This window comes from Loxodonta africana, chromosome 22, assembly GCF_030014295.1.
Source record: "Loxodonta africana isolate mLoxAfr1 chromosome 22, mLoxAfr1.hap2, whole genome shotgun sequence".
NCBI classification, from domain to species: domain Eukaryota; kingdom Metazoa; phylum Chordata; class Mammalia; order Proboscidea; family Elephantidae; genus Loxodonta; species Loxodonta africana.
This window is the reverse complement of record NC_087363.1, coordinates 49,932,795-50,055,235: the sequence shown is the minus strand read 5'-3', so window position 1 is coordinate 50,055,235 and position 122,441 is coordinate 49,932,795. Positions and strand designations below refer to the sequence as shown.

At 40.8% G+C, this 122,441-nt stretch overlaps 1 protein-coding gene across 1 annotated transcript; it reads right to left on the bottom strand.

Moving 5' to 3' along the window:
* Positions 1-7,458: 7,458 nt before the first annotated feature.
* IL5RA (interleukin 5 receptor subunit alpha) lies at positions 7,459-55,170 on the bottom strand. The gene is made up of 11 exons (XM_064274257.1): positions 55,033-55,170; positions 46,315-46,399; positions 43,380-43,525; positions 42,168-42,306; positions 38,468-38,621; positions 38,205-38,392; positions 35,109-35,254; positions 32,256-32,394; positions 15,617-15,713; positions 11,606-11,690; positions 7,459-7,786 (listed from the first exon to the last, which is right to left on the bottom strand). The coding sequence occupies exons 1-11, from the start codon at positions 55,168-55,170 to the stop codon at positions 7,700-7,702; spliced, it is 1,404 nt and encodes a 467-aa protein (XP_064130327.1). The 3' UTR covers positions 7,459-7,699.
* Between the last annotated feature and the right edge of the window lie 67,271 nt (positions 55,171-122,441).

The window sequence follows — 122,441 nt, the reverse complement described above, 5'->3', positions numbered from 1 at the left end:
CTGTGGGTGGGAAGCTTAGGGGACCAGTAACTGTATTCCTTCGCAACGTAGAGAAACGCAGTGAATGGTCAACATCCGTATGCTTACAGTATGTGATCATTTCTGTGCAAATCAACCCAGTAACTTAGTTACCACTTATTCCCATTACATATGCGGAACCAAGGCTGAGAGGTTCAGTGATTTGCCCCAGGTCACATAACTAAGCAGTGAGGCCGGGAATTCAGATGGTGGCCGCTTGACTGCAGGGCCCCGCTTCAAACCATACATCTCCATCTCTGTCTCTATCTCCATAAAAAAAAAAAAAAAAAAAAAAAATTCCATAGCTGTATTTATATCTAGAGGGAAACTGGTTCCCGCTTGGCAACTAGAAGAGTAACAAGCTTCCCAGGAAGTGGCACACAATTGTTGAAAAGTGTCTGTGGGCGTTCCCACTTAGCGAGGCAAGATGGCGCTAAGCAATCTCAGGGATTGTGGGTTGAAAGCTATTCTGTCCCTGGTCACAGGCAGCACTAATCTCCCAGGTGTAGGATTCCTCCTACCAGAAAGCCTGCACAACTCAGGTATGGTGATTTCTGCTGGAAAGTGGCCCAACATAACTGCTTCTCTTTGAATGCAAATGGTTTTGTTTTGCTGTTGTACTTAAGGTGTCTTTGGGTTGTTTCTTCAAACTTGGGCTATCCTGTAATATTAGCTTTAAGACAAAACCCACTGCCATGGAGTGGACTCCGATTCGCTGGCCTTATAGGTCTGAGTAGAACTGGGCCATAGGGTTTCCAAGGCTGTAAATCTTCAGGGAAGCAAAGCAGACTGCCACATCTTTTTCCCCCAGAGCGCTGGTGGGTTCAAACCGAGACCCTTCCGTTTACCGGTGCAGTGCTTAACTACTGCACCACCAAGGCTCCTAATATTAGGGTTGCAAGATAAAATAGGGAGCTCTGGTCAAGAAGTGGTTAAGAGCTCAGGCTGCTAACCACAAGGTCGCCAGTTCAAATCCACCATCGGCTCCTTGGAAGCCCTATGGGACAGTTCTACACTATCCTGTAGGGTCCCTGCGAAGTGGAATCAACTCCACAGCACACAACAATAACAGATAAAATACAGGAGGCCCAATGTTAAACTTGGATTTTAGATTAAAAATTAATACTTTCTTTAGTATAAGTATGCCCCATGCAATATTTATCTGAAATTCAAATTTAACTGGGTCTGTCCTATTTTAATTTCCTAAATTGGCAACCTTATATAAGAGGCAAGATACACCTCCATTGAGGTAATTAATTTCTAAAGCAAAATTCCTGAGTCTCGTCAGAGTTCTGAAGGTCAGTGGCTCTGAGGGTACAGCACCAGGTTTGCTGTTTTGAGTTCTGACTGGTTTGCTGGTTGGTGTGAGGATGGGTGTTTATAAGGGGTCTTTCCAGAGAGAAGGCCAGATTTATGGGGCGAGGAGGGAAGAGGGATTCCAGAAATGTTTTAAAGTGTTCTAAAAATGAGTAATGAGCCCTGGTAGTGTAGTGGGTAAGCACTTAACTGCTAACTGAAAGGTCAGCGGTTCGAATCCACTAACCTACCAGTTGCTGCAGTGGCGAAAGATGTAGCAGTCTGCTTTCATAAAGATTTCAACCTTGGAAGCCCTGTGGGACAGTTCTACCGTGTCCAGTAGGGTCACTAGGAGTCAGAATTGCCTGGATGGCAAGGTTTTTTTGTTTTTTAAACGAGCACATTGCCTAGAACATAGTCAGGACTGAAGACAGGTAGTTGGAGAGCAAATGATGTGGTCAGTGCACCATTTATCAGTCTTCAGGGCTAATAACTGGTAGTTTGAAATGGCCTGATTGTTCCTCCTTTGTTTGTCCACAAGGGATGTTGAGTGTTTACCATGTGTCAAGCACTGTGTTGGGCACTGGAGAAACAAATAGGAGTAAGGCTTCCCTTCTCACGGTTGACTGGAGGAGACAGAAACATACATATATGTGAAAGATGGCGTGAAAGGTGTGAGCAGATAAAAGTGTGAATAGAATGCTGGACCTATGTTTCTTGCAAACATAAACCAACTTATAATAAGGTTAAGTTCAGTCAAACACAAGAAATTTTTCACACTCCCCCTCCATAGAATGATTTTATTTGATTGAACATAATGTTTTTCTCAACTTAGTTCCTTTTCTAAAAAGAAAAAACACGCTCAAATGTCACATGTTTTGGACCCATTGTGCTATGAACAGATAAATACTGGCCTGCAGGGCAAACATTGCTCTGCTCCTGCTTTTGTAAATGTTTATTGGAACACAGCTACCCGCATCATTTCCATAATGTATGGCTGCTTTTGCACTATAATGGCAGAGTTGAGCCATTGCAAAAGAGATTGTATGGCCTTCAAAATAAAATAATTCTGGTCCTTTAAGAAGTTTGCCAACCCTTGATACCAATACCTTATTGCTGATTCTTTCCAAGCGATTCCCCCCAACCCCCAGATTTATGTGTTCTTTCACTTTATCACCTGGCGGGGACAAATCTTTGCTTTTTCATTTTAGTTCATGAAACAAACCTAATGGCACATGTTCAAGTTGAAAAGAGTCCACTAGGACTTTAAAATAAAGCACTGACTGTGAGTTCTTACTTCGTTGCTAAGCTCCAGTGATGGCTTAATTTCTGCTCTAACCACAGCTTTACTTAATGACTCTACTGATCAGAATTTAGTTCTTTAGAATCAAAGTTGAATATAGTTTTCTATGCTCGTATACATTTAAGACACTCTTTTTTTCATTGTCTGACTGAGTTCAAGCAAGAGTCCTTCCCTACTCTGTGCTTAAGTACACGAAGATAAATAAGACAGTGTTCTTGACTTGAGAGTGTTTAATAGATTCAATGAGACAGAAAATTTTTAAATAATAAGGTAAGTTATAAAATAGAAGTAAACAGTGCTTTGGGAACATAGAAAGATGCTTAATTTGAACTGGAAATTGAAGGAAGACTTTGGTGGCAAAGAGCTGAGAGGTAAAAAAGTCAACAGAGTGAAACAAGGTTGAAAGGCTTTTCCCACCAGAGAAAGCTTAATCAGAGGCCTGGTGGGATGAAACAGCATGGGGTTTGCAGAGACACAATCAACTTGTCAATCATAATAAAGGGAGTACTCTTTGGGGATATGGGTGAAGAGCATCTAAGAAGCCAAGTTATATGGACTTTGTCTTAAAACGATCTTTAACCTGAAGGTGATGGGGAGTTATTTAAGGTTTGGGGCAGGGAGTGGCATAGTCAGATGTACCTTTTACATATTTGCTTCAAAGGGAGGAAATGCTAGAGGCTGAGAGCTCAGCTCAGAGGCTACTGTAGTAGTCCTAGCTGAGAGATGATGAAGACAATAGTGGGAACAGAGTAGGGAAATATTGTGAAATATTTAGTGGGAGAGGGAATGAGAAATGTACCCCTTTTTGTTTAATTCTCAGTCTTGGACAATTCACTGTCACTTAGGTTAAACCATTGTCATTCTGAACCATATTCACGTTCATATCAATTACCTAAAAAAGGGCTATTGGAAAACATAAGATTGTCTTTTAGTTCAATGTAAAATTCTAAAGAAATGAATGGCTTTTCAAAAAGTTTGTACCATGGAACACAATTTGTTGAATTTGGAGGCAGGAATAGCTGCACAGTCATTGTCACAAAGATACTTAAGCTAACACTAAGTACTCTTCTAATTAGGTTTTTCACCTTTACTCGTGTCATCAAAGATTGTTTTCAGTTCTCTGTTCTCACTTCCAGATAGCTACTTTTTCTTTAACAAATTAGCACCTAAGGTTTATTAATTCCACCAGCAGATGGTCCTGACACGTACAAGTCTCACCGTGAAAACCTTTGGATTTTTAATCAGGATGTTCTTTGCCCACGTGGAATTCTTCCCTGGCCTGCATAAATAACTTGAGGCATTTCAATGAGACTCAGGTGGTTGAGCTCTTGGCAAAAGTGAATATCACCCTCTAGTCTTCTCAACACTCCCCCTAAGCTGCACTCAGTGAACTGCAAATACCAAAGAAATATATTTCACTAAAATCCTATTGGAAACATGTCTTTGAGAAGCACTATTCTGATCTCCTGGCTGAGAAGGCCAGGGAAAGAAGGTAGCTCTCTACCCCAATACTGGTGGGAGCCAGTGTCTAATTACGGTCAGCTAACAACCTACTGCTAATAGTAGGTTATAACAACCTACTATTTACTATCAACTGAATGTTCAAATTCTCTGAATTTCCATGACAAGGCTAGTGAGAATCATATTAAAAAAAATGAAACCAAACCAGTTGTCAAGTTGATTCTGCCTCATGGCAACCCCATGTGTTTCAGAATAGAATTGTGTTCCATAGGGTTTCAATGGCTGATTTTTGGAAATTGATCACCAGACCTTTCTTCCTAAGTGCCTCTGGGTAGACTTGAACCTCTAACCTTTTGGTTAGCAGTCAAACAGTTTAACTGTTTGCACTAGCACCACCTAAACTCACTGCTGTTGAGTCGATTGTGACTCATAGTGACCCTGTAGGACAGAGTAGAATTGCCCCATAGGGTTTCCAAGGAGACACTGGTGAATTTGAATTGCCAGCCTCTTGGTTAGCAGCTGCAGCTCTTAACCATTGTGCCACCAGCACCACACAGGGACTCCAAAAACAGTTTAGACTACCCATAACGAGCCATTTTGCTCCTCCTAGACAGCAAGTTACACGTAACAATTTAGCCACATGGTCAGCAAAAAGAGAGCCTGACTACAGAAGCCAGGTCCTCAGGCACACGTGTTCCCTGGTTATGTCCAATCATGTTCTGATTAGACACCAGCTTTTCTCTCCATATTATTGTGGGCTTTAATCATCTCTGCCAAATCTTCTTGAGTTCCAGCTATATGCAAGATGCTGTGCCAAGGTCAAAGAGGGTTTAAGAGAGTTCAGTAGCATTGACTGAACACTTTCTAAGGACCAGGTACTGTCCTAGACACAAAGATACAAAGATGAATTCACAGTCTAGTAGGGGCACATCCAAACAGATAATTGTATATCCCCCAATGGGGTAAGGTAGAGGGTGAGCAAAAAAGACGAAGACTCTCAGCGAGATGGGTTAACACAGTGGCTGCAACAATGAGCTCAAGCACAGCAACAGTTGTGAGGACAGCGGAGGCCAGGCAGGGTTTCGTTCTGTTGCACGGAGGGTCGCTATGAGTCAGAGTGGACTCAAATGCATCTAACAACAACAGTAAAGTAGGTCCAGGAAGGGCGATGTGGCACAGAATGAGAACCGAGGGCAGGATCAAACAACTCTGCTTTTTTTTGTCTCCACAGAGGAAGTGACATTGGACATGGGTTCTCAAAGAATGAGTGTGAGTTTCACAAGAAGTGACGAAGAGGAAGTTCACAATCCATTGGGAGGCCACATGGGCTACTATGTGTTGCTCTTGACATACACACACACAGACCCAAAGGGGTGCTCCCACTTGGGTAAGGGTGCCAGGAGTGTGGTGGAAGCCCAGATGATTGCTGGCTGGCGAGGCTGAAGGAGGCTTCTTGGAAGTAAACACCACAAAACCAGCCAAAGAACTGGCCACATTTTGAGACGGCTTCCATCCTCTTCCCTTTCAGCCTTCTAGGCAGGGGTCATTTCCCCAATCCAGGTTTCTAGGCTCTGATACGAAATTAATTAGACAGGAGCTCTAAACCAAAAAGAGGATAGTTGTTTTCTTTTGTTTGTTTGTTTTGGCAGGCTTTTTGTATCACTTACTTAAGCAGTTGGTTTTCAAATTTTGATATTCATAAGAATCATCCAGTGTGGTGATTCTCAAAGTATGGCCCCAGACCAGCAACATCAGCATCACCTGGGAACTTGTTAGAAATGCAAATTCTCAGGGCCCACCCCAGACCTACTCAATCAGAAACTCTGGCAATGGAGCCCGATAACCTGTGTTTTAATAAGCCCTCCAAGTGATTCTGATGCAGCCCATTTTCGAAAACATTGACCCAGGGAACTCATTAAAAATTCAGGTTCTTGAACACTGCTTACAGAGATTCTAATTTGGGGCAATCAAACATTTTGTCAATCATTGCAGCACTTCCATGGGCCATCCTCAATCAGCCCCATCCCTCATACGCCTCAGGCTCCCACCTTTTCCTGACAATCGCCTTTATATTATTAGTGGCACTTGGACCTGGTATTCAGCTCCTAGCTATGCCATTTCCTGTGTGACAACCTCTCTGAGCTTCAGTGACTGTATCTGTAAAAGGGGGTAGTAATACCATCTCTGCCGGCTTGTCTGGATTAGAGATGATGAATGTGAAATACCTGATTAAGCCCTGGACACTTGGGGGGCCCCCCAAAACTGAGAGCTGTCATGACTTCTGAGCCCTAGTATACTGGGCCCAACTCTCTTTTAGCTACAAGAATGGCTATGGGCTAATCAAAAAATCACCCCTGAAAGTGTTTCACAGCTAATGGGTGCCCGTTCTTGGATCAAAACGGAATACATCAACTCTGGAAAGCGTATAAAGAGTATGCCATGATGGGGATTCTGAGCACTCTTACCTCCTTTCTCTGTCCTAAGCACCTCTCCTCAGGGTCAGCTGGAATCAGCACCATTTGGGTTTCTTCAAGTACTAAGTGTTCCTTCTGCCCCGTCCCTGCTTAGGACGCACTTGTACTCGGTTCTGCCTGCAGCCTGTCTGCCATCACAAAGGTCTCCAATGATTTGCAGACTCATATATGAGGGTATTGGGTGGCAGAATTCCTGTGTAGATTAGAATCCTTTATGCGATGCCCTCTAAGATGCCTTCCAAGCCTAAGAGGCTGGGCTCCACCTAGTACTGCTTGACCAGATGCCCAAAAGATGGCTCTGAAGTCTTTGCCAGCAAATATCTGTTAGCAAATTTGTTCTTTATGCAGTTATCCTGTTCATAACCCAATTCTACTGAAAGCCATTCTCAGTATAAACCCAGAATATCAAGGATGCTTTCAAGAATATAATCTTGGAACAAAATATTGTCCTCTCTCTTGATATGGGGTGATATCTTAGCTCTTCATGGTTTTAAATTGATTTGTCTGAAATGACGCTAATTGGATCAGGCCTATGGAGCTAATTTCAATCTCTCTCTCTTTCACACACACACACACACACACACACACACACACACTCTACTAGAAAGAAAAAGCATTCCAGCACTCAGAAAAAAAATAATAAAAGTACCGTGAGTTTGTGGCACCTAATTGCTACGGGAAAGACAGTCTTGAATCCAAGTTCATGATTCACTCCAGGCTGGTGCAAAATGCTTTCTTCTTGAGATTTTAGCTGAGTATTACCACTGGCACCTTAAGCAGCCAAACTGGCACTACCAGAAGTAAGTAGAGTTGGCATTAGTCTTAAAAACACTCTCTTACACACAAAAAGTCTGCAAGAAGAGGTGCTGCCTTGTCCAGAGTGGGGAGAAAGAAAGAAAAAAAAAAAAAAAGGAAGAATGTTCAGTTGCGGCCACCTCAGTCGCAATCATCTGCTGTGAGTGAGGAGATTTCAATGAAGCATCCACACTTTTCAAAGATGCAAGACTGGTACTTTGGGGTGTATTGTCTTGCAGATAAATTAAGTGTTCGGCAAACTCCAAACACCCCTCAGCCAAGAAACAGCAGACCCAGTCTCCTTATTACCCAGGCATATGAGTGAGTTCAGATAAGGTTGCCACAGAGACCGTCAAAACACAGAATCTTCCAGATTCTCCAGTCCAGCCTCTTCCACGTAACTTATGGCTTCGATTTCTGTTTCACTGGAACCAGCTTTCTGCAAAACAAAACGTTCTTCCTTAAATATCTTTTAGAGAACTTTCTTAGCATTCTTGACAATTGGTTCTAGGACGGAGTCTATTTTTTTATTACAAGAACAGCGACTGTTCACTGAAGAAAATGTGGAAAATAAAGTAGGAATACGACAAAAAAAAAAAAAAAAAACACCCGTAAACCTGTCTCCCAAATACAGCCCACTGGTTCTAATCAACCCCTTTTTCTAGGCTAAAGTCAGCTTTACAGTCATATTGTATGTACTACTTTATACACTGATTTCTTTCTGTGTAATATAACATAAATTTTAAATTATATTACCATATATCCTTTGGATGTACCATTTTAATTAAAAAAAAATTTTTTTTTTAATTAGCTCCATAATATTCCATCCATAGTTTAGTATTCCCCTACAGTTGAATATCTGTTATGTCCAATTTGGGCTATTAAAAATAATGCTGATATGAATTAGAAAATTTGTAATGAAAAATAATACCACCTCTCGGATACCATGTTAATCTACCTCATTTCCTCATTCAACACCTTTATAAATACCTACTCTACGTTAGACACTGCTATGCATTGGATATTCAGTGATAAGCAAGACAGACATAGTTCCTGCCTTTAGGTACTTTGAACTCTCTTCTGGGTACCACTGCAGAAAAAAAGAACAACTGGAAACCGGTCAAATAAATTGAGAGCTCAGTAAATATTTTTTTTTAAAGTAGGCCTTCTCTTTTACTTCTAAAGGCCAGTTTACTTGTCCCTCCCTTCTCCCAGGCATCCGTATCTTGAATGTTAAAAAAACAACTTCGGAGGCCTGAGCAAGCAACCATTTACAACAAAAGCAGAGTTCTGGGATGGCAGGGCTCTGGGTATCCCTGCCAAGCTGAGAGGTTCAAATTGTAATCACAAGTAGAGGGCTTCTATTCCCCACTAGCGGAATGCCTCCTCAGTGGTTTGGACTAGAGCCTGCATTGCCAGATTACCACCACCAAGAGCATTGATTGGAGCCCTTATCACCCTTGGTAGCAGAGACCCCAGGAGTGGGTTGGACGGCTTTTGCCTTTGAAATAGACGCTAGGCCACAGGTATATGTGGCCCAGCTGTAGATAGCTCCACACTGGGTCACATACTCCCTCGGGGAGAATTTTAAACCATAGAGTTAACAGCACAAGGCGAAACTGCATTTTCCCAATTCTCCTCCTCTTTTTGTGTGTGCGTGTGTCTTCTCCCTGTTTCTCCCTCTGTGTGGGTATGTGTGTCTCTCTTCTCCTCTATTTCTGTGTGTGTGTGTGTGTATGTGTCTATCCTCTCTCTCTCCGCCCCCTTTTTCTCTCTCTCATTGGTCTGTTTTCACATGAAACTATGCAATGCGAGAAGAGAGTATGTTGTCCTGAGAAGCCAGGACAGTAGTCCTTTGCTGCTTCTGAAACCAGCTTGTCTACCCCAAGTTGTTATTTTGCACATATGACTCGATTTTAACTAAAAACAAACTGCAAGCATCCATGATGAGCTCTTAAACCAGTTTCCTTCACCAACCTCAGAATACTAAAGGAACTCTTTTGGGGCTTTGCGGGGAAATTAGACACTAGCATTAGGATGTTCCACTAAGAGGCCAGGACAAATGACTTCATTCCGCTGCTTAAGTCAAATGTAGTTCCTCAGGGACGTGTATGCCAGAACAAGGTGGAATTGACAGGTCACATTCAGAAGAACTGAAACCAAGTTTCACACTGGGGCCCACTCTCCTTCCAGAAAGCCTGTGGGTTTACGAGGGCAGATGGGTTGCTCCCTGATGAACACACAGATCAAACCAAGGGCGAGGTGATTCGTCTTCCAATCGCAGTTTTCTGCTTACTATGCTAGCAACCATCATGGCCCATGATCATTCCAAACACCAACACTACAAACACTAAAGAAAGGTCATAGCTTATTGAAGTTTACCATTTTGGTGAGTTATCAATCTACATTTTCCTATCACCACAACCAGTCACCAACTGGTACGTCCAATCAAGAGTCACTTTATCGGAAAAACTGTTTTTGTTAAGATAATTGCTTGACTTAAATCAGGGGTCAGGAAACTACAGCATGTGGGCCAAATCTGACTTGTCACCTATTTTTGTAAATAAAGTCTTCTTGGAACTCAGCGATGCTCACTTATTTACATTTTAGCACTGACTGCTTTCACATTACAATGACCTTTCTTTAGTGTTTGCAGTTTTGGTGTTTGGAATAATCATGGGCCATGATGGTAACTAGCCTAGTGAACCAGAGAAATGAGATTGGCAGAAGAATCAAGTAGTTGTCACAAAAATCATCTGGCCCTCAAATATTTACTATCACTCTTTACAGAAAAGGTTTCCTGACTCCTGATTTAAATTACCTATCAGGGATAAATTTGATGAACGATGTGCAGGAAGTACACACTAAAAATGACAAAACATTACTGAGAGAAATTAAAGAAAACCTAAGTAAAATGGGGAGATGTACCGTGTTCACGAATCAGAAGACTCAATATTGTTCAGATGTAACTTCTCTCCAAATTAATTTATAATTCAACAAAATCCCAGCAGCAGAATTTCAGCGGCCTTTTGTATAAATTGTTATGCTGACTCTTAAATTTGTATGGAAATGCAAAGGACATAGAATAGCCAAAAAAAAAAAACACTTTGAAGCAGAAAAAATCATTTTTGGAAGCCTTATACTACTTGGCCTCAAGGTTTACTGTAAAGCTACAGTTATGAGGACAGTGTGACATTGGCATAAGGAAATGCTAATAGATCGATGAGATTGAACAGAGCCCAGAAATAGACTCACACAACTGATTTTTGATAAGGTTGCCAAGGCTATCCACTGGGGAAAGGATGATTATTTCAACAGATGGTGCTGAAACAATTGGATAGTTACCATTCAGTTTAGCCTAAGTGATCTGAATAGTGAATAAAACCAAATCCACTGGGCGTCGAGTCAATTCCAACTCATAGCGACCCTATAAGACAGAGTAGACCTTCCCCATAGTGTTTCCAAGTCTGTAAATCTTTATGGAAGCCGACTGCTACATCCTTCTCCTGCAGAGAGCAGCTGGTGGGTTCCAACGGCCAATCTTTTTTTGGTTAGCAGCTGAGTGCTTTAACCACTGAGCCACCAGGGTTCCTGAATGATGAATACCAAAAACCAAACCTATTGCCATTGAGTCGATTCCAACTCACAGAGACCCTACAGGACAGAGTAGAACTGCCCCATAGAGTTTCCAGGGAGCACTTGGTAGATTCGAACTGCTGACCTTTTGGTTAGCAGTCGTAGCACTTAACCACTATGCCACCAGGGCTTCTGAGTGATGAATAAGATCTAAAAAAATGCATATTTGGGGAAATCATTACCTGCCTTCTCTATGATTCTATACACTAAGAAGCTAAACTTCCCCCAAAAATTCCTTTTTGCTAGGGTACCTCTGTGTAACAATGTAGATTCTTAAAATGTTAGAGTGAAGCAGGACCTTGGACTATCTCATCTATGCCCCTTACTATACAGAAATGGAAGTAGAAGCTTACAGGGTTGATGGAATTATTCAAGGTCAGTTAAGAGATGGCTAATATGAAATTAAAATTCAACTCTGACTGGTGAGGACACTCAGAATTCGGTAGGACCTTTCCGGTAGGTAAAGACAGTAATGAACACATATAACAGAAGGGTGAACATCTGAAGCAATTCCTGGGTAAAAACCCTGCCTTGTGATATGCAAAACCAATTACCTAATGACTGTTCCCTGGGAACCCAGCTCTGGGGACATACGCCATGTCATGAGAACATTCAATATTACCTCATAGTTGGTGCTTCCAAAGAGATCTTTAATGTTGCTTTTAGGTGCTGGAACTGGTGGAAACAACTTGGTCCATAAGTGACAACTGAAAGGAGAGTAAAAGTAAAAGTTAGGTGATCAGGAGCATCCCTTCTTGTCCTTAAATATCTACTTGAAAAATTGGCCAATTCTAGGACCTTCTGCTTTCTGAGTTCAAAATCTTTTATTGGCCATAAATTCCATATAACCAGGTGCCATGGAGTTGAGCCTGACTCACGGTGACTCTGTCTGTGTCAGAGTAGAACTATGCTCCGTAGGGCTTTTGATGGCTGATTTTTCAGAAGTAGATTGCCAACCCTATCTTGTGAGGTACTTCTGGGTGAACTCAAACCACCAATCTTTTCATTAGCAGCTGAGTGTTTTAATCGTTTGCACCACCCAGGGACTCCAACTTCCATATATACATTGTAATAATAGTTGACCATGGAATACTGCAAGGCTCTGAAGTGACTTCTTTATCTTCAAAGAAAGACAAAATATAGTACAAGCATAGCTTGGAGATTTTGTGAGTTTGGTTCCACACCACCCCAATAAAGTGAGTCACATGAATTTTTTGGTTTCCCAGTTCATATAAAAGTTACACTTACACTGTGCTGTAGTCTATTAAGTGTGCAATAGTGTTGTCTTAAAAAACAGTGTACATACCTTAATTTAAAAATGCTTTACTGCTAAAAAATGCTAACCATCATTGAGCCTTCAGCAAGTCATAATCTTTTTGCTGGTGGAGGGTCTTGCCTAGATGTTGATGGCTGTTGTCTGATCAGAGTGGTGGTTGCTGGAGGTTGGGGTGGCTGTGACAATATCTTATAATAAGAAAACAATGAAGTTTGCCACATCGATTGACTCTTCCTTTCACAAAAACGTTCTCTGTAGCGTGCAATGCTGTTTGATAGCGTTTTACCCACAGTAGCACTTTTTTCAAAATTGAGTCAATCCTCTCAAACCCTGCCCCTGTTTTATCGACAAAGTTCATGTTGTATTCTATATCCCTTGTTGTCTTTTCAACAATGTTCAAAGCATCTTCACCAGGAGTAGATTCCATCTCAAGAAGCCACTTTCTTTGTTCATCCATAATAAGCAACTCCTCATCCATTAAAGTTTTATCATGAGATGGCAGCAATTCAGTCACATCTTCAGGCTCCACTTCTAATTCTAGTTCTCTTGCCATTTCCACCACATCTACAGTTACTTTCTCCACTGAAGTCTTGAACATCTCCAAGTCATCCATGAGAGCTGGAATCAACTTCTTCCAAACTCCTGTTAATGTTCATATTTTGACCTCCTCCCATGAATCATTAATGTTCTTAATGGCATCTAGAATGGTGAATCCTTTCCAGAAAGTTTTCAATTTACTTTGTCCAGATTCATCAAAGGAATCACTATCCATGGCAGCTATAGACTTACACGAAATTTTTTTCTTAAATGGTAAACTTGAAAGTTCAAATTATTCCTTGATCCATGGGCTGCAGAACGGATGTTGTGTTACCAAACCAAAGCTGTTGTTGTTGAGTTGATTTCAACTCATAGCGACCCTGTAGGACAGAGTAGAAGTGCCCCATAGGGTTTCCAAGGAGCAGCTGGTAGATTCGAACTGCTGACCTTTTGATTAGCAGCCGAGCTCTTAACCACTGCACCACCAGGGCTCTGGAAGCTGTGTTAGCAGGCATGAAAACAACATTAATCTCCTTGTATATCTCTCCAACAGAACTCTTGGGTGACCAGGTGCATTGTCAATGAGCAGTAATATTTTGAAAGGAAGATTTTTTTCTGAGCAGTAGGTCTCAGTGGGCTTAAAATATTCAGTAAACTGTGTTGTAAACAGATGTGCTGTCATCCAAGCTTTGTTGTTCCATTTACAGAGCACAGGCAGAGTAGATTTAGCATAATTTGTAAGGGCTCTAGGCTTTTCGGAATGGTAAATGAACATTGGCTTCAACTTAAAGTTATAAGCTGCATTAGCCCCTAACAAGAGGGTCAGTCGCAATTCAGAGTGTCAGCTTCTAGGGAAGGCTTTCTTTCTCTGTTGGCTCTGGAGGAAGATCCTTGTTATATCAATCTTCCTTGGTTGAGCTATTTCTCAGTACAGGGACCCCAGGTCCAAAGGACACGCTATTCATCTGCCTCTTGTTTCTTGGTGGTGTGAGGTCCCTATGTCTCTCTGCTAACTTTTCTCTTTTATATTTCAAAAGAGATTGACTTAAAATACAACCTAATCTTGTAGATTGAGTTCTGCCTCAGTAATGTAAAAGCCACCAATCCCACATCACTAACATCATAGAAGTAGGATTTACAACACATAGGAAAATCACATCAGATGACAAAATGGTGGACAGTCACACAATACTGGGAATCATGGACTAGCCAAGTTGACACACATTTTGGGAGGGACACAGTTTAATCTGTAACACTAAGCTTAATCATGTCTAGCTTTTGATTTAAAGTGAGAGACGTGCTACTCTTCCTTTCACTTGAACACTTAGATGCCATTGTAGGGTTATTAACTGACCTGATTTCTATATTGTCATATCTCAGGGAATACAGAGACCCAAGGAGAGGAAGAGAGATGGGGGAACACCCAGTTGGTGGAGCAGTCAGAACACACACAACATTTATCAATTGCTGTCTTATATGGGCGTAGTTTGTGGCACCCCAAAACAATTACAATAGTAACATCAAAGATCTCTGATCACAGATCACCATAACAGATATAATAATAATGAAAATGTCTGAAATACTATGAGAATTACCAAAAGGTGATACAGAGACGTGAAGTGAGCAGATGCTGTTGGAAAAATGGTACCGATAGACTTGCTTAACGCAGGGTTGCCACAAACCTTCAATTTATAAAAAATGCAATATCTGCAAAGTGCAATAAAGTGAAGCACAATAAAATGAGGTGTGCCTGTAATCGCTTCATGTCCATGCTTAATTTCTTAAAATGGACAAAATGTGTCAGGTGCGAGGCATCTTACTGCTATCTACAATTGCATAGTCATAGTGACCTTCCCTAACTGCAGTGGCTCACAGAGTTTACTTCTTTCTCTTCTTTTAACTGTGACCCCCAACCCATAGATATCATCTGAATATAATACAACAGTGACACTGTTACTAAAAAAGTCATTTTCTGAATTATGAAAGGACCAACCTCCTAAATGGCGCTTTGCCTTCCCGAATGCCACAATGGATGGGGGAGTGATCACTGGGCCATTTGTGGGCTCTGGGAGGATAGGGCACCAGATCTACAAGACACTTCTAGAATCTATGTTTGACTTAAAAGCAATTAGCCACTCAGGGGCAGGATGACCAAAGAATCGCAGTAGGAGTTGGCCCCTGGTAATTAGGAATAATAGCATGGGAGGCAATGTAGTCATCTCAGCCTCCAGTGGGTTGCTTTGCTTTACCAGAGATGTAAAACGCCCAGGCTGGTAGCTTAACAAAGACAACCAAGAGCTGAATGGAAGGCAGAGAAGGGATCAAAAGAACACAAATGTAAAAACTTTCACAGAAAAAAATAGGCTGTGGTCAAATTGGAGAAGGAGTGTGTTCTGGCTGAGGGTTGTGACTGCTTTGCTGTACATCACTCCTGGTTTTCTTACTTTCGACTTGGTCTACATTCACCTTAAAAAGTCTCTCTAGGAAGACAGAAAAATACATTAAAGTCCATGCATCTAGTGGATGCATGGCCAAAACCAAGGCAAACCCATTGCTGTCAAGTTAATTCTGACTCAGGGTGACCCCAAATGTTACAGAGTTAAACTGCTCCATAGGGTTTTCTTGGCTGTGATCTTTATGGAAGGAGATCACCAGGCTTTTCTTCCATGGTGCTGTTAGGTGGGTTCGAACTGCCAACCTTTACATTAGTAGCCAATTGTAAACCACTTGTGCCACCCAGGGATTCTGGATCCTTGGCAAGACTGTAAGAATTCAATGCCCAGACCACGCTAGAAACACCTAAATGTAAAGAATACCTACATTCTGCAGATAAGTGAGAGCATTAACAAGACGAAGCAAATGGCTGACATCAGCACAATGATAAACCATTCTGTCGAAGGTGCCTGCTCATCATTTCCTGAAGAGAAAAGGAGAAAGAAATCAGAGCTAAAATTAGCATCAGAGAAGGGAGATAACTAAGCTCAGGCAATCAGAAGTCCTGGGTTTGAGTCCAGGGCCTGGGTGACACTGGGCAAAAAGCTCAATCTTCCTGCGCTTTAGATTTCTCACCTGTAAGATGGGGATAACATCCATCTCACAAAGTTGATATAGTAGTGAAATGAAATAATGACATGAAGTCAGTCTTAACCGACAGCATTATTTATTCAATCAATCAGCAAATAGCCATAAAGTATACTCTATGAAGTGTGCTACATAGATCCTGGAGCTTACCAGCTTTTGCTGAGTAATTTTTAGATGAAAAACCACAAAAATGTAAGCCAACTTAGTAGCCTAGTTACATTACAATACAACCAAAACATTTTACAAAGTGGGAAATACATCGATTAAACCTTTAGAGAAAGTAGAGAATGGGATAATACTCATAGTGAACAGTTAAGGCCCCAGACTTTTCTATATGTGCTTTACAATCTTAATTATCCTCAAAATACCCCTTACCATTATTACCATTTCACAGATTGAAAGTAGAAGAAATTTGCCATGAATCCAGTACCAAACTAAACCCCCTGCTTTCAAATAGATTCCAACTCATACATTGCATGCCACCTTATTCTCTAGTCAAATTCACTTCTAGTCAGCACTCATGGGATAGAGTCTCCTGTGGGCTTGAATGATAGCTGTGTGTGTGTGTGTGTGTGTGTGTGTGTGTGTGTGTGTTAACATAGTAGGAATGCATTTAAGAAAAATCCAAGGTCATTTACCAAGTGGTGTTTAAAGAGGTTAAAGAGGTAATGCCCTTGCTAAACTGCCCAATTTATCTCTGGAGAAAAATGCCCAGCCTGAGTTACCTCGCTAACATAAGTTTCCTTTCTCTGGGAAAGGCCACTCACTCACTCATTGATTTATTCAGTCATCCATTTAGCAAATACGTGCTGAGCTTCTGCTATGCGTTTGGCAGTATACGAGTTGCTGGGAACCAGTGGTTCTAAGAGCACAGTGGGCCCTCCCCTCGTGCAGTTTAGAGTCCACTGGGAAAGAATGGCACTAAGCAAATAACGACCCAAGTAATGACTTCATGACAGCTGTGCTAAGTACTTGGTTCTGTTCAAATGACACTGTGCCAGGAGAATAAGGCCCCAATCCTCCACTTGCCATTACTTGTTTCTTCTATAAAACGAGACACGGATGTAAGTGGAATTTTCAAGTCCTTGTAAATATCCTATGACTTCCAGAAACCCCAAAATACTTAAAGGCAAAAGTGTTCAAGGTATCAGGAGGGACGTATGTCTCTAGGATTTAATGCTAGTGACTCCACTTTGCCTTGATCGCTTGCTTTCTTGCCTCCTGAGGACTCTTACTCCAGGTTTATTTTCTATGTCCCAAAAGCTTTAATCTCTCCTTCTTCATCTCTTCCTTTCTGCTTTCAAATATTCATAGAGTCCTTTATCATGAATAAGCCATTACTGTGCTCTGCCATCTCTCCCAACGATCATCAGATGCTTCCTTACTATATTTCCCAGTCTAATTTCTTGAATAAGAGATTTGGGCTGCTTCATTTCCCATCTCTGAAACTGCTTTTTCAATTACGGATGGCTTCTTTTTTGGCCAAATCCATGGTACTCTTGGTTTCTTTTCCAACTTTATATTTCCTGGCTTCTCTCCTGAATGTCAGACTATTGACAGTTACACCCACCTTGAAACCAATCCTTTAGCACTTTTACCTAAATATTCCTCTTCTTCAGTGGCACTTTCTCTCCCCATTTTATTTTCAACCGACCCTTTCAGCACAGACGTGTCCCCTTGGTATTTTCCATTACAGTCTATTCTCCAAGCTTAGAAAAGGGTGTTTCTACAGCTTGATCTTTTAATTCCATGACATTCTTTTCCAGATCTGCATTTCCAGGACGGCTCTGATACCACTGATCAAGGTCTAGATTTTCCACAGCCCTTAGGTGAGCCCGCTAGGACGTTTCTCAAAGATGGCAATGTTCAAATCAAACCCATGCTCTCCATCATATCAAAACTACTTCTGTCACCAAGGTCCCCTTTGCAGTCCTCACTCTTCCAACCCCCTAAACTTGAACCCTTGAAGTCACTTTGATTCAGCCCTGCCCCCTTGGCTTATCCCTCAGCTTACATCATTACTGCATGTTGTCGTTAGTTACTGTAGAGTTGGCTCCGACTCATGGCAATTTTATATACGACAGAACGAAACGCTGCCTGGTCCTACACCATCTTCATGATCACTGGTATGCTCGAGTCCATTCGTGTGACTATTATGTAGTGCCTTCCAACCTCCAACCTCAGGGACTCATCTTCCAGCACTATATCTGATAATATTCTATTGTGACCCATAAGATTTTCATTGGCTAATTTTCAGAAGTAATTCAGCAGGACTTCCTTCCTAGCCTGTTAGTCTGGAAGCTTCACTGATGCCTGTCCATAGTTTCCAGCATCCCAGCAATGTGCAAGCCACCACAGTAGGAAAACTGACAGACAGGTGGTGGCATTACTATATAGCCAGTCATATATGCAAGATAGGCGTGTTTTATCTCATGCATTTGTCCTTACCTCATCTGGAAGCCTGGGTTCTAGTCCTAACTTGCTGTGAAGGTGAACTTTCTGGGCCTCAATTTCCTTATTTGTAAAAAATACTTGAGTTGAAATATATGATCCTTAAGCTTCTTCCTGGCCAGTGCTTTTTCTAGCATCACTCACTCAGTCTCAGGCATTGCCAGCTCATATACATATACCTATAGCAAAACTGATTTTAGGAAAGTAGCACATTTTCACTGCTGAAAACTTGAAAGTTACAGTAAAGCATAAACTAAAAGGAAATAAAAACCATCGGTAACTGGAAGTAACTAATAGTTCATTTTCTACCCATATTTTTATATTCACCTACATGAGTTCTCACAGGTGCCAAACACTATGCAGACTGCTTAAACATATGTTATCGACTTAATTCTCACAGCAGCGCTTCAAGGTGGTTGCCATTATCCTCATTTTAAGATTGGGAAACTGGAGCACAGAAGGGCAGAATTAAGTCCAGCAAGGACATAGTTAGTAAACACTGAGGTTCAGGCTCAGGACTGGGTAACCTGTCCATACCCTTAGCCATTATGCAGGTATCCCATTCTACTCCTCACCATCCCCAAAACTTAGACGAGTTATAGATTAAATTGTGTTCCCCCAAAAGATAATGCCTTCAAATCCTAAAGCCTGGCACCTGTGAATGTGACCTTATTTGGGAACAGGGTCATAGCAGATGTAATTAGTTAAATTAAGATGAACCACCAAATCCATTGTCACTGAGTAGATTCCAACTCATAGTGACCCTATAGGACAGAGAACTGCCCCATAGGGTTTCCAAGGAACGGCTGTGGATTCAAAAACCTGATCTTTTGATTAGGAGCTGAGGTCTTAACCACTACACCATGGGGGCTCTGAGGTCATTACGGTGGGCCCTAAACTCTTTATGATTCATGGGCCTATAAGAGGAGGAAAAGAGACACAGAGGGAAGATGGCCATATAAACACAGAAGCAGAGATTGGAGTTACATTGCCACAAACCAAGGAATGCCTGGTGCTTCCAGAAGCTGGAAGGGACAAGGAAGGCTCCTCCCCTAGAGCCTTCAGAGAGAATACTGCCCTGATAACACCCTGAATTCAGACTCTTAGCCTCCAGGCTGTGAGAGAATACATTTCTGTTGTTGGAAGCCACACAGTTGTGGAACCTGGTTTGGGGATCCCTGTTGTTATTGTTATTTGATGCTGTCGAGTCAGTTCTGACTCATAGCGACCCCGTGCACAACAGAACGAAACACTGCTGGGTCCTAAGCCATCCTTACAATTGTTATGCTTGATCTCATTGTTGCAGCCACTGTGTCAATCCACCTTGTTGAGGGTCTTCCTCTTTCCCACTGACCCTGTACTCTGCCAGGCATGATGTCCTTCTCCAGGTACTAATCCCTCCTGACAACGTATCCAAAGTACGTAAGACACAGTCTCGCCATCCTTGCCTCTAAGGAGCATTCTGGCTGTACTTCTTCTAAGACAGATTTGTTCCTTCTTCAGGCAGTCCGTGGTATATTCAATGTTCTTTGCCAGCACCACAATTCAAAGGTGTCAATTCTTCGGTCTTCCTTATTCATTGTCCAGCTTTCACATGCATATGATGCGATTGAAAATACCATGGCTTCTGTCAGGCACACCTTACTCTTCAAGGTGACATCTTTGCTCTTCAACACTTTGAAGAGGTCCTTTGCAGCATATTTACCCAATGCAATGCATCTTTTGATTTCTTGACTGCTGCTTCCATAGCTGTTGACTGTGGATCCAAGTAAAATGAAATCCTTGACAATTTCAAACTTTTCTCCATTTATCATGATGCTGCCCATTGGTCCAGTTGTGAGGATTTTTGTTTTCTTTATGTTGAGGTGCAATCCATACTGAAGGCTGTGGTCTTTGATCTTCATGAGTAAGTGCTTCAAGTCCTCTTCACTTTCAGCAAGCAAGGTTGTGTCATCTGCATAACGCAGGTTGTTAACGAGTCTTCCTCCAATCCTGATGCCCTGTTCTTCTTATAATCCAGCTTCTCGTATTATTTGCTCAGCATACAGATTGAATGGGTATGGTGAAAGAATACAACCCTGACGCACACCTTTCCTGACTTTAAACCAATCAGTATCCCCTTGTTCTGTCCGAACAACTGCCTCTTGATCTATGTAAAAGTTCCTCATGAGCACAATGAAGAATTCCTATTCTTTGCAATGTCATCCATAATTTGTTATCATCCACACAGTCGAATGCCTTTGCATAGTCAATAAAACACAGGTAAACATCCTTCTGGTATTCTCTGCTTTCAGCCAGGATCCATCTGACATGAGCAATGATATCCCTGGTTCCACATCCTCTTCTTTCTGGCAGTTCCCTGTCAATATACTGCTGCAGCCATTTTTGAATGATCTTCAGCAAAATTTTGCTTGCATGTGATATTAATTGTTCTATAATTTCCACATTCAGTTGGATCACCTTTCTTGGGAATAGGCATAAATATGGATCTCTTCCAGTCAGTTGGCCAGCAAGCTGTCTTCCATATTTCTTGGCATAGACGAGTGAGCACCTCCAGCACTGCGTCTGTTTGTTCAAACATCTCAATTGATATTCCATCAATTCCTGCAGCCTTGTTTTTTGCCAGTGCCTTCAGAGCAGCTTAGACTTCTTCCTTCAGTACCATCGGTTCCTGATCATATGCCGCTTCTTGAAATGGTTGAACATCGACTAATTCTTTTTGGTATAATGACTCTGTGTATTCCTTCCATCTTCTTTTGATGCTTCCTGTGTTGTTTAATATTTTCCCCATAGAATCCTTCACTATTGCAACTCGAGGCTTGAATTTTTTCTTCAGCTCTTTCAGCTTGAGAAACTCCGAGCGTGTTCTTCCCTTTTGGTTTTCCATCTCCAGCTCTTTGCACATGTCCTTACAATACTTTACTTTGTCTTCTCAAGCCGCCCTTTGAAATCTTCAGTTCTTTTACTTCATCAATTCTTCCTTTTATGTTAGCTGCTCGACGTTCGAGAGCTAGTTTCAGAGTCTCCTCTGACATCCATCTTGATCTTTTCTTTCTTTCCTGTCTTTTCAGTGACCTCTTGCTTTCTTCATGGATGATGTACTTGATGTCATCCCACAACTTGTCTGGTCTGCGGTCACTAGTGTTCAATGCGTCAAATCTATTCTTCAGATGGTCTCTAAATTCAGGTGGGATATATTCAAGGTCATATTTTGGCTCTCATGGACTTGTTCTGATTTTCTTCAGTTTTGGCTTGAACTTGCATATGAGCAATTGATGGTCTGTTCCACAGTCGGCCCCTGGCCTTGTTCTGACTGATGATATTGAGCTTTGCCATTGTCTCTTTCCACAGATGTAGTCAATTTGATTTCTATGTGTTCCATCTGGCCAGGTCCCTGTGTATACTCTCCATTTATGTTGGTGAAAGAAGGTATTTGCAATGAAGAAGTCGTTGGTCTTGCAAAATTCTATCATTTGATCTCCAGCACTGTTTCTATCACCAAGGCCATATTTTCCAACTACTGATCCTTCTTCTTTGTTTCCAACTTTTGCATTCCAATCGCCAGTAATTATCAATGCATCTTGATTGCATGTTCAATCAATTTCAGACTGTAGCAGCTGATAAAAATCTTCTATTTCTTCATCTTTGGCCCTAGTGGTTGGTGCGTAAATTTGAATAATAATCGTATTAACTGGTCTTCCTTGTAGGCGTATGGATATTATCCTATCACTGACAGTGTTGTACTTCAGAATAGATCTTGAAACGTTCTTTTTGACAATGAACGCACCACCATTCCTCTTCGAATTGTCATTCCCAGCATGGTAGACTATATGATTGTCCGATTCCAAATGGTCAATACCAGTCCATTTCACCTCACTAATGCCTAGGATACTGATGTTTATGCATTCCATTTCATTTTTGACGATTTCCAATTTTCCTAGATTCATACTTCATACATTCCAGGTTCCGATTATTAATGGATGTTTGCAGCTGTTTCTTCTCATTTTGAGTCATGCCGCATCAGCAAATGAAGGTCCCAAAAGCTTGACTCCATCCACATCATTAAGGTCGACTCTACTTTGAGGAGGCAGCTCTTCCCCAGTCATCTTTTGAGTGCCTTCCAACCTGGGGGGCTCATCTTCCAGCACTATATCAGACAATGTTCTGCTGGTATTCATAAGGTTTTCACTGGCTAATGCTTTTCAGAAGTAGACTGCCAGGTCCTTCTTCCTAGTCTGTCTTAGTCTGGAAGCTCAGCTGAAACCTGTCCTCCATGGGTGACCCTGCTGGTATCTGAATACCAGTGGCATAGTTTCCAGCATCACAGCAACACACAAGGCTCCACAGTGTGACAAACTGACAGACACGTGGGGGTAGGCAGCCCTAGGATAGGAACACCTGAGGTCACATGCACATACAGGCTCTTCACTCAGCATGTTCTAAGCACGTTTTGGTCTCTGAGAACTCTTCCTGGCTAGACGCTACTTCACTGTAGGGAAGCCCTGTTTTGTTGTTTCCGTCCCCATTGCTGGGTGTTGCTAAGGTTGTGAGCTGCATCTCTAATTGAAGGGGGCTAATTTCAGTGAGAGAATTCTCTTCCATGCTGGAGACCCTAGTTTGATTCCTGGTCAGTGCACATCATGCATAGTCACCACCCATCTGTTAGTGGAAGCTTGAGTGTTGTGAAGATGCTGAATAGGATTCAGTGTAGCTTCTAGACTAAGACAGGCTAGGAAGAAAGGGCTGGTGATCTATTTCTGAAAAAAGCTTTCCTATACTCGCTGCCAAGTGGACATTTCTTGTGGATTACCCACTGTTAAGATATTAATATTTAAAAAATTGAGAGTCAATTGTATAAATGAGTGAATTAAGGTAAGCGTCCAGCCTGGTTTCACTTAAAGTAGAACAGGGAAATAAATTTGACCTACAATATACACTCTTTGTGTCAAAATTAGAATTTCAGTACTAAGTTTCAAAACCGTACAAATCACAATGATCTGATCCCATTGTACATAGGGTTGTCATAAGTCACAACTTCGGGGCAGCTAAAAACAATGGCAACACCTTGCAAACTACCATTCCTCCTGAAGCTCCCTAGGCTCTAGGGGCGATTGAACAACTTTATTAAGAACCTATGACAATATTTTTAAAAATCAAAATTTTGAGCCATATTTATATCTAATATTTTTACAAACAGGCGTTAGCCATATTTCACCAATTAATGGGACCAACAGCCTGAGAGAAACAGGCCTTTTATTTTTCCAAATCCCACAGACACTCAGTAGTGGTCCTAGGACTAATAGTCAGTTTCTTGGATTGTAACTGAGTACCCTGTTAAACCCTATTTTTACTGCAGTCATTCATAGCTAACATAAAGACTAACTGGAAATAATTAACGCCATCAAATCAAATATTTATTTCCCATCTGGTTTCTCGAATATGGGACTCAGCTTGCTCCTCTTTCCCCATCTGTGAAACTGACCATTCCATTCTCTTGACCATTATTTGAGACTCCTCGTAAATACGCTTAGAAATCTATATTTGTATCTTAGAATATGAATTCATCAAGGAGTGTGTCAGCAGAAAAAAAAAATTATCGTATTTACAACTATGTTAGACAGGTAGAGTTCAATTCCTGCAAAAATATTAAACAGTGTCTTACATATTATCAGGGTCACACATTCGGTCACATTTGTGTCTCAAATTGTGCAATTCCCTGTAGCCTGATGTGCCAAGTCCTGATAAAAAAGTACCGTTTACTCCTGAACATGATTACAAAAATCTTTTCAGTTAAACCACTATCTGGTTATTCACTTCAGCTCTCACTTTGATAAGCGAAGATTCTCTCTGAATTAGCAAAAATACAGAGGCAACTGATTTTATTTCACTCAATCAAAAAAAGTTACTGATGCATGAAAGGTACTATGTGGGAAGCAAAGTCATGGTCCCTGCCTGGAGGGAGTTGGCCAATTAGTCATTTCTCCTGGCTTGGCTTCTCCAGTCACCCAACATGCTCTAGGGCAACTCCCCGCCAGCTAACTGAGAACAAAACAAACTCCAGCTTTACTGCAGAGAAAACATAAACTAGCAGGTAAATTTAGTGCAAAGAAAAGTTTTCACGTACTTACCACCAAGTGAAAATGATTTGTGGATTATCTAACGTTAAGATAGATTTAAAAAAAAAAAAAAATTGATAGTTATATAAATAAGTGAATTAAAGTAAGCATCTAGTCTGGCTTCACTGAAATAGAACAGGAAAATAGGTTCCACCCACAGTATCCATCCTTTGGGTTAAAATTAGAAAGAATTTTAATACTGTAAAATTTGAGAGGCCCTTGAATACATCATTAATTGGAATTCTGGCATCTCTAGTCTTGGAGTTTTTTTAACAGCACATATTTCCAGGTAACTTGAATCTTTTCTCTGACTCAAAGAGAATACCTTTCCTGCCATTAAAACGAAAGCCACTGATGTTTCTTTTGAGAAATTGATAAGCAACCACTATTTGGTTATGCAGAGATGAGTTTTAGAAAGAGGAAGTCAAAAAGCTTGTCCTTCTAAGGAGAAGCTCGCAGGACTCTTCCACTTCAAATCTAGATGCGCTTCAGATGTTGCCATGTTCAAGCATTTGGGGAGCTCAGCTGTTTGGCTTCAGATGACCTTGGTTTTCCATGGTTCTTGATATCTCAACCATTCGTCCTTGCACATAAGCCAACTGATGAAAACTATTTGTTGTTGTCCTATGACCTGAGAGTGTATATGAGTGGGGTATGGGGTGAGGGATATGGGCAATAAAGAAGGCAGATAGACCCCAGGCATTGGACCCAGCTCTGCCTCTGTTTTAGGAGCTTGGTCAAATCACTTCCCTCTTGTTGCTGCAGCCTTTCTTATTTTAGAGTTCTAATGATGTATGTGGAGACCTGGTGGCACCGTGGTTAAGAGCTCAACTGCTAACCAGCTGCTCCTTCGAAACACTGTGGGGCGGTTCTACTCTGTCCTTTAGGGTCTTTGTGATTTGGAATAGACTCACAACAGGTTACGATCTCTGTAGTCCAGACTAATAACACCAAGGAGATTAATTTGATCTGGAACCTTGCTCCATCTTAAATTGTCCATATAAATGTGAACTTTCAGTGTTTCCATGTTGATTGTGAATCTGATTTCAGACCCAATAATAGGTTTTGATGAAAAATAGCTAATTAGTAAATTGCAAGACTCCCTGGGTGGTGCAAACAATTATGCACTCAACTACTAGCTGAAAGGTTGGTGGTTAGAACCCACTTAGAGGTGCCTTGGAAGACAGACCTGTCGATCTGCTTCTGAAAGGTTACGGTCTTGAAAACTCTGTGGAGTACAGTTCTACTCTGCACACATGGTGTCGCCATAAGTTGGAATTGACTCAACTGACAGCAATTAACGACGACAACAACAAGTAAATTGTAACCAAAAATCCAGAATCACCACAAGGTATGTCAGTCTCAAGTGAGACACAGTGAGTTTTTCATCTTGTTATTAGGTTCATTGTTTTTACCTTTCAACCAAATTTTGCCACCATATTGGCCCAGAGGATGCTATCTCTTACCTCATGAAAGCATTAGAATTTATAAAATTCTTTTGGAAGGCCTACAGAAACCTCCACCACCCGTCTGTCAGTTTGTTGTACTATGGTAGCTTGCATATTGCTGGGAGTTATGCCACTGGTATTTCAAATATTTCAAATACCACCAGGGTCACCCTTGGAGGACAGGTTTTAGCAGAACTGCCAGATTAAGCTAGACTAGGCAGAGAAAGACCTGCCAATCTACTTAAGAAAATTATCTAGTGAAAACCCTACAGATCACAACAGAATATTATCTGATATAGTGCTGGAATATGAGCCCCCTAGGTTGGAAGGGGAAACCCTGGTGGCGTAGTGGTTAAGTGCTACCGCTGTTAACCAAAAGGTCAGCAATTCAAATCTGCCAGGCGCTCCTTGGAATCTCTATGGGGCAGTTCTACTCTGTCCTATAGGGTTGCTATGAGTTAGAATCAACTCGACGGCAGGGTTTTTTTTTTTTTTTGGTTTAGGTTGGAAGGCACTCAAAATACCCAGTGGCTGCAACAATGGACTCGAGCATACCAATAATCTTGAAAAGGGCGCAGGATCGGGCAGTGTTTCATTCTGTTGTACATGGGGTCACTGTGAGTCAGAGCCAACTTGGCCACTGCTAACAATAAGAGAATCCTAATTTGGGGCCTTCCACCATGTTTCCCTTTCATCTTCCCCTTTCCTGATGCTCTCCCTATTCTACCACAACACAAGAATGTAAGAAGAAAGAGCAAAGAAGCAGGAGTCAGAGGGAGGAGGGATGGAGCTACAGGAGCTTTGGTGAGACACAGGGCAACCTGTAAAGTCAAGGAGGTGTATCAGATGACCTCAAAGGTGGTTCCACCCCCTGCAGCTTTTCATTCTGGGTGCCAGGAGCCAATGTACAGGGTTTCTTCACAAATCGGTCCATGAATACCAAAGCAAAGGAGAAAACACAGGAGCGGCCCAGTGGTGGCATTACTTCCACCCCAGCCCCATCTAAATTCTTACACACACACCTTGATTTTCTGCCTTGGCCTATTTTCATGAAGCCCTTACAGACTCGAGGATGTGTCACATAACTATAAGAAAGTCCCCTGGCTCAAACCATGACAGAAAAGTAAATGCCAGAGCTTCCTGGTGAGTAACACATGGTGGCGTTGAAGGAAGGCAGCAACGCCCCAGTCAGAGCTGTCCTAAAATTAGGTGAATGTTGCTTTACGCCCCTGGGGCAAGTGCTTACACACCTCAAGCCTAAAGCAATCTTTTTTAAAAATACATTTTAAATGGTACTTAGAACCATCATCACACAGATTCTGGCCTTCAGATAAAGTCCTCAGTGAGGTGAGGTCAAAACCCAACTGTTTGCTTGAAGGACAATTCCTGGGACTGTGGGTAAGGCCTGTCACTGACAATGACACCAGGTAGATCTACAAGAGCTACACACACTTTTCCATTGAGAAGGACACAGACATAGGGAAATTCATTTCCATAATTGCTTATTTCACACACAGCATTTGAGCTTCACGGAGAGGGGAGAAGAAGAGAAGATGATGAACTTCAGAAAATGAAAAGCTTCCCAGGCACCAGGGAGCAAAAGCTTTTGGTAAACAAGAGATGGCAAAAGATAATGGAGGAACAGAAAAATCAGGAAGTTAAAGTTTAAAAAAGAGAAAGACATGTAAAAAGTGGGAAGTTAGCTGTTAAGATAAGACAGAGAAGCCAGCTGAGGAAGGACAGTTGATACCAAGTACTGATAAAATAAAACTGCTCCTTCCATTTAAAAAAATAAAACAACGATTCCATGCTCTGGAAATGCTAGGGAAGGAGGGCCCATCTAGAGTCCAGTTTAGGTCAGTCAGGCAAAGTGTGTTCACTGGCTTGCTGCCTCCTCCTAACTGCCATCCCCTGTGCTACCCGGCTGTCTAGGGACCAGGCCATCTGGAATGAGTAGTACCCCTGTTTGCCCCTACCAGTTGCCATCAAGTTGACCCTGACTCATGACAACTGCATGTGTGTCAGAGTAAAAATGTGCTCCATAGGGTTTTCAGTGGTTAATTTTTCAGAAGTAGATTAGCAAGCATTTCTTCTGAACCACCTCTGGGGGACTTGAACCTCCGACCTTTCAGTTAGCAGCTGAGTGTGTTAACCATTTGTACCACCCAGGGACTCCTTTTGTTCCCCTCAGCCTCTCTGAACTCATTAGTCAAAACTTACTCATTCTATAGCTCCTTCTTTATTAAATAATCTTGGGCTATAATGGGTTAATTAGTTAATTGAATCCATTCTAGTTCACTAATTGGCTCAATGTCACCTATTTGGGAAAACTGTATCTTAATAGCACATCTTGGCCACTCGGCATTGACTAAGCCATTTATTGTTTCTGGGCCTTTATTTCCTTAGGTTAAAATAAAGGAGGTGGACTTGATAAGATCTAAGAAAGAGGTGGTATTTGAGTTGGGCCTCAAAGTAAAAATAGAAGGGGAGGACTGCTGGTTGCCATTTATATGACAAGGTAAGAGAGGAGGAGGGGTGTCTAAAGGAAATGAACATAGTGGCAAAATTGCCTGATAGACTGCAAGCTGAGCATAATTATTGCCACCCCCTCGAGGGGTAAGGAAGAGCCACGCAAGATGCCCCAGAGAAGCCTGGACTTCTATTACATTTATTAATCATCTTGATGAAAATGGAAAGACTGCATTGATTAAATTCACTAATGATCCTAAACTGAGCAGGGGAGTAAATTCCAGAAACGATGGATTTATAAGGTGAGTAGTAATAATATTAATCAGCTCATCTTCATGAAAAGGGTGGCTGTAAATGAAATGGGATTTGCCATAGATAATGGCAGTGAGGTACACCTGGCGGGAAACTCTAATGAGCTCAGGCCAAGACTAGGAAGTTGTTATTTTGGAAATAATAACAGGAAGAGAGCCTAAAGTGGAAAGTGAATGACAAATTAAAAACAAGCTCAAAATAAACTCTCGTTATGGATCACAGTTTCACTCTCAGCACTTTTGCAGTGGGGTAAGGCAGTGTTAAAGGTCTTGAATGGTGGAGCTGGGAGGAAGGCAGCACTCACATTTTACAGGTAAGGCAACTGAGACTCAGAGGCTAGGTCAGGGGTGGCCAAACCCTGGCACACCAGTCACCACCATCCCCTCCACCAGTGGTAGATGTTGCTGATACATTTTTCTGATGACCCATATTTAGCCCGAGAACCCTTCTCAGAACAGCTCTCTGAGCAATCTTCAATTATTTGGCTCATGAAATACTATATTTTGCCATCTGTAATTTAGGTCATCTACCACCCATCTGTCATACGTTGTACTCGTGTGTTGCTATGATATTGGAAGCTATGTCACCGGTATTTCAGATAGCAGCAGAGGTATCCATGGTGGACAGGTGTAAGCAAAACATATAGACTAAGACAGGCTAGAAAGAAAGGCCTGGTGATCTACTTCCAAAAATTAGCCAATTAAAAAAAAACGTATGGATCAAACAGGATATTGTCTGATATAGACATATCAAATGGGAAGACCATTTGCTAAAAAAAGGGTATCATGTTTGGTAAAGTAGGAGGTCGATAAAAATGGAAGAAAGACTCAATGAGATGGATTGGCACAATAGTCACAACAATGGACTCAAACATACCAGTAATCATGAGGATGGCATAGAACCAGGCAACCTTTCGTTCTGCTATACCTAAAGTGGCCATGAGTTGGAGCCGACTTGAAGCCAACTAACAATAACAATTTAGGTCGCAGAATTAGACATTAGCAGAGACATGGCTAAAACCTAGATCTCCTGATTTGTCTAATGCTTCTGCCCCACTTTATAAGCTGTAAATTCTCTACAGTTAACACTGACTATAACTTCAAAACTTAAACACTTGTAAGCAGAAATGGATCCTTAGCCAAGAATCTGGTGTTGCATTCCAAGCTCCACCATGTTGGTCTGAGGCACCTTGGACAGCATTAAAAGGTCTTGGAGACATATGTTGGAGGATTGGGAAGACACTTAGAAATATCAGTAATTTGTCACCAACAAGACTTGTCCTCTTGGGGATTAACAGGAAATATTTAAAAAGGAAATCCACTGAATGTGAGTGATAAAAATTAAGCTTCCGCCAAACGGATTTGATAAAATTAATAACCTTGTTAAAAATTCCCTGGAACTGATGAATGTTTCTTCTATTGGTTTCTCTCTCAGTGAATAGAGTGCATTTTATTTGTGTAGATGAAGCATAGTTGAGGGAGGCCCCGTGTGTGCTGGGTCATTTTAGTGAGGTCAAGGTATCAACCTAGGAGAAGCGGAAGATTGGCCTCAGCAGAGTTATGAAGTTGGTCCATTCTGAATTCCTTTTTCCCTCCTTTCAGTTCTCTTTCCCCAAGAGGGCTCATGCTTCTCCTCTGGGTCGCAGTACAGTGATCAAGGCCAACCCATAAGCTGTGCTGGTTGTGTGTTGCATGACTCTCGGGAGTGCCATTCCCCTTTGAATACTCAGCAACTCAGCATGACCAGTCCCCTTTTTGGAAACAGTTCTCCATTCCTAGGCCTTTCCTCATCTTTCCCAGTCTTCCATGGAGATCTACCTGATAGGTGTCAGATCTGACTCATATCCACATGAGCTAATAATAGGTCACTGCCTAGGAATTTTCTGAAGACCCACCCCTTAGCCTCAGTGAATGAATTAAATAATACAAAACTTTAGCACATGATTAAGAGAAGTCTTTTCAAGTGGTCATTGGATACCCCATTGGAGGAAGCTATGGGTAGACTCAAACCTTCAACCTTTCATTTAGTAGCTGAGCCATTAACCATTTGCACGACCCAGGGACTCCAATATGTGACAAGCCTGGTGTTATACCTGCATTTTCTGTCAGACTCCAGTGTTCCTTTCACCTCCCCTGCTTTTGCAGACCTAATGCAACACTTAACCACGTATGTCTGTATCCCCAGGCTGCATGGTTGTAGCATACACACAAGACACACTGTCTGCTTTTTAGCTGTCCCCTTCTCTCATAAAATCCCTGTCTTTTCTTGCCCAAGACACCCAGATAACAGCAAACACAGGTCTGAATGTTCTATCTCCATGTCAGGCTAGGGGACTGCCATCTGGCCCAAGGTGAGGTCAGAAATGCTTTTTCATGCAGGGCCATACCAGGTACTTTATTGCCCTTCACAGATCTCACTGATGGATAATTACCTTACTTGACAAATAAACAAGTCAATTTGGTCATAAACAAAAACTGTATCAGAACCAACACAGGAAGCCCAGGAGACTCCCAGTTGTTTTATATATGTAGTAACATTGGATATGAAGGCCCAGGAGTGGATCCAGACTTTGTGGGCTGTGAAACTATTTTAGAATCTTCCTTAAGAACAGAAAACTATGAATGTGAATGTAAAATTAGGTACAGGAAAATTATAGAGATGGAGACTAGATTAGTGATTGCCAAGGGTTAGGGACAGATGGGTTCAGGGTAGGGACAGATGGGGAGAGGGTAGTGGATGTGGTTATACAAGGACAATACAATGGATCCTTGTGGAGATGGGGCTGTTCTATATCTTGACTCTGGTGGTTAATACATGAACCTTCACAAGTGATAAAATTGCTTAGAACTAAATAGACACCCACACACCCAAATCAGTGCCTGTAAAACTAGTGTAATCTGAATAAGATTAGTGGATTGTATCAGTGCCAATTTTCTGGTTATGATATTGTGCTATACTTTGGCAGATGTTATCCTTGGGGAAACAGGGTAAAGGGTACACAGGATCTCTTTGTATCATTTCTTACAACAGCATGCGACTCTACAGTTATCTCCAAAAAAAAGTTTAATTTTAAAAATTGGATAGAAGTGGAAACAGAATATCTAGGAGGAAAAAATTGGGTACAGGGCCTTGGAAGGACTGGTGCTAGTGAGAGGCTTGGGCACTTTAGCTTCATTGGCTTCCGTGTAATCGCATGGCCGTCAAGGTTGAAAAGGCAGTAGACCTACAGAAGATGAGGCACAGCAGAGATGTGACACCATTATGAGACCTGTAATTGATTGCGCACCCTTTCCAGGATTATCTGCTTCAACTCTCAGTAAGGTAGCTTGTCCCTAGGTGGTGCAAACGCTTTGTCCTCAACTATTAACCTAAAGGTTGGCAATTCCAACCCACCCAGCAGCACCATGAAAAGAAGGCCTGGCGATTTTCTTCCGTTAAAATTACAGCCAAGAAAACACTACGGAGAAGTTCTACTCTGTAACACATTGGGTTGCCATGAGGAAGAATCAACTCAACAGCACCCGACAACACCACCACCACCAAGATAAAGTGCTTGCCTCAAAATAAGAATAAGATACTCACCCACATAAATAGGTTGACTCCACTCACTCCAGTGTCCCTTTTTCCCACACACAGTGTGCACTGCTGCTCTCACTTGAACTGAATGCTTAGAAACATCATCAATTATCCAGCTGAATGTATTGATCATCATTTTTTCTGTCTAAATGGGGAAAAATTCGCATTATAAAAATCTCTAGACACACAATTCACGTTATGCCAATGATAAGAACAGGATGTCCTCTAGTGGTAATGTGACTCACTGTTCAGTGATCAATTTAAAATCAACAGGACACATATTGAGCAGTTTATTCTAGATTGCTTCAATATGGGTGTGTTGACAGTGACCCTTCAGAGAAAAGCTACTCGGTGACCAAAATACATACACTGGTCAATTGAAAGACACATAGTCCACCTGGGCCTAACTGATGTTTCCAGACCGAAAGACTGGAGTGGCAGCAGAGCATGTCATCCCCCTCACCTTGTCCCTGCATATTTTCTAGTCATATTACTAAAGAATATCTCATGGTTCCCATTAGATTCTGCACTGGTTACAAACCATGGTCTGTGGGCCAAATCCCACTTGCTGCCTATTTTCGTAGGGCCTGCAAGCTCAGAATGGATTTTACATTTTTAATTGGTTAGGACAAAATCAAAAAAAGCATAATGACAAAATAAAAAAAAAATTACACATGAAAATGGCATGGAAATCAAATTTGTGTCCACAGTAAAATATTATTGGAACACAGCCACACCCATTAGTTTACATATTCTCTAGGGCTGCCTTCCCTCTGCAGTGGCAGAGCTGGGTAGTTGCAACAGAAACCATATGGCCTACAAAGCGTAAAATATTTCCAATCTGGCCCCTTAAAAAAAACATTTGCTGACCCCAGAGATGCAGGGATGTCTCAAACAGCCAGAGGTTGGGGCAGCTTGGGATATGGAATGAGCATAGACTTTGAATCTAGGAAGGACAGGATTGGAATCCTAGCTTTACTTCCAACTAACTGCATGACAAGTCCCTTGACCTCTCTGAGCCTCAGTTTTCCCATCTGCAAAATAGGATAACAATATCTAACCCATGGATTGTTGAGCTTAATGAAAATATCTCTGTAAATCCCAAACTTAAGGACATGCTATGTTGAATCTTAGGGAAAACTGCCAATATTCGATATTTTGATCTGCAAAACAGCAATTTGAGCAGTTCAACGTAGTGATATATGCTCACTCAATGCTAGTTGGCCACAGAAAACTTAGGCTAAAGTTGTCCAGCACTGAATCGAGGATGTTTTCTCACAAACAGGTCCTTCTCCTGTACTCCCTGTACTGGCTAGTAGCACCACCATCCAGCCAACCCCCTGTATCTCAAACCAGCGATGTGTCCCTGACACCTGCATCTTACATACACCCTGGGTGTGTATCTCCCTCCTTTACTCATCCCCATCCCAGGGTCACTGCCTATTTTGGCCCTTGTCATCTTTTGCTTGGGCTATTGTAGTAGCCATTAACTGATATCCCCATCCTCATACCCCACCTCCCCACATCCAGCTCTTGTGCTGCTACCAAAATTGTTCTTGGATTCTGAGGATGTGGTCATGTTTCTCGGTTATTTAAAACCCTTCAACGGCTTTCATACCTATGGCCATGGTTTTTCAAAAGGAAACCCATTTCTTTTTCTGACAAAATCTTACAAGGTCACTCTGGGAGAAATCAGTGTATACGGTCTAGAGCTATCCCTGTGTTGGCCATTTGGTTCAAGGAATAATGCCCTCTTAGACTCCTGCTACTCACAGTGTGGTGGCTGTACTGATACAGGTCAGGAACTGTGTATTACTGGTCTGTAGACCAGTAAGTACAGAAATGGAAACTACAATTTAGAAATGTATCTAAAAATTTAACATTGCCAGGACATCCAAGCACGTGATCAGTGGGGTTATAATTTACATGTCTTTGGTTATATTTCATTTTTCTAGCAAATTTATTTTATTGTATTTTACAAAAGTACCAATCCATAGTGGATTAAGTATTTAAAAAAGCAAAGCCTGTCCTTCACCACAGGTAGTTGGAGAAACACTGGCTGGGAACATCCTTCCCCTGTTCTCTCACCAAGCATATTTCTATTCATTCTTCAAGATTCTACAGAGTTCTTCTCTGTGGAGCACCAGAGCAGGTTGCTTTGCCTATCACCTCCTTTGTGCCTCCATTGGTCTTTACTATGGGAGAGCAACTCTGAGGCAGGTGAACATGTCCAATAAACTGGGCCCTTTGATAGCAAAAACAGTGTCTTGTTTATCTTTACAGCTCCCAACTCTGGCCACAAAATAGCCAATTCATTAAATATTTTGTTGAATGGAATTGAATTTGCTTTGCCTACTATAAGACATGAGTGTCAATGTCTAAGAGCCCTGAGTTTGAATCCTGACTTTCCTATTTTTTCTAGCTTCATGACTCTGGGCAAGTTACTTACTCAGCCCTGTTCGTTAGTTTTCTGGACCTGTAAAATGGGAATGATAATTATAGAAATACTGTGAGGATAGAACAAACTAATTTAATAAAGCTCGATGTATAGCTGGTGTTCAGTAAATGTTGGCTATTAGTTGCTTTCCTCTTAAACTTTTTCTTCTTTAGTGCTAATGGGTTTTTATCTGAGTCCTTCAGATTATTTTCACCCAAAAGTACGGCACTTCAAGACAAAAGGGCAGTAACGTTTGGTTGCTTTCCTTAGGGGGTAGCTCCTTAACACCTGGGTAGATGCGCGTTAACTTTGACCTTCTTAGTACCAAGCTGTAGCCAGAGCAGTCATTGAAGATAATTTTTCATTAAAATGCTTCTAAAAGAATGCGTATCATTGAATGTTGACATGATCTGAATAATTACCTGAACATAATCCTTCCTTATGTTGTGAATCTTAACTTCGTAATGAAAGCAGCTGATTGGAAAAGCAGAAACTGGTTTCTCCCATTGGATAGAGAGACGAGTTCCTTCAATCCCTGCTGTGACGTTCACTGGAGGATTTTCTTGGTCTAAATTAGAGAATGAGAGATCAGGTTTTTGTTTTTTTTTTCTTTAGAATCAGTGATAACTACTGATAGGCCCGATCCACCCATACTTTTCAGTGCATTTTTAGGATATGCTTATCTCATATATTCACCATCAGGTCTGAATCAACTGATCTCTAAGCCACAGGAAGCTGGGTGGCCTCAATACGACTTCTCTCTTGTAATGCTGAAGAGAAAGAGATCCCTCCTGTAAACATTAAGGATTCCTACTCTAAATGGAAGTGAGAGGTCTAACTCCATCAGCTCATTGTAAGACCCCAGCACCCCTTTTTATTTCTCTAGTTGGATAAGCCAAACCAGTTGCCATTGAGTTGACGCCGACTCATGGCAACCTGTGTGTATCACAGTAAAACTGTACTGTATATGTAGGGTTTTCAATGGCTAATTTTTCAGAAGTAGGCCACCAGGCCTTTCTTCCAAGGCACTTCTGGGTGGGCTGAAACCTTCAATCCTTCAGTTCACAGCCAAGTGTGTTAGCTGTTTGCACCATGCAGGACGCCCATTGGATGAAGGCAAGGGTAAAATGACAATGGCAAGAACATTGCCCTGGAGTTCCCACCAAGCCCCACCTCTGTTCTGCCAGCAGGTGTGCAGCCCTGGCAAATCATTTCCCCGTTCTGGGCTTTCAGTTTTTTGTTTTTTTTTTTTCATTTTGTTTTATGTGCTTTTTGCTTTGTTTTGGGGATGGAATATGGAGCTTCAGTTGTCTCTTGGATAAAAAGAATGGATTGGGCTAAATTTGTCTTTACTTGTAACTCTATAGTTCTTTCCCCTGAGATCTCAATTGATTTTCTTCATGGCCTGGTGAGGTAGGTAGAAATTATTGTGTTTCTATGTGAGTGTTCTTGTCTTAGGTTATGTGACTTAGATCTCACAATCAATGGCACATGTAAACAAGCTAAGGATGGTACCCGCCAGCTCTGCTTAGGGAATGGCAGGCTATAGAGCCAGTGGGTGCCATAAGTCACATAAACTAAGACAAGAACACTGACGTAGAAACAGTAATTTCCACACACCTCACCCAGCCATGAAGAAAATCAATCAAGATTTCAGGGGAAAGAACGATAGAGTTGCAAGTAAAGACAAATTTAGCCCAATCCATTCTTTTTATCCAAGAGACAACTGAACTCCATACTCCATCCCCAAAACAAAAGTATTCATTTATTTTAGTGATCCTAAGAATTGGACTCAAAAAAAAAAAAAATGAAAATCATAAAAGAAAGTGAATTCCTTTGTTCTGTGACAGATTGTATCCTGAGTCATATTAATATTATTATTTCCCAGAGCCCCCTCAGCATCTCTTATTGCCTATTTTCACGAAAGTGACATTTTTAGGACACCTAAGAAATACACCATTGAAGAAAATTACATAACCTCTTTTGTAAGTGCTATGATTCTTTAGACAAAGTTATACTCCATTTGATATAGACAGCTATTTCACAGACTAAATCATGTCCTTTAGACAATAATATTTTAGCATATTTATTGAAAACTTATGTCATCACTGTTCTGAGCACTATGTAATTATTAATGCCCTTGATTCTCACAAAAGTCGTCTCGTTAGCTGTCATCGAGTCAATTCAGACTCAAGGTGACTCCATATGTTACACAGAGGAACTTCTTCATAGGGTTTTCTTGGCTGTAATCTTAATGGAAGCATTTCCAATACTCTTCTTCCGTGGTACCACTGGGTGGGTTTAAATTGTCAATCTTTAGGTTAGCGTCAAGCGCAAACCAATTAATCTCCATTTTTCAGATCAGAAGACTGAGGCAGAGTAGGATGACCAGCTTGTCTGAGGTCACTTAGCAGTCAGTGGAAGAGCCAGTATGTAAGTTCAGGCAACCTGGCTCCACAGCCCAGACGAATAGCCACACCTTCCCTGCCCCACCCCGCTGAAGTCTCCAGTGGTATAACTGAGAATGCTATGTGCTGAGTTTCATTAGTAGAAGATCTAGGAGGAGGAAGAATATCTTCTATTTTGAGAACTGAGCAGCTCAAACCTTGCATAGAATGTTTAGATCTGAGAATCACATGCTGAGAGAGACTTTCTAACTTGAGAGTGTCCAGAGGAGATAGGTCAGAGTGATGAAGGGGCATAAGGAGAGTGCATGAGGAATCACAGGAAGTTGAGCTTGAGGAAGAGGAGGCTTAAGATGGCAAATATGGCTGCCTTTGGATAGCGGAGGGACCTTCTTGTGGGGAAAAAGATCAGAATTGTTTTAGGTAGTTCCACTAGACCACATGGGCAGAAACTTCAGGAAACCAGTCAGAGCCGCTGCAGGATAAAATAGGCCCTGTTGAGCAGTGAGTTCATTTCCCCTGGTGTGGTAATTCTCAACTGGGGGTGATTTTGCCCTACCTTAAGGGACATTTGGAAATGTATGAAGACATGTTTGGTTGTCACAACTGGGGGCTGCTGGCACCTACTGGGTAGAGACCAAGGATACTGCTAAATATCCAATAATGTACAGGACAGCCCTCTTCCCCCACAACTCAGAATTATCCAGCTAAAAATATTAATAGTGCTGAGACTGAGAAAGGAGTCCCTGCATGGCGCAAATGGTTAAGCACATACCTACTAACCAAAAACTTGGCAGTTCATACCCACAAGAGGCACCTCAGAAGAAAGACCTGCCAGTCTGCTTCCAACAGGTCGCAGCCTGTTGGAAAACCTTATGGAGTGCAGTTCTATTCTGTAGCACGTGGGGTCGCTATGAGTCAGAGTCGACTCAAGAGCAACTGGCTTGGTTTGGTTGGAGGTTGAGAAAGCCTTCCCAAGTGGTTTTCCAGCTTGAGCTAGATGGTCACTTAACATCAGAGGAGTAGTTAAACGAGGTGATCTTTATAACCGCTACCCATGCAGACATTCTATGAGTCAGTTATTCTAACTTGGGGTAATTAAGTCTGTCTTACCAATGTCTTGAAGAGCAAGCAGTTGATCAAACGGTTTGATTGCAGCATGCTTGCTTGATCCATTAACATGCACTGCAAGCCTGCCACGCGCTTTGCTATTGATAAAAGTCCTTGGAAACCAGCATGCAATATTCCTCTTCAGTGTGTCTTTGCTGTATTCTTGGCATTCTTCGGTCCAAGAGCCATACCTAAATTGGGACACTGATAAGTTTTATAAGACTGGAGGAAACAACCCATTTGCATAAGTAAAAATAGGTACAGACCTATAGTAGAGGAAATACTGTGTATCCTCAGGGGCATCTTGGCCAACAAGCCAGGTGCAGCGAAGAGACATTTGGTACGGCCTTAAGTGCATATAATTACTTACTACAGCATTGGTGGTACAAGTTAAATTCACAATTGAGGTTCCAGGAGACCCTAGATGGTCAAAAACAAACAAAATAAATTGCACTTATTTTGTACTTCTTTTGAAACTGTAGTGGTTGTGAACATCTTAACTATCACCAAAAAACATTTACTAGTCATTAGAAAATTTCCCAAGGGCCAACTTACTGGGGAAGCAAACCAGGATTCCAAAGCCCCAGCTTCTGACCTCAAAGAGCTTTCCAGCTACTTTGGGTAGGGAGGCTCTGTGTGTGACATTCATACATGAAAAGTTCAAGAACAGTACAATGTATTGTCATATAAAAAAATACTCAAAGCTTGGTATCTAACAACCTTGGTGTTCTAAGGCCTCATGTGGTCATAACTAGCTGTGAAACTTTGACCCTCTGCTAGCTTTGGGCTTCAGTTTTTCCAACTGTAAACAAGAGGATTTGTTGAGGACGCTCTCCAGTGCTGCTTTCCATCTGAGAATTGTAATGACTCTAGTGTAAAAAAAAAAAAACTTTTTTTTTTTTTTTTTTAGTGTAAAGCTGTATCCAAATGTTTCATGAAGAGCACAGATTGCTGCTCAGACGGAAGTGCGTTTTGGCAACACTGCAAAATAATACTACCACTTTGGAGGCTCAGAGAATATTAGCCTATAAAGCCCTTTTTAATATGCTAGGGCTTTAAGGAAACCTTGAGATTTTAAACACGACTGTTTTTCCCGACATTTCCTGAAATTATTTCATGGGAAAGCCTTGTTTTCATTTAAACCCCCCCCCATCACCATATGAATGCTTGCTCTTCAGAACGTTGTGGGAAACACTGGTCTTGTGGTTGCTCAGAGGAGGCAAAAGCCTTTGAGCTGGGGGTCAGGGAGGACCACACCAAAGTGTGAATAATTAGACTCAGTTTTGAAACGTAGAAGAGTGTCTTGTCAGCTTAGGTCAGGTTGGTTTTAAGATCATGCAAGAAAAGGAGAGGGAGGGACATGGGAGGGATCCCCTAATAGAGCCGATTAGGGCAGCATTGTCAGTAAAGGAGTTAGAGACAAAAAACAACTAAGATTCGTTTTGCTTTGTATTATCACCACGCATGGCCAGTTATATAAAATCTGTGTGTGTGTGTGTGTGTGTGTGTGTGTGTGTGTGTGTATACCTGTCCATTCCCTAAATGACTAGGTGGTCCATGCCCAAGTGCAGTTTAGAGTTCCTGAAGCCTGATTGTCTTGCAGATCCCTTCCAAAGAATTTAAAAAAAAAGAAAAAAACTTTTTTTTTCTTTTTTTTTGGAATTACTTGGTAGCAATTCAGTTTTTTTTTTTTTTTATATTCAGTTTAGCTCAAGGAAGAAATAATTAATTTTTCATTAGCGTGAACTCGTACTGGAATGCCTAGAGAATAACTAGAATTGCAGACATGCAGAAAGGTACATTATAGGTATAATTCAGTTATTCACTATAGAGAAGAGGAAAATTGGTTTAATGAAAGGCACACAATGACATATATTTGTGATCTCATGTCTACCTTGGATGAGTCTCTACACCTGGGATTAAGGTCATTGTGAATTAGCTGCTTTATGGTACAGACAACATGGTATAACATGAGTATAAATGAATAAATGGAAATGCTGTTCTCAGTTACTGATACAATTCGGGAGGCAAGGTCTCTTCAGCCAGTTGTCACAGGAGAACAGTTTTAAAATTACCTGTGGGGGGCGGATCTGGATCTCCTGGCCTACTTCTCTTTTCCTTTCCTGTACATAAAATTTTTTTTTTTTTATGTGTGTGTGTGTGTTTTCAACTGTTAATGGGAAGTATCACTGTTTCCAAGTATCAGAAACACTAGCATTCTACTGAAGACCCATACAGAGATGGAATGTTATCCTCTTTCCTTATGGTAATTTGGTCGTTCAGTCTCTTAACTTCTACGAACTCTCAGCAACATTTTCTTCCGTTTGGACTGAGAATCACAGAATTAAAAAAAAAAATCCACAAACAACTACATGAAGGCATACTACTTCTAAAGTGCGCTATGATAGATGCTATAAAGCATGAGACATTGCCCTTGCACCCAAGCAGAATATAGTATGGTTAGAATGGCAGTGTATAAATATGTTTATTTTTGAAAGAAAATAAAATGTTATATGTGCTCACTGAGGAGCACAACCAATGAATGAGTTCCTTTGGCAGAGAAAAGCAAGTTGGCGTCAACTCCCACTCACGGTGACCCCATGTATGTCAGAGTAGAACTGTGCTTCATAGGGTTTTCAGTGGCTGACTTTTCAATAGATCCCCAGGCCTTTCTTTCAAGGTGCCTCTAAAAAAGCCCTTGCAGTTGAGCCGATTTCAACCCATGGCAACAGTATAGGACAGAGTAGAACAGGCCTATAGGGTTTCCAAGTCTGTAATCTTTATGGAAGCTGACTCCCATATCTTTGTCCCTCTGAGCAGGTGGTGGATTCGAACCACCAACATTTCGGTTAGCAGCCAAGCGCTTAACCACTGTGCTACCAGGATTCCTTCTAACCCTTACACCCCAAGATGTAATCCCATTTGGAAATGGGTTTTCCTTTTTATGATAATTAGACAGTATTAGTGTAGGGTGTGTATTAAGTCAGTCTCTTGAGATATAAAAGAGCAGATTAGGCATAGAGAAGCAGACAGACATCCAAGGCACAGCAATTGGTCTCTAATCACCTGGAGCAACAGAGGAGGAAGGAGAGTCAGGAATAGGAGGATATGGAACATGTAGCTAATTGCCTCCAGGAAGAACTGCCTCCTTTGCCATGAGACCAGAAGTGAATGGTGCCGGGCTAGTGTTACTGAATATTTTGATCGAAGATTCTATAGAGGAATCCTGATCAAAAGGGAAAAAATGCAGAACAGAATTTCAAATTCCTATGGACTCCAGACTTCCTGGAGCCATGAAGGTTGAATGAACCCCTGAAACTGTTGTTCTGAGATAATCTTTAAACCTTAGACCAAATATAACCCCTGAAGTCTTCTTAAAAACCAAACAGTTTAGCTTAAATAGTAACAAAAAGTGTCTGCCTTGAGCATTATGCTCTTTTAAGAACTATCTATATGGGTCAAATTGACAACAGCAATAGGAAAGATTAGACAGGAACCTTAGGGGCAATGAATTTATGTTAATGGGGGAGGAACAACTCAGAAACGGAGCATAAGAATGGTTGCACAACTCGAAGAAATGAATCAGTATCGCTAAATGGTACATGTAGAAACTTGAATTGGTGTATGTTTTGCTGTGTATATTCTCAACAAAAACAACAAAATAAATAATACTTTTAAAAAACCATAAAAAAAGAAGCAGCCAGAGATTGGGGAAGATAGAAGCCAAGTCACATAAAGATCACTGAGGAACAGTACTTTCCTCCAAAGCAGACAGAGAAAGAAAGACTTCACCTAGAGCTGGCTACCCACATATGGTATTTCTGGTAGAGCAGCACTAGATAACTAAGACAGTTAGGATGTTGATGTTACAGAAGAATACTTAATATGAACTAACGAAAAGAAAAAAGTTTCCAATTTCCAATACCTGCCAAAATATAAAACGGGACTTTTAGAAGCCTACCTTACCTGGTGGTTCTTTCAGTTCTGCAGAAACCCAGCTGCTGGCAGGGACTGAGTATTCGTCCCAAATGATGGTCTGCACACTTGCTGAAAAGCCCTTATGAAGGATCGTTACACATTGGCTTTCAGTGTCCATGGTTTCATACTAAAAATAAAACCCACAAGTCATGAAACGTAAAAATGGAACAGCTTATCAAGAGGACCATTTTAAGCAAATACACATTTCCTTCCACTTCTTAAATTATGCATAAATAAAATGCAATGAAATAGTTTTGCTAGACAAAATTAATAATAAAACCATTATAATAATATTATGGAGTCCCTGGGTGGTGCAAACAGTTAAGGTGCTTGGCTGCTAACCCGAAGTTTGGAGGTTCGAGTCTACCTAGAGGTACCTTAGAAGAAAGGCCTGGTGAGCTACTTCTGAAAAATCAGCCATTGAAAACCCTATGGAGCACAGTTCTACTCTGACACACATGCAGTCGCCACAAGTCAGAACCAGTTTGATGACAACAGGTTAGTAATGTTATAATAATTCCTCAATAAGACAGGAATACATTCTTCTTATAAAAACAAGCAAAATATTACAGTTAAGGTTCAAGTCCCCTTTGACTACCATTTCTAGTCCAGTCCATTCCACAGAGGGATCTCTTTGACAATTTCTAGAATTCCATATTGACTGAAAAATGGTTAATACTAATCATTTCTCCTTTTGTTTAACTTTATTGAACACCTACTATGTACTGGGAACTTTAACATGAATCTGCAGTAAGCCTAAGGCTCTGAGAAGTGACTGGTTCAAGGTCACAAAGGCAGGAAGTGGCTGAACCAGGATTCAAACCAGGTCTCTCTGACACGGTACCCTGCCCTTTCCCATGGTACTCAGCTGTTCTATTCCATTCCTTTGTCTACTTTAGAGGAAACTTAAAACCAAGATTTAATCCACTGAACCTAAAGAGTTAACCAAATTTTCCTTCTTAAGTGAAAGAGTTGCCCCAGAGTTAAAGTTTTCTGTGCCGTTTAATGCTAAACACCCTGCCTGGCACTAGTCCACAGGTCATAGCCATTTCAACAGAGACGCTGCTCTAAAGGGGATGGAACAAAAGCCGTTGAGTACTTTCTTGTTTTTTGAGAACTTAAAATTTTATTTTATAATGAAAATGCAGTCACCGTGAATATTTACTTCACACAAAGATTGCTGTTAGAACAAGCACTTACGTCATCTTCTTGCGGTGCGTTTATTCTCACCCTGTATGCAAGATTAACATCTCTCCGCTCTTGACGAGGATCTGGCTCCCACTGTAAAAGAACTTTAGCTAAACCGGTGATCTTAATGGTGAAATTGACAGGTGGAAGAAGCAAAACTGTGGATTAAAAGAAAAACGAAGCAACACAGTATTAAATTGTACATTAAAAAAAAATTTTTTTTTTCATAGGCAGGATTTTAAAAATATTTTATTGTGTGGTATAGTATAGTATTTTATTACGGCTATTGAAATGTAAAGGAGCCCTGGTGGTGCTGTGGTTAAGCATTTGACTGCTAACCGAAAGGTCAGTGGCTTGAACCTACTGGCTGCTCCACAGGAGAAAGATGTGGTGGTCTGCTTCTGTAAAGACTGCAGCCTTGGAAACCCTATAGGGTGGTTCTACTCTGTCCTATAGGGTCGCTATGAATGGAAATCGACTCCATGCTAACAGGTTTGTTTTTGTTTTGGTTTATTAGAATGTGGGTTAAATGCTCAGCTGTTAAATGAAAGGGTTGGTGGTTTGAACCCACCTCGTAGCTCCACAGGAGAAAGACCTGGCAATCTGCTCCTATAAAAGATTAAACCCAAGCCAAACCCATTGCTGTCAGGGTTGATTCTGACTCATACTGACCACAACCTAGGAAACCTTACAGGGCAGTTCTACTCTGTCAGGTGATGCCACTGAGTAGAAATCAGCTTGAGGGCACCTAACAACATAGCAATGTCTAATACTGAAATGATTTTGGAAAGAGATTCGTAAAATTGTTCTTAAACTCATTTTTTAACCTTACCTAGTGGGTTTTTAGGTGTTTATCTACAACATCTATATATTCTTTGTTGAAATACCAACTTTTACCGTATCCTCATTCATTATAAAATAGTTTTCAAACTGAGAGCCATTATTCATTAATGGGCTATGATAATTTATTATTTTATGAGCCGCATTTTTTTTAATGACATGGAAGACAATAGAATAGAAAATACCAGGGTGCATCAAACATAGTAAGAATAAATACGGTTTCATGAAACTCTAGTTTCCATTATATAAATATACTTACCTATTTGCATGTTTGTTGGTTAACAATGTATTTACTTCTTATGATTCACAATCCAAAAAGTTTATGAGCAAAATAACTCAAACATTTATAGAAAGAAAAGTGTTTTGTGTTTTTGTTATATTAATTTTTTTCTTAATCATTCTCTGACTTTGCTTTCAAAATAAAGGCTTTCTTTTAAATTGTAATGTCAATGTCTGTTCATTGTAGAAATTTCAGAAAGGAAGGATGAGCAAAAAGAAGAAAACAAAAATTACCCACAATCCTACCATGGAGAATGGCATTAAAATAAAACAAAACAAAAAAAAAACCCAAACTTCTTGCCAGCAAAGTGATTCCAATCCATGGCGACCCCATGTGTTACAAAGTAGAACTGAGTTCCATAGGATTTTCTCAGCTGTAATCTTCACGGAAGAAGATCACCAGGCCTTTCTTCCATGGTACTTGTGGGTGGCTTCGAACCACCAACCTTAAGGTTAGTTAGCATCCATTGCCATCGAGTTGGTTCTGACTCATAGTGACTCTATAAGACAGAGTAGAACTGCCTCATAAGGTTTCCAAGGCTATAATCTTTAGGAAAGCAGACCATCACATCTTTCTCCCATGAGGCAACTGGTGGGTTAAAAACCACTGACCTATCTATAGGGTCTCTGTGAGTCAGAATCGACTCTACGGCCCTGGGTTTTTACTGGGATCTATCAGTTAGCAGCCAAACGCTTAACCACTGCACCACCAGGGCTCCTGGGTTAGTTAGTAGTTGAGCACAAACATTTGTGCCACCCAGAGACCTACTCAAAATGGCATTGTCATGCGATATACTCCCTTTCTATTTTTCTAGGCACATACTACTGTAAAGTAGATCCCGACCCACAGTGACCCCATAGATTCCAACCCACAGTTTCCAAGGCTGTAAATCTCTTCAGAAGCTGTCTGCCAGACTGCCACATCTTTCTCCCATGGAGCTGCAGGTGGTTTCCAACCACCGACCTTTTGGAGGTTAGCAGTTGATCCAGTTTAATTTTTTAAATAAAATTAGAACAGTATTGTACACACAATTATGAAAGCCTCTATGTTCACTTACTCAGTTGTCATCATTTTCCCATGACCTTCAATAGCCCTCCCAGCCTCCAGTGACTCTGTGTCACACTTGCCATGTAATGACTTCTAGGGCTTTGTCCACACTGTACTGTTCAACATGGCAGCCACTGGCCACGTGCAGCTTTTTAAATTTAAATCCATTAAAATCAAATCAAATATTCATTACCTCAGTCACACTAGCCATATTTCAAGTACTGAACAGTCACATACGGCTAGTGGGTATTGCATCAGACACTGCAGATACAGAGCATTTCTGTTATCATAGATAGGTCGCTATGAGTTGGAATCAACTCAACTGCAACAGGAATGGTAGATACAGACCATGTGACTGTTTTCCCCGTGTTAAACTCCATCATCACACCACACCCGTAGATCAACATGTGTCTGAACAAAGTATCATGGAATTTCTTACTCTTTGGCCCTAAGATCTTGTAACCATTCCGTTGCATGGAAAGACCTTCCATATGTGGCCATTAGCTCCAGCTTTTTCCATGGTGCCTGTACACCTACACTTGGAATATGATTTCCGCTGCAACATAAAAACTGCCTTTCTATCAAATTCGTTTTTTTTAAGATATAGTGTTTTCACAGAGTTTTTATTCTGATAAGAATATTCTATCCCTTTAAAAACCTGTATGTAATTTCCTAATTGAGGGTTTATTTAGAGGAAAACAGAGGTATCTTTTTTATTATACATTTTTTTAAAAAAAAAAAAAAAAAGAGACATCCGTGAATTGAACTGAAGCCCCTTACATTTTTTATCAGGAAGTAAGTCTGCTTGCAGTATTGCTGTGGCCCCCGAAAGAATCAGCAGTACAGCCGCCATGATGGTCACTTCCTACAGAAACGAAAGATACAAATCCAAATCATCTGTTGACATTTTTTAAAGAAAAACCGACAGTGACTTTCTAAAGTAAGATGTAGTCATTTGGCCATTTAACAAGCTTTTATGAAATATCCGTTATGTAATAGAATACAAATATGAACAAACCATGGACTTTGCCCTTGCAATGCAGAGCCATCGCCTGAGGTAGAACATGAAATGTAAATAAATAATTACAGTCGGCCCTCCTATCCACGGGTTCCTCCGATTTAGCCAGTCTCAGATGGTTTGTTTGAGCATTGTTTGTGGGAGTCTCCTTAGTTTGCTACTTGTGTGTACCCTTTTTTCCTTGTCATTATTCCCTCAACAATACAGTAGAACAGCTATTCACATAGCACTTGCATTGTATCAAGTATTATAAGTAATCTAGAGGTGATTTAAAGTATACAGAGGTTGTGCACTAGGTTATATGCAAATATTACCCCATTTTCTATAAAGGACTGGACCATCTGTTGGTTTTGGTGTCTGCTGGGGGGCCTGGAACCACTCCCCCAGGATAGAGAGGGACATGTGTATAGCTGAGAATAGGTAGCAACTGGGTAAAGGTGTGGGTGGGTGGTAGGGGGAGCAGAGAGACATCTGCGTCTACTCCGCATGGGTGCAGTAGAGTTCTCACCGCTCACCAGCGGGGAAGGCATTCCTGGTGGAATATACTCTGTGTGCAAAGTTAGGAGGGAGGAAAGTAAATAGTGTTGTTCTTAGGTGCCCTGAAGTCAATTAGCAAGTCACATAGCAACCCCATGTGACACAGTAGAACGGCGCAGTAGTGTTTTGTAGGCTGTAATCTTTATGGGAGCAAATCTTTCTCCCAATATAAGTAGTGCCGATGACTGTCAAGCAGATTCCGACCCACAGTGACCCCATAGATTCTGACCCACAGTTTCCAGGGCTTTGAATCTGTTCAGAAGCAGACTGCCAGACTGCCGCATCTTTCTCCCGTGGAGCTGCTGGTGGTTTTGAACCACTGACTTTTCGGGGGTTAGCAGTTGATCCATTTAACCACTGGGCCACCAGGGCTCCTTAAGTGGTAGAAGATTGATATTCAGTGAGAAAACAGAGCAGACCTTTAAATAGTAACATTAAGTTGCAGTGGACCAGGTGGCAACCTGTTTGGTTTTGTTTGCTTGCTCGCTTGCTCGCTTGCTCGCTTGCTCGCTTGCTCGCTTGCTCGCTTGCTCGCTTGCTCGCTTGCTCGCTTGCTCGCTTGCTCGTTTGTTTGAAGCACAGTTAGCAGGAGCCCTGGTGGTACAGTGGACGAGCATTTGGTTGCTAACCAAACGGTTGGAGGTTTGCACCCACCAGCCACTCCACGGGAGAAAGATGTTGCAGTCTGCTTCTGTACTACATCTACACCCTTGAAATCTCTATGGGGCAGTTTTACTCTGTCCTGTAGGGTCGCTGTGAGTTTGAATAGAGTCTATGGCAATGGGTTTGGTGTTTTTTGGTTAGGCACAGTTAATAAAATTGAAAATAAACATTATCGTTTTCACTGATGAGTATTTAAGTATGAGGCAACATGACAAGAAACTTAAATCTGAAACAATTTGTAATGTGAGAAAGAGAAATTCTGTATCACAAACCCAGAATAAACCCGTGGTACTTTGAGTTTGGGGGCAGTGGTGGTTCGGTGGTAGGATTCCTGCCTTCCATGAGGGAGACCCGGGTTTGGTTCCTGGCCAATGCACTTCATGTACAGCCACCATCTATCTGTCACTGGAGGCTTACATGTTGCTATGATGCTGAACAGGCTTCGGTGGAGCTCTCAGACTAAGACGGACTAACGAGAAAGACCTGGCAATCTACTTCTGAAAAATCAGCCAGTGAAAATCCTATGAGTCACAATAGTCCAATCCCACTGTGCGTGGGGTTACCATGAGTCGGGGAGCAACGCAGTGGTAGCTAACAACAACACTTTGAGTTTGGGAGAGGCTAAATTTTTTGACGAACCCAAATGGGAACAGGCCACAAAACAAATTGAAAGCAAAGGTATAGACCTCAACAAAATAAAACCCCTGACCTGAAACATGGGAGGATGAAAACGAATTTAGGAAAAAAAAATGTTAAATAACTCAGTGTGGCAGTATGAAAACACTGATAAACCATATTCGTCCCTGAAGTTCATAAGTCTCTGCATCTTGTCTGACAAGTCAAAGAAGGGACCTGAAAATCTCATTCTGGGAATTGTAGGTTAGAAATTTCAAGTGTTTTCTTCTGCAAATTTTGAAAGTCATTTTTCGTATGAACTTTAAAGAACAAATAATATGACTGGCCTTCGTCATTTGTGTGCTGTTCCTGATGTTACAAATTGGTTCTTCCTACTGTCTCTTCTGTGTGCCTCCTGATGATTCAGTAAGGGGCACGTTGCCCAGTTATTATCCAGTGGTTATTATCCAATTTACAATGAAGAAAAGGAGTCAGAGAGGTCAAATCATTGTCCGAAGACCAAACCACTGGTAACAAAAGACACTGGGACCCAATCACGGGTCTTCTGACAGTAAAACCTATATTCTGTCAACTCTGTGGTACTAACCCAAACCAAAAAAGCCAAACCCATTGCTATCCGGTCAATTCTGGCTCATGGCAACCCTATAGGACAGAGTTGAACTGCCCCGTAGAGTTTCCAAGGACAGCCTGGTGGATTCAAACTGCCAACCTTTTGGTTAGCAGCCACAGCACTTAACCACTACGCCACCTCGGTTTCTGTTACTACCCTCAATGACTTATAATTTTCAGTGTAAAATTTATTAAAATGGCTTGGAATTTTCCAAATTTAGTTCTGGTAGAACCACAGAACACAGATCCTGGCTAAAATGGATACCTTTAGAAAGTAGTATGAAATACTCTTAGTTCATTATTACTTCTTAACTATGAAATTAATAAAATGCCACAACATCAAGGAAAGAAACAGTATATAAATCATTCCGTTCCTTTTTTGAATAAATGAAGTATTGCCAATTGGAATTATAAGAGTTTTGATAAAAAATAATCCTGTTTCTTTCTCTCTGATGATCTCACCCATATAGAAAAAGAATTTATAAAACAACAATAAAGGCAAAAAAAGTAAGTATTCTAATGTATATATTTTTTAATTTTCAACAAAGGAAATTTTTAATGACTTAAAGGGGAAACATTAATAATTTACTAAGCCTAAGAAGCAAAGATTAAAAAAACCCTTAAGCAACAACAACAAAACAGCTTTCTCTTTAAGTTATAAAGGTGATGTCTTTGAGATGTCAGTATTTGCTGAAATGGTACTAAATATGCTCTAACTTTGCACAATTTTCATTAATGGGAATAATTCTAGGTCAGAAAAAAATTTAAATTGATATTTCCTAGTGATTTTTACTGACTAGCAAAGAAAGTAGTATGTTATAACCATATTTGTAAAAATAATGAACATCTATTTATCCTTTGCAATTAAATTGTTGAATTAAATGATGAAGCTGTTGAATATCTCATTAGGAGAAAAACTGAATATTTTACTTAACCAAGAACTCTTCCCTAGAATTTATCATGTATTTTGATTTCATAGCTGCTGAAAATAGAATTATTTTTCAGATTTAACCATTCATAAGTTTTTGATTATTCATTTTTTAACATGAAACAGCTTTAATCTTTTTTCATTTCTTACTGCGATATTTCCCATTAAAAAAAAATGCTGCCTTTAGCGCCTGGGATCTTAGAAGCTTATGAGGGACCATCTAAGATACTCCGCTGGTCTTACCCCGTCGGGAGCAAGGGAAAGTAAAGAAAACTAAAGACACAAGGGAAAGATTAGTCCAAAGGACTAATGGACCACAACTACCACAGTCTCCACCAGACTGAGTCCAGCACAGCTAGATGGTGCCCGGCTACCATCACTGACCGCTCTGACAATGGTCACAAAACAGGGCCCCAGACAGAGCTGGGGAAAAATGTAGAACAAAATTCTAACTCACAAAAAAAACACCAGACTTACTGGCTTAACAGAGGCTGGAGAAACCCCTAGGGTATGGCCCACAGACACCCTTTTAGCTCAGTAATGAAGTCACTCCAAGGTTCACACTTCAGCCAAAGATGAGACAGGCCCGTAAAATAAAACAAGACTAAAAGGGGCACACCAGCCCAGGAGCAAGGACTAGAAGGCAGGAGGGGACAGGAAAGCTGGTAATAGGGAACCCAAGTTTGAGAAGGGAGTGTTGACTTATCATGGGGTTGGTAACGAAGATCACAAAACAATATGTGTACTAATTGTTTAATGAGAAGCTAGTTTGTTCTGTAAACCTTTGTCTAAAGTACAATAATAAATAAATAAATAATTTTACCTTTGGAAGAAACTAAATTGTCCTATAGACAACAAAAGAGACTCAAACAAGCATTTAAAAATAATGACATGTCTAAATATTACCCAAAATAATGATTTTTCCTGAGCCAGATGAATTCCATACAAGTCTGCCTATTACTGAGACTTTAGCATTTGACCCTATGTTTTCTATGAATACGTTCACTCTCTGCTGTTCCCTGTTCCTTTAATCTTGGCCCCAAATCAAAAAACCAAACCCAAGGCCACCAAGTCGATTCCAACTCACAGAGACAAGTAGAACTGCCCTATAGGGTTTCCAAGGCTGTAACCATTACAGAAGAAGACTGCCATATCTTTCTCCCACAGAGCAGTTGGTGGGTTCAAACCATTGACCTTTTGGTTAGCAGCTGAGCACTTAATCACTATGCCACCAAGGCTCCTTTAATCTAGGCCCACGAGCCCTTAATATTTCTGATTCCTGGCAGAGCAATCCCCTTGGCTGGAAAAACAACTCAAATGTCTTTGAGCTATCCTTTTACTCCAAAATTAATGTACTATTTATAGATGTCAAGTGGGTAATATTTTATAGTGCAAGAATAGAGCTGCTTCCACTAACTTAAAAAATATATCAAAATGACAGTGTGTTCCAGTATCTCTTCTTCCCATGGCTACAATTAACATCCAGAAGAAAACCACTACATTGTGAAACTAAGATTCAGCTTAAGCAAGAGAAGTAAACACGTGTTGTTTACCCACAACCTCTCAGGAATGCACATTTGACCACCAAAGGAGGTCATGAGCTGCTTGCTTCACCAAGTCAATCGAAAAACTCCTCGAGTGCCCTTGTGGCTTCTGATAAGTGTTACATTCTTTGAAATCTGGGAGAAAGCAAGACACACTGTCTTGCACCCCAGATGTCTTTAGAAAATTAGCTAGGTAAACTTTTAACAATTGCGATGGATTTCCCCAAGTGTTCCTGAGAACTGTTCAAATTCTACTGAAGTTCAGACTTGTTAATAGACATATTTTCACCTCTTTATTTTTTTTTTTTTTCTTCAAACTTATTTTTCTGTCTGGGGAATTGGTTTTATGTCCACAATTGTATCTACAGCCCTGTTTTCAGAGCCTTTTTGAGTCTGCTGTGGTGACACCTAAGCCCAGACTCAAACATCAGAAATTGAAAAGCAACTGGGAGGATTCATGCTCTATTAGGCTCTCCACTCCCCACTGCTTGTAAAAGTGAAGAGCTTGCTTTTTACTTCCTCATCTTTCTGTGCAGTGTAATCAGCAATAAAGCCTATCTCTTACGGGATGGGAAGTAAACAAACCAACGGGTAAAATGCAAGTTAGATAGCTAGGTAAACAGCATTACCCCAAATGAAAAACTATGCATGCTCCTAAAAATATAAATGAGTAATAAGGGCCACTTACCATATATACTGAAGTTTTTTTTTTTACTACTACTGATTTTTTTATGAATTTTCTGACATAGTCCTAAAATATAATACAGGGATTCCAGGTGTTGCCACAGACGTGAAACACTCTGTCAGCTAGCTGGAAATGGTGCCGCTGTCCCGAATACTTGAAAAATGGATGAATAAGGGGATTTCTACAAATACCCCAATAGTTAAAAATCTTCCTGCTAATGACATGTGGTGTGATTTGTCATCCCACATCCATGCCCTCCACCTCTGGGCCTACCTGCGCACAGGCGATCCTCTTATGTCTGACCAGTACTCAGTAGCAGAGGGTAAGGAAAAGGTCCCACTCATGTCTGCAGCCCCAGCACCTAGCATACTATTCCGCTAAGTGTACCTGCCTTGTACAGAATAAATGTGAATCGGTGCATAGTTCTTGACAAAGCCAGCTGCGTTTGGTCAGGAGCACAGCAGGTTGGTCCGTTTGTTGGAAGGTATGATATGTTTGAAGCCTTGCCTTAAAAGTCCCGCAGACAGAATTTCAAGTAATGTAAACAAATGAGGTGACTTGATTTCCAAAATTCTATTATGTTTTGAAATGCAAACTTTTAACAAACACCTACCTACGTCAATTAATTTATTTTTCAATAGCTGTGAAGAAGAGCACAATTCTTTCACACAGAAGAGAACTCATACCAGAAAATGAAAAGTTCAGTACGATAATTCATTAACTCAGGAATCAAGTATATCACTCTCTACGGCTAGAGGAGCCTAGTCACTTTCACGTGCTTATGAATTTTAGGCTCATGGAGCATAAGAGGCATGAAGATATCCTGATTTATTTCTCTTTCTTTATTTCTTCCTTTCTTTTGTCTAATCTCTCTCTCTCTTTCTCCCTTCTTTCCTTGCTTGCTTCCTTCCTTTTTTAAATTTCTTTCTACTTCCATTTTTTTGTTGTTCCATTTCTTCTGTCTACATTGGAAATATTTTTTACTTTGCCTTGGGTAAATAATTAAAATGGTGAGCATAAAAGCAAGTGAAATACTTCAGCAAATTTTTGTATATTTTCTATAAGATCGAAACAATCTTGGAAATCACAGAACCCACAGGAGAAACAAAAAGCAGAATGTCTTCACTTTGATGCAATGGAATCGACTCCTTATTTTCTGCTTCTTAATCTGTACCTTAGTTAACCCTGCAACTTCCTCGCCAAGATATTTTATTACAATCCATGTACTATTTCCTAACTCATATATTTTCCAAGAAATCTTGGCAGAGTATATGATCTCACTTTAATTCTATGAAGCGTCTGGAACAGTAGAAAGCATCTCATGTAAGCATTAAGAAAAACTGTGGATGTTATTTTAATACGACCCACCTTGTCACAAATGCGCACATCTTGGTTATCTTAACCAGAACGCAAGAATAGAATGCTGTCACCAGAATCTCTATTACCTACCTAATACATGTTTAATAGCACCATTACTAGTCCTGTCCCAGCTAATAATAGAGCTATAAGGGCTTTTGTTTCCCCTTTTTCATTATTTAAAATATGTATTTATAAATCACTATTTCTTGCTTTTCCAACCCTCCCACCTCCCAGCCCCTGCCCCCCTCCCCCCACTAAAGAAATTATTAGGAGGTAGAGCACGGATTCTTGTTAAAGCAAATGTTACAGAGGAAAAAAAATATCTGTGTTCACTCTGCGGTGACTCAAGCATTTGATCCCCACTTACTGAGAAGAGCAGTCAGCACGCAATCAGAATCAGCAGCAGTAGGGGCACTGGAAATGAGCCTTATCTCTGGGTGCACTTTTTGACTGAGAGGCAGTTCTTCACCGTTGCTTCATCACAGCTGTAATGGCCACACATTCACAGGCTGTTTCCTTTGCGATGGAATGGCAAGTCGACTTCTCTAAGCAAATGTTGAGGAGGATTGGTAAGAGGACAGTTAAAAACCAGCCTTAACTGAAACTCTCTATGACTAAACTGCTGTCCAATGAAAGGATGGTTCTTGTCGGGAGAGCCACTATCTGATAACTGTCTAATCTGCAGTGTCACCCTCTTTCAGAGATGTTTTACTTATTCAGGAGTTAGCAATGAAATTTTTACTCCTTGGCGATAAAGGGATCAAATTTTCTGCAGGCACTGGAAAGCATTACATTTCTGCTTTATTTATGTGCTTCATTTAGCTGAAGGATTTATCTGCACCTATCTCCCACTAGGAGGACAGTGGTGGTTCAGTGGTAGCATTCTCACCTTTCATGTGGGAAACCCCGGTTCGAGTCCCAGCCAAAGCACCTCATGCACAGCCACTAACCGTCTGTCAGTAATGGTTTACGTGTTGCTATGATGTCGAACAGGTTTCAGTAGACCTTTCAGACTAAGACAGACTAGGAAGAAAGAACTGACAATCTACTTCCATAAAATCAGTCAGTGAAAATCCTATGGATCACAACGGTTCGATCCTGCTGCACATGGGTTGCCATGAGTGGGGCCAACTCAAAGGCAGCTAACGACATCACTTACTACAACAGCAGGCATGTGATTTGACAAGAAATGGGGTGCAAGGAATATGCCTCTCCCTACATGCTGAGTATTAGAAGCCCTTCTCAGCTTTAAGGAGCCTTGGTGGTGCAGTGGGTAAGTGCTCAGCTGCTAACCAAGAGGTAGGCAGTTCCAACCCACCAGCTGCTTTACAGGAGAAAGATGTCTCAGTCTGCTTCCATAAAAATTTACAGCCTTGGAAACTCTGTGGGGCAGTTCTACTCTGTCTTATAGGGTCGCTATTAGTCAGAATAAATCAACAACACTGAACTGGGTTTGGGTTTGGTCTCAGCTTCAGGGAATGCCCTTAGGCCTTCTCAGCTTTATTAGGACATCCTGTACCCTCAAGTCAATATGTGTGTGGGAAACGGCTTCTGGATGTGATAAATTGCTGAGGTCTGTAGCCTGGGCTTGTCCTACACCAGTTGTGACTGTGGTCATGTTGGTCTGCAGCTCACAATAGAGCTCTGTCTCCATCATGTCCCACTTCCCAGTGCAGCACCTCAGCTGTCCTTGGGGTGCTTCAGTCTATGTACTCCTCCTTAGATGTTCCTGTCTTTTATTATTTTATTCCATTTCTGTCTGAGCAATGGCAAGGTGACTGACTGGCTGAAATGGTTAATTTTATGTGTCAACTTGGCTAGGCTATGGCACCCTGTTTGGTCAAACACTAGGCTAGATGTTGCTATGAAGGTATTTACATGTGATTAACATTTACAATCCACTGACTTTAAATAAAGCGGATTACCCTCCATAACGTGGATTAAAAAAAAAAAAAATTGCCGTCAAGACAATTCCGATTCATAGTGATCCTATAGGACATAGTAGAACTGCCCCATAGGGTTTCCAAGGAGTGGCTGATGGATTTGAACTGCTGACCTTTTGGTTAGCAGCTGTAGCTCTTAACTACCATGCCACCAGGGCTCCATAATGTGGATGGGCCTTATCAAATCACTTCAAGGCAATAAGAACAAATACTGAGATTTCTCAAGGGGAGGAGGATTCTGCCTTGAAACTGTAAATAGACATCCTGCTGGAGTTTCCAGCCTACCTTCTGGCCTACTAATTTCAGACACAACACTGACAGGGTTTCCAAAGCTGCTTGGCCTATGGATTTTAGGCTTGCTAGCCCCCTCAGTTGAGTGAGTCAATTCCTTAAAATAAATTTTCTAGATAGATAGATAAACAGGCAGACCGATGGTAGATATGTATATGTAGATAGATATCTGTATACATAGATACATATACATATCTATTTGGATATTTATATATAATCTGTCTATATCTCCTATTGGTTCTGTTTTCTCTGGAGAACTCTGACTAATACACTAGCAAAGCTGACTTAAAAAAAAGTGGCTTACTGATATGAACAGGCAAATGTGTAAAGATCAGAGTGTGATAGCAGTTACCAAGGGTGGGAGAAGGGATGGGAAGAGGTGGGAATCATTGTTTAGGTAGCATCAAGCTTTTGTTTAGAGGGATGGAAAATTTGGCAATAGATATGAAAAATGTTGAATTGGTAAATGTGTATTATCTGTATTTTTACAACAATAAAAAACTGCCAATAAACAAAAAGGAAAATTTAATTAAAAAAAAATGTGGCTTGTAGAGTGAATGGATAATAATGTCGCTTAGTGTATTACGTGAGCCAAATCGCAGTGCAATGGATCGCTTTTCTGTGCCCTTTCTAGCCATGGTCTGTGCAGATAGGATAATTGTGCCCCACCAAGGGGATTGATCAGTTTTGCCATTCCTCTGGGCTTGAAATGAGCCACCTTAGAGGTGGGAAAGAAAGGATCCCACCACCACCAAGGAAAAACAGCTAGGACCAGAGAGCTCGTCCTTTGGACCTGGAATCCCTGTGTGAGAAGCTCCTGGACCCAGAGGACAGAAAGTGAGCTATAACCCTAAAGGCAGTGAGAAGCCAAGGCAGAGAAGTGGTGGCAGAAGAGACCGGCTGAGTGCCTTTGGGCAGAGGCAGAGGGCCAGGGAGAGGTGTGCCTGTGAGCACAGCTGAAAAGAGGCTATCCTCATGGAAAAACTGTATCCTGGATGTTCCTAAGCCTGAATTGTAACCTGTTACTTCCCTAATAAACTCCATAATCATGAATATTGTCTGTGAGTTCTGTGTGACCATTGCAATGAATTATTGAACCCAGCACAGAAGTAGACAGTGCCATGGGAGGGACGGTTGGTGTCAGATGTAGTAAAGATGGCAGAGAAAGGTAGCATGTCTTGACCTCCACCTCATGGGAATCACCCTTGGGCTACCTCCTAGCAAAGTGAAAGGAGGTCAGACACTGCCCCCCATCCTGTTTTTATGCAAATAGAAGTAGTTGCCTTTGAAAGGAGACCTTCAGGCTTAACCCAAGGGGGTGACTGATGTAGAATTCCACATCCCCTTAGAAGGCAGTGCAGGGGATGTTGGGAGTGGTGGGGCCACAGTCTTCTCAGAGGAGACTCAGGGAGGCAGTTGCCCAGGTGAGATCAATAGTTCTGCTTGCAAATGGCAAACAATGGGTGCCCTGAACAAAACTTCCCGAAAGAATCAGCACATGTGCTCAGCAAGTAGAGTGTATATACTTAGGGCCCCCAAAGTAAATGTTTCTGCAGTTGCCAAAATGAAACTGGATCAATCACTGTTAGATGACATGAAAAATGTGATTTTTCATTGGGGGAAGCAAAAGTAAAACAAGGAATGTAGAGAGAGAGAGAGGGAGATTCATTTATTTGAGAAAGGAACCCAGAAAATTTAGATGTAGTATCAGCCATCTGGTCTACTCTTTAAAATGCTACGCATGTAATTCTAGATGTAGCAGATTCATCACTAAAAAAGCCTTAAAAATAGTCCTTAATCATTGTCAGGATAATAGTTTCTGGCTCTAAAAGCTCCTTAAATGTTTCCTGTATTTCCTGCATTCTTTATTCAATGAATATTTATTGAATACACCTGTGCACTATGCCAGCCACTGTTAAGGGTATAAAGAGAATTACCCCAGGGTATATGATCTTTTATCAGCATGCCAATAAACAAAATCATGTGCTCACATACCCTACTACAGCATAAGCCTAGAGAACAAGAAAGGCAGGGCTTTCTATAGTTTATTGTTTGTAGCAACAATTTTCTTCTTTAGAATAAAGTATAAATGTCCAAAGAGAATATGATAGAACATCCTGGAAGAATTCACAAACTGGTTTATTAAAAAAGAAATCAAATTTGCTCATATCCCTTAAGCAGCAAAACAAGGTAGGTTTAGCCAAGTAGCATAGACGAAAATGTGAATAGTAATAACATAGAACTCAGGAAGCCGGTGACTCCACCTTAAACTCTGGTTAAAGGAGTTTATTAAAGTCATCTACTTCTAGGAATCTATTCCACGGAATTATGTGAAAAGTGGACCAAAATTTATATAAGAGAGAAATTCATTGCAACTTTTACTTGTAATAATAAAAGTAACATAGGAATGGTTAAGAGAAATATATGACTTCTCAAGGTTGAAATATGTGGATATTGAAAGGGGTGTTTATCAAGAACTTTTACTAACACAGGGTATTATGGTAAAATGTTAAATATATATGTACCCCAAAACCCATTGCCGTCAAGTTGATTCCAACTCATAGAAACTCTATGGGACAGAGTAGAACTGCCCTATAGGGTTTCCAAGGCTGTAATTATGGAAGCAGACCGCTACATCTTTCTCTCGAGGAGCAGCTGGTGGGTTTGAACCACCAACCTTTCATCTCATGATGAGATTATGATTTTATATATATGCAGCTGGGTGGCACAAATGGTTAAGCACTAGATGACTACCAAAAAGGTTGGTGGTTCAAACTCACCTAGAGACGCCTCAGAAGATGGGCCTGGTGACCTGCTTCCAAAAGGTCACAGTCTTGAAAATCCTACGGAGTAGTTCTCTGCACACGTGGGGTAGCCATGAGCTGGTATCAACTCAATGGCAACTAACAATAACGTATATATATAATCTCATTTCTTCATGTGTAGGAAAAGACCAAACTGATAGGAGTGGTTATCTCTAAGTGGTGGGTATATTAGTCAGCTATTGCTACAGAAAAAACAACCACGAACTTCTCAGTGGTAAGCAATGATAAGCATTTATTTCTTGCCCGTGGGTCTAAGTTTTGGTTGGGGTCTGGCTTATCTTGGGCTGGGTTCCAGATCACAGAGAGGGTTCAGGTTTGCTCTAAGCATCTGTCATTCATTTGGAACCAGTGAGCTACCCAGATCATGTTCTTTTCATGGTGATAGCAAAAGTGCAAGAGACCAAGACCAACCATACAAACAACTCTTAAACACCTGTTCATGTCATGTTCACTCCCAGTCTGAGAGCCAGAGGAAACTGCATGGCCAAGACCAGAGTCAAATGGACCAAGCCCAAAGTACCTTCCACCCAGCATGACAAGGGTATGGATGCATGCAGATATAAGACGGAAGTGAAAAATTTGGACCAATAGTTCATTCTTTTGCAGTGGGTTTAAAGTTTCTTTTATTTTTCTTCTTAGGCTTCTCTATATACAAATTTCTATTCCATACATATGCATGAATATAACCTTATTTTTCTTAAATACTACAGACATATAAACCAATGGAATAGAATTGAAATTTCAGAAATAAAAATAAGCCTTTACATTTGTAGTCATTCGTTTTTTTTTTAATTAACTTTTATTAAGCTTCAAGTGAACGTTTACAAATCCAATCAGTCTGTCACATATAAGTTTACATACATCTTACTCCGTACTCCCACCTGCTCTTCCCCTATTGAGTCAGCCCTTTCAGTCTCTCCTTTCGTGACAATTTTGCCAGCTTCCCTCTCTCTCTAGCCTCCCATCCCCCCTCCAGACAAGAGCTGCCAACACACTCTCAAGTGTCCACCTGATATAATTAGCTCACTCTTCATCAGCGTCTCTCTCCCACCCATTGACCAGTCCCTTTCATGTCTGATGAGTTGTCTTTGGGGATGGTTCCTGTCCTGTGCCGACAGAAGGTCTGGGGAGCATGGCCGCCGGAATTCCTCTAGTCTCAGTCAGACCATTAAGTATGGTCTTTTTATGAGAATTTGGGGTCTGCATCCCACTGATCTCCTGTTCCCTCAGGAGTTCTCTGTTGTGCTCCCTGTCAGGGCAGTCATCGATTGTGGCCAGGCACCAACTAGTTCTTCTGGTCTCAGGATGATGTAGGTCTCTGGTTCATGTGGCCCTTTCTGTCTCTTGGGCTCCTAGTTGTCGTGTGACCTTGGTGTTCTTCATTTTCCTTTGCTCCAGGTGGGTTGAGACCAATTGATGCATCTTAGATGGCCGCTTGTTAGCCTTTAAGACCCCAGACGCCACATTTCAAAGTGGGATGCAGAGTGTTTTCATAATAGAATTATTTTGCCAATTGACATAGAAGTCCCCTCAAACCATTTTCCCCAGACCCCCGCCCCTGCTCCGCTGACCTTTGAAGCATTCATTTTATCCCGGAAACTTCTTTGCTTTTGGTCCAGTCCAACTGAGCTGACCTTCCATGTATTGAGTGTTGTCTTTCCCTTCACCCAAAGCAGTTCTTATCTACTGATTAATCAATAAAAAACCCTCTCCCTCCCTCCCTCCCTCCCTCCCTCCCCCCTTCGTAACCACAAAAGTATGTGTTCTTCTCAGTTTTTTCTATTTCTCAAGATCTTATAATAGTGGTCTTATACAATATTTGTCCTTTTGCCTCTGACTAATCTCGCTCAGCATAATGCCTTCCAGGTTCCTGCATGTTATGAAATGTTTCACAGATTCCTCACTGTTCTTTATCGATGCGTAGTATTCCATTGTGTGAATATACCACAATTTATTTACCCATTCATCCGTTGATGGACACCTTGGTTGCTTCCAGCTTTTTGCTATTGTAAACAGAGCTGCAATAAACATGGGTGTGCATATATCTGTTTGTGTGAAGGGTCTTGTATCTCTAGGGTATATTCCGAGGAGTGGGATTTCTGGGTTGTATGGTAGTTCTATTTCTAACTGTTTAACATAACGCCAGATAGATTTCCAAAGTGGTTGTACCATTTTACATTCCCACCAGCAGTGTATAAGAGTTCCAATCTCTCCGCAGCCTCTCCAACATTTATTATTTTGTGTTTTTTGGATTAATGCCAGCCTTGTTGGAGTGAGATGGAATCTCATCGTAGTTTTAATTTGCATTTCTCTAATGGCTAATGATCGAGAGCATTTTAGCATGTATCTGTTGGCTGCCTGAATATCTTCTTTAGTGAAATGTGTGTTCATATCCTTTGCGCACTTCTTGATTGGGTTGTTTGTCTTTTTGTGGTTGAGTTTTGACAGAATCATGTAGATTTTAGAGATCAGGCGCTGGTCTGAGATGTCATAGCTGAAAATTCTTTCCCAGTCTGTAGGTGGTCTTTTTACTCTTTTGGTGAAGTCTTTAGATGAGCATAGATGTTTGATTTTTAGGAGCTCCCAGTTATCTGGTTTCTCTTCATCATTTTTGGTAATGTTTTGTATTCTGTTTATGCCTTGTATTAGGGCTTCTAGGGTTGTCCCTATTTTTTCTTCCATGATCTTTATCGTTTTAGTCTTTATGTTTAGGTCTTTGATCCACGTGGAGTTAGTTTTTGTGCATGGTGTGAGGTATGGGTCCTGTTTCATTCTTTTGCAAATGGATATCCAGTTATGCCAGCACCATTTGTTAAAAAGACTATCTTTTCCCCAATTGACTGACACTGGTCCTTTGTCAAATATCAGCTGCTCATACGTGGATGGATTTATATCTGGGTTCTCAATTCTGTTCCATTGGTCTATGTGCCTGCTGTTGTACCAGTACCAGGCTGTTTTGACTACTGTGGCTGTATAATAGCTTCTGAAATCAGGAAGAGTGAGGCCTCCCACTTTCTTCTTCTTTTTCAGTAATGCTTTGCTTATCCGGGGGTTCTTTCCCTTCCATATGAAATTGGTGATTTGTTTCTCTATCTCCTTAAAATATGACATTGGAATTTGGATCGGAAGTGCGTTATATGTATAGATGGCTTTTGGTAGAATAGACATTTTTACTATATTAAGTCTTCCTATCCATGAGCAAGGTATGTTTTTCCACTTAAGTATGTCCTTTTGAATTTCTTGTAGTAGAGCTTTGTAGTTTTCTTTGTATAGGTCTTTTACATCCTTGGTAAGATTTATTCCTAAGTATTTTATCTTCTTGGGGGCTACCGTGAATGGTATTGATTTGGTGATTTCCTCTTCGGTGTTCTTTTTGTTGATGTAGAGGAATCCAAGTGATTTTTGTATGTTTATTTTATAACCTGAGACTCTGCCAAACTCTTCTATTAGTTTCAGTAGTTTTCTGGAGGATTCCTTAGGGTTTTCTGTGTATAAGATCATGTCATCTGCAAATAGTGATAGCTTTACTTCCTCCTTGCCAATCCAGATACCCTTTATTTCTTTGTCTAGCCTAATTGCCCTGGCTAGGACTTCAAGTACGATGTTGAATAAGAACGGTGATAAAGGGCATCCTTGTCTGGTTCCCATTCTCAAGGGAAATGCTTTCAGGTTCTCTCCATTTAGAGTGATATTGGCTGTTGGCTTTGCATAGATGCCCTTTATTATGTTGAGGAATTTTCCTTCAATTCCTATTTTGGTAAGAGTTTTTATCATAAATGGGTGTTGGACTTTGTCAAATGCCTTTTCTACATCAACTGATAAGATCATGTGGTTTTTATCTTTTGTTTTATTTATGTGATGGATTATATTAATGGTTTTTCTGATATTAAACCAGCCTTGCATACCTGGTATAAATCCCACTTGATCAGGATGAATTATTTTTTTGATGTGTTGTTGGATTCTATTGGCTAGAATTTTGTTGAGGATTTTTTGCATCTATGTTCATGAGGGATATAGGTCTGTAATTTTCTTTTTTTGTAATGTCTTTACCTGGTTTTGGTATCAGGGAGATGGTGGCTTCATAGAATGAGTTGGGTAGTATTCCGTCATTTTCTATGCTTTGAAATACCTTTATTAGTAGTGGTGTTAACTCTTCTCTGAAAGTTTGGTAGAACTCTGCAGTGAAGCCATCCGGGCCAGAGCTTTTTTTTTTGGAAGTTTTTTGATTACCGTTTCAATCTCTTTTTTTGTTATGGGTCTATTTAGTTGTTCTACTTCTGAATGCGTTAGTTTAGGTAGGTAGTGTTTTTCTAAGAATTCATCCATTTCTTCTAGGTTTTCAAATTTGTTAGAGTACAATTTTTCGTAGTAATCTGAAATGATTCTTTTAATTTCATTTGGTTCTGTTGTGATGTGGTCCTTCTCGTTTCTTATTCGGGTTATTTGTTTCCTTTCCTGTATTTCTTTAGTCAGTCTAGCCAATGGTTTATCAATTTTGTTAATTTTTTCAAAGAACCAGCTTTTGGCTTTGTTAATTCTTTCAATTGTTTTTCTGTTCTCTAATTCATTTAGTTCAGCTCTAATTTTTATTATTTGTTTTCTTCTGGTGCCTGATGGGTTCTTTTGTTGCTCACTTTCTATTTGTTCAAGTTGTAGGGACAGTTCTCTGCTTTTGGCTCTTTCTTCTTTTTGTATGTGTGCATTTATCGATATAAATTGGCCTCTGAGCACTGCTTTTGCTGTGTCCCAGAGGTTTTGATAGGAAGTATTTTCATTCTCGTTGCATTCTATGAATTTCCTTATTCCCTCCTTGATGTCTTCTATAACCCAGTCTTTTTTCAGGAGGGTATTGTTCATTTTCCAAGTATTTGATTTCTTTTCCCTAGTTTTTCTGTTATTGATTTCTAGTTTTATTGCCTTGTGGTCTGAGAAGATGCTTTGTAATATTTCGATGTTTTGGACTCTGCAAAGGTTTGTTTTTTGACCTAATATGTGGTCTATTCTAGAGAATGTTCCATGTGCTCTAGAAAAAAAAAGTATACTTTGCAGCAGTTAGGTGGAGAGTTCTGTATAAGTCAATGAGGTCAAGTTGGTTGATTGTTGTAAGTAGGTCTTCCGTGTCTCTATTGAGCTTCTTACTGGATGTCCTGTCCTTCTCCGAAAGTGGTGTGTTGAAGTCTCCTACTATAAATGTGGAGGTGTCTATCTCACTTTTCAATTCTGTTAAAATTTGATTTATGTATCTTTCAGCCCTGTCATTGGGTGCATAAATATTTAATATGGTTATGTCTTCCTGATCAATTGTCCCTTTTATCATTATATAGTGTCCTTCTTTATCCTTTGTGGTGGATTTAAGTCTAAAGTCTATTTTGTCAGAAATTAATATTGCTACTTCTCTTCTTTTTTGCTTATTTTTTGCTTGATATACTTTTTTCCATCCTTTGAGTTTTAGTTTGTTTGTGTCTCTAAGTCTAAGGTGTGTCTCTTGTAGGCAGCATATAGATGGATCGTGTTTCTTTATCCAGTCTGTGACTCTCTGTCTCTTTATTGGTGCATTTAGTCCATTTACATTCAGCGTAATTATAGATAAATAAGTTTTTAGTGTTGTCATTTTGATGCCTTTTCATGTGTGTTGTTGGCAATTTCATTTTTCCACATACTTTTTTGTGCTGAGACGTTTTTCTTAGTAAATTGTGAGATCCTCATTTTCATAGTGTTTGACTTTATGTTAGTTGAGTCGTTATGTTTTTCTTGAGTTAAGGAGTTGTTATACCTTTTTGTGGTTACCTTATTATTTACCCCTATTTTTCTAAGTAAAAACCTAACTTGTATCGTTCTATATCGCCTTGTATCACTCTCCATCTGGCAGTTCAATGCCTCCTGTATTTAGTCCCTCTTTTTGATTATTGTGATCTTTTACCTATTGACTTCCATGATTCCCTGTTATGTGTATTGTTATTTTTTTTTTAATTAATCTTAATTTGTTTGTTTTTGTGATTTCCCTATTTGAGTTGATATCAGGACGTTCTGTTTTGTGACCTTGTATTGTGCTGGTATCTGATATTATTGGTTTTCTGACCAAACAATATCCTTTAGTATTTCTTGTAGCTTTGGTTTGGTTTTTGCAAATTCTCTAAACTTGTGTTTATCTGTAAATATCTTAATTTCGCCTTCATATTTCAAGAGAGTTTTGCTGGATATATGATCCTTGGCTGGCAGTTTTTCTCGTTCAGTGCTCTGTATATGTCGTCCCATTCCCTTCTTGCCTGCATGGTTTCTGCTGAGTAGTCTGAACTTATTCTTATTGATTCTCCCTTGAAGGAAACCTTTCTTTTCTCCCTGACTGCTTTTAAAATTTTCTGTTTATCTTTGGTTTTGGCGAGTTTGATGATAATATGTCTTGGTGTTTTTCTTTTTGGATCAATCTTAAATGGGGTTCGATGAGCATCTTGGATAGATATCCTTTCGTCTTTCATTATGTCAGGGAAGTTTTGTGTCTGGAGTTCTTCAACTATTTTCTCTGTGTTTTCTGTCCCCCCTCCCTGTTCTGGGACTCCAATCACCCGCAGGTTATCCTTCTTGATAGAGTCCCACATGATTCTTAGGGTTTCTTCATTTTTTTTAATTCTTTTATCTGATTTTTTTTCAGCTATGTTGGTGTTGATTCCCTGGTCCTCCAGATGTCCCAGTCTGCATTCTAATTGCTCGAGTCTGCTCCTCTGACTTCCTATTGCGTTGTCAAATTCTGTAATTTTATTGTTAATCTTTTGGATTTCTACATGCTGTCTCTCTATGGATTCTTGCAACTTATTAATTTTTCCACTATGTTCTTGAATAATCTTTTTGAGTTCTTCAACAGTTTTATCAGTGTGTTCCTTGGCTTTTTCTGCAGTTTACCTTATTTCGTTTGTGATGTCTTGAAGCATTCTGTAAATTAGTTTTTTATATTCTGTATCTGATAATTCCAGGATTGTATCTTCATTTGGGAAAGATTTTGATTCTTTTGTTTGAGGGGTTGTAGAAGCTGTCCTGGTCTGCTTCTTTATGTGGTTTGATATGGACTGCTGTCTCCGAGCCATCACTGGGAAACTAGTTTTTCCAGAAAAATCCACTAAAAAAAATGCAGTCAGATCCCTATCAGAGTTCTCCCTCTGGCTCAGGCTATTCGGATGTTAATGAAGCCACCTGGGGAGGGTGGGGGAGGGAACAAAGAGATAGGAGAGTAGCACCTCAGAATATAGCCAGAGTTGCTTGTCTTGCTTGGAATGACTATTATATCTGAGATTCCCGCGGGGCGCGTTGCCTATGTGTGCTGGCTGTGTGGAGATTGCCCCCGGTGGGTCTGGCCCACTGGAGTCACAGTCAGATCCTCTGCTGCCAGCCCCACGCCCAACATTAAGGTTCCCCTGCTGGGACGGTGCACTCTCGACTCCAAAATCAGTCGCTGCCTCCCGGGGACTTCTCGTCCCGCCAGCCGCGTCGCCGTGCCGCCTCCGAGAACCAGCTGGGCCCCCTCCCGGGGTTAGTTCAGGTGAGTGGAGCAGCTCCCCGTGCTTGTGCCGTGACCGCATGTCCCGGCTGGGACGCTGCTCTCTCCACTCCAAGACCAGTCGCTGCCTCCCGGGGACTTCTCCCACCAGCTGCGTCCCCAGGCCGCCCACGCGAACTGGCTGGGCCCCCTCCTGGGGTTGGTTCAGGGGGGTGGAGCAGCTCTCCGTGCTTATGCCGTGCCTGCGACCAGCCAAAATCCCGGCAGGATGGTTCCCTGGCTGGGACGCTGCTCTCCCCTCTCCAGGATCAGTCACTGCCTCCTGGGGACTTCTCCCACCATCTGTGTCGCCACACCACCTGCGCGAACCGGCTGGGCCCCTTGTTTTTCCCGTCTGCTCCCCTGGGCTCTGCCCCAAATCGGGTGCCGAAGGTTACCTGACTGGTACACTGGCTCCAGACTCTGAAAACAATCACTGCTTCCCCGTATTTGTTCGTTCTCCGTCTCTAAATCTGTGTTTGTTGTTCAGGGTTTGTAGATTGTTATGTATGTGATCGATTGACTTGTTTTTCCGAGTCTTTGTTGCAAGAGGGATCCTAGGTAGCATCTACCTAGTCCGCCATCTTGGCCCCGCCTCCCCAAGCAATAGTTTCTTAAATATGATGCCAAATACACAACAAAATAAAAAACAGATAAAGTGTGCTTCACCAAAATTAAAAACATTTGTACTGCAAAGTACACTATCAATAAAGTGAAAAGAACTTATCCAATGAAAATTATGAAACACTGCTGAAAGAGATAAAAGAAGACTTAGATAAATGGAAAGATGTTCTATGTTCATGGATTGGAAGACTTAATATTGTTAAGATATTAATACTACTACCTAAGTGATCTATAGATTCAATGTAATCTCAATCAAAATTCCAACAGCCTTCTTTACAGAAATGGAAAACCCAGTCTTCGGTTTCATATGGCATGGCCCCAAATAGCTAAAACAATGTCGAAAAAGAACAAAGTAGGACTCACACTCTGATATAGAAACGTTATACAGCTGTAGTAATCAAAACAGCCTGGAACTTGTATAGCAATAGACACATAGACCAATGGAATAGAATTGACAGTCCAGAAATAAACCCACAGGTCTATGGTCAACTGATTTTTGACAAGGGTGTTAAGTCCTTTCCATAGGGAAAGGAGTCTCTTCAACAAATGGCCTTGGGAAAATTGGGTTTCCACATACAAAAAAAATGAAACAAGATCCATGCCTCACACCACACACAAAAATGAATGCAAAATGGATTAAGGAACTAATGTATAAACAAAAACTATAAAATGCTTAGAAGAAAATGTAGGGGCAACCCTGTTGGGCCTAGCTTTTAACAATGCATTATCTAATATGATAGCAAAAGCACAAACAACAAATGACAAAATAAATAAATGAGACCAGTTGAAAATTAAAAACTCGTTCATCAAAAGCCCTCACCAAAAAATGAAAAGGCAAGCTAATGACTGGGAAAACATCTTCAGAAACCATATATCTGATAAGAATCCAATAACCAACTTAACAGCAAACAAAACTTAACAAAAACTTAACAACAAAAAGACAACCCAATCATAAAATGGGCAAAGGATTTGAATAGACATTTCATCATAGAAGATATTCAAATGGCCACCAAACACATGAAAAGATGCTAAATGTCATTAGCCATCAGGGAGATGCAAATTAAAACCACAATAAAATACCATTTCACTCCCACTAGAGTGCCTATCATGGATTGAATAGTGTGCCCAGAAAATATGTGTATCAATTTGGTTAGGCCATGATTACCAGTATTGTGTGATTCTCCACCATTTTGTCATCTGCTGTGATTTTTCTACATGTTGTAAATCCTACCTGTATGATGTTAAGGAGATGGGATTAATGGCAGTTATGTTAATGAGGCAGGGCTCAATCTACAGAATCAGACTGTGTTTTAAGCCAATCTCTTTTGAGATATAAAAGAGAGAAGCGAGCAGAAAAGCAAGGGGACCTCATACTACCAAGAAAGAAGCACCAGGAGCTTAGCGCATCATTTGGACCTGGGGTCCCTATGCTGAGAACCTCCTCGGTTGGGAAAGATGGATGACAAGGACCTTCCCCCAGAGCTGACGGAGAAAGAAAGCCTTCCCCTGGAGCTGGCGCCCTGAATTTGGACTTCTAACCTACTAGACTGTGAGATAATAAATTTCTCTTTATTAAAGCCATCCACTTGTGGAATTTCTGTTATGGCAGCACTGGATAACTAAGACAGTGGCTAAGACAAAAATAAAAATAATAAATGTTGGCAAGGATATGAGGAAATTAGAACACTTATCCATTGCTGGTGGGAAGGCAAGAATGCAAACTGATACAGCTGTGGTGGAAAACAGTGTGACGGTTCCTCAAAAAACTAAAAATAGGATTACCATATGACCCAGCAATTCCACTCCTAAGTATATACTCCAAAAACTTGGAAGCAGAGACTTCTACACCAATGTTCACTGGAGCACTATTCACGATAACCAAAGATGGAAACAACCTAAATGCCCATCAACAGATGAATTGATAAATTAAGTGTGGTTACATACATACAATGGAAACACCACTCAGCCAGTAAGAGAAATGAAGTTTTGATACATGCTGCAATATGGATGGAGCTTGAAGATATTATGCTGAGTGAAATGAATCAATCACGAAAGGACAAATATTGTATGACCTCACTTATATAAAAAGACAAGAAAAGGCAAATGTATGAAGACCAAAGTTTATTAGTGGTTACCAGGGGCAGGAGGAAGGAGGAAAAGGGGTGTTAACAGTGATGGAAAAAATTGCATTGATTCAGGGTAGGGTTGCATAGCTGATTATTGTAATTGCTGTCTATAAGTTGTACACGTACAAAAGAATTGAACTAGCAAAATTTGTGTGATATATTTACAACAACTGACAAATTAAAAAAAAAGGAGCTGCTGAGGCTGCTTACGTACAGCCACAAACTTCGTGGGATTTGGTTCCTTGGTTTGGAGGTTTAGGGTCATGGCTTCATGGGACATCCCAGTGAATTGTCTTAATAATGTATTTAGTGTTCCTAGTTTGTTGTGTAGTTCCTGGGGTATTAAAAGCTTTCAAGCTTGCAAGTGGCTATCCAATGCACAGTTGATCTCTATTCACCTGGAACAACAGAGAAAGGAGAGTCAGGAATAGAAGTAGGATATGCAATGTGTGGCTAATTGTTTCCATGAACAGCTGCCTCCTTTGCCATGAAAATAAAACTTCATGGTGCCCGGCTACCATTACTAGACATTTTGATCAAAGATTCTATAGAAGAATCCTGATCAAAAAGGGGAAAATGCAGAGGAGAATTTCAAATTCTCATGGACTCCAGACTTTCTGGAGCCATGGAGACTGGACAAACCCCTGAAACTATTGCTCTGAAATAATCTTTAAACTTTAAACCAAAAATATCCCCTGAAGTATTCTTAAAACCAAACAATACGTTAGCTTAAGTAATAAAAAAAAATGCCTGCCTTAAACCTTATGCTCTTTTAAGAACTATTTATATGGTATCAACTGACAACAGCAACTGGAAAGATTAGATAGGAACCTTAGAGGGCAGTAAGTTTATGCTAATGGGGGAGGAATAACTCAGAAAAGGAGGATGAGAATGATTGCACAACTTGAAGAATGTAATCAATGTCACTGAATTGTACACGTAGAAATGGTTGAATTGGTGTATGTTCTGCTGTGTATATTCTCAGCACTAACGACAAAATAAATTTAAAAAAAAGAAAATGAAAAGACAACCCACAAAATGGGAGAAAATATTTGCAAGTCACGTATCTGATAGTGAATATATCTGATAAGGGAAGTGTATCTAATATATAAAGAACTATTACAATCTCAATAATAAAAAGACAAATAACTCAATTTAAAAACTGGCAAAGAATTTGAATCAACATTTTTCCAAAGAATAGACAAATAGTCAATAAGCACATGAAAAGGTGCTCAACATCATTGGATATCAGGGAAATGCAAATCAAAACTTCAGTGAGATACCACTTTGCACTCAGTGAAAAAAAAACAAAACAAAAAGATCAAGTCCATTGCCATTGAGTCAATTCCAATTCATGGCAAACCCATGTGTTACAGAGTAGAACTGTTTCATAGGGTTTTATTGGCTGTAATCTTTTACAGCAGCAGATTGCCACACCTTGCTTCCGCTGTGCCACTGAGCAGGTTCAAACTGCCAGCCTTTTTGCTAGCAGCTGAGTGCAAACAATTTGTGCCACCATTGGGACCTATTGATACTCACTACAATAGCCAGAATTAAAAAGTAACATAGGAAGTGTTGGCAAATACCTGGAGACAATAGAACCCTCATACACTACTGGTGGAATTGTAAAATGGTGCAGCCACTTTTTTTTAGTGTGTAAAACTCTGTTCTTTTTTTTTTTTTTTGTGCATTAGGTGAAAGCTTCTATGGCAAATTAGTTTCCCATTTTATAGTTTGGACACAAAGTGTTCCATAATACCTTGGTTCCATTCCCTACAATCTCCCTGCCTTCCCCCCATTTCTGTCCTAGATTCCCTGTTTCCTTTCCTGAATTGCTATCCCTTCCTGCCTTCTCATGTCTGCTTTTGAGCAAATGTTGCCCTTTTGATCTCATATAATAGATTATTCTGAGGAGCACATTCCTCTCAGGTGTCATCTATCTTCTGGGCCTGCCTTGGTTTGGCTGATCAGTGGTTTCTAGTAATGGCTTCAGTTCCAGTTCAGAAAGGTATCTTAGGGCCATAGTCTTGGGAGGTCTTCCAGTCTCTGTCAGACCAGTAAGTCTGGTGTTTTTTGTGAATTTGATTTTTTGTTCTGTAATTTTTTTCCCCTGCTCTGGCCAGGACCCTCTGTTGTGATCCCAGTCAGAGCAGTTGGTCGTGGTAGCCAGGCACCATCTAGTTCTTCTGGTCTTGGAGTTGCATAGGCTGTAGTTCATGTGGTCCATTCATCCTTTGGACTTAACTGATCCTTTGGGTCTTTGGTTTTCTTAATTCTCTTCTGCTCTGAATGGTAAGAGCCTGATAGCTGTATCTTAAATGGCCACTCACAAGCTTTTAAGACTCCAGACACTATTCACCGAATTGACGTAGGTGTCTCCCGAGTCTATGGTTCTTTGCCTTCGAGCCTAGGAACTTTGTCCCACCAGGGATGTCTAAGAAGTTGCACTGACTGTCGCCCTTGTGTGCTTTTTTGTCTGTATCGATACATAAGAATCACGTACAGTTATGTATGTAGAAATGTCCACCACCAGACCTGTATCTGCAGATGAGTGTATTCCTTTATACCCTCCCATACCTCTTGTCATACCTATCTAGCTATGTATCCATTCATAAACTAGTGTTGGCGCAGCCACTTTGGAAAATGGCCTAGAAGTTCCTGAAAAGGTTAAATATAGAATTACCATATCAGCAGTTCCACTCCTGGGCATATATGCAAGAGAAAAGAGAACATATGTCCATATACAGACTTATACACAAATGTTCATACCGGCACTATTCATAACAGCCAAGAAGTAGAAACAACTCAAATGCCTATCAGCTGATAAACGGATTAAAAAATATGGTATATCCATACAATGGAATATTATTGAACAATAAAAAGGAATGAAGTACTGATACATGTTACTACATGGATGAAAGGGTGGAGTTAAAAGGGTGTCTGGGGGCCATACTCTCAGGGTTTCTCTGGTCTCTGTCAGACCAGTAAGTTTGTTTTTTGTGAGTTAGAATTTTGTTCTACATTTTTCTCCAGCTCTGTCCGGGACCCTCTATTATGATCCCTGTTAGAGCAGTTGGTGGTGGTAGCCAGACACCATCTAGTTGTGCTGGACTCAGTTTGGTGAGGGCTGTGGTGCTTGTGGTACATTAGTCCTTTGGACTAATCTGTCCCTTGTGTCTTTGGTTTTCTTCATTCTCCCTTGCTCCAGACAGAGTGGGACCAGTGGAGTATCTTAGATGGCCACTCACAAGGTTTTAAGACCCCAGACATTACTCACCAAAGTAGGATGTATAACATTTTCTTTATAAACTATGTTATACCAGTTGAGTTAAATGTTTCTCAAGACCATGGTCCCCAGCCCTCAGCCCGGTAATTCAGTCCCTTAGGAAGTTTGGATATGTCTAAGGAGCTCCCATGACCTTGGCTTGGTCAAGTTGTACTGGCTTCCCCAGTATTGTGTACTGTCATACCCTTTGCAAAACTACCACTTATCTGTTGTCTAGTTTTTTTCCCTCCCTACCGCTCCCCTCCCTCATAGCCATGAAAGATTTTTTTTTTTTAGTGTAAACCTTTTCATGAATTTTTATAATAGTGGTCTCGTAAAATATTTGTCCTTTTGTGATTGACTCAGCATAATATCCTCCAGATTCATTCATGTTCTGAGATGTTTCTTATATTCTTCATTGTTCTTTACCATTGCATAGTATTCCATTGTGTGTATGTACCATAATTTTTTTATCCATTCATCTGTCCACGGGCAGTTAGGTAGTTTCCATCTTTTTGTTGTTGTGAACAATGCTGCAGTGAACATGGGTGTGCATATGTCTATTCATGTGACATTTCTTATTTCTCTAGGATATATTCCAAGGAGTAGGATTGCTGAATCATACGGTGTTTCTATTTCTAGCTTTTTAAGGAACTATAATATCGTTTTCCAAAATAGTTGTACCATTTTGTATTCCCACCAGCAGTATTTAAGAGTCCTAATGTCCCCAAAACCTCTCCAACATTTGTTATTTTCTGTTTTCTTTTTTTAATTCCTGCTGGTAATGTCGGAGTGAGATGATAACTCACTGTGGTTTTGATTTGCATTTCTCTAATGGCTAGCAATGGTGGGCATTTCCTCATGTGTCTGTAAGTCAGCCAAGTGTCTTCTTTGGTGAAGCATCTGTTCATGTCATTTGCCTATTTTTTTATTGGATTATTTGTCTTTTTGTTGTAGAGGTGTTGGGTTTTCCTAGATTTTACAGGTTAGACCTTTATCAGATTTGTCATAGCCATAAATTTTTTTTCCCAGTCTGTAGGTTCTCTTTTGGTGGAGTCTTTTGATGAGCACAAGTGTTTAATTTTTAGAAGATCCCAGTTATCTAGCTTATCTTGGTGCTTGTGTATTATCAGTTATGCTTTGTATACTGTTTATGCCCTGTATTAGGTCTGCTAGTGTTGACCCTATTTTTTCTTCTATGGTCTTCATTGTTTTTGGTTTTATATTTAGGTCTTTGATCCATTTTGAATTAGTTTTTGTGTATGGTGTGAGGTATGGGTTCTGCTTCATTTTTTTTTGCAGATGGACATCCAGTTTTGCCAGTACCATTTGTTAAAAAGACTGTCCTTTCCAAATAACCCAGTTAAAAACTGGGCGAAGGATATGAACAGGCACCTCACCAAAGAAGACATTCAGGCAGCTAACAGATACATGAGGAAATGCTTATGATCATTAGCTATTAGAGAAATACAAATCAAAACTACAATGAGATACCATCTCACTCCAACAAGGCTAACATTAATCCAAAAAACACAAAATAATAAATGTTGGAGAGGTTGTGGAGAGACTGGAACACTTAGACACTGCTGGTGGGAATGCAAAATGGTACAACCACTTTGGAAATCGATTTGGTGCTTCCTTAAAAAGCTTGAAATAGAAGTACCATACGATCTAGCAATCCCACTCCTTGGAGTATATTCCAGAGAAATAAGAGCCCTCACATGAATAGATATATGCACGCCCATGTTCATTGCAGCACTGTTCACAATAGCAAAAAGATGGAAACAACCAAGGTGCCCATCGATGGATTAATGGATAAATAAATTATGGTATATTCACACAATGGAGTACTATGCAATGATAAAGAACAACAACGAATCCACAAAACATCTCATAATGTGGATGAATCTGGAAGGCATTATGCTGAGTGAAATTAGTCAGTTGCAAAATGACAAATGTTGTATGAGACCACTATTATAAGAACTCAAGAAAAGGTTGAAACACAGAAGAAAACATTCTTTGATGGTTACCAGAGTGGGGAGGTAGGGTGAGGGTATTCACTCTCCAGACAGTAGACAAGAATTATCTTAGGTGAAGGTAGGGACAGCACACAATACAGGGGAAGTCAGCACAACTGGACTGAACCAAAAGCTAAGAAATTTCCCGAATACAGTCAAACACTCTGAGCGATAGAGGAGCAGGGGCGGGGTCTGGGGACTATGGGTTGAGGGACCATCTAGGTCAATTGGCATAACAAAGTTTATTAAGAAAATGTTCTGCATCCCACTTTAGTGGGTGGCATCTGGGATCTTATAAGCTAGCAAGCGGCCATCTAAGATGCATCAATTGGTCCTAACCCACCTGGAGCAAAGGAGAATGAAGAATACCAAAGACACAAGGAAAATATGAGCCCAAGAGACAGACAGGGCTACAGGCCAGAGACACCACCAGCTTGAGACCAGAAGAACTAGATGGTGCCAGGCTACCACCAATGACTGCCCTGACAGGGAACACAACAGAATCCCTGACGGAGCAGGAGAAAAGTGGGGTGCAAAACTCAAATTCTAGTAAAAAGGCCAGACTTAATGGTCTGACTGAGACTGGGAGGGGGTCCAAGAAGATATGGCTCCCAGATTCTCTGATAGCCCAAAACTAAAACCATTCCTGAAGCCAACTCTTCAGATGAAGATTAGACTGGACTATAAGACATAAAATGATACTTGTGAAGAGTGTGCTTCTTAGCTCAAGTAAATACATGAGAGTAAATGGACAGCTCCTGTTGAGAGGTGAGATGAGAAGGCAGAAAGGGACAGAAGTTGGTTGAATGGACATGGGGAATACAGGATAGAAAGGAAGAGTGTGCTGTCACGTTATAGGAAGAGCAATTAGAATCACATAACAATGTGTGTATAAATTTTTGAATGAGAAACTAACTTGAACTGTAAACTTTTACTTAAAGTACAATTTAAAAAAATCTGCAACCTAACAATTCAAAAAAAAAAAAAAACTGTCTTTTCCCCATTTGATGGACTTCAGGCGTTTGTCAAAGATCAGGTAACCATAGGTGGACAGATTTATACCTGGATTCTCAATTCCATTCCTTTGGTCAATGTGTCTGTCATTATACCATCACCAGGCTATTTTGACTACTGTAAATGTATGGTAGGTTCTGAGGTCAGGTAGTGTGAGTCCTCCTGTCTCTGGCTTGTAGCCCTGTCTGTCTCTTGGGCTCATATTTTCCTTGTGTCTTTCGTATTCTTCATTCTCCTTTGCTCCAGGTGGGTTAGGACCAATTGATGCATCTTAGATGGCCGCTTGCTAGCTTGTAAGATCCCAGATGCCACCCACTAAAGTGGGATGCAGAACATTTTCTTAATAAACTTTGTTATGCCAATTGACCTAGATGGTCCCTCAACCCATAGTCCCCAGACCCCGCCCCTGCTCCTCTATCGCTCAGAGTGTTTGATTGTATTCGGGAAACTTCTTAGCTTTTGGTTCAGTCCAGTTGTGCTGACTTCCCCTGTATTGTGTGCTGTCCCTACCTTCACCTAAGATAATTCCTGTCTACTGTCTGGAGATATGCTTTACAGTAGTGCTTTACTTATCCAGGGTCTCTTCCCTTTCCATATAAAGTTAATGATTAGTTTTTCCATCTCTTTAAAAAGATGCCGCTGGTATTAGAATCAGGATTACATTGTATTTGTAGATTGCTTTGAGTAGAATTGATGTTTTCACAATGTTAAGTCTACCTATCCATGAGCATAGCATTTTTTTTTTTTTTTAATTTATGTAGGCCTCTTTTGGAAACCCTGGTTGTATAGTAGATAAGAGCTACAACTGCTAAACAAAAGATTGGCAGTTCAAATCCCCCAGGTGCTCCTTGGAAACCCTATGGGGCAGTTCTACTCTGTCCCATAGGGTCCGTATTAGTTGGAATTTCCTCGATGGCAGTGGGCTTGGTTTTTTGGTTTTAGGCATCTTTCGGTTTCTTGCGGTAGTGTTTTGTAGTTTTCTTTGTGTAGATCTTTTACATCCCTGGTTAGATTTATTCTTAAGTATTTTGGTTTTTTGGGGGGCTATTATAAATGGCATTTTTTTCTGATTTCTGTTTCATAGTTCTCTTTATTGTTGTATAGGAATTCAACTGATTTTTGTGTTTATCTTGTCCCCTGTTACTCTGCTGGATTTTTCCGTTAGTTCCAGTAGTTTTCTTGTGGAGTCTTTTGGGTTTTCTACGTATGGTATCATATTATCCACAAATAGGGACAGCTTTACTTCTTTATTAATTTGGGTACCCTTTATTTCTTTTTCTTGCCTTATTTCTCTAGCTAGGACTTCCAGCACAATGTTAAATAGGAGTGGTGATAAGGGGCATCCTTGTCTTGTTCCTGTTCTCAAGGGGAATGTTTTCAGCCTCTCTCCATTAAGAAAGATTTTGGGTGTTGGTTTAATATACATGCCCTTTATTATGTTGAGGAATTTCCCTTCTATACTTCTTTTATTGAGAGTTCTTAATCAGGAATGGATGTTAGACTTTGTCAAATGCCTTTTCTGCATTGATTGAGATGATCATGTGATTTTTTTCACTTATGTGCTGGATTATATTGATTGATTTTCTAATGTTGAACCATCCTTGCATATCTGGTATGAATCCCACTTGCTCATGGTGTATTATTTTTTTGATATGATGCCAAAGTCTCTTGGCTAGAATTTGGTTGAGAATTTTTGTATCTATAGTCATGAGAGACATTGGTATGTAATTTTCTTTTTTTTTTTTTTTTTTTTGGTGGTGTCTTTGCCCGTTTTGGTATCAGGGTTATGCTGGCTTCACAGAATGAATTCAGAAGTGTCCCTTCCTTTTTTATGTTCTGAAATACTTTCAGTACTACTGGTGTAAGCTCTTCTCTGAATGTTTGGTAGAATTCTCCAGTGAAGCCTTCTGGGCCAATGCTTTTTTGTTGTTGTTGTTGGGAGTTTTTTAAATTACCTTTTCAATCTCTTCCCTTGTTATGAGTCTGTTCAGATTTTTAACTTCAGTTTGTTTTAGTTTACATAGGTAGTGTGTTTCTAGAAATTTGTCCTTTTCCTCTAGGTTTTCAAATTTGTTGGAATATAGTTTTTCATAATTTTCTGTTATGATCCTTTTTACTTCAATTATGGGTCTGTTGTAATGTCCCCCATTTCATTTCTTTCTGGATTATTTGCATCCTCTACTGTTTTTCTGTTGTCAGTTTGGCCAATGGTTTGTTGATTTTGTTGACCCTTTCAAAGAACTAACTTTTGGTTTTGTTGATTCTTTCTATCTTTTTTACTCTCTATTTCATTTATTTCTGCTGTGATCTTTATTATTTCCTTTCTTCTGGTGGCTGTGGGCATGTTTTGCTGTTGTCTATTCAAGTTGTGTAGCTAATGTTTTTATTTTGGGGACAGGTCATTTGCAGATATACTGGGGCTGACAGGGCATCACTGGAGGCAGTGCAAGGTGGGATCTGGTGGTCCACGCCTGTGCAGCTCAGGGATGCACCACTCTGCACTCGGTACAGATAGGCAGGAAGGAAGGGGGAGGATGTGATGTGTGGAGCTAAGTAGATGTGGGAAAGAAGAGAGAGAAACAGAAGGAAAAAAAAATGGTGCTTAGGGAGCCTGCCAGTGGAGCAGCATGGACCTGGGGAAGCCATGTGCCAGTGGCTTTCTAGCCAGGCAGTGTGGCATGGCCCATCAAGAAGGGGCAGAGATGGCACATGCAGCTAAGTGGGCAGGAGAAAGGAAAGGAAGGAAAATACGGAGAGACAAGAAACCGAGAAAAACAAAATGCCCTGAAGGAGGCCCCCGGCATGGTAGCACGGACCGAGGAAGTGGCTCCCCAGTCGAGCAGCAGGGCACAGCCAGTCAAGAAGGAGCAGAGATGGCACATGGTACCAGCTGGGTGGAAGAAAGGAAAGGAAGGAGGTGAGAGAGAGATAAGAAACCAAAAGAAGCCAAAAAAAGCAACAACAGCAGCAAAAAAAAAATGACCCTGAAGGAGCCAGCCAGTGTGGGAGGGGCAAATCCAAGTGGTAAGGAGCTGGTGTCTCCCTGGCTGAGCAACCTTGGCCTGCGGAAAAGTGGACGAGGCCACACAGGGGGGTGGTGAGTGGGGGGTAGAAAGGCATGTATACCTGATTACTGGGTGCTCTGCCTCCTGCTAGGTGCTCCATGAAGTTGCTTCCCATACTCCCTGTCTGCCGTTCTTGGTGGCTGCCCTGCAAGAGTCTGTGCTGCATTAGCTGGCAAGTCACCTCCACTCCTTAGCTCTCCTCCTTCTCTGTTCTCTGTTCTCTGTCAGTTTCTTATTCTATTCGGTGTTTGGTTGAGTTCTTTATCCCTTCACTTGATGCTTAGGGTTCCAGGATTGATGAAAGTCTCTGTTTTACTTAGTTTTTCAGGTCTTTGCTGTAGAGGGACAGCATGGGGCTTGTGTCTAGAGCATCATGTTGGCTCTTCTGATTTGCTTACAGTTTTATTTTAATCCCTCCTACTCCTTCCCTTCCCATTTTTTTTTTTTTTTTTTCATTTTCCTTCTTGATATCTTCCCACTTTCCAGGTTGGCGGCATGTCCATCCACACAGGGACACAAGTGACTGGAACAGCAGGGTCCTTCAGTCCTTGTCCAGCCAGCCGGGTGCTGTGCTGCACTCTGTTTGCGTGATCCCTCCCCACTCAGCAGCACAGGCTAAACCACCTCACTTCTTCCTCCTCCTGCCTGTTCGCTCCCAGAGCCTGAATTGCTCTGGTTGTGCTGGCATCAGGGACTTGGAGCCGCCCAGCCTCTACTCCTCAGCTGCCAATACCTGGCACACTCACCTGCCCTCCTACTCACTTGCTCACACACCTACTAAGTCAATTCTGACTCATGGTGACCCCATGTGTGTCAGAGTAGAACTGTGCTTCAGAGAGTTTTTGATGGCTGTGATCTTTTGGAAGTAGATGTCCCTGCCTTTCTTCCAAGGCTTCTCTGGGTGGATTCAAACCACCAACCTTTCAGTTAATAGCTGAGGGCTTAACTGCATCACCTAGGGACTCCTTTAGTAAAGTAGGTTAAGTTCAATTCAATCAAGTTGTAGAAATAGAAGTATTTTAAAAAGCATGGGTGACTGTGAGGAGCAAGTCCTTCGGACAAGCCAGATGGCCATGGTTTTCTCCATTCCTGTCCTTGCTGACATCCTCAGGCCTCAGAACAAACTACCTCCCTCACTGAGGCCTGAAGTTTGTTAGCAAGGCCAAAAAGATACAATTCTGGGCTAACTACCCCGCCCCCCCGGAAGTCATCCAGGCATTGTGCAGTAGGATGTTTGCTAGAATGGTTTAAAAAGATACAACTAGTCACTTAGGTTGCGGGTATAAAATAGCTGGGAGAGGACGTTTTCTTAGTCTCCTCAGTTATCCTGCAGGTGGGGCACACATGGCATAAATTTACAGTCCTACTAAGAGCTGAGGGCACAGCGGCGGTAGGTGGGGTCTCATTTAAGCCCCTCATCCACAGCACAAAGTGGAGCGTGCAAGGAAGGGTCATCATGTCTGCCCAGACATCTTTTGAAGGGGACTGCTTATTATAGAACATTTCTGGTTGTATGCTGGCTGATTCTTGTAAGTAATAAAAGCTACTTTCCACGTGCTAACGTGTGTTCAAGCTCTGATCAGGATGGGATGTTTATGGAGCGATCCATACTAGCCTAGTTATTGCTGTCCTTTTTCTAATGGTCTCCTGGCTATCCAGAAATCCAGTACAACCTGTGAGCACCACACAGGTTTGGAGTGTTGTCTTACAGTAACTAATTACTGAATATCTCCTATGTGCCTAGAACTGTCAATCACTTTATATACATTATCTTAGCCCTATAAATCTATTTTACAGATAAGTAAACTGAGGCTTAGAGAATTTATGTAGTTCAGCTTCTTTGTGATGCTCCCTAAAGTCACATTGCCCAAGATGGCAAAACTTTAATTGTCATAATTGTTTTAAAAGAAACAATACAACACAGGTTTAACCTGGACTGAATACCTTGTTTGATGGTAGGGTTGGGAACTCTCCTTGAGAGACTCCTCTTGCTTCAGATTAAACCTGAACATTATCTGCTATGGGAAGACCTCTCTGTCTGTACTCTCCCCGCCTCCTGTGTGCTTATACGTGTCTTTTACTTTTAATCTGTACTGAATGTGATGTTTGCATCTCTGTCTCCACCACTAGATATGAGGACAGATCTTCATCTTGTCTGGCTTGGTTTTGCCAGAATCCATCGTAGTCTCCAGCACATAGTAGGCCCTCATTATCTAAGAAAAGAAAATTAAGTAACCATTGTCACTGAATTGACCTGAGCCCAATTCATGGTGACTCCATGTGTGTCGGAGTAGAACTGCACTCCGTAGACTTTTCAGTGGCTGATGTTTTGGAAGTAGATCACTAGGCCTGTCTTCTGATTCATCTCTGGGTACACTCAAACCACCAGCCTTTCAGTTAGCAGCGAGTATGTTCACCATTTGTACCACCCAGGAGTGCCTTAAGTAAAGAAGGGAGAGGTTTCTGTTGTTACAACATGGAATTGTACTAAAAAAAAAAAAAAAGCCAAACCCATTGCCACCAAGTCAATTCTGACTCCTAGTGACCCTGTAGGGCAGAGTAGAACTGCCCCATAGAGTTTCTAAGGGGCGGCTGGTGGATTTGAACTGTCAGCCTTTCGGTTAGCATCCATAGCTCTTAACAACTGTGCCACCAGGGCTCCAGGAATTCTATATGAGCCTGTATTTAAAGGTAAAAAGGCAATGGAGGGGATCACAAGGAAGCCCAATCTAGACTTCTCTTGGTTCTGATCTGAGGCTGCTGATAATTCAGAAATTTGAAGGTGATTATTCTCACAGTCTTTACCCTTGGGTCTCTGTTCCTTTAACTATTATTGAAGTCCCATCTTTTAAAATTAATGACCCAGTATGAAATTTTAGAACAGCTAAAATTGATTTGTCTATTTACTTACCTCTTTTAAATGTAAAATAAATTGCATTTGTGTGTAAAATCCCCAAGCACAAATGAAAATTACGATCCTACATTTGCTGAGAAATATCTTTATTTGTCCTTTGGGAGGTCTTAAACTTTAGTTGGCTTTTATTAAAGTTTTATGAGAACAAAACTAGTGAACGACTTTTTTCTTCAAACGGGTACTTTTTGTTGTTTCAAAGAAAGAACACATTCTTGAAACAGAACTTGTTCATTTAAACAAATGACTCAGCATCGCTTAAAATGAAAGAAGGGGCAGGGAGAGGTTTAAAGAGACCACCACTACCACTCCAAAAATGCAGAATATTTTAAAAAATAGGTCATAATTGTGTTTTTATCTGGCTTGTCTAAATATTGTCTTAAATATCTTCCCCACAGGGCCTAAAAGTCCATCATTATAAATTCATATCTTTATGTGAAGCATTTTTCTCCCTTCTCCATCTGATTTTAAAATGTAAATGCTTCAGGAAATAATGAAATAAAAGGAAAACTAATTGCCAAGGGGTGCTAGAGGGAGGTGCTTTTGATGTAAAGGATAGCACTCTGCCTGTTGATTGTTCTTCTCTTGAACCATGTTTTTTTTTTAATTTGAGATCAAACAACCAGCCTAAAACCCAAAAGGGAGAAAAAATAGAGACAGCATTCAGTATTGAGAGCAACACAGTTAATGTCCCTAACAACACTTATTTTATAACATAGTATCACCTGGTTTGCCTGAGTCTTCCCATCCACGAATTACTAAAGCACAAACTTGAGGGTTGTAGGAGGAGCCCTGGTGACAGCTTGAATAATTATCCCCAAAGATGTTCATGTCCTGATCCCTGGAACCTGAGAATATGTTGCTCTGCCTGGCCAAAGGACTTTCCGGATGTGACTAAGTTAAGGATCTTGAGATGGAGAGATGATCCTGGATTACTCAGGTGGGCCTGATATAATTGCAAAAACTAAAAAACCAAGCCAGTTGCCATGAACTCATGGTGACCTCATGCCTGTCTGAGTAGAATTGTGCTCCACTGGGTTTTCAAAGGCTGATTTTTCCAGGCCTTTTTCTGGGGTGCCTCTGGGTGGACTCAAATCTTTGACCTTCTGTTAGCTTATGCCATCCAAGGACTCCAAAATCAGTTACTGTTGCTGTTGAGTCAATTATGACTACTGGCAGTCCTCATGTCACAAGTCTTCTTATAAGAGGGAGGCAGGAAGAGTCAGAAGGGGAGAAGATGGCTTTGAAGACGGAGAAAGGGGCCACAGGTCAAGCAAGGTAGGCAGCTTCTAAAAGAAGCTGGAAAAGATGAAGAAATAGATTCTCTTTTAGAGCCTCCAGAAAGAACATAGTCTTGTAGACCCATTTTGGATTTCTGATCCCAGGGCCTGTGAGATAGTAACTTTGAGTTGTTTAAAGCCACTGTGTGTGGTGATTTCTTACAGCAGCAATAGGAAACACATACAGGGTTATCTATGAGTCCCCCTTTCACTCTCGTCTTACATCTACTCTATCATCACATCCTTTTGGTTTTGCTCTTGTAACAACCCATTTCTCTCCAATTCCAGTGCCAACATCCTCATCTCCACCATATCTCTTGACTGGACACCCGCAACGTCTCCTGACCATACACCCGCAACGTCTCCTGACCAGGCCCCTCCAATCCGTTCTTTGTGCCACAGCATGACTAATACTGTAAAAACAAAAGTCAGTTTATGAAAAGCCCCTGCTAAAAACTTTGAAATGTTTATCATGATAAATGGAGAAAATATTAAAGTTGTCAAGGATTTCATTTTACTTGGATTCATAATCAATGCCCACGGAAGCAACAGTCAAGAAATCAAATGACGTATTGCACTGGGCAAATTTGCTACAAAAGACCTCTTTGAAGTGTTAAAAAGCAGAGATGTCACCTTGAGAACTAAGGTGTGCCTGACCCAAGCCATGGTGTTTTCAATCACCTCATATGTCTGTGAAAGCTAGACAATGAATAAGAAAAACGGAAGAAGAATTGATGCCTTTGATTTATGGTGTTGGTGAAGAATATTAAATATACCATGGACTGCCAGAAGAATGAGCAAATCTGTCTTGGAAGAAATATAGTCAGAATGCTCCTTGGAAGCAAGGGTGGTGAGACTAGGTCTCACATACTTTGGACATATTAACAGCAGAGACCCATCCCTGGAATGGGACATTGCTTGGTAGAGTAGAGAGTCAATGAAAAAGAGGAAGACCCTCAACCAGATGGACTGACACAGTGGCTGCAACAGTGGGCTCAGACATAGCCATGATTGTGAGGATGGTGCAGGACAGGGCAGTGTTTCGTTCTGTTGTGCATAGGGTTGCTTTGAATTGCAACCAACTTGACGGCACCTAATGACAACAAAACACTTTTAATGTCTTTGTTTTACAACTAAAATTATATCCAAATTTCATAATGTGAACTGTCAAGTCCTGCATAACCTATCTGGGCCTGCCTGCTTTTTACAGCCTTCTCAGTGTTCAGTTGTGGTTTTGAGTCACGATGTCTGGGTCTGGCTACTGCTGGTGCCACTTATTCTCTGTGTGACCTCAGAGAAATTAACCTCTCCGTATGAGGAGCCCTGGTGGCAGAGTGTTTAAGAGCTCAGGCTGCTAACCAAAAGATCAGCAGTTTGAAACCGTATGGGGCCGTTCTACTCAGTCCTGTAGGGTCGCTATGAGTAAGCATTGACTCAGTGGCAATGGGTTTGCCTGTATGAATTACTTCAAATATAAAAATCAGCACAAAGCCAATTCCTATGAGATGGAGGCCAAATATATCTCATATTTCCACATTCTCCAAGGTGCTGTACCACACCATCTGTGACATCAACCACTCTCCCTCCCCTCAGCACTCTTCCCTCCTCTATTTGGGTTCTGTAGTTAACTGCAACATCTCACAGAACTCATGAACTGTACTTACAATTCAGTGGTTTATAAAGGAACAGGGTACAACTTGGGATCAGGATCAACAGGCTACAACCCAGGATCAGGATCAGGAAACACATAGGTAAAATTCTTCCTTCAGTGCAGAACAGCTCTCCTAGCTTCTTTCGGTGTTGCAAGCCTCCTGTCAGCCCCATGAGGACAGACTCCCCTTGGTCCTGCCATCTGTCACCACCAACTCTGCCGCAGGGCCCCTTCTGGGCCTGTCCCTGTCTTCAGTGTTACAGCCCTTGACCCACGCTACATCTCTTTTAGGATACTCCTTGTTTCTTCTCTCGCTCTGTTGCTTCTCTCTTCTTTCTCCTTCGTCCTACTTCTCTTCCTGCTTCGTTCTGTCTCAAAAAATCTCTGTGGGGCTGGCTGCTTAAACATACAAACTCCTCGTCAATTTCAAGGCATGGTGGTCCCACCAGGGGCAGGAGCTGTCCAATCCCCTCTTTAGGCCGCAGACATGACATTTGCATAATAGGCTACAACTCACCACATTTGCATAGTCTATTGACCAATTCCTGCAAGGTGCATACCAAACACGGTGGAGGCTGCAGCCACATAAAGGAACTTATTTCACCACAAGTCCTCAGTTTCCACTTCTGTAAAATGCCTTATCGATGTTTTTGAGGATTAAATAGCAAATAAACAGAAGTGCTTAGAACAATGACTAGCACTGTTCTAAGAATAATATAAACCGTTAGGTGAGCTTAACGTTTTTAGTATTAACTCCTGCCATTGGAACATGTTGTTGTTGTTAGCTGCAGTCAAGGTGGCCTCCGATTCATGGTGACCCCATGCACAATGGAGTTGGATCACTGTGATCCATAGGGTTTCATTGGCCGATTATTAGAAGTAGATCACCAGGCCTTTTTTCCTAGTCTATCTTAGTCTAGAAGCTCTGCCAAGACCTGTACAGCAACACAGCAACACACAGGCCTCCACAGACAGACTAGTGGTGGCTATGCTTGAGGTGCATCTTCCGGGAATCAAGCCTGGATCTCCTACACGGAAGGCGATAATCCTACCATCAATACACCATTGCTTGTTCATTTGCACCATAACCAAAAAACCCCACACCCATTGCTAATGGATCGATTCCAATGCAGCAATCCTATAGGACAGAGTAGAACTGCCCCATAGGGCTTCCAGGGATCACCTGGGGGATTCGAACTGCCGACCTTTTGGTTAGAAGCCAAGCTCTGAACCACTGTGCCGCCAGGGCTCCCATTCGCACATAGTAGGCACTAAAGAAACATTGAGTGAATGAAAGAAAACAGTGTTGCATCCACAGCTAGTTTATTTTCTGAGCATTTTATTATGTTTTAGGTGAAAGTTTACACAGCAAATTAGTTTCACGCTCAATAATTCATACACAGATTGTTTTATGACGTTCATTGCTATTTCTACAATGTGCCAGCACTCTCCCTGTTTCCACCCTGCCTTCTCCGTTTCTGCTCAGTTTCCCTGCCACTCCTTGGTTTCTCATCTTTGCTTTTGGGCAAATGTTGCTTGTTTGGTCTCAGGTAGTTGATTATTCTAAAGAGCATGTTCCTCACAGGTGTTATTGTTTATTTTATAGGCTAATCTATTTGGCTAAACGGTGGCCTTCAGAAGTGGCTTCAGTTCCAGGTTCAAAGGGCATTTTAGGATGATAATCCTGGGAGTTCCTCCAGTCTCTATCAGTCCAGTAAGTCTAGTCTTTTTTATAAATTTGAATTTTGTTCTACATTTTGATCCCATTCTAACTGGGACCTTCTGCCGTATCCCTGGTCAGAATGGTCAGTAGTGGTAGCCAGGCACTATCTAGTTATTTTGATCTCAGGCTAGAGGAGACTGTGGTTTGAGTGGGCCATTTATCCTGTGGACTAATGGCTTCCTTGAGTCTTTGGTTTCCTTTACTCTCCTTTGCTCTAGATGGGAAGAGATCAATAGTTGTACCTTAGATGGCTGCTTGCAAGATTTCAAGACCCCAGATGTAATTCACCAAACTAGGATGTAGAATATGAACTTTACGAACTGTTACACCAATTGACCTAGATGTCCCCTAAGACTATGGTCCTGAGCCTTCAAACCCAGTATTTCAGTCCCACAAGGTGTTTGGGTATGTCTAGGAAGCTTCCGTAACATATGCAGTATATATGATATCGGGAGAAAGGTGTGGCAATCTGCTTCAATAAAGGTTTACAGCCCTGGAAATTCTATGGAGACAGTTCTACTCTGACTTACAGGGTCGCTATGAGTTGGAGTCCATTCAACAGTGGAGGGTTTGGTTTCATTGGCTATATAGAAATGTTTTTGTTAGATGCTGTCGAGTCACTCATAGCAACCATATGTGAAACAGCACATATGGATATTATCCTGTCACTGACAACGTTGTGCTTCAGAACAGATATTGAAATATTCTTTTTGACAATGAATGTAACACCATTCCTCTTCAATTTATCATTCCCTGCATAGTAGACCATATGATTGTCTGATTCAAAATGGCCAATACTAGTCCATTTCAGCTCATTAATGCTTAGGATATTGATCTTTGTGCACTCCATTTCATTTTTGATGATTTCCAGTTTTCCTAGATTCATATTTCATACATTCCACATTCTGATTATTAATGGATGTTTGCAGCTGTTTCTATTCATGTTGAGTCATGCCACATCAGCAAATGAAGGTCCCAAAAGGTTGATTCCGTCTACATCATTAAGGTCAACTCTACTTCGAGGAAGCAGCTCTTCCCCAGTAGTCTTTTGAGTGCCTTCCAACCTAAAGGGCTCATCTCCTGGCACTATATCAGACAATGATCTGCTGCTATTCATACGCTTTTTACTGGCTAAGTTTTTTCAGAAGTAGACCTCCAGATCCTTCTTCTTAGTCTGTCTTAGTCTGGAAGCTCAGCTGAAACCTGTCCACCATGGGTGACCCTGCTGGTATCTGAATACCGGTGGCATAGCTTCCAGCATCACAGCAATACACAAGCCACCACAGTATGAAAAGCTGACAAATTGCACGCGTTGTATATAAAAATGCCCACAGTTATATACACGCACACATGTATGCCCGTATACCATCCCATACTTAGGTAGCATACATATCTACCTATGTAACCACTCACACATTTTTTGTTGTTGATATTGTTTTTTAGCTGGTGGCATAGTGGTTAAGTGCTTGGCTACTAACCGAAACGTCAGCAGTTCAAATGCACCAGCCACTCTGTGGGAGCAATATGTGGCATTCTGCTTCCATAAAGATTTATAACCATGGAAACCCTATGAGGCCTTTCTGCTCTGTCCTGTAGGGTTGCTATGAGTTGGAATTGACTCGACAGTAGTGGGTATTGTGTGTGTGCATATATATATAGTTTTACTGTTATTACAGTATTGTATGTTATAGCATATACCGTAATTGTTCTTTATTCTTGTGTACCTCTCAGTGTCTTCATTTACCTTGGTCACATTGTGCTGACTTCCTCCACATTGTGTATTGCCTCTCCCTTCACCAGAATTAACATGCATCTACTATCTAGTGATTCTCCCTCCCTCCTTCTCCCATCCCTGGTAACCATCAAAGAACGTTGCTTTCTGTATGTAAACCTGTTCTTCACTTTTTAGAAAAGGGTATTATACAATATTTATCTTTTTCTGATTGACTTATTTCACTCAACATAATGTCCTTCAGATTCGCCCATGTTATTTTTCCTGGATTCATCATTATTCTTTATCATTGTGTAGTTTTTTTTAGTATTCCATTGTATGTATGTACCACATTTTATTTATTACTTCATCCTTTGATGGACACTTAGGTTGTTTCCACCTTTTTGCTATTGTGAATAATGCGACATTGAACATGGGTGTCAACACTGCTCTTGTCTCTCTAGGATGTATACCTAATGAGCATCTCTTCATGTGCTTTTTAGCTGCATCAGTGTCTTCTTTAGTGAAGTGTCTGCTCATGTCCTTTGCCCGTCCTTTTTTTTTTTTAATAATTTTTATTGAGCTTTAAGTGAACGTTTACAAATCAAGTCAGTCTGTCACATAAGCTTATATACACCTTACTCCATACTCCCACCCACTCTCTCCCTAATGACTTAGCCCTTCCCATCTCTCCTTTCGTGACAATTTTGCCAGTCTCTAACCCTCTCTACCCTCCCATCTCCCCTTCAGACAGGAGATGCCAACACAGTCTCAAGTGTCCACCTGATACAAGTAGCTCACTCTTCATCAGCATCTCTCTCCAGCCCATTGTCCAGTCCCTTCCATGTCTGATGAGTTGTCTTCGGGAATGGTTCCTGTCCTGGGCCAACAGAAGGTTTGGAGACCATGACCGCCAGGATTCCTCTAGTCTCAGTCAGACCATTAAGTCTGGTCTTTTTATGAGAATTTGGGGTCTGCATCCCACTGATCTCCTGCTCCCTCAGGGGTTCTCTGTTGTGCTCCTTGTCAGGGCAGTCAGCGGTTGTGGTCGGGCACCATCTAGTTCTTCTGGTCACAGGATGATGTAAGTCTCTGGTTCCTGTGGCCCTTTCTGTCTCTTGGGGTCATAGTTATCGTGCAACCTTGGTGTTCTTCATTCTCCTTTGATCCAGGTGGGTTGAGACCAATTGATGCATCTTAGATGGCCACTTTTTAGCATTTAAGACCCCAGACGTCACATTTCAAAGTGGGATGCAGAATGTTTTCATAATAGAATTATTTTGCCAATTGACTTAGAAGTCCCCTTAAGCCATAGTCCCCAAACCTCCGCCCTTGCTCCACTGACCTTTGAAGCATTCAGTTTATCCTGGAAACTTCTTTGCTTTTGGTCCAGTCCAGTTGAGCTGACCTTCCATGTATTGAGTATTGTCCTTCCCTTCACCTAAAGTAGTTCTTATCTACTAACTAATCAGTAAAAAACCCTCTCCCACCCTCCCTTCCTCCCCCCCTCGTAACCACAAAATTATGTGTTCTTCTCAGTTTATACTATTTCTCAAGATCTTATAATAGTGGTCTTATACAATATTTGTCCTTTTGCCTCTGACTAATTTCACTCAGCATAATGCCTTCCAGGTTCCCCCACTTTGCCCGTCTTTTGATTGGGTTGTTTGTCTTTTTCTTGTTGAGGTGTTGAAGTTTTCCATGTATTTTGAGAGACTAGACCCTTACTGATATGTCATTGCCAGAATTTTTTTCCCAGTCTGTAGGTTCTCTTTTTACTCTTTTGGTGAAGTCTTTTGATGATCGTAAGTATTTAATTTTAGGAGGGCCCAGTTATCTAGTTTATCTTCTGTTGTTTGTGCATTTTTAATTATCTTTGATAGTGTATTTATGCCATAAATTGGAACCCCTAGCTTTATCCCTATGTTATCTTACAGTAACTTTATAGTTTTAGCTTTAACATTTAGGTCTTTGACCAATTTTGAGCTAGTTTTTGTGTATGGTGTGAAATATGAATCCTTTTCATTTTCTGCAAATGGATATCCAGTTTTGCCAGCACCCTTTGTTAAAGAGACTGTTCCCCCATTGAATGGACTTTGATCCTTTGTTGAAGACAGCTGAACATAGCTGGATGGATTTACTTCTGGGTTCTCAGTTATGTTCCATTGGTCTGTGTGTCTGTCACTGTACTGGTACCAGGCTGTTTTGATTACTGTGGCTGTATAATAAGTTCTGAGATAGGAAAATGTGAGGCCTCCTGCTTAGTTCTTCTTCAATAATGCTTTAGCTGTTCAGAGTGTCTTAGGTATTTAGTGCTGCTGTAACAGAACTACCACAAGCAAATGGCTTTAACAAACAGAAATTTATTCTCTCACAGTATGGGAGGCTAGAATCTGAATTCAGGGTGTCAGTTCCAGGGAAAGGCTGTCTCTCTCTGTTGGCTGTGGGGGAAGGTCCTTACCATCAATCTGCACCTGGCCTAGGAGCTTCTTAACACAGGGACCCCAGGTCCAAAGAATGTGTTCTGCTCCTGACTCTGCCTTCTTGGTGGTAGGAGGTCCCCTCCCCCGCCCGCTCGATTCTCTCTTTTATATCTCAAAAGAGACAGACTCAAAACACAACCTAATTCCCTGTAGACTGAGTGCTGCCTCATTAACATAACTGCCTCTAATCTTTCCTCATTAACATCACAGAGGTAGGATGTATTACACAAAGGAAAATCACATCAGATCACGAAAGTGTGGACAAGGACACGATACCGGGAATCACGGCCTAGCCAAGTTGAGGCATGTTCTTAGGGGACACAATTCAATCCCCAACACAGGGCCTCTTTCCTTTCCATATAAAGCTGGAGATTAGTTTCTCCATTTTGTTAAAGAATGTTGTTATGATTTGGATCACGGTTGCACTATATCCACAGGTACTTTATAGGCACCATTGCTTCTCGCTCTAGTATGCAGAAATGAATCCGTTTCAAAAGAACACAACCAAAACTTAGATGAACCAAGAAACAACAAAACATTGGGAGTCACATTTTGGCTATGAAATATATAAAGACTGGTATCTGAGATCTGATTACTATGAGGAAAGAGAGGGAGGCTGTCCACTCTTAAGGGATCTCCAGCCAACACTGACATACATTCAAACCAGCATTAATGAACAGCTTTTCAACAGAGCTTCAAACTAGTTGGACCTGGTTCAAACTCCTGCTTAGAATTTGCATTTCTAACAAGTTTGCAGGAGATGTTAATGCAGCTGGTTAGGGACCAATTCTGAGAACCACTAGTAGAGCAGTGATTCTCAAAATTTATTATATATAAGAATCACCTGGTTGTCTTGTTAAACTGTAGATTCTTATTTAGTATATCTGGGGTGGTGTCTTAGTCATCTAGTGCTGCTATAACAGAAATACCACAAGTGGATGGCTTTAACAAAGAGAAATTTATTTCCTCACAGTAAAGTAGGCTAAAAGTCTAAATTCAGGGTGTCAGCTCTCGGGGAAGGCTTTCTCTCCCTGTCGGCTCTGGAGGAAGATGCCTTGTTGTCAAACTTCCCCTGGTTGAGGAGCTTCTCAGGCGCAGGGATCCCAGGTCCAAAGGATGCGCTCTGCTCCTGGTGCTGCTTTCTAGGTAGTATGAGGTCCCCAACTCTCTGCTCGCTCCCCTTTCCTTCTATCTCTTGAGAGATAAAAGGTGGTGCAGGCCATACCCCAGGGAAACTTTGGATTGGATCAGGGAGGTGACCTGAGCAAGGTGGTGTTATAATCCCACCCTAATCCTCTCAACATAAAATTACAAGCAAAAAATGGAGGACAACCATATAGTACTGGGAATCATGGCCTAACCAAGTTGATACACACATTTTGGGGGGACATAATTCAATCTGTGACAGACAGATGTGTGAATTCTCAGGAGGGGTTCAAACTGGAACAAACTGGTTCAAAGCCCTGGTTTTCAAACCAGCATTGCTAACTATCAGACATAAAGTTGGTGTGTCTACTAAGTACTGATGTACTTCGGAACTATTTTATCTCATTTCTGTGTCTTGCCCATTTAAAAATATTTCCGTCTAACTGAAGAATAATGTTCATGGCTATGATATTTCCATAAAAAAAAATTGCTGTCTAGTCATATCTGACTCATAGTGACCCTATAGGACAGAGTCAAACTACCCCATAGGGTTTCCAAGGAGCAGCTTGGTTAGCAGGATGAGTCTATATTAAGAGATAATAGTAAACATCTTGTGTGGAGGAGAGAGGACTATTGGAGATCTCTTCTGTTGTTTTCATGAATATAATGGGGGATTGTCAAGGTCGAGAAGGGAGACTGTTGACATGTTGTGGGGTTGGTAACCAGTATCACAAAACAAAATGTGTACTAACTGTTCAATGAGAAGCTGGTTTGTTCTGTAAACCTTCATCTAAAGTTTTATATATACATATATAAATAGGGGGTTGAGTCAGGCATGCTGACTACAGTTTTTTTTTCCCATTAACTGAATGGCCTCAAAGTTGTTCATCTTACTTTCCTATGCAAATGTTCAGTAATTGAATTCATTTGAATAAGCTTTGCTTGAGAGCCTTTTTAAATGTCAGGCACCATGTTAGATGCTGGGGATATAAACATATGGTTAGAACTCAGTGCTGGGAAGCACTGTTTCAATTTAACATCAAATTTTATGTTGGAGATGTCTTATGGGAGATTGGGGGGGCATGTCTGGTGAAGCACAGGGGGATTATAGAGGGAGCTGCTTGTCGGGTATTAAGGACACCCCTGCTTCTTCAAAAATATCATAAAACACTACCTGTTTTGCATTCTAGTTGTGCTTCTGCTGTCAATGAAGACCTCAGCTCACAGGTAGGATCAGAGTTAATTAAGGGCTCAGGTGGTACAAAGAGGGCTTTGAGGTAGAATTCCACAGATGAGAGTGTGACAAGGCATACGACAGGTTAGGTACCCTTTGTGTTTCCCAGCTGAATTAGTCAGGATTGGAAACCAGTCATAAAAACCTGTTCATTTTTGTACCTCTGTGTAGACTAAGACTAAAATGAGATTCTACCACTCCACTTTAGTGGTAATGTAGGGCCTGACCCAGCTCCAAGACCAGTGATGAGGTGAAAGACTGGTGGGAAATCAAGTAGGAATGCTGGCAAGCCGGAGCCAAGGTCACACTGTAGACGAAACGTGTGCTGTGAACAGACAGGGAGATGGGTGAGGTGAAGCAGAAAGCAAGACCATTGACAAAGTAGACTTAGAAACTACCTATGATATTTGGATGTCTTTTCAAACCATTAATTCATTCCTTTTGATCGAGGGCGCATGGAAGTTATAAATCACTTTGGTGAGAATTGTCATCTTAATATTGAGTCTTATGATCCATGGACATGACATTTATCTCCATTGATTTAGGTCTTCTGTAATTTCTCTCAGCAATGTATTATAGTTTCAGTGTACAGGTTATGCATATATTCTGTGAAATGTATCCCTAAGCATTTCATGTTTTTGGAAGTAAATGGCATTTGTGAAAATGTTATGATCTAAGTGTTTGTTGCTAATATACAGAAATACATATTTTCAGGTTTATTGAGGTATTATTTACTTACAAGAAAGTTGATCCTTTTTAGTGTATCTTTCTATGTGTTTTCAAAAACACAGTCACATAATTACCACCATAATCAAGACATAGAACAAGTCTATCACCCCCCAAAATGCCCTCATTCCCCTTTGTAGTCAGCTTCTCCCCCATGTTCAGTCTGCAGATCACTGACCTGCTTTCTGTCCCTATAGTTTTGGAATTATATTTAACCTCTTGAGTCTGGATTTCTTCCCTTGAATTTCAGGCATATTCTTTGTATCAGTAGTTTTTTTCCTTTATATTGCTAAGTAGTATTCCATATATGCCACCATGTGTCTGTCAGTTTGTCCTACTGTGGTGGCTTGTGGGTTGCTGTGCCACTGGCATTTCAGATACCTTCAGTATGGATTACACCTCAACATAAACCGTTCTCTAAAGTGGCTGTACCAACTTGGGTACTCCTACCAATAATATATGAGAGTTCTAGTTGTTTAGCATCCTCGTCAGCACTTAATAGTGCCAGAATTTTGATTTTGGACATTCCAGTAGGTGTGCAGGCCCTGGCGGCCTAGTGGTTAAGAGCTACAGCTGCCAACCAAAAGGTGGGCTGTTCAAATCCACCAGCCTCCTCGGAAATCCTGTGGGGCAGTTCTACTCTGTCTTAGAGGATCGTTATGAGTGGAATCGACTTGATAGCAGTGTATTTTTGTTGTTATTAGTAGGTGTGCAATGGTATCTCGTTGTAGTTTTAATTTGTATTTCTCTAATAAGTAATGATGTTGAACATCTTGTCATGTGCTTGTTTGCCACCCATAAATCTTTTCTTGTAATATTATTCCTAGTATTTTGTATTTTTGACATTATCGAATTGGGAATTTTAAAGCTTTTAAACTATTTCCTACTAGTACTTAAAATGCAATTGATTTTTATATATTAAGTTTGTGCCCTGAGACCTTGCTACGTTCACTTATCAGTTCAGGCAGGTGTTCTGTAAATTCCTGTGAATTTCTGTGTAACCCATTTTGTCATCTGAAAGTAGATGCACTTTCACTTTATTCCTGACTATTGCACATTTTATCTCATTTTCTTGCATTATGCTAATGACAAGGAGCTATAATAAAATGTCGAAAAGAGGTAATACTGAGCACGCTTGCCTTATTCCAGATATTAGAGGGAAACTATTCAACATTTCATCATTAACTGTGGTATTAACTGTGAATTTTTCTTGGATGATCTATACCAGATTGAGAAAGCCCCTTCTAATCTTAATTTTCTGAGTGTTTTGATCATGAACGGGTGTTGAATTTTAAGTGCTTTTTCTGGATCTATTAGGATGATAATATAGTTTTTTTTTTCTTTTAGTCTGTTAACATGGTAAATTACATATTATATATTTTTGGATGTTAAATCTAGCTTGGATTCCCAGGATAAATCCAATTTGACCATGCTGTATTATTTTTCTATATATTGCTGGATTCAATTTGCTGAAATTTTATTAAATATTCTTAAGTCTTATGTTCATGAACAGATACTGGTCTGTAAATATCTTTTTTTATGATATCTATTTCATATTTGTCATTAGGATTATACTGGTTTCAAAATGAGCCAAAAAGTGTTCCTTCCTCTATTTTCTGAACAAAATTTATGTAAGATTGGTGTTCATTCTTCCTTAAGTGTTTGATAAATTTGATCATTGAAACAATCTGCCTGGAATTTTCTTCATGGAAAATTTGTTGGTCAAAATTCAACTCTTTAATAGTAAAGGGCTGTTTAGATTTTGTATTTTATTCAGTTTCAGCTCTGATGAGTTGTATTTTTCAAAAAAAATGTCCATTTTATCTACATTATCCAGTTTTTGGCATAAAATGGTTCATAATATTCTCTTATTATCTGTTTATGTCTATATGATCAGAAATGATCTTCCCTTTTTCGGTGAGTTCCCACAACCCCAATTGGACAGTCTAGTTAAGATATACCCACTGCTGTCGAGTCTTTTCCGACTTATAGTGACCCTCTAGGACAAAGTAGAACTGCCCTTTAGGGTTTTCAAGCTGTAAATTTTTACAGAAGAAGGCTGCACATCTTTCTCCCATGGAGCTGATGGTGGATTCCAACCTCTAACCTTTCGGTTAACAACTAAGTACTTTAAGCTACTGTGCCGTCATGGCTTCTTAGTTAAAGTATATATACATATATCTTTTCAAAGAACCAACTTTTGACTTTCTTAATTTTCTCTTTTTTTTTTTTTTATTGCCATCTGCTCTTTATAAATTTCTTCTTTTCTTCTACTTCTTTTAAGTTTGTTTTGCTCTTCTTTTTTGGTCTTACTTTCTCTTGGATTAACTGAGTATATGTATATATACATTTATTTTGTTTGTTTTTGGTCATAACTTTGGCAAGTTTATTCTACTTGTGACAAGTAAAAGGAGTCAGCAGGGGACTAAATCTCTCGAAAAGACTGATTCACCAGAGTCAGGGAGGTCACAGCTTTTATAGTTCAGGGTAGGATAATCACGTCATCTTTATTCATGGGTTTTCTGGGAATAGGCATGGTCTTCCAGGAAGGGGTGTAGTTTATTACAATGAGGTGTGCGCGCATATTTCTTTCAAGATGGAGTCAGTCTTGTTCAGTATAGCGCCTGCCATGTCACTTTTGCACATGTCCAGTTGAGGCCCTTTTGTTAAGATCGTAGTTCAATCCCCTGTGAGGGACTTTTGCTCACTCCTTTCTCTAGTGGAGGTTCATGTAGCGGTCATCCCCTTCTTCACAGTGCATGCTTGGCACCTGGTTGCTCAAGAAAAACAGGCTTGTGGTTAAGTGAGCTAAGTAAGCCCTAGTTAATACTGCGGTTAATAGGTTCTTTTCCAGGGTGTGGTGTTCTGCTGTTTGCTCGAGGAGGCTCATAATGTTCTCTCACAAAAATCCTTGCCATTCCACCCTTGTCTCAATTCCTCCCTGAGAGACTTCATACTCTTTATTCTTAAAGGGAACATGGGCAAAGTTCTTTTCTTCCATAACTTCTTCATGCTGGCAAATGGGTGCTGTTCTGCCTATTAGGATAGAAATCTCTCTCTGCCTATTCTAGAGACTCGGGTGTGGCATTAGCCACCATACTAGGGACAGGCTGAAAGCCTTTTAACATCATGATCTTTACCTGGAATTGCTGTATCCTGGAAGTAATACACTTAACTAAGGGATTGAACAAACAGGGCCCAAATAGCAAGATCAAAGTTATCATCACCAAAGGCCCCAGGAGGGGTAAGAACAAAGTGAGAGATGGTAGATATCCCTTTATCTGAGACCAAATGTAGCTGGCTAAAACTTGTCTGTTATCTTTTAACCACTTTGCATTTTCTAAGAGGTTTTTGGCACAGAGCTCAACCTCTCCTGAAGAATTAATATACATGTAACATAATGTATTAGCCTGAGCACAAACCCCTCCCTGTTCTGGTAGTAGGTAGTCTAAAAGCCATCCTGTGGTCCATGACCATGTTGGCTAGGGAGTCTAGGGACTTCTGGATGGCTAGAAGGCTTCACCCAAAGTCCTCTGCCACGGTTTGGACAACTGCGGTTATGTTAGATATAGTGGCAGCATTGTAGATCATGCCCCCTATCAGTCCACTGATAGCAGCTGTTAGGGCTGTAATTCCTAATGCGATGAGGGTGATAGGCTCTCTCTTTTTCCTCATGACTCCCGTGGTCGTCTTTTCATGGGGGGGGATAGGCAAGAACACCTGGAGGCTCTTGGGGGCAGGCATTACCTAGCCAATGGCACAACGGCCCTCTACTAATGTTAAATTCAGGTGAGAGAGACTCCAGCTTTTTCCTCTTACGGTAGAACACAGGAAAGCCCATCCTTTCTCAAGGCACAAGAGGTGGGAGTCAGTTTTCCATAAGGACTGATTATCAGTCCTCAGCTCTGGCTGGTGAACCACCCAATAAAAGAACCAATGACTCACATTTACCTGACAGCCTGAATAAAAAACCAAACCAAACCCACTGCTGTCCAGTCGATTCCGACTCTTACCAACCCTATAGGACAGAGTAGAACTGCCCCATAGAGTTTCCAAGGAGTGCCTGGCAGATCTGAACTGTTCACCTCTTGGTTAGCAGCCATAGTACTTAACCACTATGCCACCAGGGTTTCCACAGCCTCAATAAAAAAAAAAAAATAGTCAACAATAAATGTTGTCAATTCCTCTGGAAAAGAATGTAATTGGTCCACTGGGCCCAGCTGTTAGATGTGTTGGAATTAATGGTGTAGGGATCCTCCCAACCTAGGTTAATGCCCCCGGGTTGATCTGTGTTCCAAGACTTGTCACCTGGACACTAACGGATAAAGTCTCGGGAGAAGTTCTGGGTGGTGGGCTCAGCATTGGTATACCAGGTAAGATCCATGGATTAGAAGCAAAGACTGACACTACGGTTGCTATATGCCTCTTTTCTATAGCTTTTTACAGGCTGTGGGTCAACTTGAAGGGCTACTATGTCAGTTCTGTTTGGGATCAGAAATAATTTACATCGCACTGTTAGTTGGGTTTCATTTATAGGGATCCCCAGGAGTCTGATGCTCTTACTTCTGTCTCTGAGGTTAGGGTGACACATCCAGCAATTTGAGAGATTAGAGCCTTGGGTAATCCCCTGAGACAACTGAACCAAGGAATTATTCCCCCAGGAGTGTCTCCAGCAGGTGACAATCAATTAGACTAAACATGAGGGCTCTTATGGCAGGTGAGCTGAGAAAGTTTTCAGCCTCATGTTTTAACACCAAGGGGTGTATCTAGACCCTGAAAAGGAGATTTGACAAGAAAGGATTAAAAAAATAATAAGAAGAAGAAGAGCAAGAGCAGAAATGACTTCTAAGGTAGTAGCCACTCGACTATTGGTATTACTCATCTGTTAGCCGGGGTGGCCTTCTTGAAAAGAAACTTCAGATCTTCCACTGGTTCACATGTGTAGATTGGAGGCTAGTCAGGGCAATCATCACCACCCGGGGAGGGGGGTGGGGAATAAAGTCGTATCCTAGAATTATGTACCCAAGGTTCCACTCCTTGGAGTTTTACTGCCAAGGAGGTGGCCAGCACAACTTGGTTGGGCCCATCCCACTCTTTCTGTAGTTGATATATAAGAGATTTTTCTTTCCAAGATTTTGGTAAATTTAGCACAGTGGAAAATTGGGCATCTCCCTGGCACTAACATCAGGAGGGTGTAAGGATTTGGGACTATTGGGTAGATAGGCACTACTGCCTCATTTACTGCCCTCAGATACTGCCTCATTTACTGCCCTCAGATGTTGTACAAACCGGTATTTGCCACTTGGCTTTCTTACTGGTAGGATGGGGGTATTGCAAGGAGATTGGCAGGGGTGTATACAGCTTTGCCTAATTAATTTTTGCAGCATGGACAAAATTTCCCTCTGGGCTTCTGGTTTCAAGGGGTATTGTTTCCTCCAAGGGTATTTAACTCCAGGTTTAAAGTTTGATAATTACTGGTGAGACATCTTTTGCCCACCTCAGGGTGGAAGTGTCCTATACTATTGGGTCTACCCAAACTTTTACAGTTAATGTGGTCTCACACTTGGGGTTCTGTCTGTCCTCAACTATAGCAATTAGTAGACTGATGTTTAACACCTCCCCATTTTCAAACCCCCTGAGTTTCTTGTAAGGGAAGAGGGAAGGTAAATTTTCTTACCTTTGGCTCCCCGCCCACCCCTGTAACCGTACAGTCATGAGTAGAGAGGGGTCCCCTGTGGTGGGTCAAAATAAAGTAGGCGGCTCCAGTATCAAATCAGAATTCAATTTTCCCACCTGCCACATCGATAGCAACCCCAGGCTTCACAGCAGAGATGGCCAACGCATGTCGTTCTAGAGCTGGGCAGTCCTCTGGGCCCCATCAGTCCGGCAGTGTCGCTTGGGTTTGCCCTTTGGGGTGGGGGTTGACCATACGCCCTCCTCTGGGCCACTTGGGACATTCCCTCCATCAATGCCTTTCTTCCTTACAGAAGGTACACTGGTTTGGGCCCAGCCGTGGCATTCACTCTCAGGGTGCTTCAGTCATGGGTCTTCAAGCTTCTTGGGTGTTACCTCGAGGTGATCCTTGGATTATGGTGGCTAACAACTGAGCCTTCTGTCCCATCCTTCTATCTCTTTTCCACCTTCTCTGCTGTGTCCCAGTTATTGAACACCTTGAAGGCCTCCTCCACTAGTCATGAGACCAGGGTCTGTGGGCCTGCCTCTAACTTTTGCAGCTTCCTCCTTATATTTGCCAAAGATTGGGTTATGAAATGCATAGCTATCAATGTTCCCCCCTCAGCTGACTCAGGGTAGGCACTGGTAAATTTCTAAGAGCCTCAGTCAACCTGTTTAAGAATATGGCTGTATTTTCCTTTTTTTCCTGAGTGATTTCCCTGACCTTATCATAATTTATAAAAAAAAAAAAAAAACTAGTGCCATTATAGGCCTAGTTATATACTTCTTCATATCCTCATCCCATTTAGGCAACAGGACAAGAAAAAGAAAAATTAGTCATGGAGTTCTCTAGGTGAAAGAGGACACAGACAAGGACAGGTCCTCTACCAAACTTATCACTCCGAAGAGACACCAGATGAATGCGGTCTAGGTGGCCACTTGTCTCTAAGGAGAGGTCAGCAATGAGAGTTCAGTCCCAGATCTATGTCCCCAGACCGTGGAACCAACTACAGGTCCCAGCTCCTGGCTGGCTAACCAAATTTTGTTACTGATATCCAATTGACACAAAAGGTCCTTGTCTGCCCCTGAGTAAGAATACATGAAGGAGACAGAGTTGGTTGTAACTTTGGCAAGTTTGTTTCACTCATGACAAGTAAAATGAGTCAGGGGAGGACTAAGCCTCTGCAAAAGACTGATTCCTAACTGAGTATCTTTTAAAATTACATTTAGTGATTGTTCTAGGGATTACAATGTAGATGTTTAATTTGTTACAACCTACTTAACGTTAAAATTGTAGCAATTAAAATAGTAACATTTCCGCTGGATAAAATCATTTATTCTTTATCATGCCTTGTATACAATAGTTGTCTTTTGCATTACATCCGCATACTTTATAAATCCCAGAATACAATGTTACAAACATAACTTATACAATAATATGAATCTTAAAGGAATTCAAGGAAAAATAGCCTTTTATGTTTACCTACCTATTTACCGTTTAAACTGTTCTTTTTTTTTTTTTTTACTGTATTTTAAGTGAAAGTTTACAAACCAAGTCAGTCTCTCACACAAAAACTTATGCACACCTTGCTACATACTCCCAGTTACTCTCCCCCCAATGAGACAGCCTACTCCCTCCCTCCACTCTCTCTTTTCGTGTCCATTTCGCCAGCCTCCAACCCTCTACCCTCTCATCTCCCCTCCAGGCAGGAGATGCCAACATAGTCTCAAGTGTCCACCTGATCCAAGACGCTCACTCCTCACCAGCACCCCTCTCCAACCTATTGTCCAGTCCAATCCCTATCTGAAAAGTTGGCTTTGGGAATGGTTCCTGTCCTGGGCCAACAGAAGGTCTGCGGGTCATGACCACCGGGGTCCTTCTAGTCTCAGTCAGACCATTAAGTCTTGTCTTTTTACTAGAATTTGGAGTCTGCATCCCACTGCTCTCCTGCTCCCTCAGGGGTTCTCTATTGCATTCCTTGTCCAGACAGTCATCAGTTGTAGCCGGGCACCATCTAGCTCTTCTGATCTCAGGCTGATGTAGTCTCTAGTTTATGTGGCCCTTTCTGTCTCTTGGGCTCGTAATCGCCTTGTGTCCTTGGTGTTCTTCGTTCTCCTTGGCTCCAAGTAGGTTGAGATAAATTGATACATCTTAGATGATCGCTTGCTAGTGTTTAAGACCCCAGACACCACTCTCCAAAGTGGGATGCAGAATGTTTTCTTATTAGATTTTATTACACCAATTGACTTAGATGTCCCCTGAAACCATGGCCCCCAAACCCCTGCCCCTGCTACGCTGGCCTTCAAAGCATTCAGTTTATTCTGGAAACTTCTTTGCTTTTCATTTAGCCCAGCTGTGCTGACCTTGCCTGTATTATGTGTTGTCTTTCCCGTCACCTAAAGCAATTCTTATCTACTGTCTAGTTAGGGAATACCCCCACCCACCCTCCCTCCATCCCCCCTTCATAACCATCAAAGAATATTTTCTTCTCTGTTTAAACTATTTCTTGAGTTCTTATAATAGTGGTCTTATACAATATTTGTCCTTTTGCAACTGACTAATTTCACTCAGCCCAATGCCTTCCAGCTTCTTCCATGTTATAAAATGTTTCACAGATTCATCACTGTTCTTCATTGATGCATAGTATTGCATTGTGAGAATGTACCATAATTTATTTATCCATTAATCCGTTGATGGGCACCTTCGTTGCTTCCATCTTTTTGCTAATGTAAACAGTGTTGCAATGAACATGGGTGTGCATATATCTGTTCGTGTAAAAGCTCTTATTTCTCTAGGATATATCTCAAGGAATAGAATTACTGGATTGTATGGTAGTTCTCTTTCTAGCTTTTTAACAAAACGCCAAACCAATTTCCAAAGTGGTCGTACCATTTTACAATCCCACCAGGAGTGTAGAAGTGTTCCAATCCCTCCACAGCCTCTCCAACATTTATTGTTTTGTGTGTTTTGGATTAATGCCAGCCTTGTTGGAGTGAGATGGAATCTCATTGTAGTTTAGATTTGCATTTCTCTACTGGCTAATGACCATGAGCATTTCCTCATGTATCTGTTAACTACCTGAATGTCTTCTTTAGTGAAGTGTCTGTTCATATTTTTTGCCCATTTTTCAATTAGGTTATTTGTCTTTTTGCAGTTGAGTTTTTTCAGTATCATGTAGATTTTAGAGATTAGGTACTGATCAGAAATGTCATAGCTAAAAACTTTTTCCCAGTCTGTAGGTAGCCTTTTTATTCTTTTGGAGAAGTCTTTGGATGAGCATAGGTGTTTGATTTTTAGGAGCTCCCAGTTATCTAGTTTCTCTTCTGCATTCTTAATAATGTTTTGTATACTGTTTATGCCATGTATTAGGGCTCCTAGGGTTGTCCCTATTTTTCCTTCCATGATCTTTATCATTTCAGATTTTATGTTTAGGTCTTTAATCCATTTTGAGTTAGTTTTTGTGCATGGTGTGAGGTATGGGTCTTGTTTCATTTTTTTTGCAAATGGATATCCAGTTATGCCAGCACCATTTCTAAAAAGACTGTCTTTTCCCCCATTCAGCTTCTTTGGGGCCTATGTCAAATATGAACTGCTCATATGTGGATGGATTTATGTCTGGATTTTCAATTCTGTTCCACTGGTCTACATATCTGTTGTTGTACCAGTACCAGGCTGTTTTGACTACTGTGGCAGTACAACAGGTTCTAAAATCAGATAAAGTAAGGCCTCCCACTTTGTTCTTCTTTTTCAGTAATGCTTTAGTTATCCAGGGCCTCTTTCCCTTCCATATGAAATTGGTGATTTGTTTCTCCACCTCATTAAAGAATGTCTTTGGAATTTGGATCGGAATTGCATTAAATGTATAGATCGCTTTTGGTAGAATAGACATTTTTATACTGTTAAGTCTTCCTATCCACGAGCAAGGTATGTTTTTCCACTTATGTAAGCCTCTTTTGGTTTCTTGCAGAAGTGTATTGTAGTTTTCTTTGCATAAGTCTTTTACATCTCTGGTAAGATTTATTACTAAGTATTTTATCTTCTTGGAGGCTACTGTAAATGGCATTGATTTGGTGATTTCCTCTTCGATGTTCTTTTTGTTGGTGTAGAGGAATCCAACTGATTTTTGTTTGTTTGTCTTGTATCCCGACACTGGGCCTAACTCTTCTATTGGTTTCAGTAGTTTTCTTGAGGATTCCTTAGGGTTTTCTGTGTATAAGATCTTGTCATCTGCAAATAGAGATAATTTTAATTCTTCCTTGCCAACCTGGATGCCCTTTATTTCTTTTTCTAGCCTAATTGCTCTGAATAGGACCTCCAGCACAATGTTGAATAAGAGCGGTGATAAAGGGCATCCTTGTCTTGTTCTTGTTCTCAAGGGGAATGCTTTCAGGCTCTCTCCATTTAGGATGATGTTGGCTGTTGGCTTTATGTAAATGCCCTTTATTATGTTGAGGAATTTTCCTTCTATTCCTATTTTGCTGAGAGTTTTTATCATGGATGGGTGTTGAACTTTCTCAAATGCCTTTTCTACATCAATTGATAAAATCATGTGATTCTTGTCTTTTGTTTTATTTATGTGGTGGATTACCTTGTTTTTCTAATGTTCAACTATCCCTGCACACCTGGTATCAATCCCATTTGGTCAAGGTGAATTATTTTTTTGATATGTTGTTGAATTCTATTGGCTAGAATTTTATTGAGGATTTTTGCATCTAAGTTCATGAGGGATACAGGTCTGTAATTTTCTTTTCTTTTTTTTTTTTTTGTGGTGTCTTTACCTGGTTTTGGTATCAGGGATATGGTGGCTTCATAGAATGAGTTTGGGAGTATTTCTTCATTTTCTATGCTCTGAAATACCTTTAGTAGTAGTGGTGTTAACTCTTCTCTGAAAGGTTGGTAGAACTCTGCAGTGAAGCCGTCCAGACCAGGGCTTTTTTTTTTGTTGGGAGTTTTTTGATTACCTTTTCAATCTCTTCTTTTGTTATGGTTCTATTTAGTTGCTCTACCTCTGTTTGTATTTGTTTAGGTAGGTAGTGTGTTTCTAGGAATTCATCCATTTCTTCTAGGTTTTCAAATTTCTTAGAGTACAATTTTCAGAGTAACCTGATATGATTCTTTTAATTTCAGTTGGGTCTGTTGTAATATTGCCCATCTCATTTCTTATTCAGGTTATTTGCTTCCTGTCCTGTTTTTCTTTTGTCAGTTTGGCCAGTGGTTTATCAATTTTATTGATATTTTTCAAAGAACCAGCTTTTGGTCTTGTTAATTCTTTCAATTGTTTGTCTGTTTTCTGTTTCATTTAATTCTGCTCTGATTTTTATTATTTGTTTTCTTCTGGTGCCTGAGGGTTTCTTTTGCTTCTCTCTTCCTATTTGTTCAAGTTGTAGGGATAATTCTTTGATTTCGGCCCTTTCTTCTTTTTGGATGTGTGCATTTATTCATGTAAATTGGCCTCAGAACACTGCTTTTGCTGTGTTCCAAAGGTTCTGGTAGGAAGTGTTTTTATTTTCATTGGATTCTATGAATTTCTTTATTCTATCCTTAATGTCTTCTATAATCCAGTCTTTTTTGAGCAGGGTATTGTTCAGTTTCCAAGTGTTTGATTTCTTTTCCCTGATTTTCTGTTATTGATTTCCACTTTTATGGCCTTATGGTCAGAGAAGATGCTTTGTAATATTTCAATGTTTTGAATTCTGCTAAGGCAAGGCTTGCTTTATGACCTAATATGTGGTCTATTCTAGAGAGTGTTCCATGTGCACTAGAAAAGAAAGTATACTTGTTTGCTGTTGGGTGGAGTGTTCCGTATATGTCTATGAGGTCAAGTTGGTTGATTGTGGCATTTAGAACTTCCATGTCTTTATTGAGCTTCTTTCTGTATATCCTGTCTTTTACCGAAAGTGGTGTGGTAAAGTCTCCTACTATTATTGTAGAGCTGTCTATCTCACATTTCAACGCTTTTAGTTTTATGTATCTTGCAGCCCTGTCATTGGGTGAATAAATAATATGGTTATATCTTCCTGGTATATTGTCCGTTTAATCATTGTATAGTGTCCTTATTTTTTATGATGGATTTAGCTTTAAAGTCTATTTTGTCAGAAATTAATATTGCCACTCCTGCTCTTTTTTTGATTGTTGTTTGCTTGATATTTTTTTCCATCCTATGAGTTTTAGTTTGTTTGTGTCTCCAAGGTTCGTCTCTTGTAGACAGCATATAGATGGATTGTGTTTTTTAACCCATTCTGCCACTCTCTGTCTCTTTATTGGTGCATTTAGTCCATTTACATCCAGCGTAGTTATGGATAGGTATGAATTTAGTACTACCATTTTGATTTCTTTTTTTGTGTGTTGTTGACAGTTTCTTTTTCCCACTTAATTTTATCTGCTGAGTAGATTATCTTTATATATTGTCCTTTCCACATACTCATTGTTGTTGATTTTGTTTCTGCTGAGTCTCTATTTTTTTCTTGTATTTTATTTTGATGAGTAGGATAGTTGGTTTCCTTTGTGGCTATCTTATTATTTAGCCTTATTTTTCTAAATTTAAACCTAACTTCTATATCTTTGTATCGCCATACCTTCCTCTCCATATGGAAGGTCTATGATTACATTTCTTAGTCCCTCTTTATTATTTTAATGTTGTCTTCTTTTATATAATAACATCGCTGTTACCTTGTTTTGAGCTTTTTTTTTTTTTTTAATCTTGTTTTGTTTTTTGGATTTCCCTGTCTGGGTTGACTTCCGATTGCTCTGCCCAGTGTTCTAGTCTTGGGTTGATACCTGATATTATTGATTTTCTAACCGAAGAACTCTCTTTAGTATTTCTTCTAGTTTTGGTTTTGTTTTTACAAATTCTCTAAACTTTTGTTTATCTGGAAATGTCCTAATTTTACCTTCATATTTAAGAGACAGTTCTGATGGATATACGATTCTTGGCAGGCAATTTTTTTCCTTCAGTTTTTTAAGTAAGTCATCCCATTGCCTTCGTGCCTGCATGGTTTCTGCCAAGTAGTCTGAGTTTATTCTTATTGGCTCTCCTTTGTAGGTGACTTTTTGTTTATCCCTCACTGCTCTTACAATTCTCTCTTTATCTTTCGTTTTGGGAAGTTTGACTATAATATGTCTTGGTGGCTTTCCTTTTAGATCTACTTTATGTGGAGTTCGATGAGCATCTTGGATAGATATCTTCTCATCTTTCACGATAACAGGGAAGTTTTCTGCCAACAGAGCTTCAACAATTCTCTGTGTATTTTCTATTATCCCTCCCTGTTCTGGTACTCCAATCACTCGTAGGTTATTTCTCTTGATAGAGTCCCACATGGTTCTTAAGGTTTCTTCAGTTTTTTAATATTCTTTTATTTGATTTTTCTTCAGATATATTAGTGCCAAGTGATTTATCTTCAGGCTCAGAAATTATGGCTTCTACTTGCTCAATTCTGCTCCTCTGACTTTCTATTGAGTTGTCTACTTCTGTAATTTTATTGTTAATCTTCTGAATTTCTGATTGCTGTCTGTGGATTTTTCCAGCTTATTAAATTTTTCATTATGTTCCTGAATAATCTTTCTAATTTCTTCAGTTGCTTTATCTGGTGTGTTCCTTGGCTTGTTCTGCATATTGCCTCATTTCCTTCCTGATGTCTTGAAGGGTTCTGTATATTAAACTTTTGTATTCTACATCTGATAATTCCAGTAATGCACTTTAATCTAGAAGATCCCTGGATTCTTTGTTTTGAGAGCCTGTTGAGGTGATCATGGTCTGTTTCTTTACGTGACTTGATATTGATTATTTTCTCCAAGCCATGTATGAGTTATTGTATTAGTTTATGTTTGCTTACTGTGTCATAGCTTCTTGCTTTGTTTTTGTTTTGATATGCCCAGATGGGTTGCTTGAGTGAGCTAGCTTGATTATTTTCCCCTTTGGAGCTCTGACTTCCTGTCCCCAGATGGCTAGAACTTTTATCAGGTATATCAGTCTAGGAGTCCATTCAGTTTTCTTGTATGAATTCAGCTCAGGTGTCCAGGTAGCTGATCATCAAGTACATGGTACAGGCTCTGTCCTACAGTCTTAGAGGGGCAGGGGTGATTGTTGTATATACCAGTATCTGGTTGCAGCAGGGGTTCACGCTCTGAAGAAGGCGGGGGTTGAGAACTGACCCCCGAGTGTCTGAAGAAAGCACATCCCTTTTACCTAGAACGTGCAGGTGGGTGGGTTCTACAGAGGGATCACAGGCACCCAAAGTTTTTGGCTGTAAGGACTGGGAGGTACCAGTTATCCTTGGACCCCTGTCGTGGGTGGCTGGGCAACCTGAGTGGAGCTACCAGTCCTTAGGCCCCTGATGTGGGTAGGTGAGGACCCTGTTAAATAGGCAAAGCAGTGTCAAACATCAAACACCCACCTCTCCCCCATACAGCTGAAATGGTTGGAGTCTGGCAACAAGGGCCTATTCTCCGGAAATAGGCCCACACATGTCCATGCAGAGGGGAAAGGTGCTCAAAGTCCACAGACAGTTTTTGCCTGGGCAGGAGCCGCTTCTCTTCTGAGCTCCCCCCAGTTAGCGGAGCTGACAAATTATCTTTTCTCCCCAATGTAATTTTTTTTCCTTCTCCATGGCTGGGAGGATGGTTCTAGGTGCTCAACAGTGCCTGTCTCAGGCCCAGGGAATTCAGCTGCTGAAGCTGGCTTGAGCGTGGGGGGTGCGGTAAAATATACGCAAGTACTTATCTTTTGCTGAGAGCACCGTTATTCTCTGGTTCCAGCGGTGTGAGTAGGCTGTGTGGCTGGCTGCTTCTCCCTGAGGAAACTGCGGCCGAACGCTAGCACCAGCCCACCACCGCCACTCCAGGAATGGTGCCTGAGGGCTACCCGCGATTTAGGTCTGGTAACTCTTCTCCACTTCTGAACGGTCTCTTCCTCCCCCTGCCCCTCTGTTCGTTTTCTAAGCTTGCCTTTGGTGCTCAGGGCTCCTAGCTTGTCATAAATATACTTGTTTCAGTTGTGTTTTTGGGTCTTTGTTGTAAAGAGGGCTCACTGGAAGCATTTCTCTATTCCGCCATCTCGGCTCCACCTCCTAAAGTGCTCTTAATTCCTTTCTTAAATGGTATCAGTAAAGCTGTACTGGTGAAAGTTGTCTTTGTTTATCTAAAAAATATCTTTAGTTGCCTTCATTCTTGAAGGGTATTCTTGATGGATATAGTATTCTGGTTTGATTTTTTTTTTTCTTGCAACACTTGTTTCAGATCTTGTTTTACTGTCTTGTGACTTACATAGTTTTTGATCCAAATAGAATGGTCATTCATATTGTTCTTCCCTGTGTGTAATATGCTATTTTTCTCTGATTACATTCAAAATTATCTTTATCTTGTTGCCCCCCAGTGGTTACACTATGATATGCCTCAGTGTACTTATGTGTGTATTTATCCTGCTTGGGGTTTGCTGGGTTTCTTGAATCTGTTAAGATTTATGTCTTTCAATAAATCTAGCAAGGGTTCAGCCATTATTTCCTCAGATAACTTTTCTGCCTCATTATCTTGCTTTTCTCCCCCTGTGACACCAATTACATGTATATTGAATATTTTCCTATTTTCCCACAGGTTACCAAATCTTTGGTTTTTATTTTATGTATCTCTGTATATATATCTCTCTAATACTCTGGTTTCTCTCCATAACGTACTAGCCTCTGGTCTTTTACCAAAGACTTCTGGAGATACAATGATCATGAGTAATTTTTTAAATCCCTGGTAGCATAGTGGTTAAGAGCTATGGCTGCTAACCAAAAGGTCACCAGTTCAAATCCACCAGGCGCTCCTTGGAAACTCTGTGGGGCAGTTCTGCTCTGTCCTGTAGTTTCACTATGAGTCAGAATCAACTCAATGGGGTTTTTTTGTTTTTTGTTTATGTATATATCTACTCTTTGGTTTTGTTTGGGTTTTTTACTCTTTGGTTACGCAGGTTACCAAATTATTGGTTTTTATTTTATATTTCTCTTTATAAACCAGTTGCCATCAAGTCAGTTCTGACTCATACTGACTCTATAGGACAGAGTAGAACTGCCCCATAGGGGTTTCAAGAAGAAGCTGGTGGTTTCAAACTTCTGATTTTTTGATTAGCAGCCATAGCTCTCAACCAGTGTGCCACCAATGTGCCATTTCTCTATATATGTATCTATACATCAGTCTTTCTTTTGTCATCTCCAATTTTCCATTGAGCTAATTCAGGGAATTTTTTATTTCTCATATTTTTAAATTCTAGAATTTCCATTTTGTTCTTATAGTTTTTATTTCTCTGCTAAGATTTCATGTTTGTTTATTCATTATAAGTAAATCTTCCTTAATATCTTTTAGCATAGTTAAAATAACTGCTTTAAAAACCATGTCTGATAATTCCAACGTGTGAGTCATCTCTAGTTTGGTCTCTTATGTCTTGGTCATATTTTCTTAATTTGTATGTCTTGTACTTTTGGATTGTGTCCTAAACATTGTGATTTATTTTGATTCTAGATTCTGTTATGCTTTTCTGAAATGCATCATTATTATTATTGTTAATAGGTAGTTAACTTGGCTGAACTAAAACTCGTAAGTCTGTCTTTCTTGATGTGAGAAGTAGCTCAAATCTCTGTTCAATTATATTAGATTTGGTTGGGCTGCTTAAATAGGGTATATACACAGAATTTAGGGCTTCCACCTCTGTATCTCTCCTTCTCAGGATTTCCCCTCTACTTCCCATCAGCTGTGAAACACTGCTTCTTGTTCTTTAAGCCAGTAAAATTGTGAACATCATATCTGAGATTTAGCTACCCAGCTTAGAGCCTTGTAGAATCTGCCTTTAGGCCAAAGGTCTTTTTTAAAAAATGGGGAACTCATTCAGTGCAATTATCTTTTTCCATGTGTAGATTCCACTCAAGTTTCTTCCTACCTTCCATTCCTCCCCAGGTCTTTTGGATAGTTTTTTTTTTTTTTTAATTAATTTTTATTAAGCTTCAAGTGAACATTTACCATTCCAATCAGTCTGTCACATGTAGGTTTACATACATCTTACTCCCTTCTCCCACTTGCTCTCCCCCTATTGAGTCAGCCCTTTCAGTCTCTCGTTTCGTGCCAATTTTGCCATCTTCCCTCTCTCTCTATCTTCCCATCCCCCCTCCATTCAAGAGTTGCCAACACACTCTCCAGTGTCCACCTGATTTAATTAGCTCACTCTTCATCAGCATCTCTCTCCCCGCCACCGACCAGTCCTTTTCATGCCTGATGATTTGTCTTCGGGGATGGTTCCTGTCCTGTGCCATCAGAAGTTCTGGGGAGCATTGTCTCTGGGATTCCTCTAGTCGCAGTCATACCATTAGGTATGGTCTTTTCATGAGAATTTGGGGTCTGTATCCCATTGGTCTCCTGCTCCCTCAGGAGTTGTCTGTTGTGCTCCCTGGCAGGGCAGACATCGATTGTGGCCGGGCACCAACTAGTTCTTCTGGTCTCAGGATAATGTAGGTCTCTGGTTCATGTGGCCCTTTCTGTCTCTTGGGTTCTTAGTTGTCGTGTGACCTTGGTGTTCTTCCTTTGCCTTTGCTCCAGATGGGTTGAGACCAATTGATGTATCTTAGATGGCCACTTGTTGGCATTTAGGACCCCAGGCGCCACAATTCAAAGTGGGATGCAGAATGTTTTCATAATAGAATTATTTTGCCCATTGACATAGAAGTCCCCTCAAACCAAGTTCCCCAGACCCCAGCCCCTGCTCCGCTGACCTTTGAAGCTTTCATTTTATCCCGGAAACCTCTTTGCTTTTAGTCCAGTCCAATTAGGCTGACCTTCCTTGTATTGAGTGTTGTCTTTCCCTTCACCCAAAGCAGTTCTTATCTACAGATTGATCAATAAAAAGCCCTCTCCCTCCCTTCCTCCCTCCCTCCCCCCTTTGTAACCACAAAAGTATGTGTTCTTCTCAGTTTTTTCTATTTCTCAAGATCTTATAATAGTGGTCTTATACAATATTTGTCCTTTTGCAACTGACTCATTTCGCTCAGCATAATGCCTTCCAGATTCCTCCATGTTATGAAATGTTTCAGAGATTCCTCACTGTTCTTTATCGATGCGTAGTATTCCATTGTGTGAATATACCACAATTTATTTACCCATTCAGCCGTTGATGGACACCTTGGTTGCTTCCAGCTTTTTGCTATTGTAAACAGAGCTGCAATAAACATGGGTGTGCATATATCTGTTTGTGTGAAGGCTCTTGTATCTCTAGGGTATATTCCGAGGAGTGGGATTTCTGGGTTGTATGGTAGTTCTATTTCTAACTGTTTAAGATAATGCCAGATGGATTTCCAAAGTGGTTGTACCATTTTACATTCCCACCAGCAGTGTATGAGAGTTCCAATCTCTCCGCAGCCTCTCCAACATTTATTATTTTGTGTTTTTTGGATTAATGCCAGTCTAGTTGGTGTGAGATGGAATCTCATCGTAGTTTTAATTTGCATTTCTCTAATGGCTAATGATCGGGAGCATTTTCTCATGTATCTGTTAGCTGCCTGAATATCTTCTTTAGTGAAATGTGTGTTCATATCCTTTGCCCACTTCTTGATTGGGTTGTTTGTCTTTTTGTGGTTGAGTTTTGACAGAATCATGGAGATTTTAGAGATCAGGCGCTGGTCTGAGATGTCATAGCTGAAAATTCTTTCCCAGTCTGTAGGTGGTCTTTTTACTCTTTTGGTGAAGTCTTTAGATGAGCATAGGTGTTTGATTTTTAGGAGCTCCCAGTTATCTGGTTTCTCTTCATCATTTTTGGTAATGTTTTGTATTCTGTTTATGCCCTGTATTAGGGCTCCTAGGGTTGATCCTATTTTTTCTTCCATGATCTTTATCATTTTAGTCTTTATATTTAGGTCTTTGATTCACTTGGAGTTAGTTTTTGTGCATGGTGTGAGGTATGGGTCCTGTTTCATTCTTTTGCAAATGGATATCCAGTTATGCCAGCACCATTTGTTAAAAAGACTATCATTTCCCCAATTGACTGACACTGGTCCTTTGTCAAATATCAGCTGCTCATACGTGGATGGATTTATATCTGGGTTCTCAATTCTTTTCCATTGATCTATGTGCCTGTTGTTATACCAGTACCAGGCTGTTTTGACTATCGTAGCTGTATAATAGGTTCTGAAATCAGGTAGAGTGAGGCTTCCCACTTTCTTCTTCTTTTTCAGTAATGCTTTGCTTATCCGGGGCTTCTTTCCCTTCCATATGAAATTGGTGATTTGTTTCTCTATCCCCTTAAAATATGACATTGGAGTTTGGATCGGAAGTGCGTTATATGTATAGATGGCTTTTGGTAGAATAGACATTTTTACTATGTTAAGTCTTCCTATCCATGAGCAGGGTATGTTTTTCCACTTAAGTATGTCCTTTTGAATTTCTTGTAGCAGAGTTTTATAGTTTTCTTTGTATAGGTCTTTTACATCCTTGGTAAGATTTATTCCTAAGTATTTTATCTTCTTGGGGGCTACTGTGAATGGTATTGATTTGGTGATTTCCTCTTCGGTGTTCTTTTTGTTGATGTAGAGGAATCCAAGTGATTTTTGTATGTTTATTTTATAACCTGAGACTCTTCCAAACTCTTCTATTAGTTTCAGTAGTTTTCTGGAGGATTCCTTAGGGTTTTCCATATATATGATCATGTCTTCTGCAAATAGTGATAGCTTTACTTCCTCCTTACCAATCTGGATACCCTTTATTTCTTTGTCTAGCCTAATTGCCCTGGTTAGGACTTCAAGTACGATGCTGAATAAGAGCGGTGATAAAGGGCATCCTTGTCTGGTTCCCGTTCTCAAGGGAAATGCTTTCAGGTTCTCTCCATTTAGAGTGATATTGGCTGTTGGCTTTGCATAGATGCCCTTTATTATGTTGAGGAATTTTCCTTCAATTCCTATTTTGGTTAGAGTTTTTATCATAAATGGGTGTCGAACTTTGTCAAATGCCTTTTCTGCATCTATTGATAAGATCATGTGGTTTTTATCTTTTGTTTTATTTATGTGATGGATTACATTAATGGTTTTTCTGATATTAAACCAGCCTTGCATACCTGGTATAAATCCCACTTGATCAGGGTGAATTTTTTTTTGATGTGTTGTTGGATTCTATTGGCTAGAATTTTGTTGAGGATTTTTGCATCTATGTTCATGAGGGATATAGGTCTGTAATTTTCTTTTTTTGTAATGTCTTTACCTGGTTTTGGTATCAGGGAGATGGTAGCTTCATAGAATGAGTTGGGTAGTATTCCGTCTTTTTCTATGCTTTGAAATACCTTCAATAGTAGTGGTGTTAAGTCTTCTCTGAAGGTTTGGTAGAACTCTGCAGTGAAGCCGTCTGGGCCAGGACTTTTTTTTTTTTGGAAGTTTTTTTATTACCATTTCAATCTCTTTTTTTGTTATGGGTCTATTTAGTTGTTCTACTTCTGAATGTGTTAGTTTAGGTAGGTAGTATTTTTCCAAGAATTTATCCATTTCTTCTAGGTTTTCCAATTTGTTAGAGTACAATTTTACGTAGTAATCTGAAATGATTCTTTTAATTTCATTTGGTTCTGTTGTGATGTGGTCCTTCTCGTTTCTTATTTGGGTTATTTGTTTCCTTTCCTGTATTTCTTTAGTCAGTCTAGCCAATGGTTTATCAATTTTGTTAATTTTTTCAAAGAACCAGCTTTTGGCTTTGTTAATTCTTTCAATTGTTTTTCTGTTCTCTAATTCATTTAGTTCAGCTCTAATTTTTATTATTTGTTTTCTTCTGGTGCCTGATGGGTTCTTTTGTTGCTCACTTTCTATTTGTTCAAGTTGTAGGGACAGTTCTCTGATTTTGGCTCTTTCTTCTTTTTGTATGTGTGCATTTATCGATATAAATTGGCCTCTGAGCACTGTTTTTGCTGTGTCCCAGAGGTTTTGATAGGAAGTATTTTCATTCTCGTTGCTTTCTAAGAATTTCCTTATTCCCTTCTTGATGTCTTCTATAACCCAGTCTTTTTTCAGGAGGGTATTGTTCATTTTCCAAGTATTTGATTTCTTTTCCCTAGTTTTTCTGTTATTGATTTCTAGTTTTATTGCCTTGTGGTCTGAGAAGATGCTTTGTTATATTTCGATGTTTTGGATTCTGCAAAGATTTGTTTTTTGACCTAATATGTGGTCTATTCTAGAGAATGTTCCATGTGCACTAGAAAAGAAAGTATATTTTGCAGCAGTTAGGTGGAGAGTTCTGTATAAGTCAATGAGGTCAAGTTGGTTGATTGTTGTAAGTAGGTCTTCCATGTCTCTATTGAGCTTCTTACTGGATGTCCTGTCCTTCTCCAAAAGTGGTATGTTGAAGTCTCCTACTATAAATGTGGAGGTGTCTATCTCACTTTTCAATTCTGTTAAAATTTGATTTATGTATCTTGCAGCCCTGTCATTGGGTGCATAAATATTTAATATGGTTATGTCTTCCTGATCAATTGTCCCTTTTATCGTTATATAGTGTCCTTATTTATCCTTTGTGGCGGATTTAAGTCTAAAGTCTATTTTGTCAGAAATTAATATTGCTACTCCTCTTCTTTTTTGCTTATTGTTTGCTTGATATATTTTTTTTCATCCTTTGAGTTTTAGTTTGTGTCTCTAAGTCAAAGGTGTGTCTCTTGTAGGCAGCATATAGATGGATCGTGTTTCTTTATCCAGTCCGTGACTCTCTGTTTCTTTATTGGTGCATTTAGTCCGTTTACATTCAGCGTAATTATAGATAAATAAGTTTTTAGTGCTGTCTTTTTGATGCCTTTTCATGTGTGTTGTTGGCCATTCCATTTTTCCACATGCTATTTTGTGCTGAGACGTTTTTCTTAGTACCTTGTGAGATCTTCATTTTCATAATGTTTAACTTTGTGTTTGTTGAGTCGTTACATTTTTCTTGGCTTTTTTCTTTAGTTATGGAATTGGTATTCCTTTTTGTGGTTACCTTATTATTTACGCCTATTTTTCTAAGTAAAAACCTAACTTGTATCCTTCTATATCGCCTTGTATCACCCTCCATCTGGCAGTTCAATGCCTCCTATATTTAGTCCCTCTTTTTGATTATTGTGTTCATTTATCTATTGATTTCCATGATTTCCTGTTATGTGTATTATTTTGTTTATTTATTTCTTTTTAAAATTAGTCTTAATTTGTTTGTTTTTGTGCTTCCCTATTTGAGTTGCGTTGATATCAGGACGTTCTGTTTTGTGACCTTGTATTGTGCTGGTACCTGATATTATTGGTCATCGGGCCAAACAATCTCCTTTAGCATTTCTTGCAGTCTTGGTTTAGTTTTTGCAAATTCTCTAAACTTGTGTTTATCTGTAAATATCTTAATTTCTCCTTCATATTTCAGAGAGAGTTTTGCTGGATATATGATCCTTGGTTGGCAGTTTTTCTCCTTCAGTGCTCTGTATACGTCGTCCCATTCCCTTCTTGCCTGCATGGTTTCTGCTGAGTAGTCTGAACTTATTCTTATTGATTCTCCCTTGAAGGAAACCTTTCTTTTCTCCCTGGCTGCTTTTAAAATTTTCTGTTTGTCTTTGGTTTTGGCAAGTTTGATGATAATATGTCTTGGTGTTTTTCTTTTTGGATCAATCTTCAATGGGGTTCGATGAGCATCTTGGATAGATATCCTTTCATCTTTCATGATGTCAGGGAAGTTTTGTGTCAGGAGTTCTTCAAGTATTTTCTCTGTGTTTTCTGTCCCCCCTCCCTGTTCTGGGACTCCAATCACCCGCAGGTTATCCTTCTTGATAGAGTCCCACATGATTCTTAGGGTTTCTTCATTTTTTTTAATTCTTTTATCTGATTTTTTTTCAGCTATGTTGGTGTTGATTCCCTGGTCCTCCAGAAGTCCCAGTCTACATTCTAATTGCTCGAGTCTGCTCCTCTGACTTTCTATTGCGTTGTCAAATTCTGTAGTTTTATTGTTAATCTTTTGGATTTCTACATGCTGTCTCTCTATGGATTCTTGCAACTTATTAATTTTTCCACTATGTTCTTGAATAATCTTTTTGAGTTCTTCAACAGTTTTATCAGTGTGTTCCTTGGCTTTTTCTGCATTTATCCTAATTTCATTTGTGATATCTTTAAGCATTCTGTAAATTAGTTTTTTATATTCTGTATCTGATAATTCCAGGATTGTATCTTCATTTGGGAAAGATTTTGATTCTTTTGTTTGGGGGGTTGGAGAAGCTGTAATGGTCTGTTTCTTTATGTGGTTTGATATGGACTGCTGTCTCCAAGCCATCACTGGGAAATTAGATTTTCCAGGTAATCAGCTTAAAAAAATGCAGTCAGATCCCTATCTGAATTCTCCCTCTGGCTCCGGGTATTCGGATGTTAATGGAGCTGCCTGGGGAGGGTGGGGGAGGGATCAGAGAGCTAGGAGTGTAGCACCACAGAATATAGAGCTGATCACCGCGTTCACGCTCCGCCCCCGTCCACCAAAATCTGGGCAGGACGGCTCCCCGGTTTGGACGCTACTCTCCCCGCTCCGAGACCAGTCACTTCCTCCCAGGGACTTCTCCCTCCGGTGCATGGCACCGCTCGCGTGAACTGGGTGGGCGTTACCCGCACGACCAGGTGGGCCCACCCCCTGGGTCAATTCAGGGGAATATAATTGGACTCCACTCTCACGCCCCGCCTGCTTTCACCAAAATCCCAGCGGGACGGCTCCCCCGCTGGGACACTGCTCTCCCTGCTCCAAGACCAGTCACTTCCTCCCGGGGACTTCTCCCTCCGGTGTGTCGGGGCACAGGTGCGAACTGGGTGGGCGTCCCCCCGCACGAACGTGTGGGCCCCGCCCCGGGGTCGCTTTAGGGAAATATAGCTGACCCCCCCCCGCTCGCGTCCCCCCCGCTTCCCGCCAAACTTCCGGCGGGACGGCTCCCCGGCTGGGACGCTCCTCTCCCCGCTCCAAGATCTGTCACTGCCTCCCGGGTGCTTCTCCCTCCGGCTGCGTGGATAGTTATTTTTTAATATTTTGTCTAGAATTTTTATTTTTTATCTGCAGAAGTATTGGTCTCATAGGAGCCAGTTCTCCATTACCAGAAGCCACAGATTCGATATGTTTTTAAAGTAATGTTTTATCTTTAGTATTACCCACATTATTAAATATTTTTCACATACATTTAAATACCTGCGTAATATTACATCAAACAAATGTTCCGTAACTTACTCTTTCCTCTTCAGTTGGCCATCTAGATATTTCCAGTGTTCTTTACTGATGTGAATTGTGACAGACATTTTAGTGCATTGAAGCTTTTCCATATTTAGGGTTTCTTAATAGGTTACATTACTCCAAGAACAATTTCCAAATCAAAGGACAGCAACATTTTTTATTGTTGTTGATACTGCTTGCCAAATGCTTTTCCAATGCGTCTTTCAAAACCAATATATACCCCTGGTATAGATTGAATTGTGTCCCCAAAAATATGTGTTGTATATCTTAACCTCTATGCCTATGATTATAATCCTATTGGGAATGGGTCATCTTTGTTATGTTAATGAGACAGGATTAGTGTAGGGTGTGTTCTTAGTTAATTTCTTTTGAGATATAAAAGAGATTAAACAAGCAAGCAAGAGAAGCAGAGAAGGGGAAAGAGGGACACCAAGCCAAACGAAGATTTCCCAGGAGCAGAAGCTCAAAAGAGACAAGGGCTTTCCACCAGAGCCAAGGATAAGAGAGAAAGTCTTCCTCTAGAGCTGGCACCCTGAATTTGGACTTCTAGCCTCCTCAACTGTGAGAAAATAAAATTCTGTTTGTTAAAGCCACCCACTTGTGATATTCCTTGTACAGCAGTACTAGGTAACTAAGCCAGAGAGGTGTTTAGTGGTGTGGGGCATGTCAAGATATTCCTTCTAAAGTGAAGGATAAGTTGTTATATATGGCCCCTCCTACAACAAAAAAGGAGACACAATGCCTGGTAGGCATGTTTGGATTTTGGAGGCAACATATTCCTTATTTGGGTGTGCTACTCTGGCCTATTTATCAAGTGACTCAAAAAGCTGCTAGTTTTGAGCGAGGTCCAAGACAAGTGAGGGCTCTGCAACAGTTTCAGGCTGCTGCGCAAGCTGCTCTGCCACTTGGGCCATATGATCCAGCTGATCCAGTGGTTCTTAAAGTGTCAGCGGCAGATAGAGATGCTGTTTGGAGCCTTTGGCAGGCCCCTATTTGTAAATTACAGCTGAGACCCTTAGGATTTTAGAGTGAAGGTATGCCATCCTCTACAGATAACTACTTTTGAGAAACAGCTTTTGGCTTGTTACTGGGCCTTAGTAGAGACTGAACACTTAACCATATGCTACCAAGTCACCATGCAACCTAAGCCGCCCATCATGAACTAGGTGTTGTCTGACCCACAGAGTTATAAAGTCAGACAGGCACAGCAGCACTCCATCATTAAATTGAACTGGTATATACGAGATCAGGTTGAGCAGCAACTGAAGGCACAAAGTAAGTTCCCTAAGGAAGTGGCCCAAATGCCCATGGTCCCCACTCCTGTCACATTAGGTTCCTTCTCCCAGTCTGCGCCTATAGCCTCATAGGGAAGATATGATCAGTTGACCAAGAAAGAGAAAACTTGTGCCAGATTTACACGGTCCTGTGCAATACGGAGGCCCCACTCAGAAGTGGACTGGAGCAGTACTACAGCCCTTTTCTGGTGAAGTAGCGAAAATACCTTTTCTTTAATATTAGAGACAATGTATTTCCTCATTTGTTTTAGTATAACTGTATAAGCTGTGATTAATCTCTAGTCCTTGGAAAATGGTGCAGACTCTGTTCAAAGTATAGCTGAGCAGCCTGTTCCACTCTTAAACATAACGAACACCCTAATACCTTACAACATGTTTTCCCCTATTCAAAATAGGTGATTGAGAGCTTGACATGACTAACCCCATAATGATGCTCTAAGTAATCTCTAAACATTTTTTTATTGCGCCAGCCGCACCAGTCTCTTGTAAAGGGGTGTGGACCTATCTCAGCTCCTGTGGCCTTGTTCTCTCTTCTTTTTTTTTGTTCTCTTGAGAAATGGCCTTCAGCCTGCAAACCAACAGGAAGACTCTCTGGCATTTTTAATCTGAAACTTTCTTTCTTGTTCCCTATCTCAGCCACAGTGGACTTGGCAAAACAGTTCCACTGGCTGAGAGATTCTTATGTGAGTTTTTCAGCCTGTTACAAATATACTCATTACAGTCTGGATGCTCGACGTGCATATCTTTAGTTTAATAAAGAGTTTTTTGTAGTTGTTTTGTGATGTATAAGACCATTTGTGCACTACGTGCTCAAAATATTATGTAACCCTGATCTTCCCCATATAAAACCCTTCCATCAACCCTTTAGGGTAGACAGAATTTGGGAAAAATTTAACCCCCTCTGTCTCTTGAACACCGGTATTCAATAAAGCCCTCTTACTGCTTACCTCCTCCCATCTCAATATTGGCTTTGCGGCAAGCAGCTTGAACCCGTGATTTGCGGTAACACTGGGACCTCCCTGAAGGACAGTGGTGAAGGGAAATCCTTTCAATGGGCAGAACTCCTAGTAGTGCGCCTAGTTGTTAATTTTGCTTGGAAGGAGAGATGGCCAAATGTGTGATTATATACTGATTCATGGGCTGTGGCCAATGGTTTGACTGCATGGTCGGAGACTTGGAAGGAACACGATTGGAAATTTGGTGATAAGGTAGTATGGGGAAAAGGCATGTGGATAGACCTCTCTGGAAGGACCAAAGAAGTGAAGATCCTTGTGTCACACGTGAATGCTTACCAAAGGGTGACCTTGGCAGAGGAGGAATTTAACAATCAAGTGGAAAGGATGACACATTCTGTGGATACCAGTCAGGCTTTATCCCCAGTCACTTTTGTCATTGTCCAATGGGCTCATGAACAAAGTGGCCATGGTGTCAGGGATGGAAGTTATGCATGGGCTCAGAAATATGGACTTCCACTCACCAAGGCCGTCTTGGCTACAACCACTGCTGAGTGCCCAATCTGCCAGCAGCAGAGACCAACACTGAGTCCCTGATATGGCACCATTCCTAGGGGTGATCAGCCAGCAACCTGGTGGCAGGTTGATTATATTACTCCACTTCTATCATGGAAAGGACAGTGTTTTGTTCTTACTGGGATAGACACATACTCTGGATATGGATTTGCCATACTACCATGCAGTGCTTCTGCCAAAACTACCATCTGTGAACTTACAGAATGCTTTACCTGCCATCATGGCATCCCACACAGCATTGCCTCAGATGAAGGAATGTCACAGCAAATGAAGTACAGCAGTGCTCACGGAATTCACTGGTCTTACCATGTTCCGCATCATCCTGAAGCAGCTGGCTTGATAGAATGATGCAGTGACCTTCTGAAGACAAAATTGTGGCGCCAGGTAGGAAACAGTACCTTCCAGTGTAGGGGCAGTGTTCTCCAGGAGGCTGATATGCTCTAAACCAGCTTCCAATATATGGTGTTGTTTCTCCCATAGCCAGGATTCTTGGGTCCAGGAATCAAGGGGTGGATTACTCCTCTCACTGTTACCCCTAGTGACTCACTCACAAAATTTTTTTGGGGGGGGGGATTTTTTTTTTTCATTGTGCTTTAAGTGAAAGTTTACAAATCAAGTCAGTCTCTCATACAAAAATTTATATACATCTTGCTATATACTCCTAGTTGCTCTCCCTCTAATGAGACAGCACACTCCTTCTCTCCACTATTGTCGTGTCCATACGGACAGCTTCTGACCCCCTTTGCCCTCTCAGCTCCCCTCCAGACAGGAGCTGCCCACATAGTCTCATGTGTCTAGTTGATCCAAGAAGCTCACTCCTCACAGGTATCATTTTCTGTCCCACAGTCCAGTCTAATCCCTGTCTGAAGAGTTGGCTTTGGGAATGATTCCTGTCTTGGGCCAGCAGAGGATCTGGGGACCATGATGTCCAGGGTCCTTCTAGTCTCAGTCAGACCACTAAGTCTGGTCTTTTTATGAGAATTTGAGGTTTGCATCCCTCTGCTCTCTTGCTCCCTCAGGGGTTCTCTGTTGTGTCCCCTGTTAGGGCAGTCATCAGTGGTAGCCAGGCACCATCTAGTTCTTCTGGTCTCAGGCTGATGTAGTCTCTGGTTTATGTAACCCTTTCTGTCTCTTGGGCTCATAATTACCTTGTATCTTTGGTGTCCTTCATTCTCCTTTGCTCCAGGTGGGTTGAGACCAGTTGATGCATCTTAGATGGCCGCTTGCTAGCGTTAAAGACCCCAGACGTCACTCTGCAAAGTGGGATGCAGAATGTTTTCTTAATAGATTTTATTATGCCAATTGACCTAGATGTCCCCTGAAACCACGGTCCCCAAACCCCTGCCCCTGCTACGTTGGCCTTTGAAGTGTTCAGTTTATTCAGGAAGCTTCTTTGCTTTTGGCTTAGTCCAGTTGTGCTGACCTCTCCTGTATTGCCACTCATAAGATTTTTGCTTCCTGTCCCTGTGACCCTATGCTCTGCGGGCATAGAGGTCTTAGTTCCAAAGCGAGGAATGTTCCCACCAGGAGACACAACACTGATTCCACTGAACTGGGAGTTAAGAATGCCACCTATCACCTTGTGATCCTCATGGCTCTAATGATCAGCAGAGAATGGAGTAACCACATTGGCCAGTGTGACTGATGCTGATTACCAAGGTGAAATAGGATTGATATTACATAATGGAATTAAAGAAGAGTACCATATTTTTACACAAATAAGGTGCACCATCTACATTTGTTTGCCACCTGTGCCCTCTCCCCGCAAGGTATTTTCGTAAGTACTACTGTGCTGATTTTTTTTAAATGTTGCTATAAAAAAATTGGCATAGTGTGCTTGTGAAAATACCTCAGAGGAGGAGGACACAGTTGGCAAACAAACTTAGAAGGCATGCATTATTTGCATAAAAATATGATATGCCTGTGCCATAGTTATTTAGGGCTGGGGCTTTGGGGCTATAACAGAAATACTGCGAGTGGATGACTTTAACAAACAGAAATTAATTTTCTCACAGTTTAAGAGGATAGTGGTCTGAATTCAGAGTACCAGCTCTAGGGGAAGGCTTTCTGTCTCTTGCAGCTCTGAAGGAAGGTCCTTGTCTTTTCTGAGCTTCTGTTCCTGGGTGACCTTCATGTCACTTAGCATCTCTTTCCCCATCTCTCTGTGTGCACTTGTGTAAAATCTTTTTATATCTCAAAAGAGATTGACTCTTGATACACCCTACAGTAATCCTGCCTTATTAACATAAGACAACCCATTCTCAAATAAGATTATAACAACAGGCATGGAGATTAGGATTTACAACACATGTTTTGGGGGGAACATAATTCAATCCATAACATTCTACCCCTTGATCTCCCAAAATTCATGTCTTGCCACATGGAAAATGCATTAACTCCATCACATCATCCCAAAGGTCTTAAATCTACTCTAAGTACAAAATCTCATCTTCTGAATCACCTAAATAAAAAATGGGTGAGGCTTTAGGCATATTCCATCCTGAGGCAAAATTTGGGGCAAAATTCCTCTTCATTTGTGAGCCTGTGAAATCTAGAATACAAGTTATCTGTTTCCAAGGTACAATAGTGGAATAGGCACATGGTAGGCATTTCCATTACCAATGGGAGAAATTAGAGGGAAAGAAAACAAGCACCAAGAAAGTACAAAACC

Bases quoted from the DNA above. Each gene is read 5' to 3' on its own strand.
- IL5RA (XM_064274257.1), bottom strand. From the start codon at position 55,170: ATGATGGAGACAGAGCTCTATTGTGAGCTGCAGACCAACATGACCACA. The intron at 43,526-46,314 runs GTAAGGGGCTTC...TTTAATCCACAG, and splicing joins CTTACTTCCTGATAAAAAAT to TTTTGCTTCTTCCACCTGTC. The intron at 32,395-35,108 runs GTAATTATTCAG...TTCCCCATTTAG, and splicing joins TAAGGAAGGATTATGTTCAG to ACAGAAAAAATGATGATCAA.